This window comes from Taurulus bubalis, assembly GCF_910589615.1.
Source record: "Taurulus bubalis genome assembly, chromosome: 9".
Taxonomy (NCBI): Eukaryota; Metazoa; Chordata; class Actinopteri; order Perciformes; family Cottidae; genus Taurulus; species Taurulus bubalis.
Genome location: NC_136597.1, coordinates 8,430,852 through 8,575,030, shown reverse-complemented (window position 1 = coordinate 8,575,030; position 144,179 = coordinate 8,430,852). Strand labels below are relative to the sequence as shown.

The window sequence follows — 144,179 nt, the reverse complement described above, 5'->3', positions numbered from 1 at the left end:
CCAAAGGCCTTTACACACCTGGGCGGGGATGAATAAAAGACACGCAAATGTGAAATACTTGGCTGCGAATAGTTCTCATCAGATTTAGTCATACCTGCAGCGAAGCAAATTTGCGACAGTTGCAACTCTTTTTTTAATAAAATAAATGGTTTAAATAGATTTGCAGGTTCAGGGGAAAATACCAGGATCCTATTGACCCAGAGCAGCATCTGGCAGTCTGTGTGGGTAAAATTGTTGAATAGCATGAGCTGCTGAAAGCTATTTAAATGAGTTTAATTTGAGCAAAAAGCTTTATCTGAATTGTTGTTCCCTTTTGGGAACAGTTGTGCAGTGTACGGTATATGTCGAGGGCTTTTATTATGAAAGGTACGGACAGAGGAATTGGACCAGGTAGGTGCTGCCTGCAGGTTAAACGTTTGGCGCCTTGGTTCAGACTACAAACCCTCCGTATTGTTTTACACGGTAGTGTACATTTGCAATGTGTCCGTTCCGCACAACGTGATTGGCTGACGCCTTTATTTGCTGTGCAAAAAGCGCGTAAAAATCCTCCTCGCTCCGGAGAAGAATGTTTGGGCTTTTTAGGTGCGTAAAATGTATGTTCTGTGTGAAAGTGCTCATGACGAAAAAAACCCAGTTAAAACACATATACTGACGTGCAAATTAATAACAAGAAAACAACGCCTCGGGTGTGTGAAGAGACCTTAAGAACAATGTAAAGTGAAGGACATGCAACACAATACAAATTCATACAGCAGAAACAGAGCTGTAGTCTTTTTTATTCCACACATTATTCTTTCCGGTCTTTCATGAAAGGCTTTATGCAACTTTTCCCACGTACCCTATACAGTATTACTCCCCGGGACCTAATGTTTGATCTGTAAAATTGATGCACAATCCGTTAAGTATTGGATGATTTCTCCTCACTTTGATACCACACCATTTCCGAATATCAGTTGTTTGACATGAAAGTGTGCGACTGGGAAAAGATCAAGGTCGCACTGAAACCTTATTAATCATACATTGAGCCTGGTGCTACTGTTACACCTCAGCTGTGCCCTTCAAACAACACATCTGTATTTGCAGCTCAGTATCATGCGCCTCACACAGCAGAGCTGAACAAGAGAATAGCCGCCGCCCCTCACCGGCCACTGCAGGGCGGCGTGCAAATCAATGAGTCAACAGTCAATTGGCTCCTTCAGCGCTGAAAATTCCTGCAGCGACCAATAGGAGACGTTCACAGAATCACAGCTGGGCTCAGGCTCCATTTAGGTCTCCAATACAGTGAGTGGTAACGAGCCTCCCAGCAGTGCCATTGTCTGAGAAATAAAAACACACAGATACATGGGATTCTCAACTATAGCTATGCAGCTCTCACATAGAGAGATATAACATGTCAATCCATAAAAATAGTAAAGATGGGTTTTCTTTCATTCTTTTTTTCCTGAAGAATGCTCCTTCGTCCGTATCCATATGTCAAAGCGCTCCCCACGCTGGGAGTGTCCTAGGGACCAAAGGCCCAAGGCTTCTCCTCAGTAGTTAAACCTTCACACTGACTGTTGATTGCAGGGTGGAAAAGGGCTTTGGTTTTATGACTCAAACTCTCAACAGGGACCTCACCATGGCAGCTCATATAATATCCTAAATAGCTTTGCTCATATTAGATTACATGCTGCATTTTGCTGGTTTTAACATCCAGCAGTTAGTGAACAACGGGGCTCTATGTGTTTGCAGTTGACACTTCCCTTGTGGGAAGCTACTTTAAAAGCTATTACAGCAATACACATCATTCATCTCGGTCAGAAATGGACCCTGAGGTAAGAGAAAATTGAGGTCCTTTATATGCATTTGGGTTTTAAAACATGTGTAATTGACATCCACCAAACCAATGTTTTTAATACAGACAGTAAAGCCAACTGACAGATCAAGAATATTTCAGTAAGTATAACAAGAACAAACCGTTAAGGAAGAATGTCTTCAGGAGGGGTCGATGACACCAGTCACAGTGAGTGTCTACTTCCTTGGGGCAGCCATGTCGACCAGCTGAGAGGTCAATGACTTGGATCCAGATGGGGCAAACTGCTGATAAATTCTTCACCAGCCGCATGATTAAGCAAAAAGATTTGCTGCAGCTGCTCCTGGTCTCTCTCCGCCATCCCCCAATGGCATCCGCTGTTTGGTTTTCGTCATCGCACCGGCCGCCTGCTCCGAGCCTGCTTTAGGGGGACAACTTAGCTGGACAGACTGAATATTAAAACAAATGTGACACTGGCAACAGTCCAAGATTGAGAGCTGTTTATTTTCAGTCGGCAGTTCATTTCCATATAGGACAAAAAGATGAGCACTTTAAATTCATGTACTTTCTAATTCCATTTGCGTCCGAATTCAATGTTCCTTGCCAATGCAGGAAGTAGTTTGCCCTTCACGGAGCAAAGCAAAAACGTGTGAAGGCAAGGTTGATGGATGTACGGAAGCCCTGAAAAAAGACATGATTACATTTTTTTATATCGTTACTTTGAGATAACAAGTTAATTATGTCGTTATCTTGAGAAAACAAGCTTTGCTATCTCCAGACAACTAGATAATTAATTTGTTATCACGAGAAAACAAAACGGTTGATTCCTCTTATTGCTGAAAATGTTTGGGTCAACTAGACGGTAAATGTATTCAAATGGCCCAGATGAGCTGACGGCGATGGACTCGTGACGTTATCACATTTTGCAGTATCACACAAATTTGAGACAAAGTGAGTGAGTAAATAACCGTTCCAGCGTTTTTTTTACCCAGGGATTGAATACTGGGCGGTATTACTCATCAGCTAGCTTTGTAAATTCTTAAACTAATATCTGTAAACTGCTCAATGAAAAGTATGTTTCGGGATACATAATGGAAGTTTGTTTTCTGTCCTCTAGCACAGTGGTTCTCAACCTTTTTACAGTAATGTAGCCCTTGTGAAATATGTTTTCAGCCAAGTACCCCCTAACCAAAAATATGTAATACACAGCATTGTGCAATCAGTGTCTGATTTATTCAGCTTATGAATTTGCACTTCTATTTGATTGAATATTTATTAAATAACTATTTTGAAAGGATTTTTTGAATGGATGCTAATTTTAAATAGTTTTTTTTTTAAAAATATCACGTACCACCAGGGGTACACATACTCCCATTTGAGAACCACACACTAGAGTCTAGCAGACACAAGTACCCGAAAGAAAAGTGTGTTAATCTATGGTTACGAGCAAAAACGGAAAATAATATTCATAAATATGTTTTCATTAGTTCATAACCTGAAAATAACAATTGTGCTGTTTTAGTTTGCTTATAATGATTCATATCTACATAGGGAGAGGGTCCTCTCACAGAGTCCATGTCCACAGGTATGTTTCTACAGTAGCCCAGAGCGGACAAACCAAACACTGGCTCTAGCAAGAGTGTTTTGCCTTTACGTTACCTGAAGGCCACCGTAGTTCTCAGACACAAGCGAGGGGTGAGCGGTGTGTATTCAGTTTAATGCAATCTGCAACCTCACCACCAGATGCCACTACGTTCTACATACTGCTCCTTTAAAGCAGTCCAGGAACGCAGCAGAAGAAAAAACAATTTTCCTGCTTTAGACAGCTCCTAATCGCTTCCACTTTAAACCTTTTAAACTGAAAACCTGAACTCGAAAGTACAGCAGTGACATCCAAATCGATTTCAGACGGAACGAAATGTTTATTTGGAGGTTGGTTTAGGGATAACAGGCTTTTCTCTCGAGAGACGGAGCTGTAAGCCACCGTCAAAACCCTGCAAGTGAGAAGCAAAGAGCCATAGTTTGTTTAACAGTAATCCTCGGCAGTCTATTTTAGAGAGGTAAGGCACTGCTCTGCGCACTGCAGAAACAGAGTTGAGACGTCTGTGAATGCTTGTTTTGTAATATTGTGACCTTCTGAGGCGGTCACAGAACAGCCGAGGCTTTTTGTTCTGCTTATTACTGAGGTGATTCCACAGCGCCGTCTGTTTGGTTATTGGCACACCGAAACCCAGCAAAGTGTAACTGACCGACTGTGAATGAGATTAGACAGAGGGAAAGGCAGAATCTCAAGATATCTATTTCTCAACAATAGCCCGGTGAATTAAGTGCAATAATCTAATGTTGGTGTAAGCGCCATAGACATTGAGCCAGTTTCCAGCCCTCCAGCTTGGACCATCAAAAGCAATTTTGCTGGTATTAAGGTTTCACACTCCAATGTATGACAAATGGCAGTTTTTAAGGCTAGATGCAATCCCACCAGCTTCAAACATTTGTTTCAGCTTTTTGAAGTATGTAGTGTAATCAGCTGTGATCTTGGAGTAAGATTTTCATGACAGCAGAGCCCATTTTTGTATCATATTTCCAGCGGTGCAGGAATGAAACCGCCTACTTACTTAGAAATGATCCAGGGTTACAGTGTTGTGTCAGCACTACTGTTTACTGTGCACTCTTCTATCGCGTTTCTGAGCTGCATTAAAGGAACAATGAGAAGGATTTTCCTTATAAACAATGTAAAGACTGATCCCAAAGTGTCCTCTGAAGCGTCTCAATCATCCCTAAAGACCCGCTGGAAGTGTGTGGTGATGTCCTTATCTGTTTTCTCAAACTGAACATTTACTACTGACGGCCAAACCAACCAAACAGAAGGAACTTTTCCTTGTAAAGCAGGCACAGGAACTGTAATGTATTTGTAACAAACATTTAATGTTGACAACAATTGTTGTTTCAAAATGTGTAAATACATTATTAAAACGAGTTTGTTTGGCTGCTCTGTAAAAAAGATACACCAGTTTCTCCTCTCTTGTCCTTCTGACAAAGTATCTGCTGAAGGAGTGTCTACAGTTTATCGGAAAAATATGTATTCTCGATTTTTGGGTGAACTGTCGCTTTAAGGTTAATAACTTTAATATTGTACAGAATTTCAACCTGTGCATGTTGAATAGTTGACACATTTGATCAAATTTAAACTTGTGACTTGTTATTGTTATATAAGATTTACATTAAATTGAATAGTTGCTCTACTACTTTATGATGTGACATGACTTAGTCGTCGCTTTTGCTCGCTCCACAACTTAATGCCTTCAAAGACACTCGGAGGATGGATCCACATTTTATGAGTTACAGCTTTTCTTGCCATACGCTGCAGAGATTCACACACAGGTTGATTGAAAACAAATACACACATTACATTCTGCCAACAGCCAGCCCACAAATAAACACGCATCCACATCTTTGTGCAATTAGAGCAGAGGTTGTGCTCTCAGAGAAGAATAATGACTGATTTAATCACACTACGCCATCCAACATAAATCGACTGTGGACACTGTCTCTACAACAGATGACTTGGCGAGTGCACGTGGCCTCCCTGAGGACGTTAACGCCGCTGATCTGATACATCACAGAGAATCTCCAAAAACCTAATCACCCAAATGATTGCGATTTAGTTAGTTTTAAACATTTGCATTTTGTCAACTTCCAAAATAAGTGCAATTTCGTCTCCTGATTCTCCAGACTCCCATCTATTGAAGTTCCTTGATTCTAAGACCAGCAGGATCTTTAATCCTCTTCTGTTGTAAAAACATTTCCATGTATTTTCTGAAGAACACACCAGGAATTCCATGTAAAATCTGATCTCTGTCACAATGTAGTGAAAGCCTGTGTTCTTTGTAAAATGAGGTGGGTGGGTGTCCGCGGAGACTTTTTATTGCGTGAAAGCTTGCACATTATAGTTACTATGGGAACTGGGTCTCTGTGGCTATTGCAGCGGAGCAGTAATTAGTTGTTAAGAAAGAGAAAGTAGAGGGAAAAAGAACGAGTGGTGAACGCACACACAAGAAGGGAGCAGCACGCTGCATATGTGTTCATGTGTTAGAACAATTATGGGGCGAGGTCAGGTTGAAGGGTTAACCTACCGTTCCCACTGTGGGGCTAATTAGGAGTCATGGCGGATTTTTGCAGTTTACACTCCACTGTTCATTTGCTGCGTTCCCATGACTCACCTGATCATCTCAGCTCAGTGTTATTTCTTAAATGCCTGCAAGCAGGCTGATCTAACCACAGGGAGACCTGAGAATGACAGGAGAGCTCATGCACATCATGCGTCTGAATTCAAAGCAACATCTGTCCATTGCCGAAATGAGAGAAATCCATTTTTCCCTTGTAAAACATTGTACAAATGTCCTGAAACGCTGCAAAGCCAGCAAATTATACAAAACACCAAACCAAAACGGCACTTTTATGATTTCCCAGACACTAAAACTGAGATAATTATAATAACGTATTCAAAATAAGCTCATAGGCAGAATTTCAACTCTCCACAAACCAACCTCTCGTCGTGCTGCAATTTGAGGGATAATGCAAATAAATTCTAGAGGGCAAGAACGGGTGTTCCTCGCGGCTGCCTACCTGTCTGTCTGTCCCTCTGTCTGTGAGGCCCCTATGACGGGTGTCTAAGTGTGCATGATAAGGAGCGTCTGAAAGCCAGCCATCTGGATCACAGGGGTGTACCTTGGCAGCCATGCTCCACTAATCGCCCTCTGTAAACATACAGTAGTGTATATGTAAGCCGTAATGAGTCTTTTGCTACAGCCTGAGGATGGCAGCGTACATTCTCCTTGCCTTTTGGTGCAGATGGCATGACTGGATAATAAGATGTCAGAGTTGGCCTCGGCTGTTTAGATTAAGGTTTCACATTGCATGGACTTGGAAGGCCACTGCCATTGCTCCTCTGTGGAGGAAAAGAGAGGGATGTCCTCAGACGTTTAGGGAAGATTTAAGTAATATATGACGTGTCCAGATCAGTAGTTAGAAACTTTGTGCTTTGCACGTTTTGCTGGCTACAATCATCGTGCTCTGAACTTCTGTGATAGGACAAGGTTGTCTTTTAAGACTGCAGAACCCCGAGTGAGTCAAGACTTTGCAGTAAATCATATTAGAGCACAGACAGACTTCTAATAGCTTTTTAATGGTAGAAATACATTACACATTGCCTGGCAATACAATACAACATGACCTAAAGATATATTGATGTTGTATAACACATTAGGAAAAGTGAGACGCTAAACTCAAGCTCTTGTTAGGTTTAATGAGAGCAACAACCGAGGCGTATAATTGTTGGATAACATGGATGAACAGGTAACATATTATTAATCAAGATTTACCTTTTTAATCTGGCTTTTAATTGAGCGTTATCTATTTACCTTTCTAGATACTTATTGTATTTATTGAGCTTCATTCATTTCACATTCTTTCACATAAATTGAAAATATTAATAGTTTTCTCAGTACCTGTTTTTTTTGTGTTGTTATTATTGAATGTGGTAATTCATAAAACATGAATATATGGTTTGTCTGTGAATTACTTTATGGTTATCATTCCTGGCATTATCATTCTGATGCCAAAGTCAGAACTGAGGCCACTGACATGCCTTTCCTTTGCAGTCTCCATCAGAGTACATTTAAGTAAACTAAGGGCTGCTTCTGTTTGAGGCTGGTTGCTAAGAGGGATGAACTTTTTTAAATGGTATTTGGGGTCTGAACAACTTATAATTTAGGGAAATGGGACAGTGACAACATTTTGTGGTTCATACTAAATAGAGCTGCAGTTTCCTCCTGAACTAATATGGGGCAGAGGGTGGAGTTGCTTTAGTTATTTTGACTACACAGACGCTGGTCACATTTTCTGTTAGCTAATATGCTGTTTATCTACCATTTCCTTCAATAAAACTTGTTAATGAGTGAAAATATAGCTCCATGAGCTAACACGCTTGCACTTGGCTAACAAGGTCATTAGGTTGTTAGCTTAGCTCAAACGCTGACAGGACAATATATTCCAACAGTTTATTTAGAAGATGTACCGTCGACTTCTGCATGTCTACAAACAATGCCTCTTTTCTGCAGCAGTTAATAATCCAGAAAAGGAGGTAGAATGCAAGTGGATGGTGCAAAGCAGATGGCTGATAAGCTAAAATAGCGTTCTTAATGTTGGTCTCTCTATTTAATGAGCCTGAACGCAGTTCAAATTAAAACATCATCATGGCATTCGATGGAGTGCTCTGCACTTCTCTTCGTTAGCATATTTTGTGCACTGCCAAGACAACAGCACTCTGGTTTTGTCACCACCAACAACAATGTCAAAATTACCGTATTCCAAAAGGTTTATTATTTTATGACTAGTACATTGCGAAATTATTAACAACATTTCTTTTCACTAAATCCAGTAAAAGTGCACTATTTGCATATCAGAGCAATCAGGAAATGGACTGGCAGCAGGATGAGGACAGTTAGAGCAATGCACCATCTGGAGGTGGAGTCCAGGAGGGCTTCAATAATGGCCAATCCAATCATCTCCCCTCTAAAAACAGTCCACCTCCACATCATAACAGACTGACAGTTTTGTCATAGGCTGGCAGCAGTCCAGAGGCTGGTCTGCCGTCAGGCACAAATATACAGAACCCCAAGTGCAAAAACAGTGCGCTAAGAAATTTGGCAAAGCTCAACACAAACCTCGCTACAGCAGAGTGAGTACTTGTAATTACCGGCATGATCACATGCAGCAGTTATCACCCAGACTCTTTTGCTCGCCATCATCTGTAATGTCAACACTAAGTGATCGGCTGATTACACACAACATTGACAATTACTTTAATTTGCCAAAGTCATGTCAGCACATGTTCTGCTCCTACCGGGTTGAACTGTGTATAGATTTGGGTGCAGAACTGGATGCCGCTGCAAGACACTGTAATCACGTATAACTGTCAAATCGGATGGCCTTGCATACATGAGACAAATGATTGAGGTATAGTTTGTGTGTCTTTGTCAATAGTGTCATACAAAGTGTAACAAAATGCAATCATTCTTGAAACGCTGGCGATAATCTGGTATCTGTTAACCTTTCCCCACTGCTAATGAGGGCAGAAAAGAGAAGTGAGCAACACCATTTGCAGGACTACTTTGGTTCTACATTGAACTGCATGAGTGGCGTTTTCACCTCAGGACACAACAGATGTCAACTGGATTTAAACTGAAGACGCTTCTGGCACACCAGCCTGTGAGCAGCCCTGGATTCATGCTGGCTGGATTATGACTCTCACAGATCATTTACTTTGTAAAAATATGTATCTCATCACCGTCTGCCTCCAAATTAGCTGTCGTAATGACTCGTGGAAATCTGATTTAGCTATTCTTAAGAGCAATGGACGGTCACAATATTTCGAACACACTTCTGTGATCATCTAAAGTGTGACTTGAGTATGATACTATAAATCAATCTCCCAGTGTATAAACAGGAGTGATTAGTGAAGAGGAGCAACATGACAGGCATGCGAGTCGCTATTCTTCACTGTCGAACTGAGGTCTCACTATATGTTCTCTCAAGTGACACCTTCATCAATCACCGGTATGAGTAAAGAATCTCATTCATCAAACTGTAATACATTGAAAAAAATCAAAAATACATCAACATTTTCAGCGTAATATCGGCATGTCAACATTTACCAGCTGGTTAGCAGCCCCACACACATGGTACATATAGTGATATGTAAACATTATATTCACTCACATCATGATGCACATAGCATATAACCTCTGTTCTCCAATTATATACGTGTTTCCTTTTTCTTGTTGGAGGCATGTTTCAGTTTACGGGGTTATATGCAGAGTATAGTGGTATTTTCAGATAGCAGAGTAAGGTCCCTGCAGGTCTCATGCTAATACGGCGGGGGCAATATCTGGCTGACACATAGAGCCCACGGTATATTTTCTTTGGCATTAACATCTGTCTGCAGGGGAGAACGTTTAATGAGCTTTTGGTGTTTTCTGTTTACCTATTAACTTTTCTATTAATATGATTCTTTGTATCTCTGATGCGGGGGACGCAAGTACAACACCAGAGGTGATCCTCCATTTATTTATTTTTCTCATTGCTATGAAAGATTACAATGCTCTGGTTGACAGACGGGAGAGCCCTGCAGGCCATATTACGAGTCTTTGTCAATGGAATGCTTACACCCGAGACAAAAAGCACTTGAATAAATCCAATTAAATCCTGTTTAATCTCATAAATCGCCTCTTGGGAATAGTCACTATTATAGTGGAACATTACGGATTTAACAGCAATAGAATACAACAGAAAATAACAATAACCCCCTCATGGTCCACTGGTAAACAGGAGCTGATCGTCAAGCTACATTCTCATTTTCTGCATGGTTTTGTTCATGGTGAATGTAAGATAGTGCAGGCTACATAAACTGCTTCTGTTGAGAGAATGTGGGAGACGAGAGGTGTCATTTTACTTATTAAAGTCTTTAAACTTCAATTAGGGTGTCTAATTATCTGATCCTTCTGGAGTAGGATTAATGAAGCTGCTCAGCTCCCATCTGCTGGTGACACTGAAGGTGCGTATGTGTGTGTGTGTGTGTGTGTGTGTGTGTGTGTGTACACAGGTTTGTGTGTGTTTGTGCAATAAAGGTTGTTATTGGGAAAACAGAGCCCAGCGGAGGAGAGGCAGAAGTAGCAGGCTTCCCCTCCCCTGCAGCTCGAGTCATCCTACATGCTCGCTCACATGTGGAAACCATCGACAGAAAAAGACAAACACCCAAACCAGAATTACTTAGAGACATCTTAACATTATCAGCAAAGCCTAGAGGCAAAGCTGCAAGACCTTGAACCAGATTGAGGACACAGGGTTGTCATCACTAAATCTGTTGCGCTTTTTTCGCTGTCATCGACTATTTGTAACTCTCTGAGGAATACGATCTGATTGACAAGCCGTTTCATATCCACAGAGTCGCCTGTTAAAAGTTTAAATAGAGCATTAAGCTCTGCTGAGAAGCAGAGTGGCCTTTAAATAGATCCATGTGAGCTTTTTATTAAAAAAAAAACAGGGACACCATCCAGAGTGCACACTATCTACCTCAACCTGATTAATATTTGTGGATGGAGCCATATGGGAATGATTCCCTTCCAACGAGAGTCATTTATTTAAACATCTTCAGTCAAAAAAACAAAACATGAAGTAGTCACCGAAAGGCTTCAAAGAGGTAAATATTGAACAAAAAAAAGGTTGAGTGCTTAAGTTGTTAAAAGAGTAGTTTGACATTTGGGGGAATATGGTAATTCCCTTTTTTTTGCCTAGAGTTAAGATCAAAGACCCACGTTTTGTGGATTTATTTGCCACATAATCATATTTCTCAATATGTGAATTAAAATGTGGGTGTAGTCTGCTGGATGTGCTAAAAGGGTTAGTGTGAAAGTTTAATGTCGCCTCTGATAGGGCAGTTTAAAGACGGACCTCGCTCGTGACATGAGCTTCCTGTACCAACATGGAGAGCCATAGCTTTCCTGGCTCTGTCCAAATGTATAACAATTATATAAAATGTAATAAAATAAAATTTGCTTCTCAACATCTGTAAGGTCACAAAGTAACTAACTTGTGTTTTGTTTAAACCTTACACTGACATAAATGTTATCAGGGAAATTGCATACTGGATGTAGTTTGTGGCTTCCAAGAGTCTCCTCTTAAGCAAACAAGATATACGAGTTAATTGCTGAGCCTTACAGGTGGATTTTTAAACTTTGGACATGGGCAGGCTAGCCAGTCTTCATGCTAAGCAAAGCTAACCCCCTGCTGGCTCTCTCATCATCTTTAAAGTGATTATGCAGAGTATATTATGGGCTTATTAACTGAATGCAGATGTTATGAGCAATTGCACACCCCTGGTGAACTCCAGGACCCAGTGACATCACAGTGTGGTGTGATTACAGGTGTAAAAGAGCACACTTCAACGATGCATGACACTGCTTTTCAGCCTGGTGTGTAAGTTAGGCTACTCTTTAAGCCAAGGCACTTGACTCAATAGTTTATCCATGGACATTGGCTAGTAAGGACCTATTTACCAAGACAATCCATCTCATATAAATTGACTGCTTTATGGTCGGTGTATTTGGATTGAAGGAACAACCAAGTAAAGATCTTATCATGCAACAGTTCCACTGTTTTCATTTTGAAATGCCTTATCGGATCTTTTACTGTGACAGACTTGCAGAGAAAGAACTGGTGTCCTTTTCATCATGATGTCCTCCTTCTCTTGGTGACTGATTGGACCCACCTGTGTTGTGTAGAGAACAGAAATGTTCCAGTTTATCAAGAGACACGGTGCTGTGATGTTTCTTGTTTGCCTCAAGTGGCAATTAACATCAAGAACGCTGTCAGCCGCTCCCTAATTTTGTTAGCAGTGTCTGTGATATTTGAATTGATGTGAGTGATGCTGTAAAAACTAAAACTACCTGCAATTCATCTAGAGAAGCAAACATTCATTTATTGTACATGGCAAACACACACAATGAGGGAGTGGTATCTTCAAAGTCAACGGATTCATGTACAGAAGAAGATCCATAAAGTACACCAAGCAAAGTGGTTTTGGAGTGTTTATGGCTCTCGTGTAAAATCAGTATGTCCACTTTTCTTTCAATATATGACGTGTAATGTGATAGATTTAACTGGGCAGAGCTTGTAGGTTGATCCAGTGAAGGAAACAGCAAGAGGGCTCTGACCTTGTCTTGTGAAACGCCTCCAGGCTTGAATAGGGTCAATGGGCCAAATCATTGAAACAGGAATCAAAAGACCTGAGTGACCCCTGTTTTTGTTCATTGGCTTCTTGGCTAAAGGCTGTACTCCAATGAAACAGGTAATAGACCACCATAGTAGCGTTACAACTTGTGTTGTGGTGAAAAATACTTGAATAGGACCTACATCTATGACACAGTTCCCAATATTAAATAATCAGTGGCACCTTGTGTATCAGCATTGTCATGACTATGGACAAAAAAAATGAAAACACTCAACAATAAAAATAGCATTTTAAAAACGAAATGCCACTTCTGGATGCATTTTCCCAAGTAAAATCTATTTTATGGTTGTCTCTGTTTTTTCCTGTCTGCCGAATAATACAATAAATCATGTAAGTACAGTAGTGGAATTGTAAAACTAGAAGAGAAAGAGCATCTGACCACAGCCAGAGTTAACGGCACCGAGTTGGAGAGCATCTGCATGATTGGGCTGAGCAGTAAACGATCCAGCTAGAATGAGGCTAGTTTATTGCTATACACTAAGGGCTGCCGCTGCTCTCTTTTTAAGCACTTTAAACACTGACTGATGTCATTGTTTACATGCAACAGACCTTTGGTAAAAGCAGCTCTGCTGACATGATAATTGCAAAGAGGCACGGTGCATACCTGTGTCAGGGTGTGTGTGTTGTTTTTGCTAACCGGCCTGAGGTATCCAGTAATGTGGCAAGATGGACTATGCCTGCAAATGTCACGGCTCTGAAGTCAAAACAAGTCCAGGTGATTGAAGGTTTCGCTTTATTGGAATGTCCTTGAAAGAGGAAAAAGAAAAAGAGAAGAGAGTCCATTATTGTTATTTTTCCCAGAAATTGTTATAAATAGAAATTTGGGAGATTGATAGGCTTGATAAGAACCGCCCACGTATGACACACACTTATTTTGATTCTTGCTGAGAGTTTAACATCGCTCATGTCTGTATGGTACACATGAAGCTACTACCAGCAGCCGGTTAGCTTAGCTTAGCACAAATGGAGACTTCAGGAACTTACTGCTCCCAGCCAAGAAACAGTTCTACACATAACCCTTGTAAAACCAGGCAGTGTTGTTTTAACCGTTTTTATAAAAAAAATTAAACAACAAAATATAATCTGTTAATTATGTGTGTTTAAACAAAAAACAGGCTGGTCATTTCCCCGTGTTTCCAGCATTGGTGTATTAAGAAAACTCAATGTACAGATGTAAATGTTAAAGATCTTATCTCATCAAAAAACAAATATGCGTATGCTGCAAAAGCTATTCCTTGTAGAACAAAATTCATGCAAAAGGGATACATACAGGGATACATTCATTGATCTCAATCATCAAATCTTCTGAAAGAACGCCTACAGATTAGACCTTTAAATCGCTGTCTTTCAGCATAATGGTGTGAGCGTGAATAGGAAAAGAGCAGGTGAACTCAGTATTGCCTCACTAATGACTCCTGTGATCAAAGAAATAGCCACTCGCCTTTAAATATTTAACACATGGCATATAAAGGGTAGGAATGTTCCTTTATGAGGAAAGCCTATTCTCCCTCTCTGACCCAATGGGTTGAACTGTGTAAGTGTGTGAGTGGCGGTGAAAGCGGCTGTGTTGAGGATTGCCCCCCCTGTGTGGGCTGTAAATGCTGGTGGGCCAGCAGGTTGGATACCTGTGTTGACAGAACTACGGCTTCTGGACCCAAAGCTGTTCCTTCGTCTGCTCTCTGGGTCTGTGTTTGTTTTACTCTCCCTTTGTCAGTCTGTTATCTTCCCAACACTATCCATCCGTCGTTCTCTGAACTGATTATCAACCACTCACTCTCTCTTCCTCCCTGCAGTCTTCCGCTTTTCTTTCTCTCTTTCTTCCTGTTTCTCTCTTTTTCTTTCTTGCAATATTTATGGCTCCCTAACAGAGTATCAACCAGCGAGAGAAATCTGCTCTCTCTCAGTCATAATGCTGCGAGACAGACCCAGTTTTCTAATTTCCTGACATGAATGCTGATGACTGCTGTGTGCAGAAATACACCAGGCTGCAGGAAAACAACCTTCGAAACAGTGCATGCTTCCAGAAATCACATCACATTCTATTGTCATCAGGACCTGGAATTAAAAGTTTTACTAGCGGGCAATGTGACTTTGCAAGGGAGGGAGACCGAGGATAAATCTCTTAAATTTCAAGCAGTCTGACTCATATCACATGGGTAATAACACCGGTTATGAAGTGAAATGGCTGCTTAGAGACTTGAGTGTGTCTGACATCTTGAGCATAGACCTTTTGCCCTGATACACAGGCAAGACACCTTTTCTGTAAGATCGCTGTAACACCAGCTTTAATGGAAGTCTTGTTTTTGTGCTGTTTATTACAAATATCTAATCTCTCAATGTGACTCCAGCTAAAACAATATACTAGACGAGAAAGTGATTTAACATACAACGAATCCTCTCAACATTATTAATAAAATGACAAAATTGGCTCCCAAAGAAACAATCCAGAAGCTATTGTAAAACATCTGTCTTTCCCCCCCACAATTTAGCATACACCACTGCTTCACATCAGTTTAATGAAATAGTGCTGGCCACAGTGAGATCAAGGCAACTCTGAGTGCAAAAATAGAGAACTTGAAGTGCAGAAGTAATCACACTTAGTTTAATTGTAATGGATGAAAACAACTAGTAGAGAAACGTGTCGCGCTGAACCGTGACATTAATGACATATTACCTGACAACACATTAAAAGTACTACAAGGGAAAGGTCCTTAAGGGCCTAATAAGGGCTGAACAGAAGTCCAGTTATGTTGGAGAACGAAGTAGTGTTGGAACCTCGAGCAAAACCTCGTTTCTAAAAGGAAAAAAACAGCCCGTCTGGAGCCCCGTGAGGAGATGTGTGGCTCACTACAGCTTGTGGACGACGAGCCACAGCTGTAGTTTGACCACGTAGGTGTTTGTGTGTATGAGTATTGTCCCTGTGTGTAAATACATATACCGCACAGTCTTCACTCCAGTAATATCATTTTCGTTTTGATATTCTAATTATCTCTGCCAGGAGAATCATGCGAATAATCGCATGTGTTTGTGCGTGTGTCTGTGCGTCCGTCCATGAGCAATTGTTTACCTCTGTGTCTGCCCACGGCTAATCTTACTCTGCTGTAGCAAACTGCATAATATTTTGGGTGGCCAATTATGGCTGCATGCTCAAGACTGCAGTGACTCACAATTTCTCAGAGCACTCTCGACTCTAAACCTGCCCACTGAGTGAATGGCGGACCCCCAGCAGCAGGGTTTGCCTAATAACTAAAAGGAACTACAAGTACACAACTACTAAGTACATCGCCGCAACTCAGCCACTGCTACGTGGGCAGACAGTGAGTTTACTTTCGTTTCTGTTGTATGATATGCATATACACGGACGATTGTTTTGGAGTTTTACAGCTATTGGGGATTGGCCAGCTGACCCTTTGCTAAGTCCCGCCCCTCGTATGCAGACAGGCTAGTCATGCTGTAGCTTCGGCCAGCTCTGACCAGAGTTCGACAACCATCAACAGCAACAATTGTCTTCCTATTCAGGCTGGTTTTGTGGATTTCGAGCGAGTCATGGTTAACATTGTGCATGGGGCACGTGTGATAGTGAGACGTTGACACTTCTATGCTACGCAAGCTAATTTTACTAAAGATACATTGAATGTGTACACGTGCGATGCTTGCTTTTTAATGATTGTAAAGACCCAACTTTACAGGAACAGTGTTGTAGTTGTTGTCTTCTGTCTTGATCACAAGTGGTGTAATAGTTCACTTTTACCCTGTGATCTGTATACTTTAGTTTCTATCTTCATCTTTTCAACCTGTTTTCACTGCTGAATCAGTTTGACATCCTGGATATATCCTTCAATCACTTGTAAACATTTCTGTCAGCTTCTCTCTGAAATTGCTTTTTCTTTCTCCCCCCAAAAAAAGTTATTCAGGGAGTGCAGTTAAGACAGTGTGGGCTCCATAGCAGCTCTGACACTTTGATTGTGTGTTGTATCTAATCAGTCATACAGCTGTGGTCGTTGCAGAAACACCTGTCAGAGATATGCACTCAACTGAGTGTACCATTTTAATGGCATCTGTGCAGCCTATGCTATTATCAGGAATACACTGGAGGCTTGTGATTAGACTAGATGTCAGCATTGTATCACTACAATACTCGTATGCTTATCATATACAGTGAGCCTTATGGGTGCAGTTTTATTGTATTCTTTTTTGTCTGCATTCCTGAAATAGAAGAAGAAAAGACATGCTAGCAGCTCTGTGATGCAGTATGTTAGCACAGCTGTGCTTTCAGCATAGTGCTAACGTTATCTCGCTAACATGTGCTCCCCGTGGCTGTGTCTACGGTCTATAGAAAAATGTAAGTCGCTTTGGATAAAAGCGTCAGCTAAATGTAATGTAATGTGCACAATGACAATACTAACACGCTGATGCGTGTTAGCATTGCATGTTAGTGGGTTCATCTTCGTTTAGCATGCTAACATTAGCAAATTAGCTAGCACTCAACACAAACTACAACTGAAGCTGGTGGGAATGCCATACTGTAGTTTTACTAGTATTGATACAAATTATTGGGCAAATTGAAATGTTGACCTGATGATGGGGCTATCACCAAAGTCATTAGAATGCATCCTCTGGGCACCGTGGATGCATTTACTCAACTTCCATTGAATAGTTGTTGCGATATTTCAGTCCGTACCAAAGTAGTGAAGCAGCAGGACTGCATTGTCGTCTCTAGGGCCATGCAGCTACGAAAGTAATAAATAGTAATACGTTGTGACAAATTCCACATTATATTGTTCTCCAACTTTGTGGGTGGTAGGGCATATATTGAATAGTGGAAATCACCTGTGCATTATACAAGAGTTTCCCAACAATCTCCAGAGAGCCTCAGGAGTTCTTCCACAAACTGTACACAGTCACCCTCCATTAGCTTTCGAGTGAACTTGACTGTTCAAACATACAAACTCATATAAATAGAACGGCACTCTGCACTCATACTCCACGTGTACACACAAATCACACACACACATACACAAGGCTTGTTTACACTCGCAGCCGCCCAGATTGACTCTTTTTCTCGACGCCTGATGAGGCGTAATGTAAATAAATTACAAAGCCATTAATGTCATTAACATCTGATCTACTGTATATGATCTCACTGTAGTGAAAGATAGTTTCAACATCGTGTATACATATCAGATTATAAGCAATACATTTTGTTTCACAAGTACAATACGGCCTACAGGGTTGATGTAAGGTAATAAAGTGTTTGTGTTGAAACGATGAATCTGGAACTCATTAGAGAAAAGCAATCGTTAAACTTAAAGGTACCTGTGAACGATGTGGAAACAGGTTCTTTCACAGTGAGTGTGCTCTCTTTAGTTTCATCCTCCTGCTCTGTAATAAAGATACGTCATTCCCTTTTAAAAAATTGCTCTCCCCCAGGGTACATTGGGAAATCTGTGGAATACATTTAAGGATTATAGTACGAGATAAAAGCACAGCTTTGAGCTACAGATATTTCTACAGCCTGTCACTGTGTGTATACATATTTCATTCAACTCATTAATTGAATTATTGCTTTAGAGACACATGAATGGAGCTTCATCATACGATTTACTCCACAAGTGACAGTTTTCTTCCTGTTGTCTCTCTGACAGATGAGTTCCAGACTGTAATGCTTTCTGGCTTAGGTGTGCCCCTATTTCACAAGTCTGACTTTCAAGTAAACTGTTTTTTAGTAGTGGTATTAACCATGCACTCATCCGTGTGTATATGTTGGGTCTCTGTTGAATTAAAACAATTTTAATCTAACTGAATTTAAACAGGATCACTTGACCATAGTATATACCACCAATACGGCATTTTAAGCTGCAGCAGATTCACTATAAAACAGAACAGGCATCCATCCAACCTTTGGTGTCTGAAAAGTGCCAGAGGGATATGAGGGAAGGGATGGAAACAAGAAGAGGCAGGGAGGAGACATCAATGGACCAGAGGAAAACGGAAAGGGGAGGGGAGGGGAGGGAAGAGGCAGGTGGAGACAGTTATAGACCAGAGGATGCAGGGGGAGACAGTGGAGGACTAGAGGAGACCGGGAGAGGCAGGGAGAGGCTGGGGGAGATGCTTTGCATTGCAGACTCTTGTCTGCGGATGCCCTTGCAGTGCCACTGGAGCCCTGACTGCTATATTTATCATGCAGCTGTATGATATTTGAGTGCACAGAAAACCAATCAGTACTAGTCCAACAGTGTGACAAACCAGAACAGGAATTGACAACCTTTTTGATATGAAATGCCATTTTTATATGTTCTTGTGTATCAGTTTTCCATATCAAATCTCAACAGATTTGTTATTTCATTCCATCCATATAGGCAACGTGCATAGCAACACTTAAAAGACTAACTTTCTCTCCCATAATCAGGACATTGTAATTGCAAATGAAATCACTATACAAGCGGGCTGCCCTCCTTATGAAAAACCCTAACCCTAAAACTACAAACCTTCCACTGGTCTTGTTCATCAGCAATAAACAAAACAACTAGGCTGCTCGCCAATAAGAGGCAGGTGGAGGGGGAAACAATTACTCAAACTACCCTGAATAACAGGCCGTTGTCACTGTCAATGGCTGTGAAAGAGGTATTGGAGAAATGGATGGATGAGAGGCAAACATTTCCCAACAAAATATCTTGCACACAAAGACGATAGTTCTATTGCTCTGCCTCGAATCAATATGTTGACGAAGAGACATCCCCCCCCCCCATGTAGACTTTCTGTCAAATTTTTGTTGCTTTCTTTTTCAAGGGGAAGAGAGGTTGTGGTCAGCATGCATTCAAGAAAGTACAATGCATTTTAATAATTACCTTTTTAACAGCAGGAAGAAGGGCATTACAACAATCCGTTTTAGCCACACTATGACTCTTGAAATGTCATCGTCGGTCAGCTGGTCCACCACTTCGGGCCAGATTGAAATATTTCATCAACCATTGGATACATTGCCAAGAAATTATAGCCATTCATGGTTACCAGAGGATGAGTTCAACAGATCCTGCACTTTTCCTCCAGCAGCACCATTTCTTATTTTAAGTTAAATTTGTCAAAAACTGTTGGATGGATCGAGATAAAATGTCCTACCCACTGTCATGTCCTAATTAAGGGACCATTAAAGAAATTACAGTTAACTTTGATGACCCCTTAAAGTTTAATTTAGCCTCATCAACCGGTCAACATTTAATTTGTCCAATGCTTTATGACTAAATACCTGCAAAACCACAACATTCCTATAAAGCTCAGCTATTATTTGTGTTACTAGTGTGTTAATTATTAGCACTAGTGCTAATTAGCACATGTTACCAAGCTAACAAGTGAAACTAAGATGGTCACATTGGTAAATGTTGCAAATGTTATCATTCGTAAATGGCTAAATGCATTTAATGAAATATTTTAGATCTAATTTAAAATTAATGTATATCTAGGAAGTCAGACAGAGACATTATGGTGGCACATTTGCCATTACCAGAATTATGCACTTATTCATGCAGTTCTTTGTAATAGAGAAAACATTTCATCTATAAATAATGCAGCTAATCCAACAGACTTTGAAGAAGCTATCATACAATAGTAAATTGAAATCTGCCCAGCTCTAGATTTCAGCTCTTATCAATGCTTTAAATTCCTCCTGCGCCGATATAAGGGGACACATGAATGCAAGGTGCTGTGGATGGAGTTGCATAACATTTAGTAAATTACGTAGATTCTAAAATGAAGAGCATAATCTGCAGAGTGAACCTGCCTTCCATCAGTTCAGAAAGTGATTCAGACTCAAACTCAGGGCAACTAAAATCCAAATTCCGCTGCTGGATTCCCCCTCATTCCAATATACTTTCATTTGGAGCTTGTAAAACTTTTGGAAATATCTATATGGTCAGAAAAGCCATGCGAGTTGCCGCTTGTATAGATTTCATGGATATCACCACTGACCTGAATCTTGAATCAACTGTGAAACGAAGTTGCATATGTGTGTTTCAAGACCCATCTGTAATGCAAAGCACATGGTCTCATGTTCCACTGTTTGTTGTTTATAACATTTCCAACACCACTTTTGTTTCCATCGTACCAATTAGACAACGCTTCGGATAACCTTTGAGCAAACCACAGAGAGGTGGCGAGCCAGCACTTGGGAAATGAAAACAGCCTATAAAGCAGCAGCCCAGCATCATTTACACTCCTGCTCATTACTAATGCTAAAAATGTAGCACAAGCAAACAAAAAACACAATAATTTCAAGTATATACTGTCAGTTAGGTGGGACTAGAATTGTGCATACAAATCGGTACATATGTGTGTATGAGGTGGAAACTCTGATCTGTAAAAATGAATATTTTTATTTTTTAAAATGACTCGTGACTTGTTTGTCACTGAAAAAGAAAACACTCTACTCTGAATGACGCATGGCACCGCCATTAACAAGGTGAATGGGAGCAGAGATCCAGAGGGCTGGATTAGTATTTCATCCTGCATGCCAGACAGAGAAAATATATTCTAAATAAACAGCTAATGGTGAGAGAAACAGAGAGAGAGGGGAAGACAGGTGTGGCAATGAGAGTGGAAACAGAAAGGATAAAGGACAGATTTAATCACAACGTGTTTCCACTCGGCTACAAGGTGGTGCCAAAGGGAACTAGGATGAGATGATGATCAGTGTTGTAGTGGCTGTGAAGGAAACTGAGGAAAGAATGATGCGAACCATGTTTCTGATTCAAAATGTCTTCTTTTAAAGGTTTTTTTCTCCTGCTTTTGAGAAGAATGAAATGTTTAATGGATTCCAAATGAATTCATGTCAAACCACTCCTTAATAGTACTTAATGCTTAAGGCGGGGTTTCTCTTTCATCGAAGAGTGCATTGATGCTGAACTGTTGCCTTACTCCATGTCGACCAAAATATCGTAATGAAAAAAATCCGTGGGAAGGTCATTGATCTAAAGCCAGTGATTGTAAATATGCTTTTTCATTGAGCTTATTCAGACTGCGGTGACTGTGGTCACTATTCTGTTGGCAGACTGCTTTGCACCAAGCCAAACCAATAGCCCGCTGTCTTCCAGAGCTCCATTCAACCCCGTCTTTCCAGTGCTATGTTTGTGTTTCCGCCAGTCATTCGCTCGGTCCAATTTAAACCCATTTGACCATGATGCCAGCTCCATGTGCACCAACATGAAGGGCTTACTGCTTGTCAGTGGTCACTTTCGCAGTCAACTTTGGGCATTTAGAAGAGGGACAAACGAGCGAGGGAGCAGGGCATGGAGTGACAAAAAAGGAGAGTTTTACTTTATTTTCCAACCTTAGAGCAAAGCTGAGGAACATCTGGTGAGATGCACAAGCAGTTTTTATTTAGAAATGGCCTGCAGGAGCCCCTGCTCACCCAAAAATACTTTTATCCTTTTCTACTGACAAGTTCCACCCAGCTAGTGACACATACTTACAGGGATTTTCCATCCTTTCTTTTCTTTTTTAAAACTACTTTACACCTCCGTCTTTACACAAACCTCATTTTAGATGTGGGTTCATTGTGGGCAAAATAAAGGAGAATACAAAATAAAGATGGATATACAACATGTCAACACCCATTGTAATGTGACTCACATGCTGTCATAATATCCACAAATGAAGAAAGTCAGAGTTGGTGGAGGAGAAACACTAATCTAGACACTAACATCTACATCTTTCAAACGCTCTCTGAAACCAGAAGTGTTTGTAATAGTTGATGATTGATAAATTGAGAGTAATGACAGGGGAAATAAAGTGTTCCCATTTTTTCTAATATTAAGATGATGATACAATAATGATTGTATGGCATCACTGTGTGTTAAGCTTTGGAAGAAATAGCAAATATATTGTTTCATTTAAATTAGACTTCTTGCATTTAAAATGGTACAACGGTGTAATAAATACACAGTTGAAAATACATTAACCAAGTGTTAACCCATTGGCTGGTAGGCTACTAGATTGGTGAAAGGCTGGTGTTGAGTATTTCAAATCAGATGTGGGTGTTTCTAGAACAACAAATTTTAACAGAAATCAAAATCACACAAATATGAATTAAACACAGTCTGTAATTTGTCAATTTCTTGCCGTTTGTTTCGTCCTCCGTGACTAGCGAAACACCCCATGAACGACTCTTTTGGTTTTGTATGTTTAAATACCATATTCTATATAGTTTATATAAGATTATAGCTCCGAGACGAAACTGACAGGAAGGCGTGACTCAGAGAAAAAGTAGTAATTTAAAATCCGTCTGCTACATCAATACAATGGACAGCGCCAGGGATTTATCAATGCAGAGCCCAGTCACGGCCATAAACTCAAACTTGCACAAACCTCAGTCAGATAAAAGATCAATGGGTCAGGCCGACGAGACTAACATACTCAATTAAACAACCCGCCTGTTCCTGCACTTTCTCTGCTACAATGGAGAGGAGAAGGGGGTGGCAGGTTAACAAAGATCATGCTTTTTGGTAATTTCGCTAACAAGGGGGGTGGCACCAAAAACATGAATTAAATATGCAATATGAATTTGCTTGCGTCCCTATGTTTCCTACAAGGCTTATACATACTAGTACTTGAGCATTTTCCAATTCATTTTCTTTGTGCTGTAAAATCAACCCTGATGCATTCTGCAGAGATGATAGTGTTTGTGTTGCATTCAGGTCCATTCGAGAATGAGGATGCCTATTGTTTGTGTGGATCCGACTTGTGGCACTTTACTGACAGGCTACTGAATTGTGACTGTGGTCAGCAGACCAGAGCTTTGTGTGCTCAACATCTAATGTAAACAGCTTGTTCCTGTTTCTCTCTCCCACAGCCCACTGCCTTTCTGTTTACAGCTTAACACACTGCTGTGGTCAAACAATACAAACGATAGAAAGCCATTCAAACACCAATGTGATCAAAGTAAAGCTGCAGATTTGCGGCCAAAGTGGTAAAACCGGCACTACATATTATGCTCACCAACCAAACGGAATAATTGTGAGCTGAATCCTGGTGATGAAGTGTGGCTGGGGAGGTTAGGGGGCAGGGGCTTCAGTCAACAGATTGAAGATCTCGCCTCTCACCATGATTCGGAAACAAGACTTTGTCTGAGCTGCATTGTAAAAGCTAGTATGATGGATGTTGAGGAAGCATTAAAGTCCACTCAATACCAGCGTAAATTTCTTCCGACCTCTCCCTATTTCAATAAGAAGCCCTTTAAAAGGATTGTTTCACCCATGTCAGTAGTTCTAGACTAGGAAGACTCCAATTTTAAGACCCAGTGGAGCTGCAGGATTATTTATTACTAATGTGTCTGCAGCGCTGGGTTGCCAGGAAATCTAAGTCCACATAGGCCACACAGAACCAAAATGGCCGACCGGGGCCTCGTTGCACATTATTTTCGAACAGTAACCGCAGAAAAGTATCAGGAAGACTGTTGTGGAAGTGAACAACAAGCCTGCATGGCAACACCTTTTGTCTGTACTCTTGTTATCTACATATACACTCCTGTCCTGTCCTCGCTAAAGCGAAATAATGTTGGATCCCAGATGTTCCTCTATGTTCAGTGAACTGAAGCAGCTATATTTAGTCACCGAACAAAGATTTAGTGGTGCAGATAAACATACACCAACCTCACAGTCTGCCCGCTGATTGAAGAGACTCGTTTCTTTTTGTGAAGAATGCATTTCGCAGCCAAATCACGCACAATATGGAAATGAGAACTGGCAGACAAAATGCACAAAATGCTTAACGAGACATTCTAGAGAATGTCTTCTGTAATTACCTGTCATGGAAGATAACGGGCCTAAAAACTTTTTTTGTCAGATCTATTTACCAAACTTCAGACATTCATCCACAGCAGCACATGTCAGACACAATTAGAATTCAGCGTTAACCAGAACAATAACACTGTGGATGTCCGAATTGAGTAATTGTGAAGCAGCAGAGATACAATTAGCTCAAGAAATGATTATAAACAAACACGATGTATTCTCTTGTCATGTGCACCGTTATCTGACTTTGCCTTCTGTTAGCTTCATCTCCCTCTTCCTTCATTTTTCTACATCCTATCTCTAACCTTTCTGCATGGAGCTTATTCTTCCATTATTTCATGCTTGCCCCTCACCTTTTCTATCCCTTTATCTTCCACTCAATCCCTCTCTCCTACCTGTCCCCCTCCTTAACCTCCTTCAGCCCTCTCCTCCCTCTTGTTCCCTCTCAAACTAATGGAGCACATTACAGGCTTACTAAAAATAGCCTGCTGCAAAGTCAATTATTTTTTTTGTCTTTCCGTCCTCCCCTCTCTCTCGCTCTCTCTCTCTCTCTCTCTCTCTCTCTCTCTCTCTCTCTCTCTCTCTCTCTCTCTCTCTCTCTCTCTCTCTCTCTCCCTTTATAATCATTCTATTTTTTCTCCTCTTCGTGCCTCCCTCAGAAGGGAAAATGAGTAACAGGGAGAAGGCTTGTCAGCTCATTTATCAGCTGGCAGCCCGCGTGCAGCTCTCTCTGCTATCAGGGCTGAGCGGCTGAGGCTGTGGGGTCGAGGCCCTGGGACCATCCCCCTGGCTGTGGGCCTGTCATGATTCTTGCTCTATGGCCTTGGACCTTGGGGGACAGTGTTTACGGCGCTGCTGTAGGCACCGTGGACATCACCTACCGGTCAGGCCGGGGGTCTTAAATCAGCAGGCAAAGCTACTGTGCTAAGAGCATTTTTCACGATAGGAGAACGGATGAGATGCAGTGGAGGAGAAAAGCCTCTGGCTGATGCATGAGTGAGGAAAGATAACTTAAAACCCACCCTATCCTCTGGAGAAAAAAAAATGTAATCAAATGAGATCCTGGAAAGCAGGTAAAGTATTAAAGGATCATTCTGGTTGATTACAATTTAAATCTTATTTTAACCGTCATTCCTATTAGTACTATTAATTAATATTGTACACACCAGATTAGCGCAAATAATGCCAACATTGCTGAAAAGAGCTCATGTTTCTCACTCCAGTGGTATCATATAAATATGTTGATGTATTAATAATGTGCGCAAATATATCCTAAATTATGACCATTCAGTAATGAGGAAGTGTTTTAAAATAATGTATTTACAAATCTGTAAAATGTTAATAAGGACCATTCCTCCAAAATGTTCACTGGACGTTTTCCTTATGATATCCTCTCCTAACAAATATGGCATGATTAACATAATATAGTTATGTGTAAGCTACTGAAGCTTTTGGTTCAAGTTCTGGAGAGATTGTTGCCTTGGTTAAATGTGAACAAAGCTTAAGCTTTAAATGACGCCTTAAACACAACACGGGACGTGTTTATTTGTTCAATAGTGAACTGAAAGTACAATTTATTCCTACCTTTAAAAGAAGTGTTTTTGTAACCTACACTTAACCACATGCCAGACAGGGGACTACATTCCCAGTCTTCAGTGTCAAAGTCCTGCAACACCTCAGGCACCTCTCTCCGGCTTCTGTGTGGCACAAGAACGCATGACTTCTCAAAAGTAAGCAGTTTTTTCCTATTGCTGAGTCTTTGCCAACATTTGAACTTATGTATCGAATTGAGTGTGATGATAATAAGAAAAAGATGAACAATATGGAGGAACATCTCATGTGAAAACCCTGCCTTCTTTCCAATGCAAAATTCCATGACTGAAATAACAGACGCCTGGAGGAGCGACAACAGCGGCAGAGGTTAATGATCTCGAAGTGATCCCTGACTCATTAAACTGCCATTTCAGTTTATCTAAGGATGCTGCATTTAACTTACCCCCTTCACACACAACAGTAAACAGAAATGGATGCGCGCACAAAAACACACGCACATTCCACAAATACCAAAGGTTTCTGGTGAAGCAAAACTCCTGCACAGTCCAGCATGTTAAACTTCTGTCTTGGATCAATGGCACTAAGATTTTCTTTTGTATTGCATGAACAACTGATGCCTTTGAAAACAGGGCCAGCAAATACCTCATGACAATCACAAACAAATAAATCCAATATGTTACAACGACAGCATGTAGCTGCTCAGGGCAACAGGACTTGTTTAAACGGATCTGTGACATATAAGAGGTACAATGACACACACTTACACACACACACACACACACACACACACACACACACACACACACACACACACACACACACACACACACACACACACACACACGATTTCTATTTTTGCAACGCTATAAATTCAGATTAATTAGAAGGTTAAAGCTTTGAGAACTCCTACAAATAGCTTTGTGCAAAAGATGGAAATTGGATTCCTTCCTGCTCTCCTCCTCCGCTTGATGGCGCACATTAAAAAGCACTCCCTCGTAAGATAAGAGCTGATCATCATTGTCAGCAATGTGACAAATGTTCATTCATTGCGAAAACGCAGTTGAAGTTGTGCTGTTAAAGTCGACTGACGCCTTCTCCTTACATAATAAACTAGTTTTCTTCCTGTGTGCTCTGCGGAATTATTGGAAGTTAATTATTTCTAGCAGTTCTTTTTTTCTAAATAAACTGACTGCATCACTGACTCTTCTTTTGACTTTACTGTGAAATCAACACACGATAGAGCCACTCTGGAAAACAGACATGGCATTCGCAGCAAACGAGCCGCCATCGTTCCTTTACTTACTTCTGATGGAATTGTTCAACTTAGCAAGAGTAATCAGAACAGCAGCCATGCAAGCAATGGGAAATATGAGTGTGTGTGTGTGTGTGTGTGTGTGTGTGTGTGTGTGTGTGTGTGTGTGGGTGTGTGTGTGTGAGGCAGTCCTCACCATTAGAGGAGATGAGAGAGCATCTGCAGTGCCCGAACTGTTCCTCTTGGCAGACGGTGTCCGCGTCCTGTGAAACCATGCATCAACATGGAGATGACACAATGGACATTACGTTCCCCTGCCTCCTGCCTCCTTCCTACCCGGTGGCACCTGGCAGATGCTGCAGTGGACCGAGTGCTACAGAGCATGTATACGAGCAGATGCAATGAAAAGAAAGTTATTTATGGACTCAACCGCAAGGCTTTTTAGGCATTTAAAGGAAAAGTTACACATAACGGGTGATGCACATTCTTGCCGAGAGTTGGGTGAGAAGATGATACAACAAATCGAGCTGTTTCCCCCTGTTTTATTATTGCCTTTGTATGCTAAACTAAGCATCTCTTGGATAACAAAGTCGCTTGGGAGACGTACTCCTAAAAGGTGCGATTGCTTTGACAGTGGTGCTGCAGGAGGCTGTTTAAAACTTCACTCAACACCATCAGACTTAGCAAATATTGTCACAACTGTACTTCTAGCTTAATTTGCTAGGAAGCAAAGATGCATACTTGTATAAGTAAATACACAAATATGCGTATTTACTTATTTTTATTTAATTTTAAAAGCACTATGTAGTTTATCTACTCGGCATGTGTGAGAATTGAAAGAGTAACTGCAGACTTAATGTGTTAAGTGTGTTACATTAGCTATAAACTAAATAGTAAGCATAACCATTAGCACATAAACAAATCTGGAGAGTTGGTGTTGAAGCAATGCTTTCCTACGCTGGGACAAGAGTAGATGAACCATGAAGTTGTTTTTCTCATGAAGCAGCTGGCTTGATAGCTCGCAAATGTTAGCTTGCTAACTCCACCATGTTTTCATGCTAACGTTACACCGTTTCCAGCAAACGAGCAGAGCTGGGTCTCTGCTCTCCACCGTGAGGACACGACAGCTGGAAGGAGAGCAGACAGCCGCTCCTGGAGGCAAAGGCGCTCGAGTTTGTTCTGGCTGAATTAAAGTAGGCCAGTCTCCGAATTCCATCAAATTCAGTGTCCCATCACTATTATCTAAGATACTGTAGCTGTCATGTTTGTCGACACTGCGTCAAAGCTTTCATCATACTGAATAGTGCAAGGTTTAATCTCTCTACCTCTTGTCCACTTTTTAGCATTTTACAAAATGATGCATGGGGTGGACTAAGTCTCAGACATGGGGATACAATTACACTTTTAAGTGTGTGTTGCAGCATATGTGATGAGAGGAAGACAAAGAATGATTCCAGTGAAAATCTGGACATGTTCTAACTATGCCATCTCCAGTTTTAAAACTAAAATCTCACTAATGGGTTCCTTACTTCTTGAGTAGTGGAAGGTATTAGCTTTGCAGAGTGATGAGCTCAAACAATGTTACCAATTTGTGAAATATTCAATACCCATTTTTCCCAAACGCAAAGGTCCACTCCACACTTGGTGTGAGTTATGATATATTTCCTCCAACCACGGAGTGAATTTGGATGCAGCTTCAAAGCTTTTCCCCGGGCTTTAATCACGTTACGAACCAAGTGCAGGTAGCAGGGGGAAGCACTCAGTCAGAGTGCTTTGACTGAGAAATCCCGAGCTCACCCTGCATCGCCTCTTTTTCCCCTCACAGTCAGAGTTAAACCTGATTAGAGAAGATTGGTGAGATTGGTTAGAAGCCACTGATGGAGAGAGAGCCCTCGGATCTCTTCTCTTCCCCGTCAGCACCACTTTCTAATCAACACGCAAGAATCTGTGTGTGTGTGTTGTAGAGCACCAAGGTAGGCTTTGAGGATGATTCAAGCCTGATTATTTAGTCTAAACTTTACTGACCTATCCGATACCCTTAATGGGGAGGGTAATCTCACAAAGTGGGGTTTCATCTTTTGTGTTTGCATGCTCATGTCCAACCCGAGTAAGACCCATGCCTGTGTGTGTGTATCCAACTGTGTATTGTTTTGGTTCTATCTTTCGCATTTGGAGAACTTTGGGTGTGTTAATGCATTGCTTTAAAGCCTTAACAAAATAAATCACAGGAACAGGCCGATCACTCCCTTTCATGGTTCAACCTTCTCATCACCAACTCAAATAAACAGGCAAGAATGAGATCTAATACCTGATATACTGCTGTCACATAAAAAAACGTTCTCAGAGGAGAACTTTACCTGGAACGCTAACAGGTGAAATAAAAGGAAGAGAAAAGTATGATTGCTCTTTAAACAAAATAGATACAGTGACACATACAAGACATGAATCATGCATTTATCAGAACGAGCCATTTCAGGGTTTTGCTCTAAATGCGCTATGTATACATAAGAGAGTGTTCTTTTGGTGGAAGGTTGCATTTGGAGAACAATGAATGTCTGAGGTTGAAGAGGTTTTAAGGACATAACAAAGGTGGGTTCCAAGCAGCAATTATGTCTCTGGTTTTAAAAACAAGAACCATGGAAACAGATTTTGAATATGCAATTGATGGCTCCATACAAACATATCAGACTAATATGTTCCAGGAAAAAAGGAGAGTAGAGCATTTCAGCCTCGTTATTGAACGTCCATGAGATTATAACAATTAGAACATAGCATCATTTTTGTTCTAATATTAATGTTTTAGTAATTCCCTCATTTTTTAAAGAAATATTTAGCAGCCATCTACAACAAATGTTATAAATTCATTCCTTACACTGTGTTTTTGGAGAAAAGAAACAAAAACAGGCAGTTTATAGGGCTATTGTTGACTAAATAAGATTGGGAGATCTGTAATCTCCCAATTCTCCACGAAGAATCACAAAAAGCAACACTTTAAATCTCCTGTTTACCAGAGAAATGCTCATTGGTTTTTCAGAAATAAACAATAAAAAAATGACCAAAGAAGGTCATGGTCTTGGTCACCAAAGACCAAAACTAGTTGACTACTCGATTAAGATGGGGCAGCCTCTAGTTTTGTTTTTTTGGTGACACCTTGAGTGACAAGCAGTTATTGCTCTTGTTTTCCATACTCAAAGCAAAAATACGGTGATTGTAGCCGTTAATTGAGAAGCCGGGGCTCAAACCCCCGATCTTCATCCACCCCCTTACAAACTGTCGGCAGTTTGTCAGGGAGACTGAATATAGTCAACGTCTATATCATTTTAACATCCACATTTCTTGCAAAACGTATCTCACCGTGATGGACTCAACTGTCACCAGAGGGAGAAATATCAACGTATTCTCAGCCGGGTTGAGGTCAGGTGTCCTTGGAGCTACCGCCATTGATTCACAGAGTGCACTCGTCTTTTATGAGATCGCTTATCTTGATTGCGCCCTTTGTCATTGAAGCTCACAACGCCAAGATCACATTTAAGAGGCAACGAGTGGCATCTTGATGCATCAAGATGGATGATCAGCTCTCATGTAAAACCGTTATATGGCTGAGAGTCTGCTGTCCACCAGGAAGAAACACCAGTCTCGAATGCTGCGAAAGGAAATCCGCCTACTTTATATCTGGGCTTTTATCACTGCAATCTGGATCAATGGAACCTCGCCAAAATGGCAGAAGCAAAGCCCCGAGACTTGTCAGACAAACGCAGGACTCCAGCAGACAGTCGGGACCTGCAGACAGCCTCCGTCAATGCCCTCTGAGGGCCCTCCGTCTGTACCGCTGATCCCCATGATCTGAATGTCAGATCCAAATAGGGTTTGCCGTCCATCATCCCTTGTCATATGTAGCCATCAAAGTCAGGACGATAGCAGCCAGGTAGCTCTTATCTTGCTGAGCCTGCACAGCTGGGCCCAGAGAGACAGCTCCCATCTTCACTTCCTCCACATGCAAACAGAGAGCCATCAAAACACACATCGATGGTGCTGCCGCTAGCCGGGAAAAGATTTACAATACTCACTGTCAAAACATTGATTCAAAAGTGTGGAGGGTTTCAGCCTGATTATTGAATGTTGCATTAACTCATGTCATGATTTATTTGATTCACGTAATAGTTTTTCCTGAGGAAATGAAGTAGAAGAAGTGATAGAGCTGTCATTCTCCATGCTAAGATGTGCAGTCTGATGATTAATCAACTTCTTTGCTTCTTCTTTCGACAGTGGTGAACTGAAACTAATTACAGAGTCAAGTATTATAATTTCAGTACTTGTACTAAAAGCTATGATACTTAATATTTCTATGGTACATTTACGAAGTAAGTGCTGTACTTAAAGGGATACTTTGCCAATTTTTAACCACTTCGGCGTCATCGCAGTGGCTCTGGCGCCAAAGGGGGAGGCCGGGCTTAGGTTTAAATAACATTGTGGTTTTAGTACTTTTGTTTAAGTAAAGGATCTGAATACTTCCTTTTGGTGTTAAATCTCAGGAGTGCGAACCTCACATAAAATATATTCAATATTTAAGCCGCATAAGCTATTCATGTTTATATATTTACATTTTACCTTTCGCTTCACTCCATTTATTTGACAGCTAATCATTTTGCAAATTATGATTAAAATAACACAATGTTTTATTGTTCACTCAGTGGCCACTTTATAGGTACACCTGTACAATCTATTACACTTCAGTACAACGGCCCTGCCATAAATTACCATGACAAAGATTAAAATGTTTTTGGTGACATTGTCAGAAATGTGTAAATTTAATTTAATTTTAAATCAAGGTCATAGTTAAAGGCAGGGGGTGAACCAGACTTCATTATATCGAGAGGTGTTTCTATTTTTTTGTTGTTCTTCCCTGATCATTTCATATTATATTAATAGTAGAGCCATGCTGCATAATTACTTAAATACATACTATGGCTATACTTGTATGTAAACAACATTTTGAATGCAATACTTTTACTTAAAATAAAGTGATGAAGTAGTACTAGCACCAGTGTCTGATAGATAACTAAAATAGAAAAGGAATATTGTGCAGGAATTAAAATGGGCAATGATATTGATAAATATATATATTTATCAATATATTGAAGCAGTTGGTGTCTATCATCCTTTCTTTCTCCTTTAGTCTTCTCCACACCACTGAAACCCTCTATGAGAGTGACTATAGTCTCCAAATTCTTCATTCGTATCCCGTCTCCACCCAAACCCTCTCCAGTTGGCTCGGTGCTCCAGAGACACTGGTGGTAATTAATCAAGCGACAGAGGAATGTGGTTATTGCTGTGGGGAAGTTGGCTAACGGAGAAACAGTTTGTGTCTGCATTTTCAGGCCGTCTCAATCAATCTGTCATGTTCCGCAGATGTGTGACAGTAATGAATATGAATTGGTGCTCCAGAATGAATGAGTTTTCAGCCTTTATATTGGCAGAATGCCCTCAGGACGATGTCACCTGCAATGAGCCGTTTTACAGCCCTCCTCGCTCCTGCATACCAAGCAGGGCCAATTGGCTGTTAGAGCATGATGGATGTTTGTATACATTGTTTGAGGTTTTACGCCATACCGATAGGGTGATAATCACAGTCTAAAATAAAGGTGATTTACTTGGCTCTTCTATACCAGCTGAGGCAACCAACGTTAAAACACAAAGGCCTACATGCCTACAATGTAATGTGAAGCAGCGCCTGTGTAGGATTACAGAGAGCACAGGGAACCAAAGAGGCGCAGCGTTTAACAGGACTGCGTTTGCATCGACGTTGGATTGGATAGCTATCTGAAATTACAGTGCATCCATGAAGCATTCAGGGGATATTGAAATTTGATTAGCACCACCTTCAAAGGTGGTTAAAGATGGGCTCCGTCTCTCTCAGACGCATCGCTAATCTTCAATCTTCACTGATTTCCAGAAGACATCCCTAAGCTGTCTCCTCTGTCCTTTCGATAACAGCAGCGTACACTCAAGAATACACTGAAATTAGCTGCTGTTCTCCTTCTGGACTGGAGGAGGGCGGATTCTGATTTGCGTTAACAAAGATGTGTGATCCAGCCGACAGAGGCGCAAATACAAAATATATTTGTAAATGCAAATATATTAAATCTCATCTGGATTTTTTACCCAGATACCAGCTATGCCAAGTGTAAATGAGTCCACTGACTAATAGACGGTTAATAACGTCTGTTACTTTCTAAATGTTTAGGTATCTGCAGTAAAACATGTCAGGCCTGAGGACACACCGCTGAGGTTTAAATCACTGCAGCCTAATGCTAGAGGACTCCACCAGGAGTCATAAGAAACATGCAGCACCATCAAGCTCTGATGAACACATGAAATGGGTTTCATAACCCTTTTATATATATATATATATATATATATATATATATATATATATATATATATATATATATATATATATATACTTTATTGGAGAATATGCACAATATGACGTACAGGGATCAGCGAACAAGTATTTTCATTTGTGTGTGTGTGTGTGTGTGTGTGTGTGTGTGTGTGTGTCTCTGTGTTGATCTGTTTGCAATAGTAATGAAGAAAGTGACAGGAAAGTAGAGCAAACAGGCAACGTAAAGTAGAAAATGAGAGGAAATACAACTAATAAAAAAAGTTTAAAATAGCTTTGTTTTTTTAGTGATTTATGCACACTGTATGTACATAAACACAAACACACACACACACACACACACACACACACACACACACACACACACACACACACACGCACACACACACACACACACACACAGAATGGTACCAAATCCAACCTAAAAAGCCAACATGTCAATGTGTCCAAAATGTTTTTTTTTAGTCCCTGTGTACTGGTGGAAAACAGTGATCACGTCACTCCATTATTCATTGAGCTCACTGCCCAAATAGTCCTTAAGTACTCATGTGTATACACATTGTATTGTACACATTGTGTGGATGTTTTCAGGGTTGTATTTTGATGATTCATACTGTATTCCACAAACGTTCTGTCGGGCAGTGTGATCTATGCCTCCCTGTACTTTTGCTTGAGTACACGAGCTTGAAAGGAACTCTGTGGATCAATGTCCGGTCTCGTCACAATGAGATGGAGATCAGTGATGATAGATCTAACAAAACAAACAGCTGTGACTGAGCCGCACGCACACACACCAACGCTCTCGTTGAAAACACATGAACAATAAGAGCGTCATTATCAAGACTCATAATGAATAACAGGTCAACGTGGAGAGGCAGTTATTCTACCCGGATAGATACATCGGAATTGAAGCATTCTATTTCTGCAGTGTTTCAGATATTAAGATTGATGAACAAATGATGAGTAAATAATCAAATTAGTATATGCTTTGCAAAGTCTAGTCTACTGTTTTTTTTTTAAATAAAAAGTCCAAAGGTTAATTTGTGCTCTCCTCACCTGTTAAACATTCTCAGTCAATGGCCATTTAAAAGTTAAACTAGCACCCTGCCATGGTTATCTCATTAGGGAATGGATGCGTTTTCATGAATACCAGTTTCCTGTCTCCTTAAAAGATCGGTGCCGCATTAAAATGAGCCAGTGGGCCTGTTGCTGGGTTCTACAGTGGCCCATTTCCATGCATGTATACCGCTAGGTCATTAAAAATGGATCCTCTCCAGAGAGTATCACACAACTTGCAGAAACTTGTGGGAGGGAAGAAAACAAGAGGAGAGAGACTGGGCTGAATGCAAGAAAGCTGCAACAAGACACAAACATTTAACCCTCGGATCCCCGTGGTAACATTTTAAAATCGACAATATACTTTAGTCTTCCCAATCTAAATCCCGATCTCTGCTTTGTGCATTTTATTCACCTCTCTCACAAGCAGACGTTCTTAAGAAATGCGTGATACAACTTGATTTACCTTTGTGCACACGGTCTAGATGTATCAATAGTCTGGCAGTCAGAGGTCACATCTCAGTATTTTGTCTTTAGGTGGCGTTTTCAACTTTCTGTCCCTGCAAAACACACTGATTATGTGTTAATATCCTGATATGAACCTATAATTACTCATACTTAAATGATCATGGACAGCTTAGTGACAATCATTTCAGTCAGTAGCTAATAAAAATGGCATGAGACATCTGTATCTTCTTCCTACTGTCAGTCTCAGGATGCTGTTGGGTTCTAGACCAAACGATGTAGGCCATGCCCCTAGTGCCCTCCCTCGGCTGTAACATCACTCACCTCATGTCTCAGCATGACCTCAATTTCTCATAGTGCGGTTTCGTGAAAGACAAGAACAATGACTACTGCAGTGTTGCTTGAAGTTTCCTCTTGAGCATCTATTTCTGGGAGAATCTGTCATTTATCTTGCAGTGGATTGTATTTGAAAAAGTATTAAGTTCCTAAACAGCTTCTGTGGTGGGGGTACACTGGCTAAATCTCATATATTACAACGTTTGATGTACTTCAAATATCACTAACACGACAGGGAAAGGCTTGCAATTACAATTGGAAAGGATAAAGTCATCAGACTGTGAGGGAAAGGAGTTAGCACACCAGCACAATACTCTGCCAAATACAATATCTCATCCCAGCTTTGGTTTGGTTTGATTCCTCGGCTGCATTCAAAATCGTACACTATGCTAGCAATACACACTGATTTGACCAAAATGTAGCATCTAGCCAAAAATTACTTGGGTGACGAACTGAAAAAAAATCTCCAGTTTGCAGAGGACCGGTAAACCTTGCCCCACAATGTAAACTGTTTCCCACAATGCAAAGCACAAGTTGTTGTTGTTTATAAAATCCACAGACCCCGGTGTGAGCTGGCTGTAGCATTAGAGTCTGATTTTAGCCTTCCTCAAGAGATCGGTCTCACAGACAAGAGGCTTTAATTGCTTTGTTGTTGGATGGTTTGTTTGAATATCATATCACATATGTCCATTAAGAGATTACTGGGAAACCTGTGGTTATCTGTCTTTTTGGAGTTGAAAAGCTCGTAGCTCGCTGCCAGTCAAGCTCACAGACCTGCGACAGAGAAGCAGGCCGTGGCGAGGGAAAGAGCGACTGTGACAGGACACTTTTTGTTGGAGCCTTATATTTACAGTCTCTCATTGTTGATGTCTTATTTCATCCTGAGCTGTTCGAGTAAACAGTTTAAGAGGTAGGGAGGTAAACCATGCATTATCAAAAATGAAAAGCTCAATAAAAAAAAGCTTTTGATAAGATCAAATAGTGGTAGGAGTTCGTATATTTTTGTCCAGTGCTTTAAAAGCTTGTTTAAAGGCTAAAGCCTGATCTAACATACTGTAAAATAAACCGTTTCATACGACATACTACTGATTAACACAGTATCCACAATGTACTGTGTACTGCATTCTGCCTTTGTCAGTAACATGCAGCTCTGAATACAGCATAGTTTTACCGGGACTTTGATTGAAGGTTGACAGAAGTTTGGTGTCTCTGTGTCACCGATGCTAACACTCAGCTAGCGTGATGGTCAGAAAATACGTCCGAAACATATGGAGGCTTTGGAGTTGTTGAGAGGCTCCGTTGACGGAGAGGTTGTGAGTAATGACAGTCACCTCTGGTAATGGATTACTTAATGGATTACTTTGGCTATTGAGTAGTTAGTAAAGTAATACAATTCCTTAATTTGCAATTGACGATTGCTGGCCAGTGCTAGAGCGGCAGCACGAAAAAATACAAATTTCATATTTATTCTTTCAATACATAAGCACACGATGGGGGCAGTATGTTTACTGTATGATTGTGTGTGTGCTGAGGCCAAATAACAACATCTTTACTTTTAGATCACAACAAAGTCAAAGCATCAAAAGAGACACCACTTTATGGAAAACTGGTATTGTTCTAAGGTATTCTTTTTTAAACCAACATCTGCTCTACTGTCTCTGCATTAACTTTTTTTTGTATTTACACCAGTCGGGTGCATTTGACAGCAGCAGGTTTGTTGGTTTCATCTTTCAGAGCGACATGGAACATGGAACGACATGGAAGGACAGTCAACAACAAAGCACATCAAAAAGAAAGTGGAATGACGAAAGCTGTTTGTGTGTATGCGTGTGGAGAATGAGGAGTGTTTGTGTGAGCATGTGCAGTGGCGCGAGAAAAAGGATCTTACGTGCCCGAATGTCCTGTTGCTCCCATGTGAGTCTACTCAAACCACCACCTTGCCTTATCAAAGTCAAAACACACACGCGACAGTCAATTAATTCAGCCGGCTCCATTTGATCCATTTCCAATGCAGGGACATAACCCACAGAGCGCTGCGCGGAACCGCTGATAATGAGTTGGAAACACGGAGCTTTGTCTTTGAAACAACACTTCTAATGTGAGAAAAACAATGTGAAAGTATGAGGAGTGTACTTTGCCAAGTTTTCTGTCACGGAAATGTAAAAATACACCCGCATGCAGCTGGTACAATGCCTCATGCAGTGATCAATGCATTCTGTATGGAATGACTGATGTGGGTATCTCTCTCTCATGGTTCCTGCGACATATATCATGATAATAATACAATAACAAGCTATACACAGCATGATTAATTCCTGTTTCCAGTTTAAGTTTTCTGACTCGCTGCACAAGCATACACCATTCTTATAGGACAAGGCATCGCACATCAGCCACACAAACATCAGCATGACTCATTTAAATGCCAGTGTAAACACAGTTTATCATCAGAAGCCAATCACTGTCACCAATCCGTGACTGCAGGGTATCTGACAAACCGGCTAAAAACAACCTCACACAATCAGGCAATGTTCAACCACAACAGACAGAAAACGCTTAATAGGGTTCCCAGTCGGCCTTTGATCTGTCACTCATCTCATCATGTGCATTGTGCTGCAGTAAGCGGGAATGACGGCCACATCTCCAGCCTCTTTTCACAACATTGAGGTCTAATCAACAAGGAACAAAAAGGAGCCAAACAATACAGCCAACAAAATAGCAACAGCATTAAACTGTAGTGTGTGAGAGCATTTTGTATCTTGTAGGCTCAACGCTAACGTGAAATTATTCCGTTTTTGTTCTAACACTGCCGCAAGCAAACAGCAAACAGACGAGCGGCCTTAAAGGGAACAAATTAAAACAGGAATCTATCAGGTTTATTGTTGCTTTATGTCTTATTGGTGTGTTTAAGGGAAGGCGAGGAGGAATAAAAGAGGCTGCTCTTGCAAATTCTGTGGAAAAGATTGATGAATTGTGGAAAGAAAGCTATCAGCAACAGTCTATTAGTTTTTGGACCTCATGGTTGAAAAACCAGCCAGATGTGGAGCAGTAATGAGGCCCCAGACTTACCTGTCACACTAAGGCCCCTGAACCTCCTGAGTACCTGGCACACTGTGAGCCCCCTGCCCAAGGCCTGATTAGATACAAAGAAGCACAGTACGACTGTTAAGTGTGTCTCTGTGTGTGGGTCAAAACCACCACAAGGTCCCAAATTAGCAGTTTTGTCCTTCTGCCAGTATCCCTGAATTTAGTTTAATCCGTACAAAAACTGAATTGTGAAAACAACAAGTTGCATATTTACCTGGAGGTTGTGTGCTGCACTGTTTCTTGGCGTCAAGACTGCCATGTCCATGAAGAAAAATGATATAAAATGTCTTAATTATTCAGATTCTCTGGTAGACTTAGTTACCTTTGTGCAGAGTCAGGCTGACTGTTCCCCCCCCGTTTCCAGTTGTTATGCTAAGCTAAGCGTCTCTCAACTGTTGCTTCATATTTCCCACACAGAGGTGGGAGTGGTGCCGATATTCTCATCGAGCTCTTGCCAAGAAAGTGAATGAGTGTAGTTCCCAAAATGTCCGACTTTTTCTTCATGCCTTTGGAGGCTATTTAAGTGCTTCATATGGGAAACTACAAGGTACCTTCCTCTGGCAGATAGCATATATTAGTATGGTAAAGGTACGGTGGAAGCTATTTGCATCTAAAACCCAATCAAATGAGCTTCATAAGGCTGTGTGAAAGCCAAGGGATGGCAATTGGATGACATATGAGGCCCTGCCATATATGATAGTGACTGAGTAGCTGAAAATGGTTGGAAAATACAGAGAGATCGTTTCCACAGAGCGTAAATTCATACTGTATGCATATGCGTGCTGTAGATGACACAGGATATACTTAGAACGTACGTCTGCAACTTCAAAAGAGAGATGTTTTTCTGGGGCGGGTAAGGTGTCTGTACGATACAGTGAAAATATACTGTAAATATCTTCCAGGGGAATGAACTGCTGTGCCACGCTGTAGGTGGAGATGTTTAGACCCACTCAATGCAACTGCTGAGGAATGATTGTGACAGCCTGGTAGAAACACAAATAACACTGTAAGATACGTACATGAACAGCAGTCAGTCAACTTTACACGTGACTAATAAAAGGTGCAGTTTCTCTTCTGCTCTGTTGCTCTATCATTTGATGTTTGTATTACTATTTCAGCTGAGTTTAATGACAAATTTGAGAATTTATAAGATTATAAACTTGTTGATTCGAGAATTTGAACTTTGACATTGTATTGCTGCCAGTAGCTCTGCCAATGACACACTGGAGTGTCCTGTAAATCTATGTTGTCGTCTCAAATGGCCAACCTTTTAGTGAGATTTACAGGAAGAAGTTAAAAGAAACTTTAAAAGAGGCAGTGGTTTCAGTTTCATGACCAGGATTTTCCTCATCATCGAGAATAAATAAATTGACCCATATTAAATGAATACGTAGAACGTTTAGCGCACACTATCTCTTCCTCATTCTATGGGAATTTATGAGGCTCTTTAATTCAAATATATATGCTGTATAAGATGTATGCAGCATTCACACCTTATATGACAAGTGGTGGAGGTGGGAAAGATTCCTGCTCTTGTTATTAAACAACTCAAGACATTTGTTTGATTACATTTGTGTTTTATTACCGCAACCCACTCTTTGGTAAGCAGCTCTGGATTTGTAAAGGAGCTATGCTTTGATTGCACTAACCATAAACCAGACAACACAAGGGAGTTCAGTTAACTTCAACTTTAGTATGCATATGAATAGCAAAACTAATCCAATATTTGCATAGATATGAGGAGAAAAAACTTGATATTTTAATCCAAAGCAAATTGTCCTTAAACAGAGTTTTGTTTAAATCATTGTGTGTATTTGTCCGTATGTGGAGTTTCTCCACGGTTTCCAGTAACTTCCAAATCAATAAAGTTGGTCAAAGGTTTGAGCTCAGATCAGATGGCGGTCTGACATAATATTACATAACATAATACTGTCACAACATGACATAGGAATTCCCCCTTCTCACATACGCCGTAGCTCTCTCTCAACCCAACAGCTAACTAGCAAGCGAGGCTTACCTATCTGTTCATTTACCTATCTGTTCACTTCCTGTTACTTCTAGTAACTGCACTGTAAAGCGTCCTGTATAAAACATTATTAATTTCTATTCAACCCATTTTGTTTAGCTGGGTTACAATAACTAAATAACTAATAACTAACTAATATTATATAATAACTAACTAATAACTTAGCTGTAGTGAGGTTTCTTCGTTTGCTTTGTTTTAGGGACTTTCTTAATTATGACTTTGACTTTGACACAGAGACCTTTTACAAGTTGAAACAAAGGAATAACTCTGATATGACCTCATCAGCATTATGTTCCACACATAACACCATGTTCCTCAGTCTTTTAATTAGATAAAAAGGCACATTCTGTGTCTCTGTTGAAAGAGTTTGTTTGAAAACCTCCTGCAAAAGCTACATTTTCCTTACTACTAATGTCTGTCGTGTTTATGCATTGTAAATACATAAATCCAATCCTAGCGTCATCAGCTTCTTTTGTTTATCACCTCCATTATTAATGTCTCTGTGAACTTAAGACAAACGTATGAAACAGTTAGTACTCTTCCTTCACTCAACTGCTGAAGACAAACCCAGTGAACTCTGGGTAAACAGACACGGAAAGAACAAATATAAGCCAAAATCAAACACAGGAGATAGGGTGTGTGGGCAAATTAAATACAGTTTGAATATTTATCAAATTCGAACTGAATAAATAAGTGAAGCAGCAAATGAGAGAGTGCTAATCTTGATACAGCTGCCCAAGCTGTGCAACTGCAATTCAGAAAGTTCATGTTGCAATAAAAGAGGCAGTATCTGCTAATTAAGCTTCACAAGGATGTCTGGCTATTTATGCACACAGAGTCCAAGCTCACTACATCAGAGAGGAGGAAGACATGACTAGTACTCTGGACAATGGACTATTAGCATTCTTAGCAATGCTGTTGTCAGAAAAAGAAAGTTAGGTATTTCCGTCGGCAATCAGCCGTGCGATGATAAAAGACCAGAAGATACTCATCAGCGGGAGGGGAAATTAGGTAATTAATGTAATTTCAGCGCATCTGATCCTCTCACTGCTCGACTGAAGAGGAACGTCGACCAAGCGAGAAAACCATCCAAGTCTTCCACTGCTCATTGTCAGAAATTATATATCACAGAGCAATTAGACTGAGATCAAAGAACATCTTATCTGCAATCTGCTTGACTGCATGATCAATTGTCTGTGTGGGGAAATATTGATCCACGTGCTTTAGCAAGACCCTGACTTTGTGGGCTTGTCAGAGGTTTTTAGGCCCCTTTAGGCTCTAAGGATGGCTACGTCCTCTGTCCCTCCCTTTGTTCTACACTAAAATAAGAACTCTGGGACGGACTGCCATGACATTTTGTGCAGACATTCATGGTTCCCTGAAGACGAATCCTACTGGCTTTCGTGAACAAAAAGTTTAGAGTTTTCATCCAGGTACTCAATGCCTCAAGAAGATAAGTGGAATGCTGCAGGAATGACATTTCCTGTGGGTCAACCCACAGAATTTAGCATCACACTGCTCCTCTTGACAAAACCCCAATGGGATTCCACTGGATTTTGAATTATTGCTGAAAATACAGCTCATGAGAAACAAAACTTTTTAAGACCCTTAAAAGCGTCTAAATTCACAAGTAGCTGATATTTTTATATCGGAGAACAAAACTTTAATATTTGATAAGCTTTACCACATACCTTATTTCAGGCATCTAACTAAAAACACATTTAAAAAAACAACAACATTGCCTTGAAAAATAATGACTCATTTCCAGGTTTTATAACTCCTTTCTGTAGCACTCTATTCTAATGTTCCTTTGTCGGGAAAACATTTTCATTTAATCATTGAAATGTCTCAACATTCATTTGATTGATTGGTATAAACTTTACATTCATAGCCCCCATGATGAATCCTAATGACATTTTTGAGGTTGTTATTGAAATATTTGTACAACTTTGTATAGATTGCTGTGAAGTGTGATACAGACATTCATGTTGCCCAAAAGATGCACTAACATAACTTGGATCCCCCTGTTTTTTCAGGTCAATATGGTAATGTATATATTATTCGTGTGAATGACCAGAAACCTGCATAACTAATGGCTCCAATCAGTCTCTATATACATATATACATATGTATCTATATGTGCTGTGGAGGTGCTGAAAGTGCTAAACCGAAAGCAATAGAGTAATGCAGGACAGAGACGAATCAGCTGACGACCCTTCTTGCAAATTGTGGGTTACAGGTATTTGTGCTTATGGCGCTATGTGTGGGCAACAAAAAATAGGACCTGGGCAGGTTCCTGGTGCCTCCTGGTGCCGGGAGACTGTCTGCCTATACCTCTCTACTGAATAATGTAACAAGCGGTGAGTGCATGGTGTGGGTGACAGCGAGGGATGGCCTCCCCTCAAAATAGAAGCAGAAGGCTTCAGAGACCAGATACACCAGCGCACGCTTACTTATGAAACAGCTCTGACGGCAATGCCATTCTGCAGCCATTTAGCGAACCACTGCAGTTTGGGCAGAATCATCAGTGTTTTAATTAACGTGACACAATATCTCAAGAGAACAGTAAATGTCAAGTAAAAAAAAAAAAAAAAAAACTTGCAATTATGTTTTATTAGAGAGGCATGGGTAACAGCTGAGAGAGGAAGGCGATGCATCAAAGAAAATGGTGTATTCATGTGAATGTGTGTGTTGGGGATGTTATTGCTGCATCCCTGGACAGCGCAGAGCAGGTGAAGCAGATAACAGCAGCCAGCTCTGACATTGCCCCTCCGGCCAATGAGGCAGGAGTGGTCACTTCCTGTGTGTGTGTGTGTGTGTGTGTGTGTGTGTGTGTGTGTGTGTGTGTGTGTGTGTGTGTGTGTGTGTGTGTGTGTGTGTGTGTGTGTTCAACAGGGAGTGAACCAAACTCCAACTTTCTCTGCATAGCCTTCAGCACTTTGCGAGGATGGAGAGCGAAGCAAAATGAGCAAACAGCTAGATTCCAGAGAGGTCCCATGCACCATAAAGAGCAGGGGGGCATTATTCATGGGATGTGATAATAAGAAATCCGTGGGCACGTTTTAAGAGTCATCAGATTGCCGTGCATGTAGGCTCTCCGTGACACTCCGTGAAGGCAGCAGCGGACGCGCCACTATTTTTAGAAACGCGGGAGAGGAATCAATCAAACTGCGAGTAAACCCGTGTTTTCATAACAATCTGCTGCTTTTAGTGGCGCAATCTTCTGAGACTCGTGCGTGTGCGCTCGCAGGGTCACGGGGACGGGACGTTGCATTTTTTTGGATCAATCTGATCTCTGATGCCAAATGATGCCTTTTCCTCTCGTGCTCTCCAGGAACGCACACCGGTGGACCTCAAACTTTTGCACCATGGGATCCACTACTCTTGATGGCTGCATTGCTTTTGGGACCCCGTGTAGTTTTGTGTCTTTTCCCAGTCTTAGAATCTCCAAAGAACACTGCAGTTTGGGGATGTGAATGAGAAGTGTTACTGAACGATACAGAACGCAGGGGAAGGCGCATACTGCTTATCGTCCTCTTTACTTCTATCAAGTGTGAGCGCATTCTTTTTCTGGCTCCTATGGGACTTAAGCACTCGTCCCGCTGCATGCTCCTCAGGAGAAAAATGGCGGAGTCTGAGAGCATTGAGGTAAGTGTGAGAGAGACACCTTATGCTTTTTGGAATGAAAAAAGAAAAAGAGAGAGGGTCCTGCAGCATGTTTACCTTGAGCAGAAGTTGCATCCCGGACAAAATGCGGATTCCGTCCGGATAGTGAGACCGAGTCTGAGTGATGACATTTAGGCTCCATCTCTGCAAGGAGGTTGCAATAAAATAGTAACTCTCTGCAGAGCAGGTGTTTCCAACATCGAGTACATTTAGGAAAAAAAGAATACAATAATAATGCATCGTTTTTCCTGGTCTCGTTTTTTTTTTACCCGTGTAGCTTCCAAGGTTATCGTGTTCTGCAATGGGATGTCACTTGTATGTTTAGCAGACAGGACAGTGCCCACACAGGATCCCCCAGACAGCGTCTGAAGAAATTTAAATATATGAGAATGCATTTGCATGAGAAGAACCCGTTTCAGTCGGGATGACGCTGTGAGGATGATGAGGATGATGAGGCAGAGCGCGCTACTGTTTCACGCTGCGCTGAGATCAGAATGACTTGCGCTGTCCAAGGTGCTGCAGCACCTCGCAGACCAAACGGAGAACCCTGGGACTTGTATGAAGCAGCTGTATTGACCTCCTGGTCGCAGTATAGGACCGTCAATAGGGATCGACAGGATGCAGGAAATAGTTGAAGTCTACCATTTGCAGCCCCCACCCTCCAAACATGTTTCTGAAAAAGCATTTTCCCAAAAGCATTATAATGTGTGTAATAATGTAAACTACATTCTTTCACGTTTCATTAAATAATTCATCAAATATAGCTTTTTTCTTTTGCTATAAATTCAGAGCAACACGACATGAGCCCGATGCAGTGGCACCACATCTGTATTCACAATCTGACTGCTGAGGGAGCCGTGCAGATTAGTAATGCTGAAAAGATATAAACACCCTGTGAAGTTGGAGACGGCCTTGTGTTGCTATTTGATTATTCATGAAGAAAAAAAGTTACCTTAAGTTAAGTTTATTCATGGGCGAGGCATCCCTCGAACTCTCAACATGTTGCCAATGTGCTCACGTGCGAGGGCAGCAGGCACCTGATACATCATGATAAGAGGACCCTATGGATGGATGGATGGATGGGGCTCTGCCTTCCTCTGCTCTCTGCTGTTTTGGAATGTGTGTTCTCAGAGGCACCTAAGTGCCATAATGGCAGAAGACCCTTTCCTGACATTGATACTGATTTCCTTCGACTTTATCACAGTAAAACCCTCTTCCTGCTGTAGGCATATCACCTTTAAGTCATCTATCTGGTATTTTTCTTCGGATTTGCATTAAAACACCAATTTCCGACAGAGCCTCCCCCACCTATTTCATGACTAACAAACAGGCACCATCTTTAACAGCCAAACAAGTCCAGAGGGTCTGTGTGTTCCCTCATAACATAAGTGGCAATTGAATGTCCTTCTCAAATAACAATTCTCACCTCCATGTGTGGACGAGGATCCAGACTGAAATACAACCCCATGTGTTTATCTGTCTGGGGGGTCAGAGGCAAGGACGAGTCTCAGTTACACATGCAGCTGCTCTCCTCTGACTGTCCTGCAACCCAAGTCTGCTTTAATCTTCCTGTTGATGATGGCCTGGGGCGATTTCGTTTTACTGCAACTTTTAGAAAGTTCTCATTGATTGAATATTAAAGTTGGCTGCCTTAATCACCGCTTTTGTGGCCCTGTCTTGTAATTATCTACTCTTTGAGGGACGGCTTGGAGACAGCTGTTCATCAAATCCTGCGTTTTGTCTTTCACTGTTGTATTTTATTTTTAGAACATGCCAAGATTTCATCTGCAGTCTTTAAGAGTGCATGCCTATCATGACTGACCCTAGTTTGACTTTAGTGCAGTTGCTAAATGGAAACAATTGTTTGTCATTTCAGATTATACAAATGAAGTAATCAATAAAACACATCTTGATGCAGCTACAGTTAAGTCTCATGGTGATACGTTGTGGGAATACCTGTAAGTATAGGTTGATATGCTGCGCCGTCCTCACATGCTCTCTTATTAGATCAGAGTCATGGCTTAAAGGATTAACAGTTCAACAGTTGGTTGTTTCTTTTTAATAAGCCCCTCACAATGTGTGAGATCTTTTATAGGACAAACAGTTAAACACTCTGTGAACTCGACCAAGCAGAGATACTGATGTGTCTCCATGATCTCGAGCTCCCTGCGCTTATGTTGAATGAAATACTGCTACGCCAAGTGTAGGTTATTTGGGTTGAATGCTAAAAAGGTATAATGTTGCTCAGAATTTCTAGCTCAGAAGACATGTTTTATGTACAGACGTTTTATCACTAATACAATTTGTACCAATCAACAAAAGGCAGCACTCAAAGTATTATTATTTAGCCTAACAAGTGCTATTCTTGCTCATTCTGGAGTGTTTTAGGATCAAATATTGTTGATTCAATAATGTATTCAGTTAGTCATATTTACATGTCTCAGGTGTAGTTAGGAGACTAGCACTGAACATGTATAGTAGCAGAAGGCTAACTGGTAGCTAAGAGGCGAGCTGTCATTCACAGGACATGAGAGTCTCCAGCTAGCGGCTCCATAAAATGGTGAAATGCTAATGGTAGTATGCTACTATGCTCACAATGACAATGCTAACATGCTATGCATAATATGATATTCACAGGAGTGTTAGCATGTTTACGTTTGATAATTAGCTTAGACTAAATAAACACAACACATTAGCTTTGGTCATGAATCAAAGCCAAGTCAAAATGTCACAGAAGGCTGTCTTCACGCACTGATCACAGTCTGATCTGCCATCAGCATCGCTTCTCTGACCTTTAGGTCACCTCTGGTATCGTCAGAGGATCCCCCTCTCACTGTTATCTGGGGGATCATGAATGTCTGTACAAAATGTCACAACTATCCATTGCAATAATTGTGAAGATATTTCAGTCTGGACCAAAGTGGACTGACAGACAATACCGTCACCAGCGCCACAGAGCCAGCGTGGTTAACATCTGATATGTCAGCTTTAATGCCCAGTCCATGGCATTTAGGCCCAGCAGGAAGAGAGAGGACACATATAAATATGATGGCCATCTTAGAGGGAGAGATACAGGTAGGATGAGGATGATTGATTCACACAAACAAGGAAAAGAATCAACGTCACTGGCGGATATTACTTTAAGTCCACTAGATCCATGTTCCATACTGCAAGTCAACAGTATGACTTCCTCTATTAATACGTTTATCCACCTTATTGACTCTGTCTTATGCCAGCTTTATTACATTACATTAACGATACATGACCAACTTCAAAGTGAAGCTTGAATTGGAACAATTATCATAAATTACTTGAAATCACAATTGAAATGGATGCACTTCTGTGGGTTATATTCTGCCGCCCATCACCTCAAAACTGAAAGATACATAAGATAAAACAAAAGATGCAAGAAAAGGTTCCAGATCAAGATCAGATTGTATAAATGCAAACTGAAGAAGAAAAAACAGCATGTAGTCTTCAAATTACAGTAAAGAAAGTGCTCAGGTAAAAGTATGCTCTACCTTCATTAGCTTTCCTGAGACACAAGACTTTCAATTCCGTCTTTTTTTGTTTGTTTCTTATCCAAGATTAACAGTAAAATACACTGAGCATCACTGTCATCCTATTTTCATCCACCTTGCCAACTATTTCTCATTTATTTTTAGAAGGCTGAAAGTTGGAACGAGTACAAACACCAGAACGGCTTACTGGCTCAAAAGTGAGATCCTGGGAGTCTGTTTCTTCCTCCCTGTCTCTGTCTCACTCGCAGACCAATACACATTCACACACCATGGAGATTATCCCAGCTGGCCTTAGAGGTGATAATCAGGGCATTATGGGTGTACCGTCTGTGCAGAACAGAGCTTTCCTGCCATCTCTGCCTTCTGTTGACAGACAGGCTGACTTCATGTCAGTAATCAGAGCGCTCTGTGAAATCACCAGAGGGCTTCATGGAACAGTAGCCTGCGGGTCGAGCTGAGCGGGATGAGAGCAGATGAAGTTATAAAGGGGAATGGATGACGAGACAAGCCAATCGCTGCCCTCGCCGCGTGATGCCAAGTTCCTGTTGCCTCTATGTTTAGTTTTTTACTCGGAATATGATTTGAATAACAAACACACAGAGTCCTCAGCCTCAATTAAGTGCTTTTTCTTTATCGCTTTCTCTTTCTAGCAACCGCAGCCGCAGCCACGGCCAATCCGCATCATCCAATCCCAGTCGGCACAGCCCACCTCGTTGCCCAAGCCGGTGCCTTCCATCCAGCATGGCTCGCGGACTTCTCTGCCGCCGCACACGCCTCATGCTGCCGGCCTTCCTAGCTGTGCCGGGCGGGGGAAGATGTCCAAGTTGCTTAGCCCAGAGGACATGACCTCACGAGACTACTACTTCGACTCTTATGCCCACTTTGGTATACATGAGGTATGTTTTTTTTCTTCCAGTTTTCTTGTTCCTGTGTCTGTTCTTGTCGGCAATATTTAGACAGATGTGAGACATGCATGATGACTGTTCATGACCAAATAGTCTCTGGAACTAAAGTCGGGAACTAAAAATGTAGTTTACACATTCTTGTTCGCTTTGTCATCTCAGCCGCGAGGACAAGCTTAGGCTCTTGCTCTTGCACTTGTATTCGTTTTCACATTTTTGAAACAATGTAATGTCATAAATAAAACTCGCAAATATACTTATATTTATCCTGCAGTGTATTCAAACTGTCATAATACATAATGCTAACTTATTTTTCACATTGCACTGTTACAGCCTGGCTCTAAGATTGAAAAAAAAAAAACTAGATTCACATGATTTTACTAAGAATGATTTATTAACCACAATTATTCATTAGTTTTTATTTAACAAAAAACTTATTTAACAAAAAACAGATGAGTAGTGAGGAGCACCGAGCCCAGGTGTGTCCCATGTCCCCGATTAACCTCCAGGTCTGCAGCTCTGGAGAGAGAAAATGCAACAGAAAAACCACCATCTCCCCAAGATGTTGCTGTTCGGTATCTAATGCCAATCAGTGAACACATCCATCCTGGTGTAAACCTGGATGTAAACACCATTACTTTGGAGATATTTGATCTAGCAATAGATCAAAATGGAAATAGGTAATATCCCTGGAAGATGTAGTTGCCCTTTCACTTCCCCATAAGTGGCCCAGAAAATACAGTCCAGCCGCAGACTTCCTGTTTGATTTATGCTGCGGTTTATCCACAGGAGTAATGGTTGAATAACAAATGTTAGTGCTTGTAAATGAAAGAAGAAAAAAATACATTTTATCCTGACTTTTAGGGTCAAGTATCAAAGTACAGTTGCTGTTTACTTGCTGATAATTATTTTTACAGCCAATATCTATAATGCACAATGAACATACTTATAATGTGTTTTACTAATGATTATAATGCATTCTTTATATTTCCGTTAGAGAAGCTCTACAATCGTTTTCACAGATTCAGACCTTTATTCATTTGGTCTGAAAATTAAAAAGACAGATCAGGCAAAAGAAGTTTGCAGTAACGACTAAAGCCCCAAAGTAACATTATGAAGCACAGAAAGCCAGAGTAAATGAGTCAAATGTAACACGTTGGCTGCTTCATCCACACACTTGTATCACCGCGTAGAAAGCACACTGCTATCAACAGATCAGTGGCCGGGCGGGAATCATGAACTGGCCTTCATAGTTACTTTAGTTCTGCTGAAATTGGTCTCCATGCCGTTTTTTCTTTCTCTTCCTGTTTTTTCTTCTCTTTTTAGACCGTATCATTTCAGACTCCTCTATTGTGTGTTGCAAAAAGGTTCTTTAATGATAATCACATGTGACATTTAAAGAAATCTCTGAGGCTCTCAGCCTCTTCCTGCTCCGGACAACCCCAATAACCTATAACAACGAAGTGCTTCATGTCACGGGCGGTTAGAGCCCTGGTTGGGGTTACGGTCAGCCAATCCCATCAAAGGACATGAGATCTGAACCGTGTCTGGGAGAAATTTCTGCCTTAACTCTAGCTTAGCTCTGCTCAAAGTCTGGACTTAATGGCGAATGGTTGACGATCTGTGCAACTTTGCTTAAGATATACTTTAGCCGTTATAATGAGAAAAAAAAACCTCTCTTTCTTTATGTTTCACATCATTTCAAGAATTGAATATTTCATTGGTTGAGCTGCATTGAATGCAGAGGAAACCCGCCAAAAAAGTGTGACTTTTTAGAAAGTAGGTCAGGTGTATTCTTGTTGTCATTTCCGAATATTCTTCACACTCACACATGGATGCACTCGGTATGAAATGGAGACAGACGAAGCCTGAAGGCTCATTGGGGATTATTCAGAGACACCAAGATTTGAATATAGAGCCAAACGGCGGAGCAGAAATAGAGTGAGATTACGTGAAGGCTGTGTGTTATTTATTACCGCCCGACCGCAGATATCCGAGCAAATCCAGACCTCCGTGTCCAGCCAGTGTTTTTCAATTCAACAAAACACATTTTCACCCTCCGTAGGGGTTATCTGTGTCAACGTCTTCCTCAAATTATCTGTCATATGCTAAACCAGGAGATGCTGAAAGACGAAGTGAGAACGCTCACCTACAGGAACTCAATGTACCACAACAAGCACGTCTTCAAGGACAAAATCGTGCTGGATGTCGGAAGCGGGACAGGGATTCTGTCCATGTTCGCGGCCAAAGCGGGTGCCAAGCACGTTTATGGGGTAAGACCTGTTTCCTTTTAGGAAAGCTGTTCCGTCCTTTTCCCAGATTATCCCGCTGAACCATCACGGTCTAATCACTGTGCATGTCCTGTATGCGTATACGACTGGCCCACTGTTCATACATGTTCACCATTTTTTTTCACGTCAGGCGCCCCTATAATCTTTCGAGGAATATCTGGTCTGACAGGCAGGTGATAAAAGTGCGTGGCTGCTCCGGCAGGTTGACAGGCTGAGCGGCAGCGATTTAAGAGCTCATTCCTTCATTGTGTCCCACAGCAGAACTAATTGGTAGTCAGAGCATGTCTGAGAATACATGCCAGATACACTCCACCAGTTTGGGATAACCACATGGAAGGTATTTTTGCTCCAGACAAGTGAGATGTGGGATGGGCGATTTTTAACTTGGAATTTCCAAGAGACTTGTTCTGAGCTACTGGCTGACATTTTGTGTTTATGTGTGACTTTGCCTCGCATCCCATATTTGTGTTTTCCTTTCCACTTCTGCGGTCTTGCAAATTCCTCTATCCCATCTCTCTGTATGTTAAAGTTCACGTCATGCTTTACCACACACTTGCCCATCTGGAAAGGCTTTATCAACATAAATGGGGCTAATGTTTCGGGGATTTGGTTCACCTTTGACTTGGATGCTCTTAGTATGAGTTCTGCACCAATGCCCAATACCGTTATCGTAGCTAGAGCTCATAAAGCTCCACGTGAAAGATGGGCTTGATAGGTGGAAGGACTGGGCTCTGGGCCAGCAATAACTTCAATCTGTCATATGGACCTCGTTACATAAAAAAGAAAAGTGATAAGCTCTATTCTGGCTCCACAAAGTACACATAAAAGACTCTGCTGAATTCTCAGTAATATAGTAGTAATATAATGATGATAAAATGAGCTCACACGTAACGGACGTTCATTTTGAATTGATTATTTTTCTCCCCTGATAATATGTTTTTTGCCAAATGTAAAATCGCAGACGTGTAGCATTAAAGGAATGGTTACCGGAAGGAGAGCAGTATGTGGGATTTTAAATAAACCCAGAGAAGTACAGTATATAGTGTTTTTAGTGGGGTCAGTCTATATACTTGAATCATTCCAGCTCTCAACAACCCCTGATATTAAACTACGGGCGGCAGCTTCAGTCCACCAGCTTACACTTTACGCAGATTGCAAGAGGGACAATGTAAACTATATATCAGGGACCAAACACCCAACGCCACTCTGAAAGAAAACCGTCGTGGAACAGGGCTTTAACAGGTGGTTTGATATGTGCAGGGTTTGCAGCACAGTGACAGAATCTGACCCAGATTTGGATCACAAGGATTCAATCAATGTTGCATCTCATGCACAAGTGACAATGAGTCTTGTAGTTCAGATAACCGCTCTCTGCATTGCGGTTAAAACATAGACGACAAAATAAGATTTCAATGCATATTGATGAAATGATATCAGCTTGATAAAATGTTATACAATATATAAATAATACACTGGTATGTGAATTAGCATGTGATGTGACATTTTACGTTCCATCGAACACACTTTTCTTAGAATTTGATAGACCATACAATTTGGGCCAGAATGTGTTGAGTTGAATGCAACAGCTCTGTTTCTCCTAACATTAAGCAAGCACTTGCTAAATGCTACTTAGTTGATTAGTTCATAGTATATAAAAGCTTCATGTTAATGTTGTAGAACTTATAATAAAAAAATGCTTGACATTCTTATAAAGGTAAAGAAATACTTCTCCGACTCCCTCTATAACCCAAGAGGGGAGGCGTGCACGTCACCTGAGCGAAGTTAGAAACTTGCTGCATCTCCAGAGAAGATGACTAGTGGCAGCACTACACTGACAGTGACTCTTCCTGACACTAGTGCAAGCTGCAAGAGGCACCGTGTGAGGGTGTGTTGACCTTATACACACCTCGAGGCCTCAGCGCTCCCACTGAAGCATGACGTTGATGGACACATGGCTAATGGCTGTCTCTTCTCGCAGCGACTCAGAAAGAGATGGGCAATCATTGCCAATTAGAGGACTGACGTTGGCGGCTCCATTATCACAGCAATGCCCCGGCATGCACTCGCCTGGTGCAACATTTGGCATTCCTTTGGTAGTTTATGCAGTTGACACAGTCTGGTTTTTAATTGGCGGGGTGAATAGGTGCGTGTGAGAGCGAGACAGAAGACCGTGGGCGCCACCAGCAGCCTCTTGGCCAGCTCTCCACTAATAGGCAGCAGAGAGTAGGGCTGCTCCAGGGAGGCGGTTCTAATGTTGAGTTCCTGCAACCTGCATGCTCAGCGAGGAAACTGATGACCTCAGCTCGAAAGCAGAAGCCAGAATTGAACTTCAGTATGTGCGTTACACGGCAACAAGAAGAAAAAAAAGGGATATCCAAGATGATATCTCTTAATTTGCCCATCTTTGGTGTGTGGCTCGACTGTAAAACCGTTTTCCTCTCTCTAAAATAAAAGGCCTAATTCTTCATGAGAGTCAGAGGCAACAGCTGAGCGCTTCTGTTTTTCAGCCAGCTCTCTCCATAAGGGTCCCAGCATGTTTTTTTTTTTTCACAATTCACAGCACCAAAAGTTCATGCAGGAGTCCCCTGCTTGATTACAAACAGATGGATCTCCTGCAGCATGAATAAGTTTGCGCACCTCTGACAAACCGAGTCCCAGGGGGAAGTGGAAAAGAGCGCTCACACTCAGGAAATCCATACTCTCGGACTCCCTGATGCTGAAAAAGATCGGTATTGACAAACGCCTCCTCCTGAATTATGTTCTCATTTTGTTTGGGAGCTGCTTACTAGAAGTGTCCCGGGTTTATTCTGAGGAATGAAGGAGGTTTCATTATGTTATATCTCTGCTGTTGCTGGCACCTTAATAAATCAGCATGAGTCCTGCATTGACGGGCAGAGCAAGTACAAGATATGTCAAGCAAGGAGCCGATGACTGAGAAAGAAAAAGTATAACATGGAGGGCATAGACTTAAGGGGCGACTGTGGCTCAGTGATGAGCAGGGTCGTCCTTCATTCAGAGGATCGGCGGTTCGACCCCCGGCTCCGCTAGTGTATGTCAATGGATCCTTGGGCAAGACACTTAACACTGAATTGCTCCCGTAGCTGTAGCCTACGGTGTGTGTGAGTGTGTGAATGTTAGTTAGTCCTGACGGGCAGGTGGCACCTTGCATGGTAGTTCCTCCCATCAGTGTGTGAATGGGTGAATGATGTCATCTAAAACAAAACAAAAAGGCAGTGGGTTAGAGGATAATTTAAAAGAAATTAAAATGTCAAAAGACTAATAAAACTGGAAGTTGAAGGTCTCACTGGAGCTAAATGGCTGGTTGCCACTGAGTAGTGACGAATCTTCACTTAATATAAGATGCTCTGCCAGTGTTTCAGGGACTGGTCACCTTGCAAATGATATCCTGTCTTATTCCTTTGTCTTCCACAATTTCAACTTCATCCCTGGTTGTCTCTTGCAAAGAAAAATGTACCTCAGTGCCCAATGCCAGATGATAATCCCTTGTTAGCTGCCTTCTGCTTTCAGGCTCACGTTCACAAAAATACTGTAAATCATGAAAAAAAGAAGAATAAAACAAGAAGCTAGTTTTGCTATCTAACTGCAAACAGGGGGAACAAATCCCTTGAGGGAATGCCTTCACAAACTCTAAGCTTGTTAGATATTGTATCTCACTTTCTCCTGAAACTGGCAGAGATCCAGCTGCCCAGTTTCCAATTTTCAAATCAGTGTGCAAGCGATGTTGTATTCAGGCCTGCTACAGAGATACTAAACAAAGAGGACCCTGCTTGCTACTCCAGAGAGAGGCATTCACATAGGGAGCAATGCATCAACAATAAAGATTACATTCTGGACTTGTCTTTACTCAAAATAACACATGGAATTGGAGTTCATTGTGATGAATCCCTGGATGGGTGGAGCAGCCAGATGAACAAACAGTCAGTGATCATGAGGGAAAAAAGAAAATAGCATTATCTGTCTTTAGCAGTACATGTCCCCCACTATTTAAAGTGCTTTCCAACATTTTATTCTTGTGACCTCTCATGACCCTAATCCATTATTTCCCAAAACAAAACAAAATTTCTGTCTAAAAAATGAATACCATTTTGAAAAGCAGAATGTTTTTTTCTTCTTCAGTCATACAGGACTTTTACTTTTAAGTATATTTTTACATTGCTGTAGTGGTATATTTACTTAAGTGAAGGACCTCATCTGGATATGTGTTCCCACCAGTGGTCCTTAGTGACTACCTGTTAAAACACGACGAGACATTCCAAATTTCTAATGTAACAAAACTGTAACACCCGGTTCTATGTGTGTGTCTTCCCAGTGTTTCCTGATTGTTTATCAATCATTTGTTTCCCATCCCAGTCTTTTTCCTTGTTTTGTAACTTTGTTCAGTAAAGTACCTTTTGATTTTGCCTAACCGTGACTCCTGCCGTCTCCTCTGCTCCTGAGTCTCTGCTCCACCACACCCGGTTGTGACACAAACTCCTGAATAAACTTGATTTTGAGGATTTAATCAATGTAAAGCAGTGTAATAGTTTGGGATGGGATGTACTTGGGTTCTCTTTGCATCCCCCTTCAAACTGAGCCTGATGTATCTGGCCAATTCACGCTGATTGAGCTTTTGAGGTATTCCAGTCAGCATAAGCAAAGCTGACGTTTAAAGTCTTGTGAATTTGCATTACAGGCAAACGGCGGACATGTGTATGTGTTGTAGACATCCCATTCAAGATATTCTTCTTCATCTATCTGCGGTCATTTAATTATTTTTGTTCTATTTTTTCTCCCTGCCAGATTGAATGTTCCAGTATATCAGAGTACTCCGAGAGGATCATCAAGTCCAACCACCTCGACAGTGGTGAGAGCTCCTCCCTCCATTCTGACGACGCTGCGCTTCATCTGCAGTGAAGGGAGTAACAGACTAGCTTACGGTCGTGACAGACATAGTGAGCGAGGAGAGAGGAAACGCTATAGATACACTTGAGGATAAGTAGAAGAAGAAGATGTGTTCATCCTTCCATACTGCACTGGGCCAGCTCATTTATATTCATTTGCACAAACATGCTGCCAATTTATGGAACTTCAAAGCATTATGTATAACACCTCTGTAACTTCTGGAAAAAAAACTCCAAAGCTACTGACTGTGCATCTACCACATGATAGCTGCATAAACCAACCTGTCAGCCAATGTTCTGTCTATAAGCCTATGAATATCAAGTATGCACCAGTAATTGAAAGGAGAGTTAACACTAACGTTCACTCACTGAGTTTCAAGCAGGAAGACATCACCAGTTGGAGTAACAGGGTCCGCATGTTATTCTGACAGATACTGTGTATCACCAGGGAGACACTTCAATAACTTCTTGGAAAAGCTGAAAGAAACGCTGAAGTCAGCTATTCTCTGGGAGGGCAATGATCCACTCCTCCATCGTGAACCCCAGCTGGCTACCATGTTAGCACATAATCTATATACAGTTTATTTCTGTCTCTCACACCAGTCTATTTCTTGCACTCAGTATATTGTCACATACTGTATATGCATAATGAATGTATTGACTTGAGACTTAAATCTGCTTTCGGCACGTCTACATATTCTATTAGACACTTGTATAGGCTTTATCATTCCTACATGTTCGTGTTAGACAGCTCTTTGTACGTCAAAATACGAGAATTGATTATGACCTCAAAGATGTGTTGTGTGTTGCAGTGATCACCATCTTCAAGGGCAAGGTGGAGGAGGTGGAGCTTCCTGTTGAGAAGGTTGACATCATCATATCTGAGTGGATGGGCTACTGCCTCTTCTATGAATCCATGCTCAACACCGTCATCTTTGCCAGGGACAAGTGGCTGGTAGGACGTGTGGAGTGTGTGTTGATGTGTCTATAGACATGATCTTCATTTTGCATTAACACCAGGAAAAAATATGCCAGGGACAAAATTAACCACCACTGCAACAGCCATGCAATACATCATAATAATATAGAATTAGCAAATACTGTAATCATCCTGGCATCATGTCACGAGAGTGCAGTATCTAGAGCTTTAGGCTAAAATGTATATTTTTGTATTTATTAACTGATACTCTAATAACAGTCATAATCAAATTGACATATATCGGTATTAAATCAGTAGCTACCAGTCTTTAAGTACTACTTGCAACCCTTCATCATGAAACACAAAAGCATCCAATAATTGAAAGAGAACAGCAAACGACCAAAGTCATCTCGCCACTCGTCACAATGAGAGTCAATATAAATGTGTCCAACCTCGTATTCAGCACCTTTAATATAATATACTTAATATTACAATGATCACTATTGCATTAACAGAAAGAAAACAAGCCAGGGTAAGAAATACCTATTATATTAATAAGAAGTCTATAATGTTTGCAGGAATGTTGCATAAACCACTGACATTATTGTTTATTATCTTCTGTGATTGGAAAATAATAGTTGTTATAGTCTTATACATCATAAGCAGCTATTACAGTCTGCGAAGAGAGGGAACAATAAAATCAAAAAAATGTCAAGTTGTACTTTGCTGAGGATTTAAATGTCACGGACGCTGTAATGTCGACCTTTTATAATGTGTCCAGGATTAATTGCAGAGTTATTTCTTTGCCTCGTTTGTCAAACAGAAACCCGGTGGATTAATGTTTCCTGATCGTGCCTCTCTGTACGTGGTCGCCATAGAGGACAGGCAGTACAAAGACTTCAAAATACATTGTGAGTTCAGTGTGTAAGTGTGTGTTTTACCAGGATTAAGTCTTTGCATTATGAGTGAAGCACATATGCAGAACACCGTCCACACCTCCGCATTGCACTCACCCGGGTGTGTGCACACTCCTCCACGACCTTTTCCAGCTCCGCAAATGATTTTGAACTTTTCCTCTGGCGTAACACTGGGGGTGATAATTGATATTATAAAATCCACAAGCCTCTCCATCTCTGTATGATCCCACTCTTAACATGCCAGGAGGGCTGTGGGCGAAGTTTTTTTTCTGCTTGAGTCAGTGTTGAGCCAGTGCAGCACCTCGATGACAACAGGCATGCAAACAGAACAATAGCCAATAGGCCTCCTACTCACACTCCCCCATACATCTGGGAAATTATGAAAACCACACTGCACCATGTGCAAGTCATATCACATTGGCTCGCTGCTGTGCAAAGCTTTCCAATGATGCCTGAATGCTATTATTCTGTATTTGAAGTTCAACTCATAACCAGACTGAGATGAGTGGTTAGACGAGTGCATATATTAACCAAAAACGTTTTCCTCTAATGGCCAAGATGCTCTTTAGACGGAGTTAGAAGTGGCCTTTGGATGCACTGCAGTATTCTGAGGGCGTCCTGTGGACATTAGTGCTACTCTGGGCTGAACACTGCCTTAGTTAAGTGGGCAGTAAGAAATGCAAATAGAGCACATAACTATTTCCCTCAGGGTTTGTGACCTGTTCATTATCACCGGCTTTCCTGCGCTCTAAAGTAGTTCCCTCCTTTTGGGTCATGATAGAGATGTTTCCTCACACACTATCTTAAGGAGCTTAATGAATAATGTATGGAATTATTTAGCTAAAGCTGCAAGAATATTCAAGGCATTTGGAGTTGGGGTTGCGTTCACGGAGGCTCATGTTTACAAATCATCCCCGAATACGTCACCCGTCAAAACAAAAATAGGGGTCTAACTCCGGGAGTCTTGTATCAGATTATCCTGGGAAGCTCTACGACTAAGACTGTGACTCGTGTTGTTTTACAGCTGCAGCCCTAACTATATGCATTTTCAGTGTCTTTTTCCACCCTAGAAAACCGAATAAACTGAATCAAAACTTGGAAAGAAGAAAACTTTGTCATTTGTTTTAATTTTTACAAAGTACAACTGAGAACATGCTTGCAAAGTAACTCAATCCTGCTGTGTATTTACCAGGGTGGGAGAACGTGTATGGCTTTGACATGACCTGTATCCGTAATGTGGCCTTGAGGGAGCCACTGGTGGACGTGGTGGACCCCAAACATGTGGTGACAAACGCCTGCCTCATCAAGGTTGGTAAAATATTTTAGCAAAAGGCAGATAGTGGATTCATCACAGAGCCGGACCAACTGTCTGCTGTAGAACCAATGTGGTGCACATGAGAGTTGACATTGGTGTATACAGTCGGATCGCAATGTCAGTTATTCTGTCGGTCTCTCAGTCCACTACTTCGTCCAGACTGAACTATTTTAACAACTAGTGGATGGATTGGCGTGTAGTTGGGGACATACTGTATATCCATGCTGCCCAGAAGATGAATCCTGATTGATTGCCATCAATTGTGGTGCACATATACATTTTCCCCTCAGGATGAATATTTTAATAACTTTGGTGATCCCTTAACCTTTCATCTAGCAGCCTCTTTTCATCAAGATGTGTTCTAAACTTTGGATTATGACTAAATACCTGCAAAAACAAATGACATCCCCATCAGCCTCAGCTGAACTTTGTGCCAAACATTTATCCATGGTGGCTTCAAAGAGCATTGCTGACAGCAGTTGAGAAAACTATGGTCCATTTAATAGCTTTCCTCTGGCTTTCAGTCACAGTTTACAAATGCTCAATTTCTGAGCTAATGTGTACATCAAAATCCTTACAGTGCTCTCAATAAAATGGCTACTAAACGGGCCTTTACATGACTGATTTTTACCAAGCTACTCACAGTACAACACGGCGTTACCACCGATTCCCAATGCTGGTTAACTCGGCAACTGAAGAAATAAGGTGACCTTACATTAATAAAGAGTGATTATATTTTACAATATTAAGACAACAGAAGTTGGCCCATAGACGATGCTGATGAAGATGGCATAGTTTATTGGTAAACATACTGGCACGTGGTGGTTGCAATTAGGACCCAAATGCCGACGACGATGTGAAGTCAATTTCTTTACCAAAAACAGATTTACAAAAACACAGGATCAAGCATCAAAAACAGGGATCAAAAAGGGCACGGGAACAAACAGGGTAACATACCGACTAACACACAGTACGATCTGACACTGGGGCAGAAGACAGACAGGGTTTAAATACAAGAGGAAGCTAACGAGGCACAGGTGGAAAACAATGCGGGCAACACAGGTGAAGGGAATACACAATCAGGGAACAGGGCAGACAGACAATCACAGACAATCACAGGGGCAGGAAGTGCAGGAACACAGAGGACACACAAGACAAGGACTTCACAATAAGACAGGAACCCAGAAAACCCCAAATCGTGACACATACTGTATGCGTGCTGTAGCTGGTTTGAGTACAACCTTGGCTGTTGGACTGTCTGCCGCTCACTGTGTGGATTAGACTGATAAGGGTGCTGTGCCATGCATGTCAATAGTAGCCCGTCTGCTCCTTCTAATTGTGCTCCTTGTCGTATTGACCTTCTTATCGCTGGTATTGATTGGACAGCTCTGCCCTGTCTCACCTCTGTCTCAGTGAACATTGCTGTGTGATTACACCTTGACTTCAGTGTTGCTGATTGTCAAGCACCCATTTGTTTTCCTCTGATATCAGACAGTCTTTCATTTTTAATGCAGCGAGATATTACACAAATCCAGCTCCACGATGAGCCATAAGAGTTTAATAAAACTAGGATGCTGATGGGAACGCTGTTTGCCAACAAAGAAGCCTTACCACAATAATACCCTGCTGACAAGCTTTATTGTCTTTAAATGGATTACTGACTGACCTCATTAAAGTTGTATAGCTGACGAGTAGCACACATAGGACCTCATGTTATTAAACTGTTGCTTGAAACTTTGGTAGAGGATCATAACCAAGTATTATCCTGCATAAATAACAACTTGCATGATAGGGCTCTTAAATGTTTTATTTTGCCATCAGAGTAATTGCAAAGTTGTAAACATTGTAGTGTGTTATATTGCAGTCTTAAACTTCTAAATGTGACTTTGAGAAGTTAATGCTGCATGACCAGGGTAAATATCTGCTAAAGGTGTTTATGGGAGTGATTATTGTCTAAAGACAGCATGGGGAATCTGACATTAATATTGCATTGTTTTTTTATGGCAGCAAGCATAAGGCTCATTCCTCCACAGCCAATGTGGCATCTGGCACCAAAGCTAGCAGTGAATGTCTAATGTAGCCGATAGCAGATGAAACAAGGTTATCACACCTCTGCCTACATGTTTACCCTGCAGGGTAATGTGTGTTTTCAGGTGGGCCGCACTCCCCTCTGTTCCTCAGTGTTTGAAGCTACATGATATGTTGGCGCAGTGCCGTTCACCCGACAGGAAGCCAGGATCTGGAACAACATGTTCTTCTCTGAACCAGTGGGATGGGTTATCAGATACCCTGTTAAATTCACTGGAATCAGGGGACATTTACAGATTTGGGGTTGCTCGTACAATGCACGAATAACACCTGGAACCTCACAATAGTTAGAGCTCCCAGACGACCCCAGTTCCTCTACCCTTGTCCTACCTCCAAGGATTGCTGCCCTCATTCTTGATTGTCATTCGGATCTTGGCAAAGTCCCACTGGAGTCAAATGGTGACCCGATATCTTTCTGCAGGTAGAAGCTGTGCTGTATTTCTTGGTGTTGTATTTTTTGGTCTCCTAAAGTCATGCATTTTGCACTACATATCGAATTTTCTGGATTTGTCCCTACGGAATTTTTAGATTGTTGTAAGTTCGCAAGATCATTAGTTGGAGGTTTTGAATAGGGTCTGGTTGAAGTCAAAACTATGAGATTGTCATTTTCGTATCGGAGATTTGTCATTGTCTTTCACTGTTCAGTGACAAGAGCGATATCAGCGACATGTCTGCACCCTAAAACTCTAGCTGCAGGTTAGCATAGCTTAGTTCAAAGACTTGAAACAGACGGAAGCAACTAGCTCGGCTCTACCCATCAGCACACCGAATGCTAAGTTATTAAAATGTGACATCTAGGTTGTCTATGTTTTTCTATCCTCAGTCTTTGTGATAAGCTAACCAGCTGCTAGCAGTAGTTTTCATATTTAACAGGCAGACATTAGAGCGGCATCCTCTCCTCTGGGATGGCTAACAAATATGCATACTGCACTTCACAAAATGTCCTGAGAACACTGGGAATAGAGAGAGTTTCATGTGACCAATGGCTTGTGTTGTCAGTTTTGTTCATGCGCTCCAGATATTTGAGAAGAGTCCCTCTCTTTTCTCCCGCAGGAGGTGGACATCTACACAGTGAAGACTGAGGACCTCTCATTTACCTCGGCGTTCTGCCTGCAGATCCAGAGGAACGACTACATCCATGCACTGGTCACCTACTTCAACATCGAGTTCACCAAGTGTCACAAGAAGACTGGTTTCTCCACCGGTACAATGCCACACACTGTCTATTACTTTACATACAGGGATCTGTGTGTGTGTGTGTGTGTGTGTGTGTGTGTGTGTGTGTGTGTGTGTGTGTGTGTGTGTGTGTGTGTGTGCGTGCGTGCGCGGCTTTAAAGCATTAGATGTTTTTTTACCAGCAATAACACAGCACCACCCAGAGGCCAGGTTCAGTTTCTCTCTATTCTGACAGCACAGCACCATGCTTCACTTATAGTTGGCAAGTTTACTTTAAGTTTAGTTTGCCAATGGGCAACTAGAGCGTCTGACATTGTGTTGTCGATGAATTGTTTATGATGGTAGCAAGCACTTCATACACTACTGCATGGGAGGATAAATGAAAGAACAAGGGCGGAGATTACTGGACTTGTTTCATACAAACTGGAACCAAATTTCACTACATTGAGCAGACAGAAAACATCCACAAGCAAACATTTAACGTGGAACTGGACGCTCCCAGGAGCATGCGACAGGTTCACTAAACCCTTTCAGTGTTAATGTAGAAGTCAAAGTGGAGTAAACAGCTCCAATGGGGTCTGTGCTGGTGTCACTTTACATGAGAGCAGTTCAGATCAGGCTGAGATGATCCAAACAGTGCTGCACTGGAGTGAGCAGGGTGTGACTGACCTCTAGTGGTGGTGGTAAATAGTGTGCATTGAAATGATACGTAAAGCAGAATGTATCATTGCAAAGGTTGGTTTGAACAAAATATATTTTATTTATCGAATGAATGCATCATCAGAACCTTGCATCTTTTCCATAAATAACTATATTTCTATACAATCCTTAGTTAACCTAAGCTTTCTCATGCCCTGCCCCTTCTTTTGTCTATCAAGCAAGTCTTCCAGTGTCCGACCTGAGGACTCCTGCTCTGCCAAGACCTTAAGATACAGAACTAAACTTACACACAGAGCCAGAGAGTCACATCAGACACACAGACTGTAAAGAGAAAAAGGCAAGCGGGGGGTCAAAGATTGCAATGCATATCGACTGAATTTGCATAAGAAACGCAGCTTGTCAGTTTCTTTATTGAACTCTGCCCCCCCAAAAAAACAAGATCCTGTGCAGCCAACATGATGATTGGCACTCTCAGAGAGAGAGAGAGAGAGAGAGAGAGAGAGAGCTCGTCTTTAAAGGCAATGCTACCAAGCTGGCAGACATTCAATTTAAAAGGCTACTGAACCTTTGAGTCTCTGTAAAGCAATCTGTAATGGTCAGGGCACTGAGGGATACTCACACTTATTTGAGGGCTGGGATGTCAGTTTCCACACACACATATATATATATATACATATATATATATATATATATATATATATATATATATATATATATATATATATATATATATATATATATCACGGAGATGAGTGCACATAAGGTGGCGCAATAAAGTGATGAAAGAAGAAGATTGACTGAAGCAGAAGCAGAGAGGTTAAGAATGCGGTCATGCATTTCCTGCCTTTTACTTCCACTCTTGGTCTTGAACTCAAGTGGATCTATCTGCTCTTTTTGCACCGTTGCTTCTGGGCTAAAGGACACGGACGCGGTTCAATGCCCCTGCTCTTCATCTGTATAGTTTGTGTTTATTCTCATCCTGGCATTCACGCCAGGTAGATAAAAGATCGCATTACAGTATCTCTGTTGGCCCCATGATGGACTGACAACCTGTCCATGGCGTCTCTGCCTCTGCACAGTGTTCGCTGGCATGAACATCAGTGGTGAGACTGAAGAGAGTTAACTGGGTAGAAAACCTTTTTTTTTAAAGTATGCAGCATCACTGACAAGAGGATGACATATCTGCTGTGCTCAGTCGTTTAGTTGGTGTGTTGCCAAAGATGAAACCTTTGTTGGTCAACTTTCTTAGCAGAAAGCGACATGGTCCTTCATTTGCGCAGGTCTTTGACAATCACACTGATTATCAACCTTTTGATGTTTGAGTACCAAGAAGATAAACACTATGTGTGAAAATGGAATGTAGCCTAATCCAACCACAAACTACAGCTGAGTTGCTCAGTTGTGAAGCCTTCTCTTCAACTTCTTTATGAATCCATAAAATCAAATAAAAAAACAAATACATAGAAATAAAAGATTAAACTTCTGTTGAATGACGGTGACCTTTGATACTATAGAAACAACCTTTCAAAGCTATCTTTATTTTTATATTGTGAAATTAACATAATAAGGGTCACCTAATACTATCTCAAATTATAAAATATAATAAGATATATTATGTGATATGTGTCAACATTTCTTTTTAGTCAAGATCATAAAATAACAGAAAAAAGGTCAAATTTATACATGCTGGTCCTCCTCTCGAGGAAGATATTTTCAAAAAACATTTACTAAAACAACACTCTTTAAAATTCTTATCTTGCATAATATATGTTGCAATATATTTTCCCTATTTTGTTGTAATATACTCATTTGTTTCTGAAGGGAGGCTAGTCTGACTCTTCCTGTTTGTGTGTGTGTGTGTGTGTGTGTGTGTGTGTGTGTGTGTGTGTGTGTGTGTGTGCGTGTGCGTGTGCGCGTGTGTCCCAGCACCAGATGCTCAGTACACCCACTGGAAGCAGACGGTGTTTTACCTGGAGGACTATTTGACGGTGCGGAGAGGAGAGGAGATAGTCGGCAGCATTGACATGAAGCCCAATGAGAAAAACATTGTGAGTATTACAGTCTGATGATCCTAATGCGTGGTGTGATATGTGGAATCATTACACCTATGGTAATGATATCTGCATTCAAGTGATTTATTATGTGTGTATAAAAAAGAGAAAATAGAATGTGAGAAAATAAATAAATCAAATATAATGTGCAAAGGGTTTCTTAGTTTATTTGAGCTCTTCTCTTTATGCCCTATATCCTACCAAAGAGATGACTAATTTCTTGCCCTGCCTGCTCACAACAGATTGTTTACTCCTCAGTGTTGGATTGTAGTCAAGCAGGCAGCGGCACTGCAGACAAACAACAACAAATGATATTGTTGACCTTGTCCGTGACCTCTCCTCCCCCGCTGGGACTAAGAAGCGGGGTTCGCTTCCTCCTGTTGTCTCACACAAACAGCTCGTGCTGTAACACCACGTTCTGCTGTCAGGTCAAAATGGAAAATCTCAGTCTCTGGTCTATATATATATATATATATATATATATATATATATATATATATATATATATATATATATATTGAGGTTTTTTGCTTACTCAATACATCCCCTCTGTTTGACAGCCATCTCTCTTTTCTCCCTCTCTTTGACCTGCAGCGCGACTTGGACTTCACCTTCGAGCTGGATTTCAAAGGGCAGCTGTGTGAAGCGGCCATATCCCACGACTACAAGATGCGCTAAGTTCGATGGTGCCCCGCTGAGTTTAACCCCTGAGCACCAGAGGGAGGCAGAGACACTCCCACGTCCAGAGACAGACACAAAGTGTGACGTAAGAGGGGCAGAGAATATGAGAAAAGACCGAAGACCAAGCAGAGAAGGCCCCGTTGACAACATCGCTATTGTCAATACAGTGTTTGATGAAAGCAGGAAGTTACTCATGCTCACTAAACAAATCTGAATGTAACACCAACAAACAGAGGTCAGGAATATCTCCTTGTCATGATGAATGTAATTGATTATTGATGTGCGTATATGTGAGCTGGAGTGATGTACCTGTGTGTTTTGGTGTTTTCCACCTCTTGGTGGAGGGATAGTTGCCATTTTTGAATTACAGTAGAGCTCATGTAATACATTACTGCACTGTCCACATTCTGCTATAGGTGGACAATACATGTAAGGTGTACTTCGTATGTCATATTGTGTACTGTAGGGAATGATCAGAGAAATCTTTCATTTGTAGTTGCGTCGATTTAGCGATGTTGGAAAACTGACAGCAACCGGACGAAGCTGCGAGTATGTGTAATGTGAAAGGTAGCATGTGTTTGCATAGTCATTGTGCTAGTAGCTTTCTGTGAGTGTGTACTAGAAGGCGTCACGCTGTCGCACAGCTCGGACTCCCTGTGTGGTCAGTGTGAGCAGTGATGTTGACATGCCAATCGCATACCTTCCCCATCCCAAACGCCTTGACCAAGTGCCGAAATGTTCATAGTTATTTCCCCCCCCCCCTCCCTTCTAGATATAGATGCTAGCCTCTTTCTTTTTTTAATAGTTTAGATATTAGATATTGCTTCAAAAACAGGCTCAAGCCGTGAAGCTTTTTTTACTACATCTGATCCATGTGGAACACTCGAACCCCACATGTCTAATTAGGTCTTCGCCACCAGATGACCTGCAGCAACCCTGGACCAATAACTGGGTTTGAGACTAATGAGACTGAGAAGATATTTTCTTGTAACGTGCATATACGTTTCTTTAGTGTCCTCACACGATGTGGTACCAGAGTATACAGACTGTAAATGCATCTTAGTCTAAAACGTACTTGCATTGCAGGCCAGTTACAAAACCATCTTTCCACTTCAGCTGTGTTCTTACTAAGGTCATTGCCCACCACTCAAGCCGTGGATCTGGGCAACGGTTACCTCACGTTAATATTCCTAGTGAGCCTCAAACTACCGCTCCTATCAACTAAATACGTTTAAAACCATTTGGTAACGCATTCTCTTGCCCACGTTAATCCCAGAGTAATTATGTGTTCAATGAAACGGCCTCTATCCCCAATGTCGTATATATCGTGCAGAGACCCTAATGAGTCTTTTCAGGGCTGTTACCAAAAAGTACAGTATGAGCACTCGGGACCAATAAGAGGAAACTATATTTATGAAGCATGCAACTAATGCTAGTTACAATCAACAAATAGTGCAGTATGCTGCCTTCTCAGAGCACACAGTTTCTGTCATCCTGCATATTTTATAGGGTGCTGGCTGGTACAAATAAGCAATATTACTTTCATTAATGCTTACAATCAACAATAAATGATAAGTCATATTTATTTAGAACGATACTGGTATTGAGCATCTGCCAGTCACACCTTTACAGAAAGGTATTCTGGGAGCCAGCTGCTCACATGAAAGCCCAAACTATGTAGTTTGTAAGTCATACTAATTCTAATAAATTGGCATGTTAATTCCACAAAATATGAAATATGTTGTTTCACATACCGTTATGTCAACTTAAAAAATTTAATAAACAGCAATGTCCAAACACGTCCACTGTGTGGTGCTGTATAACTCATTTAAATTTCAATGTACCAGGAAGAAGAATCATTTACACACGAGACATTGACGTTAAGAATTATTTATTATTTTGTGTGTATTTACATGTGTTTTATATACATTAAAGTGATGTGTGAGACACTGGCAGTAGTGGAGCACTGTTAGTGACATTAGTGCAATATCAAATGGTGAAATCCAAACTTTTGACCAAAAACCTTCCATTTACCTTGCTGTAACATACAGATTACATAAGTAATAGTGACACCATTTACATACAATACTTGGCACAGAGGCAGATGAAGGTGATAAACATCATTTGGTCAATTGGGGCAAAAATAACGGGGTTTGTTATTTTCTCAACACAGAACTGAGCCAACCTCAGCACTATTACAACCAAAAAAACTACAGAATTACAGATCAATGGAAATATACAGTGGACAAAATAACACAAACGGCCACAAAATGAGATACTAACATGAAAGCTCTGCAACAAATGCTACATTTGAAGCTAATCATTTTCAGTTTTTCTTTATTCAAAAACACCATGTTTATGTGAATTCATGAGACAAAACACAGAAGCACATTACTTTGGTACTGTGACGCACGGTAGTAGTTGTTTTGTACTTTGTCCACCAGCTGAAGGAACTTGAACACCCGTGCCAAAACCTGCAATGATAACACGACTACTAATCTTCGCCCTAATAGTAAAATCAACACCTCTCTGACACGGTCGGAAAAAAAACAGCAAAAGCTTCACCAAGGTAGTGTAGTGAAAGCTTGTTTCAAAAAGCTTTACATTTTACAGTTGTTTGCATTTTTATGTCCATGTCATGCATTTGTAGAAAAGGTGAAGAAGCTAAAACAGCTAAAAAAAAATACACATAACACTGACTGAATACTTAAAAATAGAGTAAAAAGCCTAAATGTGACAGATAAAGGGCCTCCGGAAGCTAAATAAATACTTGAGAGACTATACATTGTACATTCAATACAATAAAAAGTCTTAGTTTGACTCAAAATGGGCTCAGTTTCACTTACATTTGTTCAGCTGTTTATATATATATTTCTTTCCCTTGAACCTTTCTTACATTATTCTACTTCTTATTATATATACTATATCTTCCTACAAATGCAGTTTAAAGCAAACAACTTGGGTAAACATAGAGTGTTTACAATAGTGCATGAACATCTGGGACGCATGACAACATAATGGAGCCCGTGGTGTTGGGTTTACCCAGAGTGCCACCAAGTGGAAGACTGCGTGAAAACAGTTGTGCTGACGTTTAGAATAACGTGTCCTCATGTGGTCTTAGTAAAGGGTAGTGCTACTGTGTGTGTGTGTGTGTGTGTGTGTGTGTGTGTGTGTGTGTGCCAGCTGTTTTACTGTCAGCAGCAGGATCTCTTCTTCTCTGACGGGCCGCCGACCAGCTGGACCGTCTTCTCCTTCTCCCGGTCCTCTTGCTCTTTCAGAATTCTGAGGGACACAATGAGGCGTAAGCGAAAGAGTCAGTTCTGGCAGGACTCACATTCGCTCTGAAAACGTACGCATGTTTAGCTGCTGTTACTGCGACAGCCTCCGACCTGCACACGCTTCCGTTCTGCTCCGTCTGTGTCAGGTCTGCATAGGCTCATGGGGATTAGGAACACTCACTGCCTATTTGCCATGTTGGTGTGTAGTAAATGCTGATGGGCTGTGTTGTCACAGCGGGGGATTAACCCCCGAGAGTAGAACCATGAGGTCAAGCAGTTAGAACAGATTAAATGAAGCACATTGCTGTGCATCTCTAATTGATTTGAAGAACAACATTGACATGAATATTTGACTGAGCGCTTCACTCCCATGAAAACATCCGGAGCCAGTTGATGAGAAAAAGTCCTTTGTGCCCATAAAAACGGAAAAAAATAAAACATTTGTATCTGTGTTTCTATGCTATGCCTTATGTCAGCCCAGAAATAATTTCGTTGAAAACTGTTCAACTATACTTTACTTTAAAATGCATTGTTTATTGTCAATAGCACAAAGTAAGAACATACAATGACGGCCCACAGGACACACTGAGGCCTGTTGTTTAAGGCTTTTCCCAAAGTAAGCCTCAGAGATCGGTACCCGCACTTGGGCGGCAGTAGTGTGAGGTGGTGGTGGCTGGGTGGGTCTGTGATGTCATGTTCTGTTGTGGTTGCAATTGCATGCAATGGCCTTATTGTTCAGCTTTACGAGGTTGGGTGTGGGGAGCCCAATTATGCTGGCAAGCGGTGTTGGTTATGCGTGTGTGAGTTAGAAACAGAGAACAAGAAGCATGTTACACTGAAGAGCCACACACAAAAGCCATTACTTTTGCTCACCTGGCTAAATGAACCATGGACTCCATCACATTGTGTCCGGAGCATGCGCTGCACTCATAGAAGGTCAGTTGGCAGTCCTGGGAAAGGGGTGGACATGTTTCAACTTCTTGCACATTTGATCAGGGTCAAAGTCAAATCTGAACGAATAGTTGCAAAAGCACAAAGAAAGAAAAATCTTATGAAACAATACTACCTCATCCTTTCGGTCACCATAGAAACTAAGAGACACCAAAGACTAGAAGACTACAAAAAAAAATGAGGATGAGATGAGGTCCCTTCCTCATGAAACTCCCTCTATTCTGTATATAAACATATTTCTTTCATTTATCATAGCTAAAAAAAAAAAATGCACCACTGGCTGGACTGTTTTTTTCTGCTAGAACTTTGCGCTTAGTAAACAAGACACAAACAGACCTTGGCTAGTCTTTCCCCCACTCCTTTCTGAACTTGTCTCTCAGCCTCTTTGTCCGTTTTGTTCCCCAGGAGCAGGGTGGGGATGTCCTCGCCCGCGCACTCCTGTGTAAGGAGAAAACCAAAGAATACAGATCTTCAAAGAGTTAAAGTTAAAAGACTCGGCCACCAGCTTCCCCGTTGCTACTGGCTCCCCAGCGGGAAACCAGTATGGAAGCACCGCTGGAAAACAAATTCAGCAACCGACTTTCATTTGCCCTATATCTTCTACAACGCTGTAAAATACATTTTCAGCACACCCACTCTGATTCCTTTCAACCTGCAGAAAGGGAGTCGAAGAGAAAAATAACTGCAAAGAAGCACAAAGTAAAACCAAACATTTGTTCTGCTCGTGGTATTTCTGTGAAGCACAAGGTGACTGTTAGCGTCTTACCTTTACACTTGTCAGCCACTGTCTGACAGCTGTGAAGCTCTGCACAGTTGTGATGTCATACATCACAACCACACCATCAGCCTTGCGAAAGAATTGTTTGGTGATGCTCCGATACCTGCAGGAGGGGGGAGTTAAAAACTCCATGAAAACTCTCTCTCGGCTTCGGCTGCTTTTCTACAACTTGTGAAAATACAGGAACAATGTTTTCAAACGAGATGCATTACGTTTAAAACACATATTTCTTAATCTTTCTATTACTTTTTGATTTCAATGGAACTGAAACTATTTGATTCAATGGAACTTCTAAGAATTCAAGTGCACTCTTTCGAAAGAAGGTCGTGGCTCACAGTGACCTTCTTAAAGTCCCACAGATGAAGCTGAAGTCATGTTGCAGTACAAAAAAGACTCTTTTCAAAAGTGTGCATGTCTCTACCTCTCCTGTCCTGCCGTGTCCCACAGCTGCAGCGCCACCTGGCTGTTGTCCACAGCTATTGTCTTCACGCTGTAATCTATACCTGCACACACAGACAAGAACGTTATTCAGTCAGCACATTCCGTTTTAATATTGTTTACTGTATATTGTTCCAACAACAATAGACACATGATTGTACACATACGTACCGATACGCACATATTAACATTGACCTGAATGCATGTGAGTGTTGACCTTTTTTAAGTGAGACAATTTAAACATGATTATTGTTCATGCTGTAAAAAAAGTGTTTGGGTCAATGGACCTAAAGAACTAACATTTTTATATGAGAAAAACAGTGAATGTAAGGTGTTACTTCCAAACTTAAAAAAAGGGGTTTCAAATGCTTAACATCAGCAGCTTGACTAAAGCCTTAAAGCACTTTTGAAATCAAAATGAAATCTGCCAACAGCTTTAACGAATTAGGTTTAAAGATATTCTTCAAAAGCGAAACCAAACCTACTATCTTACACTGATAAGGTTTTTGAAGAATGTTAAGCACAATGATTAGCCACAGCACACGGCTGTATATAGCCTGTCCTTTCACTGCTGAATTCAGTCTAACTGAGAACCATCAAAATGTCTCCCGTGCCAAATCCAAGTGTTTTGTGAGCAATCACATACAGAGCCTGAAGTCCACGGGACTGGGTGCTCTGTTGCATTTGCTCACAAGAACGACCACTATACGTACCCACAGTGGCGGAAGTGCCAGGGTGGAAGCAGCCGTCGCAAAATCGCCGAAGGAGGGACGTCTTTCCAACGCTAGAGTTCCCCACCAGGACGACCTTGAAGAGGCGGTCGGGCGGAGAGGGACCGCCTTCCTCCTGAAGAAACAGAACGCATGGCAGCAGAGACTGAACAGAGGTGATGGGATCTCGCTTTAATCAATTAGTTAATCAATTAGTTCATTAATTAGTTAATTGTGTGAGGAAGGCTACGACAGGACCGTACTGTACATAATGATGTTGCTGAGAAATGTAACACATCTCCCGTCCATATCTACTACCTATCTTGGTATAAGCAAGCCTTTTTCCATTAAAATAAATTGTGTGAACACTTAACAGTAATTTCATTCTTGCTTACATTTAGGCTTGTCTCCTTGCCAACCGGCTGACCCCTCGGAGATGAGGGGGTTTCACTTTTCTTCACGTCGTCCTGCGACTTTTGCTGCTGTGCGGAAGACGCACAAAGGTAAATATTGCTCATCACCAAGTTTATATGCTCCTCATTGTCTGAGGCTGCATCTTCTTCGCTGCACTCCTGAAGTGCGGTTGGCGGCTCACAGTCAGTGTGGAGCAAGTGTGGGAGGTGGTCCTCCTCAATGGAGATGATCCTCTGGAGGTGCCCCCTTTTGTTTGCTGTGCAAGAGGACTGGCAGGACCCGTTGGTTAGGCTGTGCCTCACAGAGCTGCTGGTGAGCTCCTCCTCATCCTCACTGCAGATAGAAAGTGACATTATAGCACACACTACAGTGCTGATAGAAGCATCTCAGGGCCTAGCCACTTGATGATGACAGCAGAAGATGTGTGATGCTTTACCTTTTGAAGATATTTGCTTTTGTGTGTTTTACAACATTGATTGAAGGCCTCTGCTTCAAACTTGGTGTTTTTGTATAATTCGTTGGATTCTGCAGAAATAAAACAATACCTTTTTACTTTATTTACAGCATGAGATTCGAGGTTCAATCAAAAATGCTGGGCTCTTGATAACACTTTTTTCAATTCCTATAACCTTTAAAAAGAGGGCAGCAGAATTTAAGTAATACAGTGTATTATTCCACTATAATAAACGTCACATACCTGGAAGCATATGTCTTTTTCATCCCGTAAATGTTTGTTCATTTCCCTAGATAGAACAAAGAAATAAAGATATTAAAGAGAGAGGGAAAACCTTTTCATTAAATTTGACTTATACACAATTGTCGGTATTATCAATCGCTGGCTACCAGTGGAAGGCTGATTTCTAATCACACGATAAATATCCATGTCATGTCTCTGTCTTGCGTTTTGTTTTGTCTTAAGTGGGGCCAGTAAAGCTGCACATCTAGATCCAAACCTCAAAAGCTCCAGTTGTTTGACGAGGCCGGCTCGCTCTCGCTGCAGTCCCTCAGTCAGTCTGTATATTTCACTGTGTTGAACAACAATGCATGCTTTATTACAAACACCCTACAACCAGCCACAGTATGCACAAGGAACACCTTATTTAAAACTAGTGAGGAAATATGAAACAGAGCGTAGAGAGCATGAGTATTCTCATCAAGATACAGCATCACAGCATTTAAAACATACATCATGTACATGATCCTTATCAATCGTGTATAAATGATTTATCACTTTGGTTTGTAGCAAAAACATGTGATTGCATCCTGACCAATTAGCAAGCAATACGAATTTGAGAGGCCAACTTAATCAGTGCAGGAGGTATAATTAAGTAAGAAAGAATGGTTGCGACTCACATCTCCTTCTCCTCATGAAGCCGCGTGGACTGCTCCTGCAGCAGATTCAGCTGCTCCTGAGCAAAGATCAGCTCTTGGCTGGTGTGGTCCAGCTCGCGTGCCAACTCGTCATTCTTGTGCTTCAGCTTCACGTTCTCCACCTTGGTCACATGTTGTTCACTGTGCAGGTCCTGGCACTGAAGCTCAAACTGGTGACAGACCGGTGGGCAAAAACAGAAACAAGTAAAACACTTTGGTTTTAGATGGACTGTGTGTCAAAGCGCTCCACACACGGACCGCGGCCATTTCTTAGCAGTGCTGACCTTTAATGTAATACTATTGAATCACATGTCCCTAAAGTCTGTGTAGGAAGATAAACCATTTCTGACCTTAGCGACCCCTAGTGGTGCACACTCACACTTACTGCTCCAACCATTGTGCGCTGCTCTATAAAAGCATGGCCCAATCCCAATCTCCCCCCTAAACCCTCAAACCCTGAACCCTCAAGGACTTACTGACGTCACCTGCTAAGTGGCTGAGTGTGAGAGGCTATGAGGGCTTGAACTCGTGTAAATATGAATGTGACAGCACTTTGCTGCAACATATGACGTGACTACATAAAAAAATATTGTGTAAAATATTGTGTACTTTTTATTCATGATTTGAAAGTCTTCCTCACGAGATGAGAAGTAATTTTAAATGATCCATTTACTCGGTTTTTTCAAAACAAAATATTTTATGCATGTAAATAAATATTGTATAATTGCATTCCCCTGATTTCATGTGTTTTTATGTTCCATCTTTAATCCCTAATGTTGTAATGTAAAAGTTATTTTAACGAGCAAAACGCCCACGTGCCTCTTTGTTTACCTTCCATTGGGAACTGCGTGTTTAATGTCACATTGCTATGAACTGTGGGTAATTCCCTTAGGCAAAGTCGGCATCTAATGCTGAAAAGGGATCATAAAGGGCTCAAAATGTCTGCCAGAGAGCCCTCAAGCACTCGACGATGTGACAGTGGGACACCCCTAAACCCTCAAGGACGTAGCAGGAGCGCGCCTCAAAGTCCGTGAGTCCTTAAGGGTGGAGATTGGGATTGGGCCCATGTCTCTTGTTTTAGTGTTTGAACATGAAACAATGTATGTGTAGGTTACTGGGCTCAGAGACCTATCACTTTGTTTTACAATGATAGTTTAATAGGTGCGTTTATGGCTCAGTGGCACTAAATCGCTTTATTAGCTCATTTACAGCATTCTGCTATCGGTCGTCTTGTTCAATGCGTTTCATGTGTGTTGCAGCTCTGACAGCTGAATTTCCCTCTGGGATAACTGAAGTGAGGAAGTGTGCATGTAAAGTGCATCTCATGGGAATGAATACCACTGTGCACTTTCTGAGAAATCGCTTACTCACCCTTTTCTGTTTGTGAAAGAGCTGTTCCAGCTCCTTCTCCTTACCAGACAGCTGCAGCTCCAGGTCCTTACTGCGAGACAGAAAGCGCTCATAGTCCTTAAGTGCAGGGATAAAAGAGGGAGGCGGGAGGACAGAGTGCAAGTGTGATGAAGAAGACGCAGATGTACAGTGTTTGATATATGTTTTATATTATATTATATATTTGTAGGTGGGTTTGTACCTGCAGCACAATCCTGTCTTTTTCACTTTTTATTTGCTGCTCCATTTCCTCATAAAGGCGCTGGATCTCATGATCGTGTGTTGCTGCTTTCCTGTATGGATACAATTCAGATGCGATAACGTGCCGTACAGTGAGCACCTCACACAAAATGCAACTGCCTAGATCGACACACTTGAGCTCAAACATTAGCTTTGAATGACCCCAGTTACATGTCTCCCTGACCTCTGAAGAGCGCTCTCCATCTCCCTCTTCTCCTTGTTGGCCTCGATGATCTGGGATGTCACTCTGGCCAGGAAGTCCTCAAAATTGGATAAAAGGTGGGGTTCATCTCGGCTCAGCTGGGCCCACAAGCTGCGCACTTCAGCGCGACTGAGGGGACAGAATTAAGAAACAGGAATAACCAAGAGTGGCATTGAAGTCAATTTTTTTTTATGACTTTTGCTGTCTTTCACAAGAGTTGCAATTCTTTCTTTTATTTTCAAGACAAACTGAAATATTCAAGGACACGTGTTGAAATCCAAGCACAGCAACAGTCCGACACATAACCGTACATAGAGGCAGCCGCTCAAGTACAGCAGATCATCGTGGTTTCAAAAAGAACATGCTGTTCTTTGTCTTGAAAGATCTGTTTATTATTGTAGCAAAACAATTATAATCTGATACTTTTGTCATAACTATTGTCTGCTGCATACTGTACAGTACGGTGAGGGAAAGTCACACAAATTCCTGAAAGACTTTTCCACAGTTAGTACTTATCCTGAATGTCTTGTCAACATAAAAATCACTGAACTGTGAACGGCTGCTGCTGTGACCTCATGTCACAAGTACCAATACTTGATATTTGTAGCAATGCATAGTGCACTTTATACACTCAGTGAAACTGATTGTGCAATACTGTTGTGCCTTATTTTATATATTTTCTTATTAGCATTTATAGCAATGTTTTTTTGTATTCTTAATTCTATTTTTTTTTTTTACATTAAGTTTATTGTAATTCTGTGTGTAAGGAGGACCTTGCAAAAGAAGCTTTTCATTGTACGGAGTAACTGTCTGTTACCTGTGCATATGACAATACAAATATCTTGAATCTTGAACCTTCTCCATCCTACCCCGCTTGTCACAATCTTACAGGGAGAAGGTAAAGGTGAGGAAAAGTCAGGACGTCACGTCCGTCATTATTCTTTCACTGTTCTATCGCAGCCTCTGGGTTGAGAGTGAGGGGTACAGGTGAGGGAGTGGAAGAGTGGATATATGGCAGATTGGAGGAGGAGGGTGTCTGGGAGGGTGGAGGGTCAGAGGATAAGGTAGGAAGGAGGGTGGGAGAGGGGAAGAGAAATACTATTAGTTCTCTCTCTTCTACTCACTCGCCGCACTCGTTCAACTTCCTTTCTTTTGCTTGTCTTTTTAGTTCCTTGTTGTCTTTCTTCCACTTTTCTGCCCTTTTACTTTTCATGTGTTTTCAGTAACTCCTTTTCTTTCTTTTCCTTCTTCTCTTTTGTCAGCCTCTTTTCCACCTCCTTAGTTGCTTTATTTGCCTCCTTCTTCATCTGAGCCTTCTCCTTGTCAGTTTTTTTGGTAGAGCTCCTGAAGGTTCAGATTAGATACCTGAAGGTCAACATTTTGATGTGTGAGGAGCTTGATCTGTTCCTCCATGTGGCGGACGTTGTCGTCCTTTGCGGCAAGGTGACCTGTCATCTTTTCTTCCAGAACCGTTTATTTTGCACTCTGCCTCGCTCTGGATAATTTCACTCTCTTCCCCTTTCAGCTTGGCCTCGGTCTCCAAGTTCTTTGCTTCAAGAGCCTTCTATTCACTCGTTGTTTCAAGATCAGAATATTCTGTTCCAGGATGACCTGGTTCACCCTTCTGTTCAAGGTCATATTAATCTCTTTGAACCTCTTGCTCTTCTCTTCTCTTCCCTTCCCTGCACTTGTCAGCCCAGTGGAACAGTGCACTCCATTGGCTTTTGATGACGACGATCTTGCTCTGCTTTTCGAGCAGACGTTGGTTCAGAGATTTGTTCTCATCCTACCACTCCTTCTCATTGACGGTCTTGTCCGCCTGTGCCTGTTTTCTAATGGCTCTCTCTGACTTGAGAGCTGCCATTATTTTAGTGTTGTCCTCCTCCCATCTGAGCTCTTTGATGGTCATCTGCTCCTTCGAGGCAGCATTATCGGACGCCAGCTCCTTGACTTGTTTTTGGACCTCCAGGAGGGCTTTTCTCAGGTCCTGCAGTCATGTGCTGGGAGTTTGCAGGTTTTGCTGGTCCTGCACCTCTTCAGCAGGGCTGGGACCATGTCTAAGAATGATGATCACTTTCAGCGGCTCTTTATTCATGGCTTTCTTGTCAGCCTCTGCTTTCTTTCTATTGGCTCTCTCGGTCTAGAGAGCTTTCAGTATTTTCTCCTTCTCCCAACAGAGCTCCTTGGTTGCCATTTGCTCTTCTAAGGCCGCAATTCTCTGGAAGAGAAGCTTTGTAAAACTGTGGAAACATAACATGAAATAACCAAACAAACTGACCAAAATGAGCTAAGCTAATTTTAACAGTGATGTCAATGGAGAAATGCTAATCGCGATTAGCATCTATTGCTACAACACAAAAGTCAGGGCTCTCAAGTGTCACGCATTTCGGTCTTAAGTCACGCCCTCCCGCCACACATCGTATTTCTCACGCTGAAAAAAAACTCTAGGCTATTTAATGTGCCGCAGCGCACAAACATGACCTGGTCGCGCTGCCCTCACCATGGAGGAATCAAGCACGTCTCCCCCGAATCCCCTGGACTCATCAGCCAATCAAAAAAAAGAAATGGGCTACACGAATAGCCAATCAGAAAAACGTATCTGTTGTATCTGGGTGAAATGTTATCCAGCAACCAATGAAAATAAAGCTAATAATAATATGGGGGCGAGGGGGGCTGTATGTGGGCATACGGCACGGGGGGAGGGGAGGAGGAGGATATGTCACTCTTACCTGTCTTAAAAACTTGAGAGCCCTGCAAAGGTTAAACTAAAAGGATATCACATAGAGAATATATCGTAGAAGATATTTTACATGTTACATACAGAAATACTTACAGACCTAATTAGACCTTCAAAGGCAACAGTAAAAGTTAAAAGTACCTGCATTTATTTAATGAAAAGATGGTGCAGTTTGAACCTGAGATAGTACAGGATATGTATGCCAACAGAAGAAAAAAACCATCAATGATGAACCAAAACGACCAGCTGGTGGCGATGCTAGAGAGGGAACTATTCCCTTTTACACTCAATTAGCTGCATTTTAATTTAAAAAAAGGGTATCTTCAGGACACGAGGTATTACAACATACATAACAATTCAGAATCTTCAGCCTTTTTTAAACCGATTCAACAGTGCTTTACTGCTCAAACATGACATAAAAAAGTCCAACTACTAAAAAGTAGTTTCAAAGAGACTCAAATGACCTAACTTTAACTGAGAATACACACTCACTGAATCTATGACAAACACTTCACTATGGAAAAAGTCAGTGTCTTCAGGAGCAGCTTTTCCACAAACTTCAAAAGGATTCATATATCCAAAATTAACTTTTCTTGTGATTACCTCATCAGTAGGTAAATACTGAAAAGCATTGTGCTTTACAGAAAATTAAAGCAGCACGCAATTCAACCTGAGGTGTAACTGACAAAGACCTGAGTTTGGAGGAATTTCTAATGGGAGAACTGGGGATGTTTTTTGCTCCCAACAAGAGTCTCAAAGTCTGGAGTTATAGTTGGCAAGGCCACTCTGAGGTCATGCTCAATGTCCAGTCTATTCCTGTGTTTAGTCTTCAGCTGAACCAGAGTCACATGACAGCTCCACCAGCTGACTCTTTGATGCATGGCAACATGACGCTTTCTATGTCGATTTCAAACGGGTCACGTATCCAGTCGTCATCCCTCTGTTTCTCGGGAAAGTAGTCATTAAAGCGCTCCAGAAGTTTATTCAGATGCGTCGTGATTGTTTTCTCCATTACATTCTTTTCTGCCGTGTCCAGCTGCTGTCCCTCATGACAGGCATTGGGGAACATGTCGAGTCGTCTTTTGGAAACATGACTTGCACCCACGGAGATCTTCTTTTTGAAAGCATTGAATTTGTCATGCTGATCAAAAATGTTGTTCCCCCTCCCCTGCATAGACACACAGGTCTATCTTTGAGAGAAGAGTTTCCAAATGCCGCTTCAGTTTTGACGGCTTCATGCTTTCTTGTGCCAGAACCTCGCTGCATTAAACACATTGAGGTTTTTGCCCTCTTTTGTCCTCAATGTAAGAAAACACATATCTTATGTAGTCGTTGTCGTACTTACGTTTCGCCATGTTCGATTAGAAAACTAATTGTGTGGGTCACAGTGTTCTTCTATGCTGTAAAATGGCGAGGGTATGTGAAGATTAACAATATATATATTTCAAATAAGCATCGATTAAAAAATCCTTTAGAAATATTTATTTAATACAATATAAGTGTAAGTTCATAAGCTGAATTTTATATTCAGTAGGCTATTCAATTTCATTATTATTATGATACGACGGTCATTGGAATGATGAAATGGTGGCGGAACTTGTGGCCTGATGTCAGGATAATAATCTCTCCTTGAACGCAGACAAGACCAAGGAGATGATCATGACCCAAGGAGGAAGAGGGTGCAGCACACCCCACTGGGACAGAGGTGGAAGGGTGAAAACCTTTAAGTTCCTCGGAACTTACATCAGCGAGGACCTCACCTGGTCGCATAACGCACTGCAGAACATTAAAAAGGCCCAGCATGCCACCCAAAATTCGCAGCAACGTCTATAGATGTATGGTGGAGAGCGTCCTTACCAGCTCAATCATAGTATGGTATGGAAACTGCACTGCCCAGGACAGGAAGGCACTCCAGCGTGTGATTTAAAAACAGCACAGTTCATCTCAGGAGCAGCCTTCCCCTCACTTCAGGACATTTACTCCACCAGGGTAACCAGGAGAGCACACCGCATCATCAGGGACACAACACACCCCCAGCTGCTGCACAAAGTGATCCGAGCATCTAAAATGTAAACTGGAGCTAACCAGGTGGGAGGCGGAAGCCAATAGGATGTTTAAATCTAGCATCCCCTTCCACCATTGTTTACTTTTATTGAGTTGGAGTTGTTTGCTGAAGGTGAGTCTACTCATGCATTTCATGAGATCATTATCCAACAAAGCAATGTCTAAACACAGACCTCAACGAGAGTTACTAATGCCTATTAAATAGTGTATGAAATATCAATGGAGAGAAATTTGACGTTAACGACTCAGATAAGATTGTGAAGACTTTTAGAGTGTGAATGCCGTCGCACAATCCTGATGTTAAATACAAAATGTCTCTGTTTCAAACACGATACTATGAAACGGATTTGATTATTCGAGCAGTCACATTCTAATACAGAGAGGCCGAGCGCAGATTGCTCCGAGAGGGAGCACAGGAACAGCTTTGCTTAGGAGTGGAAACTTCCCAGTCTTGTTTGGTTTGCGCAGCTGATTACAGTCCCCTGAAATAAAGTGTGCACTTTAAAGCAGATATGACGTGGGTCTAACAACACGCCGCTGTAAACACGAGAACACAAGCCCATGAGGTACTCACTCTTCAAAGACACTGTTGGCTCCGAGGCTCTCCATAAGCATGCAAAAGTGTTTCTCCTCTTCCTCCTCATCTCCTCTGGCCATGTTCTCCTCCCACTGGGTCTGGTACAGGACCTCCGCTGGGCTTTTACAGGCGTTCTTCCCTGCCATGCCTTCCGCTACAGAAATCTTCCGACCGAATAAGAACTCACCTGGAAAAATCAAGACCTTTAGTGCACAGTCGGAAAACGTCAGACTACACCTACTGGTGAAAGTAGTCGTGTTTGTTTCAAGTAGAAGCCGACTCAAAACGTACTGAAGCCAGAGGAGAACTCGTCCAGGGTTAGGTATCCATTGCCGTCGGAATCGAGGGTTTTAAATACGTTTTCCAACTCCTCTGCGCTGAGAGGGAGCTCGGCAGTGAGCCTCTATTTAAAAAAGACACAAAACACAGCTGCTATTGGAAAGAACAAAGCCTCAAGGACTTTAACAATACTGTAGCTATAACAACTACTACTTGAAACATATAAGGACAGTCATTAGCCCAGCGGCTATCATGAGCAACAGAACAGTTGGCAGTCATAATTAGACTGAAGTAGCCGAAATAACACAGAAAGCAAGTTATATTCCAAATAGCCTCTTTCTCATTGTTATTGTAACTCAGACATGTTTAATGGACAGCGGCACAGTGATTCACACTCATACAGTCAAACACCTTGACACCTGGAAACTTAGGGTCTTTTAATGATTGACCACTGTTGGCTCAAGTGAGACTGGCAAAGTCTTTTACCGGAAGATTTTAAGTAGAGATACTAGTTGAGGGTGAAGGAGAGACAGCTGCTTTGTAAATAAAGATTCAATCCGAACGCACTTGACAGAGTGAGAACCTCCCTTCTGACCATGACAGTAACCAGAGGATCATTAACAAGAAAAGCCAACACAGCCACACCTCTGTAGGCAGCCTGTTTTACGCAGTGTTTACACTGCTGCCAAATGTTGACCGAGGCATCCCATACCATCCAGGGGAGGGATCCAGATTATCAGCTGTTGCTGTAAAGTTATCAGGGCAGAACATATCACTAATGTCAGCCAACGGTAGCATTGTCAAGCTACTGTGCTGGTGGTCACAGTGTGAGACGTACATTTAAGCTGCGGAAATCGAGTGAAAATCGAGTGACTATAAAAATGCTCTGTCAAATGTGCACATAACTGGAAGCGGTAGCACTCATTCATCATGTGAAATCATCTGCAACGTCTGGCATATGCAAGGTGTAAAGAAGAGTAAAACAAGTGTAAAAGTGTCGCTGTTAAATTCAGATTTTACTGTACAGTACACACAGTCATATAAATAGGCAAAAGGAGGACTGGACCACCGTCCTGCTTGCCATCTAATTTCCAACCCATTATCATAAACACCAGATCAAAGCGTCCACCTCTCTGTATTTATGCTCCTATTTCGCCTACAAGTGCTTCATCAAAGGATCAGCCGTGGCAGGGCTGAGTGTCAGAGGGATGAGTGAATCTGCACAACAATGTGAGTGGAGGAGTTGCAGGACAAAGCTTCCGCGCGGCTCGCTGTGTCTCGGTCTCTTACATGCTGCTTTGAATAAATGGTGCACGTGTCCTGTCCGTGTCCTGTTTAACAGCTTTAATGAGTGCACAGAGCATCCCTCCATTTCACACTCTAAAATATGTCCACTGCGGATGCAAAATAAATGGTCCTAACAGCGTTGATACTTTGTAACAAACTTTAAATGACTTGTAGGGACACCTAAATGACAATGTATTAGTGTTAAATAACAGTGTAACATTGTTATTTTCTGTGCCAACAAGACCCTAAATGTAATCCAAGCTAACGTTACGTCATTGAAGTTTGAGTTACTTTCATGCAACAGAGATGTATTAAAGCTCAGTCACGGCAGTCACACTCACCTGCATGTCACGTTGGGTGATGAAGCCCTTGCTCTCGATGTCACACATCTGGAAGAACTGGTGGGTTTTCTCCATGATAGTGTTTTGTCCCACATCCCTGTTCTCACGTTTGTCCGCCTCGCCGCTGTCTCCTTGCCTTTGCCGTGCCGCCTGGGCCACCGCGGTGGTGGTGGTGGTGCCGGCGCAAGGAGAAGGAAAGGCTGCCATGGCGTTTGAGAGTCTCTTCCTTTCAGAGCGTTTTTTCTCTGCGTCCTTCACATGAGCCGATAACAGACGGAAAGAGATCCTGGAGAAGTCGAGCTTCAGCCTGCTCTACATCAGAGCCTCTCACCAATGTCACAGATCGTCATCTCTTAGCAACCGCCTCTTTAATTAGTCGATGAAACCTAGGAGAGCGACAGAGGGAGAGTCTTCAGTTTGAATAAGTACAGCTCTTCGCCCGACAGAAATAGAAATATATCAAATGTATGTATTGCAACAAAAACATGTTACTGAACAAAATGTAAAGTTTGTAAATGTATGTCTATAAAAGGTAGACAGATCAGCCTTGTTTCCAGCATATAAATAACTCAATAACAGCCGCATTAAAAGGAAAAGACTTGAGAGATTGGAGTACAACATTTGTTCCTAAGATTCAGTTTTTAATTAGTTATGCTGCTAATTATTCATTCACATAAAAAAACTGCCTTTTAGCCATCTCTCACACACATTATCAGTCTGATTACCATTTGCATTGTGAAACATGGCCCACTGCGAGCTGTACGCCTAAAACAACTGCTGCTCTTCTTCTCCTTTACTTCAGGGACGATGGCCCGAGCTGAGACTAATGTCCTCTGACAAGTAAAGCCCAAAACTGAAGAGAAAGTTGTGGTATGACGAAGAGGGTCTTGTCTGCCTGGAAATATTGACTGATAACTCAGTTAGAGGCGGGGTTTTCGTGTGGGACTACCGTTCTCTGTGCACTGGTCTGGAAGACTGCCTGTTGTGCACTACGAGTCGGCTCAGTCGATTACTGACTGTGTGTGTTTGTGTGTGTGTTTATGTGTGTGTGTGTGTGTGTGTGTGTGTGTGTGTGTGTGTGTGTGTGTGTGTGTGTGTGTGTGTGTGTGTGTGCGTGTGCGTGTGCGTGTTGACCCACGCAAATGTAAACATGTGGGACTGGCAGAAGCCAAACAGACGGTAAAAATAATTGACATGCATGTATTGGCAGGTAGAACAACAGAGGAGAATGTCAGTGACATAATACACACACAAACCTTATAACTCATTCATGAAGCTCACTGAAGCATTTCATTTGGAGTGTATGTTATTTTTTCCGCATCTGCCATTTATATGAACCCCAATAAATAAAATAACCATTTAAAAAATATATTTATGGTTTGAAAAACATTTGGTTTTCAGAGAGGTACCTGAAAATGAGTGTACAAAAAAAAAAAGAAAATTGTCGCAGCATTTCTATAATTGTTGCTGTTAATGAATATGGCATGCTTGCAAGTTTGAGCCAAACATATTAAGCAACATATTGCAAGCGCACCGGCCCTCACGAGGAAATTCATCAAGCCACAATGAGCAGCAGCAGGCACAGCTCAAGCATGAGAGAGGAAATAAGAAAGGGAACTTCGATGAACTGGCGTTTGGAAAGAGTGATGTAGTGTTTTTGTGCTCAGACTCATGATAATGCAGAATATTGTCTAATCTTTACACGCTGTCCTGTTGGCCGCAAGCCATACAAAGGTTTATGGCTCCTTTGTTAAAACGTGGCATCTGAAAAAGTGTGTTGAGGCAGGTGGTTAGGGACCTATGTGGAAGGATGTCAGACAAGATAAAACACTCATATGCTTCTATACGGATACGTAAATAGCAATGAAAAGCTTTTTTGTCTCATGACCACAATCAATTAAATAATATTTGTACTGAAACTAAAGTATCTGTCATTTTCCAAAGACCTAACTTTAAAATGCTGGAGCGTCCTGCTTTGCATGCAGTTGCCTTATCTGTTTTAGGGTTTGACATGGAACAGCTGTTAGCTATATCTGAGCTACAGCACTTACTACCAGCGAAGCAAAACAAGCCCAACCAGAAACTAGAACTCTGTGTTATGAAACACAAATGATCCAAAAAGCATGAACATTAATGGAAATGTCCGTCTGTTGAAATGAACGATCAGGCTGACAGATGACTGTCAACCGTCACTGCCTTCTACAGAGGACCTGCAAAAGACATTCAGTGTGTTCAACAGACCAAGGTGACACATGTAGCTGATAAACACACATTGTAAGCAGACACTGGCATAGTGGTCAGAGACAAACAGGTCTGTACATGGTCTATAGTCGTGACTTCAATGGGTCTCTGCCAAAGACACTTATTTTGTTTAATTTGCATGACTTCAAAAAGTCACTCTTGCCAGTCTTGACCCTATTCACATTAATGATATGATTAAGTTGAGTGATATTGATTAAATATATACTGTATATAATATACATATGTATAATACATATATATATATATATATATATATATATATATATATATATATATATATATATATATTATACATATAATACAACAATTATCACAACAAATTAACACAACAAATCTGGGCAGAGATGTTTTTTCCGTTGTTTTTTGTTATGTAGACTATTGAGAATTATCCAAATATGTGTCTGACATGCTGGAGGAATTGCAAGTGCCTTCAAGTCAACAAATGTCTCACCTACTTCCTGGAGAGAGTTCACGATATTTCCACTTGTAACAACAATTACGTCTGCGTCATCTGCAGCTACTGGGGGGGGGGGGTACACCTCCTACACCTGTCAAGTATGTTACTTCTTAATCGTTGCATCAGAAACCTCATAAAACAAACACACACTTTCATTGTTGGAAACACAATGCCAGCAGAGAGTTTCACATAACACGTGTAACCGTAACGAGATGCAACGTTCACTTCCTTCCCCTGGAGTGACACTTTCTTTTATTGTGAAACTTCCAGTGCCTCACTGAGACTGTGTAAATAAACATTTTACATAAAACACGCTAAGAAGGACCTACTTTTAACACCTCATGAGCATTTTATAACTTCAAACAGCGGTGAACAACACGTCAAGCTGACAGCAAAGAGGCCCAAAGTCCGGTTGTGAGCGGATGTTAGGGAACAAAAGTTAACTTTACGTACCGGTGAATGAAAAAGGGAAACGCAGGTCGGAGGAATTCATTGGCTTGGTGTGTATCAGCCTCGTCCGCGGTTTAGTTGCCCTCACTGTTTACAAGTCAAGTGGTGCGACTGCAGGAATGGGACGGCGTAAACCGGAGGGGGCGGGGCTTCAACGAAGTCATCGTTGGTGTAACCACAGCAACGACAACCAGGAAGTCGCGCAGGCTTCTGGCCTCTTCTTTTTTTTTTGTTCTTTGTATTTCTTTTCTTTTCTCGTGTCAGAAGAAAACTTTTCACATGTTAGAAATAAAAAAGAACATTTGGTTTCTTTTATAGAGATTAGGACACTATTAATCTGATAACGCACGTGCTTTCTTTGTGAGAGGGAAGTGACGTTGTATGTGCCATTGTTTCATTCTTTTCTCAGTTAAACACACAGGTGACATGTACAGGATGTATTTATTTCTGTCTGTGGAGGAGAACATGTTGCACATCTTCCATGATATGTATCTTTGTGAGTCACATATGAGGAAGTAAACAGGACGAATTTCGACATGAAGCCTCCAGTATAGAGATAAAGGTGTCCCAGTATAAGGAAACCACATGCTGCCATGTGGATAGAGCTCTTGTTGAGTCAAAAAGAAACAGATGTTTCCCCAAGTTAAATCACATTAGGGATCCTCGGCATTGTACCGGGTGAGCTTATAGTACTAAATATTGTACACTGACATGTAGGCATTATGCAGGAGAGTTACTTGGAGTAGTCTGAATATAGGTTACAAACTAAACATAAATCTAGCTGAACCGGATGAACAGGAAGCCAAAATCCAACTATAAGCCCTGCGATACCGAACAAAAACAAGGAGGAAACGGTTTAAGATGCAACACATGTTTATTCCCCATAAAGGCTGCGTCCAGCACTGGTGGAAGTATTTAGATTATTTAATTAAGCAAAGTAACAATTAACATTAAAAATATAAAGCAGACATCTGACATGTCAAGGAAAAGTTGGAAATAATAAAACATAGTGGTTGGATTCCATTTAGCTGCTTCAGTTTCAGGCTCATGGTTTTATGCAAACTGGTACACTGGCACACTTGAATAGAACAGAGCCAGCATCACTAATATTATTATTATTAACACCTGTTGGATTTTGCTAACATGATGAGTCCAAATATCTGCTGCAAAAATGGTCTATTGTGGCACTATTGTTATGTTATAGATACACTGTTGATCATGCTATTGCATTAAAGATGTGTGTGAATGTGTAGCTGGTTGAGGTTGAGTTCATCAATTTCTTCTTCTTGCATCACATCGATAGGATCCTGTCTGTGGTTATGAGTGTATGTCCTTTGCCTATTCGGAGAACCGATGTTCTCTCTATATGTAAATATATGAGGAAAACATGATGAACTGTGAAAAATAGATGATTGAAACGTAAGAGGTCCTATAATGATCGATACAAAATATTGCTGGTTAATTGCTTCTTTTTATCAATATGTAATATCCCATAATGCCCCCTTTCCTTTAATGGAAAGCCATGTGCCTTCAAATTATTAATCAAAACAAATACAGGCAGTTTGCTTCTAATAATCTAAAAATCAGCAAACAACTGTGACCCATTTGCTAACACAATCATCACAGAAATATCACATTTCTGATAATATTGATATTTTTCCATACTTTCATACATAATTTCAGCTACATCAGGGCTCTACAATATATCACAAAAATGGATTCATCATGTTATTACTCACTGGATTAATCCCATAATATCCACATCTCTTGACAGTGGATATTATATGCAGTCACTTCCATCAAACTGTGAACCACATCATGTGCTGCTGAACGATGAGTTGGATGTATTATTTCAGCCACACTGGTCATATTTTATGCTGATATAAGATCATTCACTGAAAACAACCCACATACAATTATTACAAACATATTTGAGTTATTTGAACAGAAAAACGTGTTTGTCTGTAACTATTCATCGTTTCATCAACTTCATTGCACGTTATAAAGAAAGCCCCGTTAGTTTGCTGTATCTGTGGCGCTGCACTGACTGCTGTGGTGCTCCTCGCTCCTCTCCTCCAGGAGGAGGCGCTGTAGGACAAACAAACACAACTGGTTTCTGAACGTTTTCATGGGAACTCGAATATAAAGAAGCAGTGATGAAGCTGCTGTAACATGTAAGCACATTGTTGTTGACCTGGTGGTCCCCAGCTGCCCCAGGACAACATATTCCGCTGCAGCTCAGAGTTCCTGAGCTCAAACGATTCGCCAGCCTCAGCCTCCTGGTAACTTGGATTACAGCCAAATTTGGTGGTTTTAAAGACGTGACGTCATCAGGGTGCAGCATCAAGGGGCTAGTGATGAAAACAAAAAAACTGCAGCTCTGATGTGGATGGCTGATCAGCATTTTGTACAATTTACCTAAAACCTTCTATCAATAAAGATCAATACTTTATCGCATAACTTTAAACATCTGTGTGGTCAGTATGAGTTTATTATCATCCACAGTCATGCACAGTTTCATAATGTCAGCAGATTGCATGAGTAATTTATTTTCACAATTTATAATTCAAATATGAAGAACTTAGGCTTGTTGTGACACTGACATTTGCCAAGTACAAATTGAAGGTACTTTACTTGAGTATTTCCATTTTATTCAACTTTGTACCTTTTGCTACACTACATTTGTCTGGTAGCTTTGGTTACTAGTTACTTTGCACATTACAATCCTTCAAACCCTTCCCAACTACCCAAACTGAACAACAATGTATAAAAGGAGTTCAAATGAGCTCCACCTTAAACATATGCAGCAGGAATAATGATCCAAACAAATATACATATGTAATATCCATATATAATAGTAAAACACTGACAAGAATCATGTTTCTGCAAAATTAGTACTTTTACCGCTATTGTTTCTAGTCCAATTACCTAATTTTCAGTTTTTCAGTTCACCGATATGGGTATGCCTTCAGTCTTTTATCTTGCACTGTGCAAAATCGTTAGGATTTCGTAATTATTGCCTTTCTGGAAGTCTTTTACGGCTTTAAGCCCTGCTAATATACTCCAAAGACACGCCAGAGAAGCAACATCTTCTGCGCAGACCTCCTCAAGTGTGGAAAGTTTAAAGGGAGATGAAATTACTCTCCACTGTTTGGAAGTCTTGAAATGGCCTTGAAAACTTCCCATGCAGTACGCCTTACATAGATAAGTACCTGTGGTGTTATTGTTTGTAGTCCAATTACATAATTTTCTGTTTTCATTTCAGTGCGAGACATCTGGTCTGTGTTGGGCTTGAACGAGGGCACTGAAGTCAGGTTGAATGTCTGAGGTGGATATGCAAAGGACAGCTGGCAGGTGATCATCTGTGAGAGAGGATCTGTATCTGTATTTGTTCAACTTCGTCACGGAGAATGTTTGTTCATCTTCTGAGCAGCCCTCCTCATGTGTGGAAAGTTTGAAGGGAGATGAAATCTCTCTCCACTGTTTGGAAGTCTTGAAATGGCTTTGAAAACTCCTCCATGCAGTGCCTCTAACATGGATGAGTACCTGTGGAGGTGATCGGCTGATGGTGGGGCTTTTTTCAGGGTTTACAGGTGGGTGAGAATGTTACCCTGCATCTGGCTTGAAATAAACTGCAACCTTCTCATGAAGGCCTTCATGTGCATGTGCAAAGAGGGCCTTGCCTTGCTGTTTGGTATTTAGATCATTCATTCATTAGTGTAACAACCCGACTCTGAGGCCATGACAAATAGAAACAGTCCTCTCCTCCTCTTCTCTATCCTCCTCTTTGTAAAAACAAATAGTATAAAATGTGAACAAAAAAACATATTTAGAGAATACATGTAAACATAAATCATCCATCACTATGAAAAAAAGATAGCAATTGATATTTATCTTTTTAATAAGAGGGTTCACACTTCTCCTCTCCTCTGTCGCCTCCTCCGTTCTCCTCTCCTCTCTTCTGTCCTCCTCTCCTCTTTCTCCTCCTCTCATCTGTCCTCTCTTCGTTAAAACAAATTAAAAAGGTGAAAAATAAAACATCTTTAGAGAATAAATCTAAACATATCCATATATGGAAAAAAAGATAGAAATATATATTTACCTTTTTAATAAGACGGTTACTTGCCCTCCACCTCTCCTCTTCCCTCCTCTCTTCAGACAAAGAAATACACAGATCCCTGTCAGTCAGTCCTCTCCTCCTCTGCAGGTGCATTCAATTGGTGTGCAGTTGTAATACCAATGACCGTCAGAAGAGGACAGTAAAGGGCCGGTTATGGATTCGTTGAAATTAAATGAATGGCATCTCCACACTTTTTTTTCCCTCCACTATAAACCAGGAAACTCATGTTTAATCAGCTGCTTTTGGAGAAGTCAATATTCTACTTATTGAACTTCCAACATACGGCAACAGGTTTTATGCTGTCCATCTGGACGGATACAGTCTAATAAATGCACAGATGAGCTCGGTCCCAGCCTTGTAACAAGTGGGTTGAATCGACAGAGGGAACGGTCTTATAATGTGTCATAAAAATGTGTCTGCCCCATTGCACAGCAGCCAAGCAGGTGTAAAAACTCTCCCTCTTCCTGGACTGAAACTATGGATGTTCCACATGTGTGGCCGTGATGAGGACCCTTGAGCTTCGACTGTCTCCTTGTCAGGTTGTTTTGGAGAGGCTGATTTGCAGCAAACAGATGTATGCGAGGCGATGCTCCAGCTGAGATTTCGGAGCCAGATGTGTTTACACTTTGAGACACTGAGTAATGGTCTTTGGAAAAGCACTAATTTCTTGCATGAGTGAAAGCAGACAGCAGCAAGAACATTGTTGTGATAATTATCTGTTTGATCCCACTGGTTTTAAATTATATATTCAGAGAATGTGATATTTTTCGCAGTACAGTATTTCTAATAATCCGTTTTAAAGGACTTTATTATTCATCTCCTCAAGTTATTATAAGTGGGATACATTTCTTCCAACCCTGTGATCCACGAAGCTGGCCTGTCGATGGGAAGCTACAGCCGCCGCTCTGAAGCAGAGCAAAGATCCGATGCTACGGGACCTCTGGGAGGAATTTCAAGCAGCGGAGAGGAGAAATATAGAGCAGAGCACCAAGGAAGTGAGGAAGGGAGAGACACACTGTAGCGAGCCGTGCCACCATACTGTACATGGAAGGACTGACATCACACTTGGAGAGTTTCATTCTGCTCTGCATTTCAGAGTATGGGAGGGTGTGTGGTTGTGGGCTTGGAGTCATCTGTGGCACATCTTCTGAGGTCTATCTGGGCCTTTGGGATCATGTGTCTGTGATCAGAGATATGCCAGTGCCCGGGGGATGTGGGCGCTTCTTCCATTCAAAGCCATGGCCTTTGCTGAGTCATTGTGCGTCTTTGTGGCTATGGGTTTTGGTTGTCAGTACAAGCTCTCTGGTGCTTTCAGTCTTTTTTGTGCCAAGGAAAACTGAGGAACTCATTCACATTTTCATGTGGGTCAGACCTTCTTCGAAGGGTGGTTGTCACCGCCAAGGTTTGCTCTTATCTTCACCTGGGGGTTCCCAACTGGCATTCAGGTTTCATTTACTTCACTGCCCCTTTTCTTAAGGTTCACTGCCCGTTGTTCTGTTGCAGCCTCAGGGAGACTTCAGCCTAATTGTCTTCACAAATGCATATTTTTGTACTTTCATCAGGTAGAGATTTGAATATGAACATTAACAAAACTAAATTAACCATATTCTGTAATCTTTGGGGTTTTCCATCTATAATTTCTTTTCATGGGATCCTCCACTGGGGTTTCATTTTCTCATCACCACCTCTAGGTGGCACTCAAAAGTAGGTTAGTGCTGGGAAAGAGCCCAGCTCAGCACCTGTGGACTTCATTTGCAGCCAAAACGCTCACACTAATGAGCTCTGGATATGTAGATGGAGCGTGTCATGGTTAATTTATCGCTGCTAAGTACTGGAAATGATTTTATGAATGGATGATCCAAGTTATTCCCTTCTATTAACCACACATTTCTGCAAGAGAAGCAATAGACTCCAATGTGTTGTTCATAAAAAGCCATTATTGTGAGACAGAAATGCAAATGCTTCCTACATTGGTTTATTGGCAGAGAAAATATTAAATGGAAAATGTGGATTTAATTTTTAGTTTTTTTGCTGTCGTCTGCAAGCTATGGGAAATACCACAAGTGGCACTTCTGTCACAAACAACTCCATCCTTAATGCTCCCTATACTGCTACGTCTCAGTATTTTTACAGCACAGCATTGAAATAGGGCTTATTTTCCAAGGATGTGGGGATGGTTGGCGCCCACTCATGTGGCGACCTGGCCTCCTGAATGTTGCCGAGTTGGAAGGATGGTAGTGTGCCTAACATGCAAAGCAAGCATGCTATTGCAATCACTTCTTATCACACAAAATCTGATTGTGTAAGACAAGCGATTACACACTCCATTTACAGGATGGCTGCTGATACACTGAGGGCAGCATATTTTGCCTGGTGTGTGACATCATGGAAAGCTGCCATTCTTGCATCCCACATCCATCTCAGTTGGCTTTCAGGGATTCTATTGTGATGAGCATCTTCAATTGATTAGAGGAGCTGTTATGGTCAGCAGAGTTGTATATCTGCACTCATCCTTATTATATATTTGCATCAGGGATTTCCATTCCCTCTTGAAACTGGATTCATGCCATTAGACATGATTGCATGTAAGTATCACTTGCTGTAGTCCCCTCCCCAGGGGACTATGGGAACATGTGTTTCCCATTGTTTCATGGGTTTCTTCAAGTGTTCACACTGCCTTTCACATTTACTCAAATGCGCTTGTGTACCTCGAAAGACTCTTTTAATCGTCTTCGCAATTTGCTTTCAGCAATCTCACCCGAAGAAGCTGTGCCAGTGAAGTAACTGTGTAGCTGGAGGGGTTATTCAACTCCCTTCAAATATTTAAAGTTATAGTTTGACATTTTGGTCAAACACACCTGAGAGAGTTGCATATGACTGGAAGCAGGGGGAAACAGCCAGCTACTTCGGTGTTTGTACAAACAAATGAGATATGCAACAATCTTAACAGCATTTTAATTGGTCAGATATTGAGCCGCTTGAGGAACATAAAAAAAAGAGACAGCTAGCTGTTTCAATACTTCATGTTAAGCTATTATAATCACCTGCCAATAGCTTAATAGTTAGTGTACATGTATAGTGGCATTGATCGTCTCATTAAACTCCAAAATATTCATTATTTTTCTTCTATTCAAACTATTCCTTCATAGAGTAACTGAAAACGAATGTTTTCTAAGCTATTAACTAAATGATACAACTGTACGGTAATGAAACACATCAATGCTGGAGTTAATATGGACATTTCTTACCAAATCAGCATTTCATGGTTGAAAATGGCTCAAAAATCCATCAGACCTAATATGGCAAGGTACATTCTGAGATAAAGTCCACCTCTTATACACGGTCTTGTCGAGACTTTCGTTATACAGAAGTGGACGTGGCTTCATCTCTCAGCCTCTTGTCCACCTTTTTTTTAAATTACGTCATGGGTGGACTTATAGGCTCAGACCTGGGGGTGAAATTACACTTTAACATCATGATCTTTTCACTTTGAACCATGACTGATTCCAACCGGATGAACTGTAATCTGAAGGACCAGATTCAGTTTTAGACCCGAGAATAAAGTACTTTTTGTTTCATGAACGAACACTTAAACCTTGCAGAATCCTTTCCCAAGTTTCTTACTAAATGTGGGGTTTTGAAAAATGTGTCCCAGCTGCTTTATTTTCAGCCACTTCCACAACCTGTGCAAGTGAAAACATTATCGTTTTATCTTTTATTTGGTTCAGGCTTTTCACAAGTCCCTTTTTACAACTCACAGGAGTCAAATTATGTACTGAGAGGAAGAAAAGGGCCAATTTTCTGGCCTACACAGCTTTAAGATAAATGCTCCTCGCAGAAATGAGTTGCGTGTGTTTTTTCAATCACTGCCCTGTTTTAAAATAAATCGTCTGATATTTTTAAGCCAAACAATACAACTACTTTTTTAAGCCAAACTATCTTACCACAGAGACCATAACAACTACATCTCCATTCTTCCTGTCGTATAAGGTCATAGTTCACACTCTAGCACGGAAAACCCTCTTCCTGAGTAATGATGCATTTGAATTTCACAATTTTGCACAAAGACAGCGCTGGATCGCTCTTTATGTTCGTAATGCTTTTGCTGAACATGGATAGCTTTTGAGACTTACAGTATGTCTCACACTGCAGTTTTACCAAGATGCCGTTTGCAAGTTGCCAGTATAGAATACAGTATAGTATAAATGTAGTAAAGAAAAGCTGCTAACCAGACTCATTTGCTACAAACGCTTATGTAAAAGCGTATTTCCAATCAATTTCCCCTCACCTCTGGTCTTCTGCCCAGTTGAGTGTGGAAAGGTGATGGTTTTGTTCCAAAGAGGAATATGACATCAGATCTTTTCCTTTGTAAAACATAAATCTGACAGGTCCCCCCCTAATTTTGGTGACTGATCAAATAAAGCGAGCAGTGGGTGGATAAGTGAAATTAAACATTGTATAACTTAATCTTATACAAGATTGTTTCAATCGCAATTAAACACCTCTTTGCAAGTACACTGACAATTACATGCATGTGTGTCTGGTAATAATGTCCTGCACCATTTTAACACCCACTTACTTTTGATCAACCTTTGACCTATTAGAATAGCGGGCCTCTCGAGTGTCTCAGAAATAGCTTATATCAATGTTATACACAGCAATATGCAAGGTGGTACTATGTAAAAAAATAAATTTCCAACGACATCATATTCTTTAAAGACCTGATATAGATGCATGATTGATTTATGAAGCTGTTAGCCAGGAAGGAGAAATAATGAATCTTCTGTCAATCAGTCTCTAACGCTTGAGTCTCATTCCTCTGTTGTCTGTAGTAAATAAACTTGGCCAGCCATATCTCTGACTGACAATATAATATAAATGATCTTGGGGTCTATCACGAACAAATTGTTAAAGGATTTGATAGGGTCCTATTGAGGATGTCCAGATCAAAATCATATTGCTTCAAGATAAAGTATGTCAAAAGGAAAAAAACTATAACATACATGTCAATAGCATGTCTGTGTGGAGCATCACGTGTTAATTGTTCAACAAACCCAGAGTGTGGCAGCCCTTTCTTTAGAATATAGTGTTTGAGTGTTAAAAATCAGTAATTTTTCTGTGTTCAAGAAATAAAAATGAAAGGCTGCTCAGAAGTTCTGCGTAAGTCCCAGGGTTTTCTAGAGCAAATTCCTGGGCAACTTTTAGCCAAAATAAATAGTTTATAAGCTGCTCCAGCACCAGGAATGAACGAACGAACGGAGCCAACAGGGATCACCTCACTGTTGCTGTGAGAGCATAAATGCAGGAATTAGTGCTGATAATCAAGTTCAATTATTTTCCAAGAGATCATATGAGAAAAATAACAAAGAAACAGAAAAGATTAGCAACGAGCGGAGAAGGAAAGTATTGGACTGACATTCAACAGGTTGCCAGATAGACGACAACAAGTGAATACTCATGTTGCTTTAAATGTTGGATGTGTAGATAAGCAACTGTTTGCCAATACATTGTCCATGATGATATTTCATGTTCACAGCTTGTTTCTGCTGGTCAACAAAAACAGTTATTGCTTTTTTTGTTTTGTTTTAATTATTGAATTTAAAAGGTGCTCAATTCAATATTCCGGCTATTTAATATACCAGTGAGTAAATGTGAGTGTCCCCTACTGGTTAGCTCATGGCCGCCGCTCTGCACTGCGCTCAAATGGCCAGACCCACGTCGTTGCTACGTAAGCGTAAAACCGACCCACCGGTTCCCCGCAAAGTAAACACTTTTAGCTCTGTCAGCCTGTTTGTCGTAGTTTTCCGTAGTTTGCACTGTTAGCGCTGTTAGCACTGTTAGGACGGTTAGCCCTAAGGTTAAATACTGTTATATTTAGCATATCTATTTTTATTTATTTTTATCTGTAAAGTCATGAGGAAAACTCTGACATAGAACATTATTCGGCATATAACATTATTATTATGTGTAAATTATACCTCTATCAATATTACTTGTTTCTGGAAGAGTAATGCTAACAATATTGTGGCCAAATCCAGCTGTGGTTACGTTATATAAAAGAAAGCCAGTTTTCAGTCATTTTTATAAATGAAAGTAAAGCAGAAATGAATGGAGGAATTAACAATGCAGTAGTTGTTGGACAAACAGTTATGATACAAACATAGATGTAAGCTTTATTTTTGTGTTAAATCTTGTTGAAATAAAAATGCATGTTTCCCTACTTTTGGGAAGCCACATTATACATTACTTTGTCCAGAATATTAAAAAGACTTGTCTTTCTCTTGGTATACCTTGAGCCCTGAATGTGCAATTGGATTGCTCACTTACAAATATAATTTCATATTATATTAACAGTTTCTGGAAGAGAATTTAATTTCATCTGGCTGCTGAGAAACATCACATGTACTATCTCCTGTGAGAAATGTCATGATGTAACTGGTTTCAAAGTTCTCTCAATAAGTTTAATTTCACCCTGAAACTCCACAGAATAAGAGTGTGATGAGAACTGTATCCTCCTCAAGGGATCAGGGGGGCTTTAGTTTAGAGCTAAAGCTTCTTTTCCACAGCCAGGCTCCTACTGATACTTTCCACCGTGGCCCTCCATCAGCACTCCTGCCAAAACGCAATATCTTTCACATAGTCTGTAAACCAGAGAGTGTAGCGCAAATAGCGCAGCCGCCTCAGAGGTTTTCAGCTGTCTACAAGGGGGGTAAAACAGCTCTGACTTCTAAAGGTCCCATGACAGGTTATGCGGTGAGTTATTGAGTGCATAGGTTACGTATTATAGTCGCACCTGATCTGAGGACTCAATGACATATTATATCTTATATTTTTACATGGAGTCAAAGGTACTAGACATCGTCGGATAAGACATGCAATGAGAGAGACGGAGAGGTAGACACTGGACCTCCCACTGATAATCACTGTGATGAATGGGCACTGCCTTCACACTGGGTGGCACGTCTTGTAAATGTCTGCTTTGACCAGAAGGCAAATACCACAGAAGTACCAGCCACGTGTTTTGCCAGGCTCTCTGAAGGCCACGGCATCAGTCAGGCTGAGGGGCAGCCTCGAATAGAAAGGTTCCACAATCTGATGTTAGGCAGGTTGTTATTTTAAATGTCCTGCGGGAGGGCTGGACCTCTGAGTGCCGGACGACTTTCATTGGCCTGCTAGACGTGAAAGAACCCAAGAATCACACTAGATTTTAGTAAATGTTGATTTAAAGCTGACGAAATGTCTTTCAAATTTTAATGAATGGATATGCCTCCAAATAAAGCTGAATGTCGTTGACGTTATTCACTTCTACACTAGATTTGATAGATTTCACAACTCATCTGTCATTCACCGCAGCGAGGCTGCTTCTATGAAGTCAGTCTATTTTCCAGAGAGCTCTTTTTTTGCACCAGAAACGTTATGTTATTCGTGCGAGTCATGATTTAGGATAGTGTCCGTTGGTCCAACGGAGAAACTTAAAGATAATTTAAAACAATTGGCTATATTAACTTTGGCTTAGGATGATAACCATAAAATGTCAACCAGTGACCAATAACTCAAAGATGTTTTCTGGATGAGCTTAGCAGAATTGGTATGTAGCCTGCAGTACTTTATAGATGAGAGCATTGCTATTCATCCTGGTTAATGTGTCTGCTTTTTGTCGCTATCGGAAGCCCTGAAGAGGTCTTGTTCTTGTCGTGTGGAATCTTTAGTGAGCCACCCTCTTGCCAACTCCACACAATGTCACCAAGGGGCCTTCAGGGGTGGCAGATGGTGGCACACTTTTACTCTGCAGATTTAAATGGGTCACTGATTGTGCTTGGATCGGAATCAGAGGATGAATTTGTTGCAGAATCTTACTTAAAAAAACTACAATAAAGTTACGTGAATCTTTGTATTTCTTATCTCCACTATTGGGCAAGTTATGTATTGTGTACATTGTCCCTCTCAAACAAATAAAAACTTGAAACTTGAAACTCATACCCGGCAAGTTGTATGCTTCATGATTGCAATGGATGAGGCGGGAGCTAAGAATTACAACTACTCCCATTACAATCATGGAAAGAGGCATTAGCGTAAAAAGCCTGCTAACAGTTTGGAGCTATATTAACTGGCTATTATTAGCTAGCTTAAAGTTAGCTCTGGTGACTCTACACAACTATCCAGAAGTCACATTCTCACGGTTGCACACAGTCCAACAAAACCCAGGTGACTCCACAATGTAGGCTTATCTGTAGTTTGCGTTAACAACCTAGCTAAGAAGACACACCGTGTAATTAAGACAGTTTTGGAAGTCACATTTATCCAGCTTTTGCTGAGGCTAACTGCCTCCCCACACCTCCTTCCTCCAACAAGTTGCATTACTGCCAAGCACTGTCCATTACTATCAATGTTTCTCGGAGCAGTGTAAATATGTGTTACCCATCCCAATGTTCCCAGGGTCCTCATTGTGAGAGATTCCAGGGAAACAGACATTGGACATTTGACCTTGGCAAAAAAATGTAACATTGTTGAGAACCTTTTGAAAAGTCTTCTTAATGTGTTATATTAAGAGGATATTGAGCTGGGGAGCATAGGACCCTGGAAACATGGATACACTCCCCTAACAGCTGTTAGCTATCTAGCTAGCTATCTAGCTAACTACCTTGACATAACGTCAGGGATCCTCTGTGGAAGTGCTGAAAAGTTGCTGTTGGCTTCGGAGACCGGTGGTTGGCAGGACAAAATATTCTGAGCGTAAAAATGTCTACATTCATGCCATGAAAGATACTTATCCAAGTACTGCTGCAGTGAGGGATTAAGTGCTCCAGGAGTGGCTTGTTTACTTCAGTTAAAGAAATGTTCAAAACATAACACTTATATAGTTGGACCGTTCAGCCTCAGGGGGTCTGGACTGTCTCAGAGTATTATATTCAAAGCAAAAAGGGATATATGTTGAGCGATATAGATCTTGGTCAACATTTTACAGTAAATTCAGAGGCCAATTAAAGCTGAATGTTTGATGTATTTCACGCCTGTCAAAGTGGGACGTGAAATGGGAGCTGTCACAACTCTCTATCTTGAACTCAAAGCCACTTAGCTGCAACTCCAGTCTGCCCTGGAACAAGTGTAACCTTTCTGTAGCCCACAATCTGAAGCTGTTGCAGATGTTCCTATGAATAGACTGCGTGTGAAGTATATCCTGGTACTTGTTATGGATTATTTGAATAGATTATCATGTTCACGTCCTCATGGATCACAGAACTGCAAGTTTTACACAAGCTTTCTCCTTCCAGTTCGCTCCTGGCAAAGTCAATTTAAAACAGTGTTGTGCGGACTAATTTGTTCTACAAAGACTAAGAGTTGTTCTGTGCACAGTTACTGAACCATTCTCAAAACAATTACAAAGCACCCATAACCATGATGTAATATCAAGAGAAATGCACCCATTTTCCAATTAATTAGGCTTTTTCGTCTTTCTCAATTCAAGAAATAGGGGTTGTTTTCCCTCTGTTACAGAATGTAATGTGAAGAGAATCTAATGCAATTAGGCTTGCAACCAATAAATAAAAATCCTGTGGTATTTTACATTTCATATGTGTATCATTGATATTAAATCATCCAAAATGTTATAGTGTTAAAAAGGGATTTTTGGCTTAATGTTATTTCAGGTGATTGGACCCTGATTCCATTTGTTTATAAGTAAGTTATATTCTGGACTCAAAAGTACATGTCCATTTAACTTTAATAAATCCATGCTGCATGGTAATGTAGCTGGCAAGGGTGTCCAGAAATTGCTAAATGAACTAGGTTGATGTATAGCTGTATAACAGAAATCACCTGTTGCTTATTTGACGTTCATGATTTTCCATGCTTTGAGTTTCACCGTCTAAAACCTGCTTCATTCCTTTACGCATATGTTCACACTAGCTGTACATATCAGATTACATATTCTGAACACACTGTACATTCAACCTTGAAATAAAACATTTGAAATGAATGCAATAAATATCTCCAAGGGGGAAAATATGACAAGCTACACAGAGTACATACACATAATATCCCTCCAAGTGATCTCCTAAAATGTAATAATTTTTAATCCAGATGATGGATGACATGTTCTTGACTTCAGTTTCTGCTGCTTAACTTTTGTTAATGGCAGAGTTGTGCTGGCCCCTCTCAGCATATTAATCATGTTTGAGTGTTGCTAGTACAGGGACCACTTTGGAACTGGTTTTAAACAAGCTTTAGTTCTGGCAGAGAAAGTGCAAATGCCGTGAAATAAAGTGCGAGGAATGATAATCTGATGGTGGAGGAGTCTGTTTTGGCTTCAATCAACAGGAATCTAAACGGAATGAAAAATTCCATAAACAAAAACTAAAATCTCAGCATAAACCATGATTTTTTTCTCAGCAAATCCAAATTTGCAGATGCCAGTAGTTTGATGGAGAGTTGGTGGACATGTTTGTTGTACATTCCTCTATAGTCCATTCTGCTCTGGACTATTTCATTCCCATGAACACCTACAGACAATGGAAACATCAACATGTGTCTGCATGTTAAGATATATTTCCTGTTTCTTGAAATTGCATTTCCCACAATGCAGCAACATGTATCGTCAACCACCCTTCCCTGACATTCAAGAAATACTAATAGTTTATAATTTAAATAATCTCCTGATAGGATGAAATTATTTTACTTTTTTTCAATCATGCCTTTGTTGAAAGGCTGCTTTGATCGTCATCTGCCTCATTCTTTGTCATGATACTCACCTCCCAAAACACAACACATCAGGAAACGTTGAATTAATTATTATTTTCAGATGCGTTGAAGTGATTGGGAAAGCGCATGCATCTCTACATTAAGTGTACTGTTTACAGATGACCCGAGGGCCTCGAGCACTTGCAAATTAAAAGTTGTTTCTCTTTAATTGGCACAACTTAAATCCCCAATGGGGCAAAAGTAATCAATCTACCGTTCATCCTTTTAACCAAATTACTCCATCAATCACTTTATGAACACAACTTTTTTAAGATTAAGATTACCTCACTCTCATCACCTCAATCATACACTGCACACACTGATTCAATAAATAAATTAAGAAGGCATTTGAAAACAAATGCTCTTTAGAGGCTGAACAGGGGGAGCGCAGCAGGTCATTTTGGTTTTGTTCCATCTCACCATATGTTTCCACTTTATTATTGTTTTGGTTTAAAAAACAGCAAAGTCTGCTGTCAGAAAAATAGATAAGAACCATCAAACTGAGCAAGAAACCATGAATCAATCTTCTTCTTTTCCAGCGTATGACGAAATATTGTATGAATCTGCACACCACATGGTCGATAAATTCACGGAATGTACCTGGATGAAAAGGCTCGGCATGCATGCAACCCTGTTTTCTTTCTGGGTGGAGAGGGGTCAGCTCAATGAAGGATGCAGAGTAAGATGTGTTCCCCTAATATCATGCAAATAACCACCAAAAAATATATTTTTTAATGCTTGCATAATTTTTTGATGGGAACTTGTTTTCTTCGGCAGCACACAAATTAGTGTTTGGGGATTTGTTCCAGGCTCTCTGTTGTTTAATCGGCTTTAGATGTCCTCAGGAGAGTTTTTTTCTGTCTTTCTATGATGCGATGACTACACATGGGTCCCTGTTCTCAAATAACTTTATTAACATACTGTACAACATGGGAGCTAATTATCAACAGCCATCCAATTTGATTCTTCATCACAGTAAACCAAAGTACAACTATCTGCTATTGAAGTCTGTTTATTGCATAAACAAATCCAGAAATAATACCAGACTGAAAACAAAGGTTACATACAATATTTGCCAGACTCTAACTGACCTAAGCATGCTTTTGCCATGTCGTGACTATTGCATTTATAATTGAAAGCCAGACATCAATCACATTGGAAGAATCTTTGTGTTCTTGTAGCAGGGATGCTCACAGCGACACTAGCTCAACATTACAGAATCCCTCTTGAATTGTTTTTCATGCCAACCAAGCCTTACAGACACATAATTAAAGGCCTAACTTTGGTTAGTGGGAGCTTTGAATGAAGGAACATTTTCAAAAAGACTCCTCGCGGCTCTTATAGGCACATTAACTCTTTCGAGAACGTACTCTTCAATTCTTACCAAAGCAGGATATTGTGTTGCAGCTACCATGCATGAGTTGATCATTAAAAAAGTTTTGGGGGCTTTCAAGATGTCTATCACTGAAAGCAAAACCTCTGTCAGTTTGAAGCCAATGACTTTCAGATGGAACCGCTGTGGCTTCTCATGAAGTCTCTGGAGACGGGAATGTTTTGGCTGACTGCGATGTTCCTGTGGGCTCACCATGCCAGTGACAAGCAGTTGTTGTCTTACTCAAGGTTGCCATTACCATCCGAGTGGATAATTGTAAGTCTGACTGTACATTGTTATGACAGACTGTAAGCGTGTCTGATCACTGCTCCAGACATGGAGACAATATCTGAAAGTATCTGAATAGTATCTGAATATCTGAATCTAAAAGATTGGATACATATGATGTTGCTGAACAGAATCTGACGATGTCAGATGGTTGTCATTGTCACAGTGACATACAGCGATCACTTTAGGCATTTTGAAAGGTGTAATCAATACACCAAGATCCGTAGGGTGTATTTAACTTTGAGAAATGCTGTGGTTGCAGGTTTCCCTCAATTGGATTGAATGCTATACACACAAGTATATGTATCTCTTTTTTTATGTCTTGGATTCTTGTTTTTGTGGAAAGCATGCATTTTTATAGTAGATTTATTATAGCTGCCATATTTTAAGATATAAGTGAGCATATTTTTTATTCTTTTAAATGTCCTGCTCCAGTGATGAGGATGGAATGCATCAGTAACAAAGCAAAGGGGAATATATGGATTCTTTCAAGTTTCCGTTATCGGTCATCTGCTCAAAGCTCCAGCGTTATAATGGATCACATGTGAACGGTTACTTCATGTTTCATGGCTAAAGTTTACGATGAGCGGACGGTTACGTGTAAACAGCAAGATAGATGAAGAGAGTGGTTGATATGTGTTACATGTGGGTGTGTAGTAAAATAAAACTTGGCTCAGGAGACGCTCATCGGCTGAACTCTCAGACAAACAGACACACAGGGTGAGAAGGTAAATCGTGTCTGGGAGTCTGCTTTGCTTTTCAAATAATTCACACGAATGCAGTGTTCACATGCAGTGGCCTCGCAATGGAGCCGTACACAAATAACTCACAGCACAGTCCAGCTAAATAGTTTTTTTCTTTCTTTTAACTAAACATATGGAGGATTTCATGGACGCCCGTTAGAAAATAGTTCAACGTGTGTGTTTGGAAGCTTTTCTGTGCCTTCCGCCATACTTTCATCAGAAAGAAAAGCTGTATCGGAAAAAGAGAAGAAACACACAGAAACAATACAAGGCTTTTTATTTTGCAATGGTTCAGTGTGAAATTAAACTCTCCTAAACACAGGAAATTGTACCATTTGAGCTAGATTAAATACACAGTTCTACGTGTGATGTATTGCACATACAGCTAATGAGCGAGGGGCCTACTGATTATGAGTCATTGCTTTCTCTCATGTGCAATCATCTGAGCTCTGATCTGTTTGTCATACACAGAGCGCCACACCTCCTGACAGATATTTACTATTGCAACAAATCCTGATGTGTAATTATAATCTACTGCCATTATGAATCTATTACGATCAGTTAAATATACAAGATCAAACAGATATTGTCTCGGTATTGCAGTTGATTTTTGAAACAATTTCCAGTTGACTTTATTAATAAACATTTAAGCAACATTTCATTGCTTATAAGCATCACGCGTCAGACCAGATGTGTCGGCCATATTCTATAGGCGCTTTCTTTGAGCCTTCTTCATGAAAAAAATACCTTCTTCTTTCTTTCTTTTTTAAATCTACTTACTTAAGTTGAACACACGGGCTGCTCAGAATTGTGAGCGAGTGATGGGATGACTCACATGTGTTGTCGGTGGTCGAAAACTTCAGTACATATTTTTTCACGCTGAGGTTGAAAGGGATTTGTCCATATCCCATCCAGACCTTCCTGCCACAATGGATCAACACTGACATCCTCTTTCTATGGATAACAGCATTTAAGACATGTGGTTCACCCCCAAAATGTCACTGTCGAGTTAAGGCTCCTCCAAACAACTGCTTTTGAAATGCAAAGCAGCTCTGCTCGTATCATTCGCCGTCCTATCGAAAGTTAAAACTGCTGGCAGCAGTTCATTTTCTTTGTTGCTCTTTGCTTCGCTCGCTCACAATGCTGCGTGGTCAGTGTGTTAAGGGAGGGTGTAGTTCTGTGTTTATGGCAGAAAACATCTGGCTTTAAAGCAAACACCTATCCATCATTAAAAAAGGCCTTAATTGTCCCCGATCTTGCCGTTGGGTAATTTATATCATTGGTATTGTAGATCATTGCATCATTTCTCCTTAATTCTCAAATTGTTTCAAAGTTAAGCACTGCATATATTGAGTTCATGACCTATCTCCACAAGTTGTAGCTCTGTGTTAAAAGGTACTATATAAATACCATTATTATTATTGTGTATGTGTTTGCTGGCACATACTTGTTGGGCAGCGTATAGTACTTTTAACCCACTGGTGAAACACGAAACCATAGGAAGTTTTGTGACTCTTCTTTTACGCTCGAAAGCAAGTCACAACTTAGCTAACGTTAGTTTCGTTAGCTACTAAACAGATAGACGTTGCAGTTCAAAATGGAAAGCACAATTTTGCTGACTCGAAGCCACGATGGCCTCCGGCCGTTCCTGTAACCCCACTCCCAGTGTATCCTGGTTGATGAGTGCATGGGGAGCCGTGGAAGTGGGCTGTATGAGAGCAATGTAATCGACTTGTCAAGCGAGGGAGGGTCCTCTGAACTGTTCTGCATGGGGGGAAATGGTGCGTGTTTTCGTGGGAGGCTATCACGCTGCAGATCGTTAATTAAACTGATACGGCTTTATGTATGACATAAACAGACACAGTTGCAAAAGCAGAGACCCTTCCTTTCATAGTGGAAGATAGCTTCTAATTAGAGACCTTGAGACAAATTGTCTGTGCATCCAAGCAAATCAAATCAGACACGCGTGAGCCCCATATTGCAGAGGCTTTTGTGTGATTTAGCTTGTTTAGCAGAGGAAGGTGTGGGGCTCCGGCAGTACTCTACCAGATGTGGTTCTTTGATTCCGTGAAGTGATTATTTAAACATACGTTTCCACCAGGGTTTGGTGGCTGCTGTCAAAAATGTGTCTAATGAAACCGGGGATCTGGGTTGTGTTATTATTATTTATGTCATGAGGTTTATGTTCCCCACAGAGAGCAAATGATTATCTGCATCAACGGTTCTGAGGTATGGTAGCCTGGGGAAAGGAACAGCTATTTATGCATCTTAGATTTATTTCATGTACCCAATTAACATCAACGTGTTATTGTCAGATGCATTTCAGTTCAGCAGATGGGACGGGTTCATCCCTGGTGCTCGTTTTTCATCTTTGTATGTGTGCATTTCAATTCTGTATTCCTCATGTCACTTATAAACATCTTTGCTGGGGAAAAAAAAAAATCCACGAGTAGCTGCTGCTGATTTGACAGTTCTTTCCCTTTTCATTGGCCATTGGCTTTCACATAGACGGGGAAATAACATTTACTGGATGAATTGACACTAAACTTGCTACAGATATTCATAGTTCCCAGATGATGAATTGGTCCCCTGACTTTACCTCCATAAACTTCAAACTGTGGTGCCCAGAGAAATGTCTTGACGTCTATTGGATGAATTCAGGCATTTATGAATTATGATAACCTTTGTGATCGTTTAACTTTTGATCTTGGGGCCTCATCAGAATCAAAATGTTACATTATTGAAATGATTTAATTAGCCAATGTTAGCATGCTAACACATAGAGTGTAACGTAAACATGGGTCACAATATACCTGCTAATCGTCTGCATTTGTGGGTGTTTTCGTGGGCTGAGAGCCTCAAAAAGCCACTCACATGGCTAGAGACTGTAGTCAGAACCAGCTGTTTGCTCCAAAAGAGCCGCTGAACTGTCTTCGCCAGGCTGACTGGTATTAGAAATGTATTAAACAAAAGCAGTTTTCCACTGAATGATGATTTTACATGGAGTAAACATCATTGTTTTTTTTTCATGATTTATTGATTTTATCTCTGTCTACACTGAAACCAGCAAGTTCATAGCCACACTGGGAGCTACACCTTGATCAATCATTAAACACACTGTGAATACATTCACAACACACACAGCAGGAGAGTTGTATGATTTACACAGCTGTCTGTGGAGATTGCGCCTCACGAAGCACTTCAGAGATTAAAAAGAAAAAAGAATAGACTGGGAGCGTTAAAAAAACTCCATGGTGTCCTGGGATGACGTGCATCCCACAAGCATGTCTCGGAGTCACAGTGGATACATTACGATAGAAGTGTACCTGTTCCATAAGACAGACGAGTGACTGGCATCAAAAACACTTTCATAAGTACAATGTCGCTCACGGTTATGGCCCTTTAAACCGCTTTCATGTGGAGCCGCATAACCCTCATAGGCTTTATGGTTTCTCATTTATGTACAGTACATTCAGTCCAGATTTGTTTTGCAGGTCAGGTCAGATGTTTCTCAAAATGTACAGTATCTATCCTTCATTTTTACTGCTGATGGTCTCATGGATTTCATTGTGTGGAATTTCCTTTCGGCTAATGCATTAAAGATGGCTAAGCTGCAACAAATCAACCCCACAGCTGAAACGTTAATAGCCATAACGTTTTCATGTTGCAAAAGTAGAAGAATTGTGATTCATCAATTGCTGTTTTGACCTTACATAACCAAATAAGGCTAAATATTCGTATTGGAAAGATATATTGATGGCTGATGGTTGTGACAAGAGGAAACAGCCACCTGCCATTTTTCTGAATACATGATCCAGCTTTTCCTGACAGCCTAAATCACAGGGGGACAGCAGACATCACCAGCAACCCATTACGGTTTATAGCTTGCTGTTCTGCGGGCCATTGTGACAGTGCCTCTGACACTAAGGGAATTCACTCGGTCACATAATTGCTTCATGAACACACTCACACCTGGGGCATTGGTGTTTCCAAACCTTCTGGGAGAGATGCTGAACCTCCTCCTGTGTATTAAAGTTCATACATTATCTCATAGGCGCTTAAAAGGACAGTTGAATGCAGTGTGGGAGTATGAGTGGTGAGTAATGGACATGATGCAATGCGATGGCTCCCACATGGCCTCTGATTTAAAGTCCCTCCTCGGCCTGCGGCATTGTTTGCGTGTCCTCGGGTTCGGGTTCTTGACTACAAACAATAGGTTGGTCTGAATAAAAACAATTCGGGCTATGTTGACTTCCTCCCTCTAAGGCTTGAATCTTGTGAACCAACACTAATGACGACAGAGCTGTTATTGATTTTCAGTGTGTATGGTTCTCTCTGCAATACCACAATGGGTCAGTGTCTTTCTGCAGCGGTTAGAAAGGAACTGCTTTGCACAGTGCAGCAAACCTTTTTCAAACACAGCTGAAATGTGTGTTTTCTCTTTCCTTCTTACTCACGGACTGTACTCATTAAAGACAGCTACCTAATACTTCTACATTTCTGGAGGAATTAGTTTAGTTATCACTTAATTAATCCAAGAGCTTCAGTTACCTATTGTCTTATGACCTCTCACAACAAAGCAGTGTGAGGTTTGGGGCTGCTTTTCACATTTCAGACGTCTATTTGTTGTTATTAGGTGCACCAAAGAGTGATTTCCACTTCTCACTTGGACTTATTTAAATAACCGTTTGAGGTCAAATCATCTATTATTTCCCAAAACAAGTCAGAAATTCAATTAAAAAAAATTAATATAAACGTGTTCACCAAAACTTGTTTTTTTTCTTTTTTCCTCGCCCATTAATCATTCTATGATCCCTCCGATTCATCGTGTGACCCTTTGGAGGGGTCTTGACCCCCAGGTTGGGAACCACTGTACTAAACTACCTTGCTGTGTATCAAGAAAGATAAAACTAGCTACAACTGTGATACGCTACTTACAGTACACATTGATGCTTCAGTCTTAACACCTGAATAATGTCATGCATACCGCTCTCATGGCGTATGAATGACACAACAATTAGTAGGTCATTTTGCATGCAATAAGAACACCTTTCCTTTGTTCATCTTAAACCTAACTAAGTGGTTTTGTTGCCTTAATGTTGCCTTAATTAATACGCCTCCCTATGAAATTTGGTTTCATATTAGTCACAGGGTACTTTCATTTTTTAGAAGTACTTTTACTTTAATACTGAAGTTTCTTGCTAAAACCTTACTGTACTTAAGTAGGATTTCTCATGCAGAACCTTTGCTTGTGGAGTATTTTTACATTGCGGTATTGGTACTTCTTCCACCACTGCTAGCTGGTGAACACACACACACACACACACACACACACACACACACACACACACACACACACACACACACACACACACACACACACAAAGGAGTGGTGATACATCAGTCAGTATAGCATTCACAGTAATTACAGAACCCATTTGAAGACTTCATTACGGCACAAAAGACATTCTTTTCATGTCCTTTAAATGTCACACTGTCTGTTCGTTCTGCGAGATACAACCTCGTACCTCAGGTGCTGAATCCTGATGGTTTTGTTCCAAATGCAGATCAGCTCACTTCAGAGGGGCATCATTTTGTCAGTGTATCTATTAGCATATAATTTACATTAATTACATCCATGTTTGGTCATCATCCCCTTGATCAATAGCTCTCTAGTGATAATACTACTGAATAAATAAAAGGGAAACGGTGCACCTGTCTATCAAATGGGTAACATGACCTGTTGCTTGATTTTAATGAACGGCATTAACATGCTGCCATTGTACAGCTTTGTCTGTATTTGTGTGCTTTAATTTTGTGTCTTTCAAAGAGTCTGGTCATCCAACAATTACAAAAGAGTCCGCTGTTGCTGTACAGGCCTGGCTATTTCTGAGATAGAAAGTAGTTTCAATGTAAACTGTCTGGATTACTTCTTTTATTAATTGGGGGTAAACTTTTAAAATGTGGGTTACCATTCAACATTATGACATTTAGTAATGAAGGATATTGCAGTGTTTTTGTCTGTGATTCTTTTGATTCCCATATATATTAAAACAGGTTGGTCGAAATGTGTTATTTTATGAATAATAATTATATTGTATTATAATGTTTTACATAAATAGGCTTTGTTTGCGGATTAATGTGTGAATTTTTACATTTTAGTCGTTGCCCGGTGACACTATGGAGATATGTTTACTCTTATTGTCGATGTCCAGGTGAAAGTACTGCAGAAACATCATAAAACAGCTTTTTCTCTCAATGCCAGCTCCAGCAGCCCTACATCCATTTGTAACCCTGTGGGCACCTTCTGATGTTCATGTGTTAGCACAGCTCTGCTATCACATAAACTCCTGCCTTGGATAGTTTTTCTTTATTTATATGGCAGTTCAGAGGCCTTATTTTTATTAACAGTCTAACATTACGGCATGTTTTTTCTGTTTTTGGTGCACCGCCAGGACCGACACCTGTTTGCTTCTCTTGAAAATAAACCGTCAAAGTGAGATGCAGCTCACTAGCGGGGGACTTTGAAATTAAGATAAGCGAATACCTGCCTGACACACATCAAGCTGTGCGTTACTCAAACCCACCAGCCAGTGTCGAGCCCAACTTACTGAGTCAAACTCCTTTTTGAGTCGTAGAAATGCGACGCTTGGCCACTCTTTCCACTTTCAATTTTCCACTCTTAAGTCATCGCACTGTTTGCTGCTGTACAAACCCTCCCCTCTGCTCCGCTCTGTAGTACAAGAACATGCACATGTGCATTGTAATTCTTATAATGTAGAACGTCCATGTGTTGTTTCACAGATGAGCCTATGTTTGTACAATGAGATAAACCGGAGTGATATCATTCTGGGTCTCTTTTACCTGGGACTTGTGCGGTTGAGGTCAACGCCTGTGAGAGGGAGTGTGAAGATGTGCTCCAGATGGCTGGATGGTGGAGATTTATGGATGAACAGTGGCTTTGTAATGTGAGTGTGTGGGATGGGGGAGAGATCTGAGACCTCAGTGCTGCTGCTTCCACACTGCGACGAGTCCGTCTCCAGGTTTGCTCTGCTGCCTGGGACTCCGTGTGATTGCCTGTCCTCAAGCTCTTCTCTGGGACACTGGGAGCAGGGGAAAGAAACACTTCTGGCAGTGGTAATGTAATCAGTGAGGAATAAATCCATCATATTCTACAGCCTCGCTTCAGTTTTTGGGAGTGAATTGTGGAGCTACTATTGTCATTGTCCTTTCTCCTGCAGGAGGTGCTGTTTTCTATCTTCCAGGACGGCTCCTCCTCTATGTTCCTATGTGGACAAACCCCTGGTGCTTATCATCAAAAGGACTTAGCCAGAGGCTAATTGGTTTCTCACAGGCCTCGGTTCACACTTTCTGGGATGCCGCATATGGGTGGAGTGTGCCGAGTCCAGCCGGCCCGCCACTTCTAAAGGAGAGCAGCTGCATGAGGAGGAGGAGAAAGGAAAAAACAAGAAGTCCTTTATGAGATTAAGCGCTTCAAGATGTTGGTTTAAAGCTGAAAAGGAGAGCAATGGCCACTTGGGGCATTGCATTGTCACATCCTGTTGATTGTAATGTTGTGCATTCTCCCACTCACATACACAGTGGCAACACAGTCTGATCTTCGTGTGGGTCTGGCAGTAGTACACAATCTCCATCACTGCCTCCAGTAACATGAATAAAATAAAAGGTATGAATATCGGAAGAGATGCACTTGAAAACCTTTGCTGGAACCCACCCAAAAAAATTAGACTTTATGGGAAGTGGAAAGTGGAGAAAATTAGTCCAATTGGTTGTCAGAGGAGATCTTCACCACATTAGCTACCTGCTCCAAAGACATACAAAAAGTGTCCGTGTCATATTAGTAAATGGCAGGATTTTCACATTCAGTCATGGTTTCAAAGCAAAGAGTCAAAGTCCAAAACAAATGCGGTTGGATTAGTTAATTTTAGGCACGCATATCAGCCTGCAGCACACATATTGACACAGCCTGAGGCGAGGCTTTGCTTCATGATTTCTGTCCTGCCAAAGCTTTCCAAAATGGCATGCGTTTCGTTTCACTATATGCAAAAGTTCATTACCCCTCTTCGTTCCAGTAAAAGAACGGGAAACTAGAATAACTTCTTTGTGCTTGGCTCTTGTGGCGTTATTGTATGCTGAGAGTAAAAAAGGCTGTTTAGAGCATGAGGCTCAAACACACTCATTTACAGCCTGTGAGTGGCAAGCAGGACAGCAACCACAGCTAACAGAGCTGGGAGTAGCAGGGATGAAAGGACTTCTTCGCAACCACACATCTGCCCTCTTCACTTATATAGTCTATGGATTGTATTTTTAATGTTTACGTTTATCCATTTCGTTCCTGTTATCTTATTTTAATTGGAGGTATATCAAGTATGGTACTTATGGTACTATGGTACTTGTGACATGAGGTCACAGCAGCAGCCGTTCGCAGTTCAATGGTGTGTGTGTGCGTGTGCGTGTGTGTGTGTGTGTTTGTGTGTGTGTGTGTGTGTGTGTGTGCGTGTGTGTGCAGAGACTGTAAAATACATAATGTCCATTTTGACTTTGAGTAGAAGTGGGAAAAACTTTTTCCCCACTTACAGTTTTTTTTCGTTCATTAAAGTTGATCTTGTATTCTTCTTCCATTATGAAAACAATTTGTTAACCTGAACTTTGCATAACCCACTCTAAGTGATTACAGCAAGGACAGAAAAACTGCTTGGAAGATTTGTTGTATAATTATCAATGAAAAATTCAAGGCTGATCCACCCACTGATCATCATCATCATCACCATCATCATCATCATTAACCTGATAATTCTCCCACGCATGCAAAGTCTGTAACTCACAGCCTGCCTTTAGTATTCACAGCAACAATTCCAGTGATGAATTGGTGACACTTTAACAGCAAACTAAACCTCGCCAATTTCAAATGGAAAAAACATGAGCAATCTACCTGCAAAGGGCAGCTTATACTAAAATGAGAATCAACATGACTGATACTAGTTCAATCTAATCAGGAGTCTCTGCTCTGTTGCTATTGGCTTCATAGTTGGTTGCATTCATCACCACTGTGACCTTTTTTACTAATCTAAATCACAGCCTCCGGGGTCGCTCTGAGTGAATGGGATTGTTTGTCTTAAAGTTCATTTAACCTATTTATGTTTTAAGGATTTTTTCCAACGATTGTGTATTGCACTTGCATAGAGTTGGGACCGAGAGACATACAAACGGTGGTCAAAATTATAGCAGCTGCAAAAAACACTGGATCCTCCAATTCCTAACTTGACCCGCCAGATGGTTTATTCCACAGAACCACCTGAAAAAAGACTTGACAGGTGATTGGATGAGCCATCTGTCAATCAAGCTCTTACCGAAGCGAGTATGGAAGAGAGCGAAAACCTCTGCTCAGGTTTGCTGGACTCAAACGCATTATTGAAGCCTGACAAGATGGATTATTGTGTGATATGTGATCTGCGAATCCCGTTTGATCCTGTGAGAATCCAGCTGCCGTGCAACTACATTGTGTCTTTCATTAAACCCTTGTGTCATTATCGTTTTTTACATAGTTCATATCTAAGAATGGATGTTTTATAAAAATGATGCTGTTCATCAACGGCAACACGTGGCTAATGCGTGGTGAGTCATTGTCAGTGCATCTGTGTGTATTTAGCGAGAGACGAGCACCATCTTAACACCGGGCTTGAAAGCAAATTTTACATTTGTCCAAACAGTGGAAATGTCTATTTCTGGGGCTGTCACATGACGCCATGGGGCTCATGACTTGCATTGGAAAAGGGACGTCTGTAATGCAGCAGATAAGGTAGCCGCTTTAAATTAACTTCCCAGTACGAACACATGAATAGCCGCCATTTAAACCTGGGAGGGGAGGCGGGGTTAAAGGAAACGCTAGTGGGCGTGCTCTACGGGCCGCAGATATGCAAATAGATCGCCAAAAGATCCAGGTATTTTCATCTGAATTTTATACTCGGAAATACAACTTTTTTTGCTGCAGCAGAAAGTCTCTACATTTTCCGTCGCAAACTAAAAACACACCTTTTTCGACTACACCTTGAATAAGGATGGTAGCGCCGTAGTAGCACTTTAGTAGCACTTACTGATAGCACTTTGTGGTTTAACTTTATTGAAGAATTTGTACTTTCTTGATTCTTGTTGTTCTGAATTTGTGGTCATGGTTGAATTGCATTTATTGTAAGTCACTTTGGATAAAAGCGTCAGCTAAATAAAATGAAATGAAATGTAATGCTTCATATGTCACCGAGCAACTTTCTGAGGAATGAACGGGACTCTGCACGCGAAGCTGTATCCAGTTCTCTTCATACATCCATGGTCAGGACGCCGTTGTTAACTGGAACAGCCGTACCAGTGCAGGCAGGCAGAGCGGCGGCCATCAGCTAGATTCACATGCACTGAAATGCATGCACGGACGGTCCGGCTATGTAAACAAAGATTACAGATTACAACACACAGAGAGGGAGCGACTTCATTCTCTGCTCTGGTAAACATTTGTCCACTGTATGTTTCCATCACAAATATTTGTTTGTTGCTTTATTCTTGCTCTGAATCCCGTCTTTAGAACCTTGAAGTGAGCATGTTGAGGGGCAGGTGCGTTGCGAGTAAAGCCTCTAGGACAAATGATACAGAACTGTCAGAGGCTCATAACTAGAACATGTCATTGATCAAAAGATGGAGTTCGGACCTGCAGAGGATCCGTTGAAAATCTAAGGGTGCTGGATGTAAGATCAGGAACTTTCTGGTGGTTTATTATGAGGATGAATTTCACTGGACATACAGTTGAAGAGGGTAGGTTGGGTCCTTCTGAGTAGCAGGGAAATTCCTTGTGGGAAATTCCCATTCAGTGGGCCATTGATTTATAGGTGAGGCCAAATGTGCTTTCAGGCTGCATGTTGATATTGTTTGTGTGGAATGTAGCCTTTAAAAGTAAGTTGATGTTTGAAGCGCACACATCGCACATTTTATCGACCGCATTAAAACTCTTTAAATCGAATAAAAGGAACTGGGGGAAAAAAAGAACCAGTTGATCTCGGTACATAACAAGTTTAAATTCTTCCTTGAATCACTTCCAGATGTCCAGGACGAAAAGAAAAAAAAATTAAACTCAAACAAACACATAGACCTGCACAACACAATCTCCTTCAAAATTGAAGTGTTGCAGAAAATGTCCAAACATTATCAAGCCACTGTTTATCACCAGTCAAAATATTTTCCTCCACATCCTCCACATCTGTCCCCACCCATGTGTGCCGCGCCTGGCTGCGCTGTTGAAAGGATGTGCAGATTAAAGGGCCCGTTAGAGCCTCGGTGACACTGTATCCTATATCACAGGGGAGTGTGGTGGAATTGCAGAGCAAAGGGCCTGCGTAATCCCAGTTGACGATATAAACAGTTTGAAATATCTCGGTGCCCGAAGCGCAGCGAGGACAAAAGACATCATTATGCGCGTGGAGGAATTTCACTCACGGTCATTATTTGTGATATGAGGCTGCAGAGCTGCAGTATCAGAGCACTGTCTGTAATTTCATATGGGAGCTGGAATCCTTTTCCTCTGCTCATTATCTCCCAGACTTTGGCGATGGAGGAGTCTGTGTATGGCCTGTTCACTTTTAAATGCGCTCCCTCTCTTTTACAATGTAACTGACTGTCACTGATTCAGTCCTGATGAACAATAATGGGCTACTGTCTGTACACCACACTACAGAATAATATCTACTCCAGAGGCACAAACAAAGCTGATTTTCATTTTTAGACACTGGGCTCGAGATGGACATGCTTGCCAGCTTTGGGAAGTGGGGAGTAATCGCAATCAGTGGCAAACGGCGTATGCTGCACCTCATTCTTTTTTCACTGAAAACCAGAAATTATAATGGTGGAAAATAGACTTCAGTGAGAGCCAATGTGATTCGTCAAAATAGCAAGGGACTGAGTTAAAAAACACAGTCTTAGTTTACTGAAAAAGAAAAAATAGATTTTGCTGAATCACATTCTGGGTCCAAGTACGTTTGGGCACGTTTCTGTTCATGCAACATTTAAATCCAATTTCATTAAATTTGACGGAAAATATGTAGAGGCTGCTTGTGGTATTGTGGTGCTCTGAGCGCTCAGGCTTTGTTTAGGATCCGTCGTCTATTCTCCAAGCATTTCGTGAGCTGGCAAACATGACGCCATGTGGTGTTGTCCTCTGCTCTATTTTTTACAAAATGCACCGTGGAACTCAGACTTGTCAGATGAGATTTAATCGCTTTACATTGAAGACCTCTTCCATGAATGCAAAAAGGTCTGGTTATATCTTGTTACATCGAGACTGGACTTTCAGCGTTGATCTCATTTTCAGTCTCTCAAGAAGCAGAGGTCACATTTTTCCTAATTCCGCTGTGTTTTCTTCCAGTATAGTGTGTTGGAAGCAGCGCCAACTCCACTGTGACTGAGATCTGTCATCACGGTCCAAAAGAGCTAAGTTGTAGTGGAGCACGCTGTCATGTCACTTCCATTCAGTTGAATTTGGCACTGCCATTTCCTTTGATCATGGAGCAACAAATTAAATTGGTATTATAGTGAGTTTTGTGTGATCAGAGCCCTGAGTAGTGGCCTTGATAATGTACATTCATGCCAACGAGGAAAGGACAAAATCATTGCAATATGTCGCTAAATTCCAGAATCTAAGCAATGACACATGCAACTTGTTAGATGTTTAAGAAAACAGCTGACTTTTGAACAATTTCTGCTTGATGTGTTTCATCCAACTTGTTTGTCTCTTAAGGCACTGGCGTCTGTTCTGTCATACATGTAATGGCATTATTACCAGTGTAAAATATGTCGGTTCTCTCTGATGTATAATAACACATAATCACCTAGACCACATTATATGGACAAATTGCAGCCTGAGTGCAGTTATGTTGGCCCCCATACAGAGTTGACTGTGTGTCTCCTCCATATCACTGCAGTCTGAAACCCTGGTCTGTGGCTCCACTTCAACACTGAGGCAGCATGTGAATATCTGGCTCTGTACACCACTGCAGCTGAGGGGGAAAGAAAGCAGCAGGAGAACAAAGGAAAACTTTGGAGCCACTTTCTTTTCCTTGTTTGCGTGTTGTCTTCACCACTGAAACTGGTCCACTATGTGGAAAGCATGAGAGCGGCCCAACAACAATTTGTTTACTGAGTGTTGTGTCCCTCGAGAGAGCAGAAATGTATGTCAGAGCGACAGTGAGAGCCGGAGAGCAGGGCACAAAAAGAGAAGAAAAAAGAGAGAAAGACAGAAGAAAGAAATAGTGCGAGGAGTGTGCTGGCAAAGGCGAGAGGGGGGAAGACATTTGTATGCAAGGCTTAACTTTGGCACATTAGCATTCAGTGACTAGTCACTCTCCACCATGTGCTCACCCCACTATAAATCAAACAGCATGTTTACTGCGTAGGAGTGCACCCACGGAGGAGTTATTGCTGATGCAAGGCACACCATGAGACCACTTCACAATTCATTTTGATTTGATGTGCAAAGCCTGCAGTCAAAGCTGTTTTTTTCTATGCTAGTGACATTCAGGAGAACATCTTGATAAAAATTGATTTGACTGAAAATTGGCATCCGACGGATAATAAAACCTCATTTTGCCAGGAACGACTTCCAGTAACTGATGCATGTCAATCAACTTTCTGGGAGTACTCTATTAGAGCATCTATGACTGCTCTTAGCTAATATTAACTCGTTCACTAGTTTAACATGGTCTTACTGCTCTTCAGGCAAGACCCAGTCTATCACGTTGAATGGATTTGAACAGAACATTGGAGAGTTGTTGATCATAAAGTTGGATTTCTAAAGTAACATTCGCTGGCCGGAGGTGTGGTGCCACTGAATGACTATGTGACTCTATAGAATACCTCAACCTGCAATAGCCTTGTCTTGGGGTCCTGGAAAGAAATTGACCACAAACTTCTCCAGACTCAACTTTAGCACAAGTAGTGTTTCTGGTCTCTCAATTTTGCTCAGTTTTTGGTCTCCACCAAGTCCTGAGGGAAATACCTGTCTCTTTAGCTGCTAAACTCTCTACTATGTTCACCAGCTAGATCCCAACTGTGTCTGTCTGCTCCCCGGTGTTGAGCTGATAGTGTACATTGGGATTTTAGAGGGTTTTTTTTCATTGAAAACATCTGTGGGTGAAAAAGAACACTGTGAGAGCAGTGAGAGTTAACCAAAACCACCAAGTTGAGGGTCAGAAAATAAAAAAAACAAAGAGCTGAAAGACGCTATAAAACCCCGTAAAGCTTTTATAAAACCACACAGGTGTTTTCACTTAATCTGACTGACTACACCTCCTCCGAACTTAGTGAATGTGCGCCAGTTGAAATTTTCCGCTGCTGGTCCGCCTGAAGTAGCGCTGGTAGCGACCGTCACTCAGACGCTGTTGTGGGACTACGGAAATTATTATGAACCCAGACTCCGACATATGTGGAATTTAAACAACAAGTATAAAGCAGAACTAGTGGTTATTTCCATGGTGAATGGCGGAAACGGTAACTGTTTTTACGGAGATAAGCCACAAAGATAAGCCACGCCCCCTTTCAGGCGCGAGTAATATTCGCAACGCGTTTGGTGTGAACGCAGCATCAGAGTGCTGGTGTTGCGCACGCTCGCTCACTCTCACTGTCATTACTGACTGGGAGACGTCGTCAATTAGTAACACCTGCGCTTTTGCTGCTATGACAAGTCCAAATGTGTAAATGTATGTCGTAAGACAATGATTAAAAAAGCTGTGTGTGTGTGTGTGTTGTTTTTCCCTTGGTGGTACTTTTAGTAACTGGTAATTCATGAACATGTTCCCTCATTTCCTTCCTCTGGATGTCTATCTATGTCATCTTCAGAAAATACCGCTCCTTCAAACATCTGCCAAACTGCAGCCGAGCCAAGAGACTCATGACCGGCGACCATGTAATTCTGTCTAACTCTGTCTCGAGACATGACATCAAAAAATACACAATTCCTGAGCATCGACGAGACCTTTATTTGTAGTTGTGCACTTAGGCGGGAGAGAGGAGCAGGCGGAGGAGACCTGAGCTGACGTTTAAAGGACCTCTGGACTCGGCCCTCCTCTCCAATCCTCTGCAGAACACATTAACTCCAGATCAGCTGCGGTTCTCATCACACAGGCTCACCAAATGTTGCACATCAAAAACGACTGGGATGGATGTATAAACACGCGCACAGGTTTATGTGTATGCGAGTGTGTGTGTCCAAAACAGACGCACACAACCTGTCTTTCTGGCACACACCGCAGCGTATCCCAGTTGTTTTTAAACACACACTCACACAGCTCCAGCTCTGGGAATCACAGCCTGCTCATGTTGCAGGTACCGACTCAGCGAGTGTTCATTAAAGTGGCAGTAAACATCCTCTCATTGAACATATTCATGGTGTTTAGGAGAGAGATGCGCTGTCCCTTTGGGTCTCATTAAAATTATCTGTTATGTTGCAGGTTATTGCTAAATATCAAGTTTTTACAGATAATCATCAACTACTCTCGTTTTGTGCACTACTTAATATTCCTTTATTGCCTATAGTTTAACAATCTATCTGTTTTATTTCCCTTTTTTACACAGCGAGGCACATTATTGACTCTTAGAGTATAAGATGGGAAGTCTGCTTCCAAGAAAAGCCTCGTGTTTGACTGCATCCAATATCTGCCGGATGTGTTGAAGAAAAAACTCAACTCATTGCAGCAGAGGGTCATTTTGCCCAACAGAAAAGCAGTCAGATAGACATCCTATGTCTGAAAAAAGTGTCCTTTCAGTTGTTTTTAAAGGTCACACAACGGATCTAATGTGCAGTGCAGTTTGGAACCAGCCAGTTGCGGGTGTGGGTTATAGAGGCAGAGGTTAGGAACAACAGAGGTTTCAGCGATTGTCTCTGGAGTGGGGGCGCTTGATTCATCCGTGGAAAGACCTTGCTCCGGGTAATTTCATTATGCAGATGACTATGGGTGCTCCTGTGCCTGTGACCGAGCTGAAAAGGACACGGGCGGCGTGCGGCTGGCAGGACACGTATGGGCTGGCAGAGATGTCCGTACACTTGTGGGAAGCATGCCAGCGCCGCAGTGATGTCCTGATCAGTTGCACTTATCCCCTTTCCTTGATTTAACAGGGGGGAAATGGCATTCTGAAGAAGAAGAAGAAAAAAACCACAGCATTCCTCTGACAATGCCTATGTCTGTATGGCATAAACAGATGGGAGTTCTTGGCCGCCGCTTAACTTCACTCGAAGATCTATTGTTGTCATTTATAGCAAGGCTGCTGCTATGTTGGCATTTTCATCCTGTGGAGACTTTCCTGTTTAATCAAAAAAGAGTTGGACGTAACTGAGACTTTTGTTGCTAATGATAACAAAAATTAAAGAGGACATTTAATATAACAGCTTTCATACGACCCGTTGAAACGCACCATGGAAACTCTTTAGTTTGTGGATGATTGGTTGGTTTTCTGTTCTTGCAGGCAGTTTTTATTGTTCTCTTTCCTTTCTGTCTTTGTGCCTTAAATAATCCCCCTCTTCCCTCTTCCCTCTTCCTATTACATCTTCACCATTTCTGCTGCTGTGAAATGTGTCCAATGATCCTTCGGAGCTTCCCTTTTGCATGTGGTTGGTTAACGGTGCAAATGCATACTGAATTCTCTCCTACTTATCAGTTGAGGTGGCGGGTGATGTGTGGGTAAAATAAGGTTAAAAAAAATCAAAGTCAGACATCCGTGGCTTAGCCGCTCCAGCTTGCTTTAATTTGGGGGCGAATAACAAGAATCCGCCTCAGAAGTTATAACTTAAAATCGAAGAGACAGGGTTGGTTCCCTTCCACGCCAGAGATCAAGACTTTCCCTCTCTGCTTAGACAGCAGAGGGGCTGCCGCTGCAGGGGGCGTCAGGGCTCAAAGCAGGACGCAGGCTGTGATGATCACTGCTAAAAAGGTGGTGTATATATATGTACCACCGATTTAGACAACCTAATAGTACGGCTGCCACCTCTTCGTCTATCAATCGACTAATCAGTTGTTTTGCCTTCCTATTGTTGATTATTCGCTTATTTTCATGCTGAATAACTTATTTTCAAAGAATCCTATCAACACAAGATTCAAGGTGTTGCATCTGTGTGATTTTTTTTTTTTTTTTGTGGAGAAGTTCAGATCGACAAATGGATAAGTTGGCAAAAGTCAAAAGTGTTGACTAATGCTGCGTTCAAACCGAAAACTTTTCCGCCTGAGTTTACCTGCTCCGACTTTATGTGGTTAATTCGCGTCGTTTGCTTTTTCGCGGCGGAAAGGGGGCGGGGCTTTTCCGTGGCTTAACTCCGTGAAAACAGTTTCTTTTTCCGCCATTCACCATTGAAATAACCACCAGTTCCGCTTTATACGTGTTGTGGAAGTCCCACAAACTTGGGAACATCAAACGGCCCCGTGTCTGGGTTCATAATATTATCCGTAGTCGCACACAGCTCCGACTCCTCCAGGACGAGTGTCTGAATGAAGCCGCTTCCAGCGCTACTTCAGTGGACCAGCAGTTTGATTCAGTAACTCAGTGTCGGGTGAATTTTTCACGAAAAAGTTAATTTTTTGCAACGCTTTTTCGCCTCCATTCGTGTCTGTGCATTGACTTTACATGTAAACCACTCGCACAAATAATTCACAACTCTTTTGGTGTGAACGCACCATAAGAATGGATTGGTGGGCAGCTCTAGATAATAGTGAGCTGCAGTTGGGTGCTTCGATAATACAGTTGATTCTTTGTTCACAATCTAATTACTTTTTAAATTGGAGATGTTGTTCTCAACGCACCAGCGCACACTGAGGTGTGGGAGGGTGTCTGTGTGAGAGTGGACGGTGTTATCTCCATATATATTTAGAGGGACCAGGTCCAAGCTATAGTCTTTCTAACATCCCACCACGAGGGAGTTTGAATCTCCTTTTTCTCAACAGCAGAAGTCATTCAAGCCTCCTGCTCCTCTGGTCCCGTCACAGTTAATGGACCTGCCACACGGATAGACTGGCTTACGCTCTAATAAAAAGAGAGTAATGATATTAATGGAAACGCCGTGACAGTATCCTGTTTGACGGCCACTTCTTCCACCGTCAGCGCTACATTTTCTCCGACTGCGCCATCAACTCCAAAGTGCAAAGTAATTTACTGATTGATGATGGTTTTACTGCTGAGTAAGCTGCGTCGAGATGAATATTCGGAGCCTCAAACTAACGGTCTGGTGTTTTCCCTGATTGCTGAATTGTCTCTTTTGCAGCCTAGCCGGCAGGTTGAAAAGCAGACGTGTCACCGGAATCAGATCACACATCACATCTTGCCTGATATTCTGCTGAATGTCGGTCCCTCCAAAACACCCACAAAGCCGATTAAGCCTCGTGGCTTCGTGCGAAGCCGTACTTAAGAGAGTCTGCGTAAAGCATCACTTTCTGTTTTACCGCACTCACGTTTCTTCTTCGTTTTTTTTTTTTTTTTTACCCATGCAGAAGTGATTTGGCCCTCAGACGCGGGTCTGAACCTGTAATTATCTAACAGCCAGAGCAGTGTCCCTGTAATTCTTTCAAACCGTCCAGGATCCAAAGACATTCAGGGAGGTCTTCCTCTGTGACACACATCAGGCTGAAGCCCCCTCCTCACACACACACACACACACACACACACACACACACACACACACACACACACACACACACGTGTTTTCACTTCGGTGCACACTTTACATGTGCGAAGCAGAGAACTTATCCTCATAAAGTAGTCACCATGATTCCCACACCCGGAAGCTCCAATATAAATATTTTTAACAATACTTTAGTAGGATGTAGTAGAAAGTAGAGTACACAGATTGTGTATCTAAGTAAAAGTATCAATCACACAATGTAAATATGATATACAGTATATTACAGTTTAAGAATACCCTATTATAAGTAAAAGTATGATTAACAAGGGGGCATGATTATAATATATATGATATTGGATTATTTTTGCAAATGCCTCAAAATGAAAGCAGCATTTTAATGTTGTAGTTGGTTAAGGTGCACCACATTTTAACAGGAAGTACTTTGCACTTTCTGCTTATTGACACTTTGTCTCCCACAGTTCAGAAATATTCTACTTTACTTCACTCCATTTATTTGACGGCTGTTGTTACTGAACATGATGATCATATGGTATTTTTTGAAAGATTAGCTGATTAATCAGTTTGTTGATTGAGTTTAATTTATTTTTCATTCAACATTTCATGGTTCCAGCTTCTCAAATGTCCGGATGGACTGGAATGAATCTGACTTTTTTTTCGACTGTTTGTATCTTTTCAAATGCATCAGTAAGAACAATCTAATGAGATCATATGTAAAAATATTACAGTGACAAAAGCCATGTTGGTATTCAGTACTACTTTCTACACTTCAAATACATTGTTCTAATTATACATAACATACTTTTACTTGAGTACAATTTTCAATACAGGTGCATGTGGTATTTTTTAAGTAAAATATGAATACTTCCTCCACAACTGATATGTTTTAAGGTTTTATTGTGTGGTCTAAAATATTGGGCTGCAAACACTTATTTTCATTATTGATTATGTTCATGTTTGATTAAGTAAAACACTAAAATGGATGTATTACTCAATGAATTGTTTGTTGTATTAAATGTACAAAAATAGCATTCTTAGAAATGATCAGATGGAACCATTGGATGTTTTTAAGTGGAGTAAAAGTAAAGATACTCAAGCAAAGTACACGTCCCTTTAAATCTTACTTGGGTGCAGTATTGAAGTAAATGCACGTAGTTACCTTCCACCTCGGCCTGTGGTAGATAATAAAGCACAAGCAATTAAAACTTCCTTTTGCAGCGTACATCAGTGAGACATGCTTTGGGTCATTCATGTTTGGATATCTAATCAGTCGTCATGAATTGTAGACCAGAAGCAAAAACCTTGTGCCGGTCGCTCTGATCAGTCTAATTAATTCCTGAAATGCGTTACATCGGAGTGTCCTGCTGCTGTCCCGTGAAAGGCTGCATTGAGGTCGGCTCCGACAGATGGGGTCGGGCTATTGAAACAACTCTGAATCAATATGCAGTGGGCCATGGCTACATGCTTTGTCTGTGGAGCACTTTTACAATTATTCTTTTTTTCCTCTTTTCAATGCTGCTGGTCTCTTGCCTCTCTACATGCGACATGGAAGCGAGTCCAAGACCATTTCGGGAACAGTGGAAGACTTTGATTTTAATATGCCATATATTGCTTTTGGAAATCAAAACAGGGTGTCATGCTGAAATTGATGAAACAAGATCCAATCTACACAAGTATAATAGACCTCCTTGCCAGACATTGAAGCTACGCATCACGCAAATGAGCTTTCACTTGTGTTATTTTACTCCATCAGTGTTTTAAATGGGTCATTTTGGAACAATGAGATAATCATAGTTTTTTATATAGATACTGTATTACGTCAATGTGATGCACTTTGAGCCCTCTCCTGGTCACACTCAATTTAAGTCTGCTCACACCTAAAGCAATACAAAGCAATTACTGGAATGACATTGACAAGACGTTTAGTAGCCAGTGTGATAAACATGTCACATATTCTTCACATCAACCAAAGGGAATGTTTTTTTCTTCCATTATGACTTAATCAGACAACCAGTCTTTTTGATCGAGTGCACTGACAGAAGTCCAACAAAAAACCTAATGATGATTTGAATTACGAATTTAAAAATAAATAAAAACAGACTATAAACAATTGAGATAATTTCACCTTTTTACAGAAGCCGAAGCACATACAATGTTCTTTTCATTCTTTTGCTACTTTGTGTATGTTTAGTTTATTGTCGCAAGATCAGTATTCGAATACACATTGTTGGATTTACTCAAATAATTCACACCACACTTGATATGTATAGCAATGCTGTTGTATTTTACATAACCTCAGTGTTTTTCTAATTCACATCGGGCAATACAAATAATATGATAATTATCTTAACGAGAGCAAGAGGGTGCATACTAAATTATATTTTAATCCAAGGGTGACACCTCTGATGGAGACACTATTGCATTAATTAAGGTTGTAAACTATAGGAAATAAAATAATAATCAAATGAAAAATGAATATTCATGATTACACTCTGAGAATCCGTGGTAACCACGTGAATAACTCACAAATGTCCCAGGACGTCACTCTTAGGACCACCTTTACATTATGGACTACTGTTAGTGGTAGTAAATGACCCTTACCAACGGGTCTCGGCATCATGTCGTGTGATTTATCCCCGTCTCCGGAGCAGGGGCAGTGCGCATGCGCTCGAGAACTCCCAACCACATGCGTTTGGATAACGCCTGCATCAATTTACCAGAGACACGACGAGCAGGAGCGGAAGTGAACCAGATTTATCTCAGCATTAAGGCAGGCGATCGACCGTGGAGTAAGAGACCAGTACTAGGACAACACATCTGTGTAGAAAATATAATATAAATAAACTCATACATGAATAATCTTTAATTTAATGCACTTTTGACAATTGCTGTCTTTGGTGAGAATACAACCACATGACACGTGTCAGCGATGAGATAATGCCGACATGGATGATTGGCTGTTTGAAATTGGGCAGCATCGTGATGCATTCAGGTACAAATAGCACGAATACATCCAGTCATAAGTAACTGAAATAGATATGCAGTCATGGGCCACTCTCTTTATTCTTCTCTTTTGTGTGTAAAAAAGACAAACTCCATGTTATTCCCCGTTAAAGCCTCCAGTTAGCAGAACCCTTCCTCGTGTATCACTTCCCATATGCACTAATTTACTTATTTGTATTGATTGTTTTACTTTTATTACTGTTTTACTGTTTATTTATACGACTGTTTTGTTTAATTTTACTATGTACATAGTCAAATAAAATAAAACACGAGACACGTGTCACTTTACCTGTCTGCTTCTGTAATCCTGCAACGTCCCTACTGCGGGAATAACAAAATAATATCTTATTTTATCGTATTTATTATACGCTCTATGATAAATGCACGTAAATTGTAACTTTAACCGGGGAGCTTTGTTTTGAAGGCTCAACCGGAAGTCGTAGACGCTATGGCGGCCGGCTTGAGCGCGTCTCGGTTCGTCCAGCAGCGACTCGGCCGTCCAAGCATCAGAGCGCCGGTCCTCCTGTGAGTCGGGAAGGCGCGCGGGGAAACGCTGCCGCCGAGTCACCGAGAGACGCCGCTCGGCTTGTATCTGCACGCAGAACTCCCAGCAGGACCTGAACGCCTCTCCAGCTCGGACCCGAACATGGGTTAGAGAGAACGCGACCTATGGATTAGCCACTTTGTGCACTTCACCCGAGGAGGAGGATGATGATGGGGGGGTGGGGGGGCGGCAGAGAGACGGACTTGTTTTCGCTGAGACATCCTGACAAAGACGGGGGACTGAGAGGGGAATAGAGACCGGGCTTCGCTGCTCCTCTCTGTCTCGCTTTTGCATCTTTTGTCTTCTTTTATTTTTGTCCTGTTTTTCTTTTTTTCTTCTTCTTTCTTCATCTTCTTCCCGCGTGTGTTGCGAGGCAGAGAGATGTTTGCAGAATTGCTGTGCGGCGCCGTGGCTCTGGTCCTGTATGTCAACACTCTGGACGCCGATTTCTGCTACGATGACAGGTACAGGGGTGAATGAATGACGTCACGGTCTCCGCCGCTGTCCTCTCGCCGGGTACCTTTTTCTGATCAATTGAGTAGGAATAAAGGGGCTTCATTCATCATGTTGAAATAACTCTGAATGAGCAGGAGGCGATTGCACTGCAGCAGCAGCAGCAGCAGACTCGTGTGAAGCTTTTCTCTTCACTCAAGCAGTCTGCCCTCAGGAAAAGTATCAATCTATCAATAGAGTGGAGTGTGCTGGTTATCCTCACCCATATAGTAGCTATGCAGTGTGTAGGAAACTTTGACATCTCTGTAACATTCCTATAGACACTTTTTTAAATTTTAAACACGGATCATGATCATACAGTATTTCCACACCCCTGTCATAATATTCCGGCAGCATTCTCTCAGTTATCTTCCTGGGACCACTGTGCAGGATGAGCACGGATGGGGGAATCCCAGTGTGCTCGGATGCCTCAGGAGCAAGTTCAGACTGTGGAGGCTGCAACACTTTGCACTAAGTCTTGAGAGGATGGGCCTCCTCACCCTCCACCCCACAGCAGAAGTCCCTCTCTTCCTGAAACAGATCCGATTGTGCAGCCATACTGAAACTTTTGTTGTTGTTGATTTATTATTAATGTACCTAAAAATAGGGAGCCGAGATGTCACCCTGCACTTGGAACCATCGGAGTGATGAGGCGAGCGCGGCGCTGGGGTTCAGTCGCTGCTCTAATATGGAGTAATGCATTACTCACAGCCGGCCGTTTGATATTTGATGGCTGGGTGGTTGTCAGCGCCTCGGGCTCACTTATGCGCCAGCCGCGCTTTCATGTAGGTCAGAGGCATCGCCGCTGCATCTTTGCTGTCGTTTCACACGTCGCCTTACAGTGAGCTTGCATTCAAGCTCACTGTATACATTAGGAGGGAAGTAGACCTCATACTCTCAATATAGAACATGGTGCAGTTAATATTCTTCTACATGTGCCTCGCCTCCCTCCTCCCCACGGCTTGTGTATGTATAACAGGTGCAGCCTTTAAAAGTGCACCCAGAGGATACACATAAGTGAACTAACACCACATTAACACCCTACACATCAAATGCCGGTGCCTTTACGGCTCTGTACATAGAACACTTCCTGCCCAACACAGGCCCCAAAGGCCTTTTTCTTTGCTTTTCCTCGTGGTAAAGTTGCTGTGTGGACTTTGTGTCATGGTCAGGTGTGGCAGGCAGCTCTTGTGCAAGAGAGATAGTGTTCTGTGTCCATAAACCTGTCAGGGGAGCGGCCGTGCTGTGCCGGGGTGAGAGGCTATACCTACCGCTGCTGCTGCTGAAGCTTTAACGCAGGACAGAAGGCCTCACCCTGATTATTCAGTGAAGAGTCGTTCAAACAGTTATTTATTACCGTTTGAGTCTTTTTTTTGGCCCTCCCGAGTTACTGCAGACGAGTCCTCCAATCCAGGCCCTCTGATGCGTTCTGTCTCCAGCATGTTTTTCATTGCGGGCCCGTCTCTCATCCAGCATCATCTGTGTTTTTTTTTTTAACACCATGCGTTTGGTTCAGGCTCGCAATTAGCAGCCGTCTCCTGTCCCCTTGGGCTCCACTGGGAGGGAGGGAGGTTGCAACAGCGATATAAATATTGCAGCCCTGGACACACCGACTGATCTAACTTGCTCATGCTGCGCTCCTGTAGAACTAAAACTACAATGTGGCTCGGTGATGGTAAAGAAGCTGCCATTATGGAGAATACTGAATGCGTGTGTGAAAGACGATAAATCCAACGGCGAGCTCGCCATTACCCAAACAGCTCGGAGGCAGGATTTATTTGAACTGTGAGTCTGTGACGGTAATTTATGGATCACTCAGATAATGTTTTTCAAAGGACATCAGTATTACAGAATGTCAGGCCTCTATAGCTCCACCGTGAAGATCGATTGTTGAGGTTTTCTCTGGTGTGCTTTTTTGAAAAGTAAAAGTAAACGCTCCGTCTGAATGTACATGATAAATAGCCGCAGAAGTATTATTAAATATGGATATTTTTGCCACAGTGCAACATTGATTCCTCACTGTGAGAAGACAGATTGGACTACTTTTCTTGCTCCTGGCAGTGAAACCAATGCATTGACTCAGCGAGCGATTCAAAGTTGGGGTCCAACATTGTGATGTGTGTGTATATGTGCGTATATGTGTGTGTTTGTGTGTGTTTGTGTGTGTGTGTGTGTGTGTGGGTGTGTGTGTGTGTGTGTGTGTGTGTGTGTGTGTGTGTGTGTGTGTGTGTGTGTGTGTGTGTGTGTGTGTGTGTGTGGGGGTGTGTGGGTGTAAAACGGCTAAGAGCTCCAGAGCCCCAGAAAAGACACCTGAGGATTTGCCATCGATCGGCTGGTCGTCTTGTATGGCGGCGCAATGCTGCGCTCTCTTTATGTATTCCTCTCATGGTGAAAGGAGGGTTTGAAAAATATATAAAAACTAGAAGGAGCACTGTGTGTTCTCCGTCACATACTTCTTATCACGGCCTTGGCTGTGTCCACATTAATCTGAGCAAACTTTATGCATTCCACACACCGTAACCAAGGCCAGGAGGAGGTCACCGTTAGAGGGAAATAAAGTTTACACGAGGTACAAGAAGTATCCTCCAAGCTGGAGAGAAAAGAAAATCTCACACATGACAGTTTCTTGACCCTGCAGCCAGTCACAATCTCTCCCTGGATAAAAAGCACAGCCTGAAAGAGAAGCCAATCTCCCAGGCACACACTCCTCATTAACTCATACACAGCTTTGACACCTGCTCTGGAAAATGGGAATCATACGTCATGTGGTTCATATCTCAGCTGCTATATAATCTACAGTTAGGCTGAGTGAAGGAATGGGAGAGCCCAGATAAATGTCAGTGGAGAAATACTGGTGCAATATTGTGTGTTTGGCCGCGAGCCTCGCACACTAGAAAACCCTCAACAGCAAGAACCGGCGATGGCATCGGGCCGTTATTGGCTTGATTGTAGGTGGCGAAATTTATGTCGTGGCCCTTTTTTTAACATTTCCGAGTGATTTAGCTTCTGTGCCTCAGGTCAACCGAGGCGAACACACGAGTAGTGGAGCCCAAAAAGGAAAGGTGGCCACTTTTTTTTCTTCCATTTAGCAGCAGAACACATTGAGCTGTTTTCAAGGTATACTTCAGCCTACACACACACACACACACACACACACACACACACACACACACGTCAGGAGCTTGACGGATGTGATGAACTGTGCCCGCCTGGTTTTTCTGCCCCGGTGTGATGTCTTAAGGTTCGACCGTGTGAGGATGTGTGTGAAGGTTGCGAAAGTCACGCCGAAGGACGCAGCCTCCCCGGGCCGTGGGCGGTGATTTATAACGCTCAGGCAGTTGGTGAGAAGGCTCCGTGCCCCGGGTGCTTTATTTAGAGGAGTCGGGATTGGGGGGCAAAACCGAACGCTTCAGGCTGATGCGGTTTGATGAGAGCTTCGACTCGATGGCGGCAAAGAAGCCACACAGAGCTCTAGGAAGTGACTCATGTTGCTTTAATGATCTACCAACCGGGTTACGGAAAGAAAAAAAACAAGTAGGAAATCTTTATTAATTTATTTCTGCGGTTTTTTTTTCTTCAATTTACTCAATTTTCTATCATAGCAGTCTCCTCAAAGAATCACACACTTTAACAAAAGTAGGCCGGATACTTAGACCTTATTGTCGAATGACAATAAAATAATCTTCATCAGGCTCCGTGTGGTCCCATCCTGGCCTGACGAGGACTATCCCGCCGTCTGTGCCCCTGATGGCCGCCGCCTCCTTGGCACTGTGTGTCAGTGCACTGATCTGGAACCCTTCTCTCGTGGCCTGTACTGTAGGATGGGCTGTCTGCGGTTATGTTGAGGGCCCAAGGGCGGCAACCCGGCAGTTAGAGTATCTCCGCTGGTTTTTTCCCCCCAGTCAGGCTCTCTCTGTCTGCTCCCTGTAATTACCGTCCTGCCTGCAGAGAGGGACTCACGACATGGTTTGGTAGATGTAGCTTCTCTCTCTCTCCCTCTCTCTCTCAAAGCCTTTTAGTCCTCCAGCTCCCTTCATCCAACGACTGCCTCCAGATGGTCCCGTTTGGTAAGCAGTTTAGGGTTTTTCTCCGTTCTGCAGTTTGAAGGGGAAGGTTTGAAACGGATTCAATTGGAGGACATTGCGTTTGCTTGTACTTGCCAGGATGGAGACATCAAAGTGCCCAATGACACAGACAGCACGTTGAGAGAGCCAGAGGAGAGGGCCTCCCGACAAAAGCACATGCAGACATATGTTGGCTATAATGAATATTTTTAGGGCCACCGAGTCAAATGGCAATGAGTAGAATGAAAGAGGTCACATAGTAGACATAGAAGAACCCACGGAGAATTTGTTTTATGACCAGCGTGGTTCACTCTCACCGCCCTCCCTGTTTTCAGTGAAAAAGCTCTATGTACCCACTGTACACTCCCTTCCCTGCATCAAACGGCCAAAAGTACGACCCCAAAAGAATGCTAATGTCGCTCCGTATCTGCTGGATGTGTAAACTGTTTGATAAAAGGTTCGCCTTCCCAGCTAATGAGGTGATACTTTAACTTGCGTGCTTGTGTGGCGAATTTAATCCAGGGTCTGCAGGTTAATGTAATATCAAATATCGAATAAAAGTACCCCTATAAATTATGGAAATGACTGATGACCAGTGTGGTGGTAGTTGCTATTTTCTTTTTAAAGCGCAATGAGTTTGTTGTCCGGAGGAGGAAACTTTGATGTTCCTGCATTTCCTCCCTCAAATCACCAGGGAGTACGAGCTGTTTGGCAGGAGAGGAAGGAGACGTGTGGGAGGCATCCTGCCCAATCTTCTTGGCCCGCACACTTTCTCTGATAGATTTTAACAGATGAGGGGGAAGACGGTGTTTTGGGTTTCTGACCAGCGTTTACAGATTAAGCTCAACGACCAAACGCCAACTTGAGACGGTTCACACGCCGTTGGTTGTTGTTGCGTCGGCACACGTGTAGAGGAAAACAGTCCTTTTAATTCTTTTCAACCTTTTTAATTTTCTCTCTCAAGATGATTCAAAATCACAAAAACAATAACCGATCTTCTGCCATCTAATCATTCACAAGAAAGGCATTCATCTCTTAAAATGGCTGTGGCCGTCTTTACTTGAGCTACAGCAGCCCGGAAAGACCAGCTCAGTGTCTAACCACAGATAGATCGGATCTTCTTTTTCCTCAGCTCTCATTCGCCAACAGATAGCCGATGAGGGTAGAAATTGTTATTTTCACCCTTGCCAACATTGAAAGATAAACTATCCTGGCAGAATTTCATTTCTAAAAATACCATTAATGAGGGGTTCTCATATGTTTGTGAGTTGCTTCCCTTACCCACAAAACCCTACAGAATTACTTAAGCATCTGAGTCGTGTGAGCGAGTTCATATTTAGGTCAATAGGAAACAGCTGACTAGATATGATGCTCCTTTCCCCCCCTTACTGTCATCAGACCCAGAATAGGGCTTCATTATACTGTATCTTGGTTATTCAATTTTTTCTTCTTAAAGTTCACAAAAATGCTGGCCTTTTTTCTGCACTGCGTTCCCCGTGGTGTGTGTAAAAAGGGGAAAATCTGAAATACCTACATATTTGGAAAATGTGCAAAAGCACTTAAATTTGAGAAAGTGTTTTATTGGTGCACTTCCTAACATGTAAAAAGTGTGTGGAAACGCACACATAGCAGCAGCACACTGAAATCCTGTTGCCTGACTGTGGACTTCCTTTTCCCTACCTTTCCATTCTGGGTCGCCACAGGTTTCTCTGCGACTGTCAAAACAGTCAAATGAGCTCCTCGGGCTGCTGCGGACCCAGAGCAGAACACTGTGAGCCGAGGACAGGCGGGTGGGACATTCTCCTACCTGCACCTCTCTCCATGTCACGGCTTGAAATGTCTTTTTTTCACATGTGTCTGAGAAACAAGGTTGGTTTGCAACGCTTGCAATATTTTGTATCACTTTTTTATAAGTCAGCTCGGCCAATATCTTGGCAAATTTATAACTGCTGTACAGAAACGCTGAAGATATGTTTGAATGAGACGATCTCATAGTAATGGACACAAAGCAGGTGCTCCTGATGCGTCGGCTTAATACTGTCTCTAGAACTGGAATAGATTCCAGACACCAAAGAGCACTGAAGCTACACCGAGTACAACAATTATAATCTTTATTATCACGGTTGCTTGGTGAAACACTTTTACACTAACAAGGTTATTAGCCTCAATCGCAGCATGGCTCCACGGCAGTTTCAGTGGGTCAGTCCAGCAGTTTGGTCCAGACTGAAATAACTCACCAACTCTTTGATGGATTTCCTTTCAGCTTTGTACAGACGTTCATGGTCCCCATAGGATGAATACTACTTACTTTGACTTTTCCTCCCGTGTCAGTGTCAGGTAAAAAATTGACCTTTGCCAACAAGTTGGTTTATATAATACCAGCAGAACTAATGATATTCACAATACCTGCTAACTATAAAGTGCCCCCATTTGGTCAGAATTGAAAAGATAAATAAATGTAATATTTTTGTTTATGTTGTGTTTAAGTAAACAATGAATATGGTAGGCTACAATAATGAGCCAATTAACAGCTATCAGGCAGCAAAACAAAAGGCAACAAATCTGCAAAATGTTTTATTCAGGATTCAATTCCAAGTTCAATAGGCCTCATCTATACATCGTGAGAAGAGTGAATTTGTATTGGTAAATGCAAATACCTGATCATTTTTAATGCAATTTCCACACCACCTCATATTATCTTGAATAGATAAACAAGCATTTCCAAAGAGCAATATTTTTGAGAAATCAAAACTTTGTTTATGCATGTGTGATTGAACACATACCTGTATGCCGGTGTTACATATGTTATGAATGAGTGCATGTAGGCGGCCCTCATTGTTATCCTCCCATCAGTTAAACAAACAATGTACATTAGCCTGTCATCTTAGATTAAATGTTATACGTATGCTACGGTTATCAGTTATTATGTGGCTCAAAGGTTTTGCAAAATCTGCAAATGAACTTGGTGACCCCAATAAAAATCTCCTGGGAGTCGGCATCCACCAGTCTTTGAGAATGACTGATGTGGTTTATTTACTCGTGCGAACAGAAGCATGTTAAAGTACATGGTAGCACCACAAAGCCAAGTTCAAGTGTTCCACTTCGTCACAGTAATCCTGAATGAGACTTTACGTCGGTGAACACACCACCGGACACCCATAACCTCCAGATCCAGATGATTTCTAGACTCCCTGGAAACTTGATACATACCTGAGTCTTAAATACCTGTGATGGTCTGATGTGGAGCTGAACTACCTTTTGATTACTGGAGCAAACCGCTATCTGCAGTTGATGTAACTGAATATGTGCTGCATCACTCGGCTGCTCCAGCTGATTGTCACTTGTGATACTTCGCTGCACAGGTCGCTGTTCTCGCTGTGGGGTGGAGAGCTGCTCACCATGGCTGTGGTTTTATGAAAGCCCCTCGCTGTGCTCCAGCCTGGCCAAGGCAAGCTGCTTCAAAGCTGCATTAATCAGGCTCTAATGCTTTATAATCACCCGACTGGTATGTGGTGTGATGAGAAATGAAGCCATATGTAGATGTGGGGTTAGCTGCCTGGTGGTGGATAGAAGCGTTAGATTGTCTTCGCTGTGCTGCACAAGACGTTGACCTTAGTCCTATTTGGTATTCTCAGCGCTGCTTGCCTGACCATTTAATTAAAAGCCAGCAGATTATCTCTTCTAATACATCATGTGGTTATAGCAGCACACACACATACAGTGATGCCCACAGACAGACAGACAGACAGACAGACAGAATTATAATCGCCTTAAAATGGGAATGATGTTTGATACCGGACCGAATGATCTAATAAGAAAATCCCTCACGTGGTCAGTATTGCATGGCAGACGCTCAACACAGCTACTCAATCATGTGAGGAAGGCGTTAAAATGATGGATCAAATGTCCCGTTAGACCAACCGAGTGAGATTAGTGGGATTTATAATCAAGTAACATGATGCATCTGGTGTGAGAAAACAATGTTTTGATCGTGTGCGGCGATGGGTAAATGCTTGCTGCTATGCTCCCATCATTAGACGTGGGTCTCAAATGATTTGACTCTGCCAGGCTAAATTCTTAATGGGTCTAGACAAGGGTTTGGATTTCGAGGGCTAATGCTGGCTGATGGCTCCTAAGCCGTGGCCACTCTCAGGCTCTTGGCCCTCTTCATATTAATGGGATTAACAGGACTGTGGATGAGAGGGGGCACGACGTGTAAGCAGAGAACCCCAAGCCATTAGAGACAAGAACTCCCCTGTCCCCCATATCCAACAGGGATGCTAGAGTCCACCCTTTTCGGAGAGGAAGAGGAGAAGACTACCCTTCTTCACCGGGCTTTTCCATCTCGGTGGCCTTATTCTCTGACAAGGAGCAATGGCTCGTTTCAGTAAGGTTATGACTCAAGTTGGCCAGTTCAGGGGCAATGCCTTTGTCCATTGTGAGAAGAAGGGGGGCTGTGTGGTCCCTCTGTTCTCCCTGGACCCAATGAAGGAGGCCATTTGTCCTTAAATAAAGGGGAATTAAGCCCTGGTTGTGTTGCTCTGTTGTTTATGAAGGACAAAGAAGCCAGGCCTCAGAGTTCCCTGTTTGGACAGAGCAGAAAACTACTTGCGAACCAAACCCGTCAGAACCGATTGGGTGAACTCATTATGGTCGTACGCGCTCCGGTTGGGGTTTTCAAGTGGCGAGACAGAGGACGGAGGGCAAAGGATGCACAGTTTGTGAGCTAAGAGAAGCTGCTTTGTGTTATGAATATGCCAGCTCAACTTGCTAGCCTTGGGTGGCACGGCTGGAAAGATGATGCGACGGTCAATGCACTTGGAGAAATGCGGCCTGACAAGATTTTCGAGCAGGTTGCCAAGCTGGAAAGCAGCCATCCGCTTCTCGTTGCCAAAGCTGCCAGAGCGGTTGCCATATTTAATTTAGGATTGTAGTAATTATATTGCTTTTGAATTAAAAGCCATATTTTAGTCATGAAAAAATGAAATCAAGAATGGTTAAACATATTTTTACGGAACCTGAAACAACTTGTTGGTGTTTTTGAGAGGGGATTTAACGGTTGTGAATCTTTTGGGAAAAACTGACTTGCCGCATTCATATTCATATGCACTGTCGTGCACTGCTGCATCTCAGTATTTGAGGACGTTTCTCTTTCATTTAGCTATGGACAGTATAGTGCTGGCTTCTGGGTTAAATCAGTGCAACAGCAGCAATCACTCGCCTCTTTGGAAAATTCCCCACCGAGGACTTTTGAGACTGTCGTCCCGTGAAGAACAACAGAAACAGTTGTTTCAGCAAGTTCCCCTTAACCTTAACCATGTGCTTATTATTGTAACCATGACAGCAAAGCTCCCCTAACCTTAGCGACATTGTCATTTTAACCCAAACCATGATATTTCCATCAATGTAGTTTTTCTGCCAAACCCTTCAACTATATTGTTGTCACATCATGAAATGGATTGATTTTTGAACAGTGATTTTCTTTCATGCTGTCCTGCTGATATGGGCATTACATCCGAAAACCACACAACTATTTGTCTTTCTTTAGGACAGTTACACACAACGTATTTTGTGGCTTCCTTTGTAGCAGAGGCAACCAAACCAAATGGCTAACCGGGAACTCAATATTGGGGCGACATGGCAAATGCTACTGTTGAGCCCAGTGGAAGAAACTTCTAACTCGGACTTGTCACGCTGTATAGCGGGCCATCACTTAATACAAGCTAGTGTGCTAAATGTTCTATTAATGTCATCTGTTCTGACTTTTCCCCTCTCAGATTCAGGTCCAATCCTTAAAAACACAAGTGTTGGAATGTCTCTGACTTGTGTTATTATTGTGGTTAAAGTGGTTTTTAAGTATGAGTACAGTATCTGGTGTTTCCTAAATGTGGTAAGTGAGTCAAATGCAGCACAGAAGGGCCTGTGGTCTGGACAGTTTAGCCACTGTGGCTAACCTGTAGCTCCCCCCCGGGCTTGTGCCCCTTGTGGCCTTTATTCTGGTGCTGTGTGTGCTCTCTCAAGTCTCTGAGCTGATGCATCGATAGAGATGATGAGAGGGAAAGGAAACAGGGAGGGACTCATCAGCTGTGTTGTTGTGCAGTTGTCTTTATTTGTGGACAAGCTGACGGAGCAAAGACTAAAATCTTGTGGACCCCAACGGTCCCAGCTGTAGGATCCGCCTCCTCCCCTCACTTCCTACCTCTGACCAGACCACAGCTACGGAGGAAGCACATCTTTTTCACAAGCTGCCTCTAATTGATACTGTCGAGCCCTGGGAACCCAGTGTGTGGTTTTAATACAACGCACAACAGCCTGCAGTATGCCACCCTCTGGGACGCCACAGGTTATTTACAACCAGACGACCGGTCTGGCCCAGGTTTTCGCATAGTTTCATTTAAGTGAGTAAAAAAAAAAAAAATGCCCACCACACTTGGATGTGACCCTTGCCAAGCCTTTCATCACGTAGCTTCACTGAGGGTAAGAGTTGAATCCAATCCAGAGCTGTAATCTCAGCCTTAGGGGGCTTTTCGCTAAATGGCTGTGTGGGCTGTGACAGCTTGAAACCAGTTATATATGTAGGTTAAGTTCCCGCTGTTCGTGCTGACTTTATGCTACTGTCTCTGTTCGCACGTTTGCGTTTCCTCACCAGCTACACCTGTGGAGTTGTTAAAATCAAATGATTTTTATTTCTAGTCAGTGACGCTAAATACGGGCCACATATATTTTCGTGTTTTGCGACGTCCACGTGGCATTACCAAATCCAATCAAATGGGGTGTAAATTGACTAGTTCTAACGCAGCTTGTCATGGCTTGGTGAGACAGACATGTCTGACATCTCTCCAGATGGAAAACAGCTTGTGTTGTATTGTGTTTCACGGACCGAGCCAATTCTCCCGCTCGCTCTCTTTCTCCCTCGCTCCCTCTCTCTCCGTCACTATGAATAAAATCACGCTGGCGACAGATTGATGGAATCATGATGCTTTGCAGGGTTGATTTCGCTGGTTTATTTTGGCGCTGACCCTCAGCGTCTCTGGCCGCGGTGTCTCCCCCTCATCTTTGACCTTTCCCATGTGCGACTCTCCCCTCTGGCTATTTTGCCAAGTGAGGTCTTCCTCTACGGCTGGAGATGGATACACACGACTGGAGTTTATTTTTGATCCGAGGAGGAAGTTTGGGTTAGGAGAAAGTGTGCGCAACTGTTTTCCCTTAACCATCCGCTGAGGTTTGAAGATCTGGAGAGAAGCGCTGTCAGAATAACGAGACTCCTTAAAGGCACTCTTAACAAAAATAAATGTATAATCTGGGAGAGATTGAGGTTTTGCAAAAGAAAGAAAGAAAACAGCAGAGCTGGCAAGGAGGAATGATTGATTGAGAATTTTAGAATCAGATGGAAGCTCTGATCCCCGTTTGTTTCAGTGTGACTGTGAAGGCCTCGGGGCCGATCCCTTTCATTCTGCGGTGAACACGTGTTGTCCTGACTGTGAACTCCGGCTGCTTTGGGGTCTTACAACATTTACCTGATGAGATGTTAAGAGGCCTCAAAACCACACCGGATCCCCCAGGCGGCTCCTCCAAATCGTGTCCGGCCTGTAGTAGACACATTTTTCCGCCATCACATGGTAGAAACATCAGCGGCTGTTTTAATTAGGAAGCAGTTCAAGGGAAATCCATCCACGGGCCTCGCTGCCTCGCAGGCTTTGTTTTCATATGTGTGAGTGACTGCCGGGGTCCCCGATGAAGACCCTACCCTTCAGACACAAGAGGCTCACGACTGTTCAAACAAGCTGTCACTCAAATCTTCGTTATTCTGCCAAAACAGTGTTGGCCTTTGGAAGTATTTTCACCTCATGCGGAGGCTTAATGTTTTATTTTGTAAAAACAAGCAACCGTTATCTTGGGGAAAAAAGAAGCCGCGAGGAGAATGACACTTCTACCAAGAAACTTCTCGAGGCGAGTCGATTTCTGTGTGGGAGTGGGGGAAATGATGTTGCCCTGCTGGCGGATTTCCATTATGTGTGGAAAGAAAAATACATTATTAGCACTAAACACGCGCCGTAATGACTCGCTCTCTCTGCCGCCGCTTCTCGTTCAGCACTGGCCAGTCTGAGACGTTTGCTCAGGCAGTGCGGCCGTCACTCCACTTGATTGATGGAGCCGATGACTCCCTCCTGACAGCCGGCGCAGAGCAGGCCGGCCTCGGGGTGTCCGCCATGTGGGCTGGCACTCTCCCCAGAGACCCGGCCCTTTTTGTTGGGAGACGACGGACCTCGATTGCCGCTGTGATTGTGTCACCTCCTAAACCGCAGCTCATATTCAGTAGCTAGCAGCTCATTCAGAGGTTATTGATTTCTAGCAACGAAACAATCCACCATAGTTTCCCCATGAGCACGCAGCTGGCTGGATTCTATTAGGTGAATACGAATTTTATTAATTCCCTCCTGCAGCCGTTGCAAAGCCCATTCATTCAATGAAATATGAGTCAATACAAGAATTACTTATGTGTCTATTGGCTGCAGTTTCTCAGCAGAATACACATTTATGTCAAATATGTTCTCTCCGGGTTAAGTTTAGCATTGAGACGTAGTAACACTAGCATACAAGTGCAGTTCAGATTTATGTGGGAGATTATGGCGCATCTCACACTCTACCGTTGGAGATGGGCTGTAAATCATGTGGATGAATGATGGATAGAGGTTGTCACATTGAACAGATGAGTTGGCAGGACGCACGCTGGCATGTTTGCCTGCTCAATGAGCTTTTAATTTGCAGTAAGAAGAACTCCACATCAGCGTTTGAGGGGGTCTTTGGAAATCAGAAAAAAACTGACTTCTGTGGGAGAATAAAGGACGCCTTTCTGAGATGTCCCAGTTTTCAAGATGATCTGAGCAGCAGACAAAATGACTCATTGGCTTTTTGGAAGAAAGGCACAAAAACGGAGTGCGTGGAACTTTTCATGCAAAGTACAGACGATACAAAGGAAATGTTCAATAGAAGAGTGTTGCGCTGCATTTGGGAGAAAGCTCTTTGGCACAAGGGAAATTATCCTCGTCTGTTGTGCCAGTTCTGTTGGACTCTTCCACTTATTCCAAGACAATTTGCAGTTGCTTCCATGGCCACTTTATTCATATTTAACACACACAATTGTACCTCAGTTCTCAGTTTGGCTTTGCCTAACTCTTGTGTTATTAGTTTGTATGTTTACAGTGTAACTGTTTTTGTTTTTCATGGGTATATTTTACACACGATTGCAAACTTGGCAGTCACTTTGTGCAATTGTCATTTCCCATCTTAGAGCCGTGATTCAGCGATGCTTGAAAACGTTTTTTTAAACTGGAACTAAATATATTTTACGTGAAATTTAAAAATGATGTGCTGTAGGTGTAAAGGACTTCCTCAATTGATCCGAGTCATACTGTGTACTACGAAGTCCTAATAGTTTTACAATACACCGTCAGACTATTAGTATATCATTGGAAAGGACACAATTGTAGCTTTGCCATGATCACATAATCATCATTATGAATGATCTCATGGCGTTTAGACCGGCACAGCTCACATCATGTCCAGTATCTGATCGGTGGAGATAAGTGCTTTATGAAATATTACTTATTACTTGGAATCCATCAGTGGTCATTTATTTCACAGTATTGCATTTCCCCGTGTTCGACCTAACCAATACGTCCCCATTCAACTGTCTTTAATCCTCATGAGTGGAGGAATCCTCGACCTGGGAAGGAATGGCAGTGAGTGGGACACTGAGGAGAGGGAACCGGAGCAGAGCTGAGGAAGAGCCGCTCTGCGTCGCCTGGTTTTTATCTGTGTCTTGCATAATAATCAAAAAACGGAACCCCACAGATAATACTGTTATTGGCAAAGGTACCTAAAACAGTTTAACAGATGGTTACTGCATGTTTTTCTCATCCAAACAGCTGCATCCTCAAAATAGATTTAGATTTTAAATTAATTAATAAAGCGCAGGATTCTCCCAAAAGCTTTAATAACTTGCAGATTTGTGGGATTTTGGAGGCTTTCTGTGTAACCCTCAGTGGACTCCCAAGGGTGAGTCAGCTGCTGCAGACCGTGCCTATAGTCTAAACCAGATTAAACATTTAAACCTTTCAGTCCCCAGTCGAGAGGATGCTAAACTTCAATTCATGTAGGTCCGTACCTTTTTCTTTCTGCATGCAAGAATGTGCTAACGTTAATGGATGCTAGATGATTCATGACTGAGCTGAAAGGTATTAAAAGATAAAAAGAATAACTTTGAAGATGATGTGCATTTGATCTTGATCAGAGAATTCCTAAATAAAAGTAAAGAAAAATTGATCATTTAGATCAAAGTGCATCCAAACTGGTCAAACATCTTGTTCTTATTTCAACCATTGATCAAAGAATCGACTTGTTGCCGCTGGAGATAAAACCCAGTTCTCCCCTGTGAGTGCGTGCACGATGCTTTTCCTCTCAGCACTTTTACACTTTCTGACAGCTCTAAACCTTGAAGCAGAGGTCACTTGCATATTCATAAACCTTGTGCTGCTGACTCGATGTCTAACTGGATGTTCAGCTCCAAACATTCTCACATGTCTGCAGATAATGAAGTGCGGTCGTTGCGTTGTTGAGGACAAGCTGCAACTGTAACACAAACGGGGGCAGCTGCGCTCTACCTATAAATACACCGTGGTACTGTACACCGCATGCCTATTAATGAAGCCAGCGCTAAGTAAGTCTCGGCACACTAAGTAAACGCTGTCCGTGAAAATGCTGGATGCAGCATGACGAGGCCCTGATGTGCAATGGGGAGCAGCTAAGAGCTTTGACCTTGTTGAGCCAATAAAGCCTCGATGATGCACGTTTAGCTGTGTGCGGTGCAACCTTTGGCTGATCTGTGAGTCTATCTCCCAGCCAGCTTTGTGCAGTAGCCAACATTAGCTCTCCTGGAACACTCGCCCGAGCCTCTCGCACATTAATATGTTGAGCTGCCTTCCTCATTTTCCTGCACTTTTTTTTCATTGAATACAAAAACTCCTTTGCTAATGCCCTCATTAGCAAATACTTTGGAGGTCAACCCCACTTTATTCGCAAGGAAAATGAAATATGAAATAAGACCTGATGCCTTACGGTGTTTACTGCAAATGATGTGGGATAATGAGGCAGTCCAACAATGCCAATGCATGTACTCACTCTTCTATAAATCATTCATAACTGGATTCAGTACGATGGACAAACATCTCCAGCGTCAGTCACCCAAAAAGCAGAAGTAAACACAGTTTCCTCATACATTACATGTCTGCTAGGATTGACAGCATTTCATTATCTTGAGCAGCTCCAGTTTGGGTTATTAGCTCAGTTGCGGATGTGTTTATGGCTGTCGGAGCTGTGTTTATTTGAGCAGGATTTAAGGCTGTTTATTTGGGACCAGCTTCTTCAGTATACAGTTGGCCCAGTCAGATAATTGTGAGATTTAGGAGCTGAATAAAACACCAGCTCAGTGTTCAGCAGTGTTTACCTCAATGGTTTTAGTACAGCTGAAACATCTGCTACCTTTATGGAAAACCATGAAATGATTATGCCGGGTTTGGAATGAACAGAAAAAGTACCTGCTGATTTTCCCTGAATGCTCTCTGATTGTGAGGAACTGCAAGTATGGCTGACTTAGTGCAGAGTGATTATCCTGCTGCTTTTTTTTAACCCAGCTTTCTCTGTATAAAGACTGAAACTAAATGTGCAATATCATGCGTTTTTTGAGAAAGAAAATTGTCCATGATTTTCTTCGTGTTGCATTCCAAGCATCCAAATGACTTACAAGCATCCATTGAAGTCATCAACATGATCCACATTATCTTTTTAAGCGTTTATTGTAATATCCCCAATCCTTTGTCTTGTGATGTAATAGTAGTTAAAAGAAGAAAAACAATTCACAAATATACCTATTTATTTATCTCATTAAACAGCAGGGCACTATAGTTTTTGGTAGAAGTTACCTAAACACGAGTAAATAGTGCCTTTTTTGAGGACTACTTTCAGTCGATGGGGAATACACCAGCAGGACATGGGGTTTTAAACTAAACTACAGTTCCCAGGCTAATGCTGATGATGGAACATGTCACACAGTGCAACGGTGCGACTCATGAATGCGTTTTCAATAGTGTTTGGACGACAACAGGATACATAATCCTATGGCACAGATACATAATCTATATCTGCCTTTGACTACACAGACAATACTGGTCAGCTGTATCGGTTCATTATTGGTTTTGGTCTGTTGGTGGGATTTGTGAGAACAATAAAAAATAAAAACATATTGCTCTATGAGATAATATTAACTGTAAAACATATTTTATCAGCCAGCACTGGTGGCGCTTCATGGGTTTGAATGACTCAAGCATAGAGCAGTTTTAGCTGATATAACATAGTGTTTTGCCCCAAAACCAGGGGCCGGTGGAAACCAGCTTCAGACTGGTAATTGATTTGTTTCAGCCCCCCTACTGGCCTGCTGTAATGAGATGACAAGTACAGTCCTGGGGAGTAGCTGAGTGGGGGTGGGGAGAGCTCCATGACCCACAGGAAGATCGATACTACATGATGAGGCCGTGGAAATGGTGCCGCAGCCTTTTGTTCTCATCCAGGCCTTCGCTATAAACCGACCGTTTTGCCACTCTACACTTGTGATGTTATTAGAAAAAAAACATTTCTCACTGACACGCCATTGGTTTTTTACTGGCCATATGCTTGATCATGTGTTTTTCCATACTGCAGGCAGAGAATCATTCTTTTTAACTGCCTATCATTGTAAGCGATATCAAGGACATAAAATGTAATGTGGATCCCAAACAAAGGCTTTTGGTGTCCTATAGTCCGACTACAGAGGAATGGACACATTACTCACTTGCTTGTACTTACTTTCAAATCATTTCACATTCGAAGACGTTGCAAAGATTAATAACGGCAGTTCTGCTCTTTCGTAAAAAAAGATGAGCCCACATCTTTGGGATGTGGGCTTGATTGCAGCGTACAATACCTGCCTGATGTGTGGGGGAAAATGGTCTCCAATAATCCCACCAAATACTGGCATTTGCTTGTGGCAAGGCCTAAATAATTTGTTGGTATAACATGAATAATGGAATCGTAAGACACTACTGCAGAGATGCGGCGAGCCTGTTTTTTCTTCCTGGGTTGTGGATCCGACTTTGAAACCAGCTGTGGTGGCTTCATCCATCTGTTTGCATTTACAGTATAGAATCCATGCAGTGCAGTATTTGGCAGAATTGCCTTCCAACTTGGCTTTTCCCCAGCCAAAAGAGGGGATAGGTCAATTGCAAGTACACTTTTCAAGTCATAAAAATACATATACAAGTATTTTTCTTTTGGGTTTAGAGAGAATTCCTCACCCTCAGGAAAGACGGCTGAAGGGTTGGAGGGAATAATAGCTCACTTTGCACCTCGTAAAAACCTGTGAGCACACCTCGAGTGCTGCTGCTGAAGGCCTCTCGCTGAAAGTCCCACGCTCGCGGCCCTCAAAGCCGTCCCTGAGGATAATAGAAGTGATGGGGAGCTCAGTGGAGAGGATGATATCGGCCTTCACACCACTGACGTGTGTGTGTTTAGTCCTCTTCCCACCATTTCTCACCATATACCACTAAGTGTCATACAATAGTGACAGACATCATTAATACCTTCTTCCCTTCACTTTTTTGGAGTCAAGCAGCTTTCCCCCCCTGCTGGCTCCTCTGGACGGCCAGTCGACACTCCAAAGTGCGAAAGTGTGTTTCTTTGCCACAAGATGCAAGAGTCTGGCCTAGACCCTTGGCTATTGAGCTGTACTAAATGTGTGCACTATGAGGCGTTTTAACCCAGTCTGCATGACGTGAATTTTTTATATCGGCTAAGCTCCAGAAATGCCCTCTGTTGCGCTAGGCATAACAGGCATGGCAGAGAGAGGAGGGGCGTCTCCATTGCATCCACCCCTTTTGGGCAACAATAGGTGACTGAGCTAGGACTGAACTGCAGAGGATGAATTACAAGAGGAGGAACTGACAGATGAGATGTTTCGTCCTCACTCTCGACAGATACGTACCTGCTGTATTGGCCCTGTCTGTGTGGTCATTTGATCTAACTGGTGGAAATAGTTGCCAGACGACAATAGTCGTATCGAGCTCTGATGGACAAAAAACAAGAACTTTTTTACTAAAACATAAATGACCAGCACTCGCACAGATGTATGAGCTCT

At 41.7% G+C, this 144,179-nt stretch overlaps 3 protein-coding genes across 5 annotated transcripts in view; 2 read left to right on the top strand and 1 right to left on the bottom strand.

Moving 5' to 3' along the window:
• Window positions 1-44,179: 44,179 nt before the first annotated feature.
• Window positions 44,180-65,685, top strand: LOC306741966 (protein arginine N-methyltransferase 8-B; the record flags this gene model as incomplete). Of its 3 annotated transcripts, none has more annotated exons than XM_079224302.1 (10): window positions 44,180-44,248; window positions 48,453-48,683; window positions 50,807-50,962; window positions 55,781-55,844; window positions 56,694-56,836; window positions 57,624-57,711; window positions 58,910-59,025; window positions 62,174-62,324; window positions 64,883-65,004; window positions 65,602-65,685. In XM_079224302.1, the coding sequence occupies 10 exons, from the start codon at window positions 44,180-44,182 to the stop codon at window positions 65,683-65,685; spliced, it is 1,224 nt and encodes a 407-aa protein (XP_079080428.1). The 3 variants fall into 3 exon arrangements, with proteins under 3 accessions (XP_079080428.1, XP_079080427.1, XP_079080426.1); XM_079224301.1 differs by having other exon boundaries at window positions 48,447-48,683; XM_079224300.1 differs by having other exon boundaries at window positions 48,438-48,683.
• A 3,197-nt stretch (window positions 65,686-68,882) lies between these two features.
• Window positions 68,883-82,951, bottom strand: cracr2aa (calcium release activated channel regulator 2Aa; the record flags this gene model as incomplete). The annotated part of the gene is made up of 17 exons (XM_079224181.1): window positions 68,883-68,970; window positions 69,840-69,916; window positions 70,254-70,355; window positions 70,684-70,798; window positions 71,117-71,198; window positions 71,847-71,979; window positions 72,239-72,590; window positions 72,694-72,782; window positions 72,955-73,000; window positions 73,211-73,282; window positions 73,611-73,798; window positions 75,000-75,095; window positions 75,220-75,310; window positions 75,442-75,588; window positions 80,835-81,024; window positions 81,129-81,240; window positions 82,745-82,951. The coding sequence occupies 17 exons, from the start codon at window positions 82,949-82,951 to the stop codon at window positions 68,883-68,885; spliced, it is 2,187 nt and encodes a 728-aa protein (XP_079080307.1).
• Window positions 82,952-125,777: 42,826 nt separating this feature from the next.
• The window catches only part of tmtc2b (transmembrane O-mannosyltransferase targeting cadherins 2b), a gene marked incomplete at both ends in the record, with an annotated part of 84,743 nt that continues 66,341 nt past the window's right edge, over window positions 125,778-144,179 (top strand). The window contains one exon of the mRNA XM_079223237.1: window positions 125,778-125,860. Within this exon, the coding sequence (XP_079079363.1) occupies window positions 125,778-125,860 (83 nt within the window). The remainder of the gene's footprint in view (window positions 125,861-144,179) is intronic.